General features: G+C 41.9%; 5 protein-coding genes and 2 long non-coding RNA genes across 16 annotated transcripts in view; 4 read left to right on the top strand and 3 right to left on the bottom strand.

The window, feature by feature from the left end:
• Positions 1–7598: 7598 nt before the first annotated feature.
• LOC149982623 (uncharacterized) lies at positions 7599–18286 on the top strand. Its single transcript, XM_090241562.1, has 3 exons — positions 7599–7729; positions 11422–11726; positions 17109–18286. Exons 1-3 carry the CDS (start codon positions 7707–7709, stop codon positions 17132–17134), a joined length of 354 nt encoding a protein of 117 aa, XP_090097688.1. The 5' UTR covers positions 7599–7706; the 3' UTR covers positions 17135–18286.
• Positions 18268–29198, top strand: c7h20orf96 (chromosome 7 C20orf96 homolog). Of its 2 annotated transcripts, none has more exons than XM_021610205.3 (10): positions 18268–18724; positions 19048–19228; positions 19403–19539; positions 19964–20122; positions 25592–25691; positions 26052–26209; positions 26303–26404; positions 26750–26836; positions 27044–27172; positions 28909–29198. In XM_021610205.3, exons 1-10 carry the CDS (start codon positions 18668–18670, stop codon positions 28948–28950), a joined length of 1152 nt encoding a protein of 383 aa, XP_021465880.1. In that variant the 5' UTR covers positions 18268–18667; the 3' UTR covers positions 28951–29198. The 2 variants fall into 2 exon arrangements, with proteins under 2 accessions (XP_021465880.1, XP_021465879.1); XM_021610204.3 differs by having other exon boundaries at positions 18293–18724; positions 27044–27162.
• Positions 25366–31758, bottom strand: LOC118965313 (uncharacterized). Its single transcript, XR_016497367.1, has 5 exons — positions 31581–31758; positions 26351–26458; positions 26044–26124; positions 25576–25670; positions 25366–25493 (listed from the first exon to the last, which is right to left on the bottom strand). It is a non-coding gene; the product is annotated as an uncharacterized LOC118965313 (long non-coding RNA).
• On the top strand, positions 31584–51387 carry LOC110528274 (GTP-binding protein REM 1). Of its 2 annotated transcripts, none has more exons than XM_021610206.3 (5): positions 31584–31779; positions 32586–32944; positions 47480–47562; positions 49071–49278; positions 50019–51387. In XM_021610206.3, the coding sequence occupies exons 2-5, from the start codon at positions 32611–32613 to the stop codon at positions 50294–50296; spliced, it is 903 nt and encodes a 300-aa protein (XP_021465881.1). In that variant the 5' UTR covers positions 31584–31779; positions 32586–32610; the 3' UTR covers positions 50297–51387. The 2 variants fall into 2 exon arrangements, with proteins under 2 accessions (XP_021465881.1, XP_021465882.1); XM_021610207.3 differs by lacking the exon at positions 31584–31779 and adding an exon at positions 31849–32453.
• A 15762-nt stretch (positions 51388–67149) lies between these two features.
• Positions 67150–93394, bottom strand: LOC110528276 (protein FAM219A). 3 transcript variants are annotated; one of them, XM_021610212.3, is made up of 6 exons: positions 93091–93394; positions 75873–75975; positions 73866–73956; positions 72912–72995; positions 71387–71441; positions 67150–70838 (listed from the first exon to the last, which is right to left on the bottom strand). In XM_021610212.3, the coding sequence occupies exons 1-6, from the start codon at positions 93148–93150 to the stop codon at positions 70680–70682; spliced, it is 552 nt and encodes a 183-aa protein (XP_021465887.3). In that variant the 5' UTR covers positions 93151–93394; the 3' UTR covers positions 67150–70679. The 3 variants fall into 3 exon arrangements, with proteins under 3 accessions (XP_021465887.3, XP_021465886.3, XP_090097697.1); XM_021610211.3 differs by having other exon boundaries at positions 71366–71441; XM_090241571.1 differs by lacking the exon at positions 93091–93394 and adding an exon at positions 88962–89100 and having other exon boundaries at positions 71366–71441.
• Positions 93387–105458, top strand: LOC110528275 (uncharacterized). 6 transcript variants are annotated; one of them, XM_036983860.2, is made up of 7 exons: positions 93387–93513; positions 94551–94598; positions 94727–94824; positions 95065–95145; positions 100814–100902; positions 100997–101076; positions 103334–105458. In XM_036983860.2, exons 3-7 carry the CDS (start codon positions 94729–94731, stop codon positions 103468–103470), a joined length of 483 nt encoding a protein of 160 aa, XP_036839755.2. In that variant the 5' UTR covers positions 93387–93513; positions 94551–94598; positions 94727–94728; the 3' UTR covers positions 103471–105458. The 6 variants fall into 6 exon arrangements, with proteins under 6 accessions (XP_036839755.2, XP_021465883.3, XP_021465884.3 ...); XM_021610208.3 differs by having other exon boundaries at positions 93392–93513; positions 94533–94598; XM_021610209.3 differs by lacking the exon at positions 95065–95145 and having other exon boundaries at positions 93395–93513; positions 94533–94598.
• A 33506-nt stretch (positions 105459–138964) lies between these two features.
• The window catches only part of LOC110528277 (uncharacterized), a 10577-nt gene continuing 5362 nt past the window's right edge, over positions 138965–144179 (bottom strand). Inside the window, exon 4 of the long non-coding RNA XR_016497369.1 lies at positions 138965–141352. This is a non-coding gene — a long non-coding RNA (uncharacterized LOC110528277). The remainder of the gene's footprint in view (positions 141353–144179) is intronic.

A 144179-nucleotide genomic window follows, 5' to 3' on the forward strand; every position in this document is an offset into this window, starting at 1 on the left:
AATAACATTTTATTTCCTCCATCTTTGAATGATGGGGCTTTTGGCATTTGGCACTCACTAGGCCTTTCCTCGCTAGCCCAATTATTCTTTGATGATACATTTGCCTCTTTTTCTCAGCTGCAGGAAAAGTTCAATCTCCCCCAATCCCACTTTTTCCGCTATCTCCAGACTAGAAACTTTGTCAGGGCTAACACACCTGGATTTCCCAATAGGCCTGCGAATACTGCTATAGAGAGCATCTTGGAGCTGAACGAGCTTCCTAGAGGCGCAATTTCAGATGTATATGCAATCATTCATGACCTACAGAACCCTTCTCTGGTGCCTTTAAAGACTCAATGGGAAAAGGATTTGGGGGAGGAACTTGGGGAAGACGCCTGGGAATCTGTGCTGCGCAGGGTACACTCGTCCTCTTTTAGCACTAGACACAGCCTCATTCAATTCAAGGTGGTTCACCGTATCCACTGGTCAGGGGCCAAACTTGGAAGAATATTCTCTGATTTTGATCCTACCTGTGTCAGATGTAAGGTGGAACCAGCCACACTGTTGCATATGTTTTGGGGCTGTCATAAACTGTCAGGTTTCTGGGAATTAATATTTAAATGTTTCTCTGATATATATGACACTGTTATAGATCCGTCTCCCCTTACAGCCCTTTTTGGAGTACTGCCCATGGGTACCCCCCTATCAAGAATCCAGTCGGAAACTCTTTTAGCTAGACGGCTAATACTACAGAACTGGAAGATGGCAGCTCCCCCATCTTATAAATATTGGGTGAGGGATGTGTTGTGCTCTCTGAAACTAGAAAAAAATAAATTCAATTCACGTGGGAACCCCAAACTGTTTGATGAGGCTTGGGCTCCATTCCGGTCTTACTTTAAACAGTCCATCCTCTGATGGCATTCCAATTAATACTAAAATAAGTCTGTGACTTAAGGGTCGGAGGAGCTTCTCTCTGTGTTTTTGCTGGGGGGGCATTAAGGTCCATGTGCTTATTGATTGTGGTCCGCAGATGCCTTGTTCATCTTGCCCGGGCAGAGACTGAAGTGTGAGCTTGTTTTTCCCAGTTATTTTTACATTTTGTTCACGCCTACATGAATAATCATTTTATTTTTTTTATTTTAAAGCATTGTAAACTTTTTTTTTGTCCAGTGGATGGTTGGTCTGTGGCCATGACTCTCTGTGAGTGGTTGCATTTCTCCACCCTTATCCCTTGAATGCTTACAGGAACAATGGTGAGGTGTTTGCTCTGTCCCTGTACTATAGATGGCCCTTTAACCTCTGTAGCCTTCTGCCTGGTGTGTTTAACTTGTCTAAAGTATGGTATCTTTAAAGCTATTTTTTTTATTTTGTATTTTTATTTGTATTTTTTTTTTCTAGTGGAGTATATTATTTATATTGCTTTGTCTTGTCTGTGTATGTTCAAAACTTAATAAACAGAGTTTAAAAAAATAATAATAATTAGGTTTTAGTCCAGAGAGTCCAGAAAAGTTATCTTGATCTTCAATAAGACATTGCAGGGATCTAGCTTGTGGACTTAACATAAAACCTGAGTCATCGGCATACATGGACAGCTTTGTTTTTAAGCCTTGGATTTCTATTCCTCTAATGTTATTGGATCTGATTTTAATAGCTAGCATTTCAACGGCCATAACAAATAGATATGGTGACAGCCGACACCCTGGTTTAACTCCTCTTGACAATTTAAAACTCTGAGAAGTAGCTTTTATTTACTATTTTACCGCTGAGGTTGCTATACATTACTTTTACCCATTTTATAAGAGAATCACCGAAATTGAAAAAAATCCAGGCATTTAAAAATAAAATCCAGTCTTACTTTATCAAATGCCTTTTCAAAATCCACTATAAATACCAAGCCTGGCTTTTTAGATATTCCATGATGTTATATTATCTCTAGTAGTTGTCGTATATTATATCCAATGTAAAAAACCTGTCTGATCAGGATGAACAGTATCTGGTAAAACCCTTTTAATTCTGAGTGCTATGCATTTCGCATTTTTTGTGCTATTTGGAAAGAATTCCTTACCGTAATCTTCCTTCAGTGGGAGAGGATGAGGCAGAAAAGAGAGCATCTGCTTTTTTTAAATATTTGTTTTATTTCACCTTTATTTAACCAGGTAGGCCAGTTGAGAACAAGTTCTCATTTACAACTGTGACCTGGCAAAGATAAAACAAAGAAGTGCAACAAAAACAACAACATAGAGTTACACATGGAATAAACAAACATACAGTCAATAACACAATAGAAACATTGATATACAGTGTGTTCAAATGTAGTAAGATTAGGGAGGTAAAGGCAATAAATGGGCCATAGTGGCAAAATAATTACAATTTAGCATTAACACTGGAGTGATACATGTGCAAATTATGATGTGCAAGTAGAGATATAGGGGTACAAAAAACAATATGGGGATGAGGTAGGTGGGTGGGCTATTTACAGATGGGCTGTGTACAGGTGCAGTGATCGGTAAGCTGCTCTGACAGCTGATAATTAAAGTTTGTGAGGGAGATATAAGTATCCAACTTCAGTGATTTTTGCAATTCGAGAGAACTGTAAGGAAAGGCAGCAAAGGAGGTGTTGGCTTTGGGGATGACCAGTGAAATACTGTATACCTATCGGAGAGCGTGCTACGGGTGGGTGTTGCTATGGTGACCAGTGAGCTGAGATAAGGCGGGGCTTTACCTAGCAAAGACTTATAGATGACCTGGAGCCAGTGGGTTTGGTGACGAATATGCTGAGAGGGCCAGCCAATGAGAGCATACAGGTCGCAGTGGTGGGTAGTATATGGGGCTTTGGTGACAAAACGGATGGCACTGTGATAGACTACATCCAATTTGCTGAGTAGAGTGTTGGAAGCTATTTTGTAAAAGACATCGCCGAAGTCAAGGATTGGTAGGATAGTCAGTTTTATGAGGGTATGCTCGGCAGCAGGCTTTGTTACGAAATAGGAAGCCGATTCTGGATTTAATTTTGGATTGGAGATGCTTAGTGTGAGTCTGGAAAGAGAGTTTATAGTCTAACCAGACACCTAGGTATTTGTAGTTGTCCACATATTCTAAGTCAGAACCGTCCAGAGTAGTGATGCTAGTCGGGCGGCGGGTGCAGGCAGTGATCAGTTGAAGAGCATGCATTTAGTTTTACTAGCATTTAAGAGCAGCTGGAAGCCACGGAAGGAGAGTTGTATGTCGTTGAAGCTCGTTTGGAGGTTTGTTTTACACAGTGTCCAAAGAAGGGCCAGATGTATACAGAATGGTGTCGTCTGTGTAGAGATGGATCAGAAAATCACCAGCAACAAGAGCGACATCATTGATATATACAGAAAAACGAGTCGGCCTGTGAATTGAACCCTATGGCACCCCCATAGAGACTGCCAGAGGTCCGGACAAAAGGCCCTCCGATTTGACACACCGAACTCTAGTTCAGGTCTAGTCCAAGTTGCTGTGGGGGGTGCAGAGCTCTTGGCCAGGATAGGGGTAGCCAGGTGTTAAGCATGGCCGGCAATAGAAAAATGCTTATTTCAATTCTCGATTATCGTAGATTTATCAGTGGTGACAGTGTTTCCTAGCCTCAGTGCAGCGGCCAGCTATTCTCCATGGACTTTACAGTGTCCCAAAACTGTTTGGAATTAGTACTACAGGATGCAAATGTCTGTTTGAGAAAGCTAGCCTTTGCTTTCCTAACTGACTGTGTATATTGGTTCCTGACTTCCCTGAAAAGTTACATATCGATGCTAATGCAATACGCCACAGGATGTTTTTGTGCTGGTCAAGGGCAGTCAGGTCTGGCAGAAAAGAACCAAAGGCTATATCTGTTCTTAGTTCTACATTTTTTGAACGGTACATGCTTATTTAGGATGGTGAGGGAAACACTTTTAAAGAACAACCAGGCATCCTCTACTGACGGAATGAGGTCAATATCCTTCCAGGATACCGAGGCCAGGTCGATTAGAAAGGCCTGCTCGATTAAGTTTTTTTTCGGGAGCGTTTGACAGTGATGAGTGGTGGTCGTTTGACCGCGGACCCATTACGGACACAGGCAATGAGGCAGTGATCGCTGAGATCCTGGTTGAAGAAGGCAGAGGTGTATTTAGAGGGCAACGAATTTAGGGTTGTACCTGGTAGGTTTCTTGATAATTAGTGTGAGATTGAAGGCATCTATCTTAGATTGTAGGATGGCCGGGGTGTTAAGCATATCTCAGTTTAGGTCACCTAACAGCAAATGCTCTGAAGATAGATGGGGGGCAATCAATTCACATATGCTGTCCAGGACACCACTGGTGGCTGAGGGGGGTCTACAACAAGCGGCAACAGTGAGAGACTTATTTCTGTAAAGGTGGATTTTTAAAAGTAGAAGCTCGAACTGTTTGGGCACAGACCTGGATAGTATGACAGAACTCTGCAGGCTATCTCTGCAGTAGATTGTAACTCCGCTATCTTGATGGAAAATGTTGTAGTTGGATAATTTTTGGTGGCCTTCCTAGGCCAGGATTCAGACATGGCTAACACATCAGGGTTGGCAGAGTGTGCTAAAGCAGTGAATAAAACAAACTTAGGGAGGAGGCTTCTGATGTTAACCTCTTGAAACTCTGGGGGCAGTATTTCATTTTTGGATGAAAAACGTTTAAAACGGGATATTTTGTCACGACAAGATGCTCGACTATGCATTTAATTGACAGCTTTGGATAGAAAACACTCTGACGTTTCCAAAACTGAGCCCTAGGACCATGCCTCAGGACTACCTGACATGATGACTCCTTGCTGTCCCCAGTCCACCTGGCCGTGCTGCTGCTCCAGTTTCAACTGTTCTGCCTTATTATTATTGGACCATGCTGGTCATTTATGAACATTTGAACATCTTGGCCATGTTCTGTTATAATCTCCACCCGGCACAGCCAGAAGAGGACTGGCCACCCCACATAGCCTGGTTCCTCTCTAGGTTTCTTCCTAGGTTTTGGCCTTTCTAGGGAGTTTTTCCTAGCCACCGTGCTTCTACACCTGCATTGCTTGCTGTTTGGGGTTTTAGGCTGGGTTTCTGTACAGCACTTTGAGATATCAGCTGATGTACGAAGGGCTATATAAATACATTTGATTTGATCTAAAAGGGCAAAATGGTTGGTAATTTTATGGATCTTGTGAGGTACTCAAATTCAATTGTTGCAGTCCCGTGCTTTGGATTTAGGGAGCAGTCCAGCATGGAGAGGAGTAATGGGCTTCACATGCTGACCTGCCTGATCCTCCTCATTGTGTCTGTCAGAACTCATCTGGACGCTGCCGGCCTGCCTGGCCAACCAGGCGTCAGCGTCAATTGGAGACCTCATGGTGCAGTAAAGTGGGTTCTCTGCTGATGGGCAAACGTCCGGCTCCAATATACACTGGGATCAAAAGTTTTTAATTTTCTCAAAGCTAGACTGTAGTGAACATTAAACGTGTGGTGGTGGAGTAGCTATTAATGGTTATGAAAATCTCTCAGTCGTAAGAACAATGATTTTAAGAAATCCAATCAGAATAATACCACCAAAATCAAGACCATTTTCAAGGAACCAAATGTCAAATATGGTGAAAATTGGCATAATGTCAATAATGTCAAGATTCATTCAGTCAATAAAAACTTGAGTGTATGTCAAACATAAACAATGACGACTAATGACCATAGACTATGGAATGACAATGCAATCATCTACGTACTGTATGTAGGTCATGTTTACATACAAACTCAGTTTTTGTCAAATTTCCAGATTCTCACAGGGTAGAGTGGTGCGCACAGAGACCCTATACAATTTAGATTTTTTCAAATGTAACCTTTATTTAAGTCAGTTAAGAACAAATTATTATTTACAATGACGGCCTACGAAAGGCATCTAGTGCAGCCCTCATCCTCCACATACTTGTTCTGCCAGTCATATTCGGTTAAAAGGTCTCCAAGCACTCTTTTCAGTTCGCTACAGCTAGCGACTGGAACAAGCTGCAACAAACACTCAAACTGGACAGTTTTATCTCAATCTCTTTATTCAGACTCAATCATGGACACTTTACTGACAGTTGTGGCTGCTTTGCGTGATGTATTGTTGTCTCTACCGTCTTTCCCTTTGTGCTATTGTCTCTGCCCAATAATGTTTGTAATGTTTGTACCCTGTTTTGTGCTGCAACCATGTTGTGCTGCTGCCATGTTGTTTTGCTACCATGCTATGAGTAAGTGAGTGAGACCTTTAAATAGATCAACATTCACAAGGCCGCAGGGCCAGACGGATTACCAGGACGTGTACTCCGAGCATGCGCTGACCAACTGGCAAGTGTCTTCATTGACATTTTAAATTCTCATCGATGGGGCTGCAGTGGAACAGGCTGATATCTTCAAGTTCCTTGGTGTCCACATCAGTTGTGAAGAGGGCACAACAAAACCTATTCCCCCCCAGGAGACTGAAAGGATTTGGCATCAGCTGTCAGAACAGCTTACCGATCACTGTACCTGTACACAGCCAATCTATAAATAGTACACCTAACTACCTCATCCCCATATTGCTATTTATCCTCTTGCTCTTTTGCACCCCTGTATCTCTACTTGCACATCATCATCTGCACATCTTTCACTCCATTGTCAATGCTAAATTGTAATTATTTCGCCTCTATGGCCTATTTATTGCCTTACCTCCCTACTCTTCTACATTTGCACACACTGTACATATATTTTTCTATTGTGTTATTGACTGTACAGTTTGTTTATGTGTAACTCTGTGTTGTTGTTTTTGTTGCACTGCTTTGCTTTATCTTGGTCAGGTTACAGTTGTAAATGAGAACCTGTTCTCAACTGGCCTACCTGGTTAAATAAATGTGAAATAAAAAAATATATAATAATTTCAACAAAATGGGAGAAAATCCTAAAATCCAGATGTGCAAAGCTAATACAGACATACCCAAGATGACTCAAAGCCGCCAAATGTGCTTCTATAAATTATTGACTCATTGGTGTGAATACTTATGTAAATGAGATATTTCTGTATTTCATTTTGAATCCATTTGCAAAAATGTCCACAAAGAAGTTTTCACTTTATCATTATGGGGTATTGTGTGTAGATGGGTGAGAACAAAATCTGTTTAGTCAATTTTGAATTCAGAGTGTAACACAAAATATGTAATAAGTCAAGGGGTATAAACACTTTCTGAAGGCACTGTATCATACAGTGAGCTATACAACAGCTTCTTAACGTGGGTCTTCTGTACGCAGTTTTATGATGGTGTCGTAACTAACCGTGTACTAGGCTAATTGCTACAGAGCCGGCTGGTAGACCTTCAAAAATAGAAAACCATCATTAACTCAGCATCACCATCATTAACTCAGCACCACCAATTTAACTCAGAATTACATTACATCGGGCTTGACCAAAAACTGAGCCAAAGGGATTATACAGGAGGCATAGCCAAACAAAGTAACTCAGTGTGGAGCTCCAATACAATTTGTCGCATGCACACAAACCCCTGATACACCTCTCTACTAGTCTTATTTATTAATGCTATTGGACGTGGAAGTGTTGTAACCAATCAAGGACCATGTGACTGTGACTTCATTCACACACCACTGTGTCCATAGGGTACTGTCTAGATCTACAATACTACTGCATCATAACAAATACAACCTCTGGCTTTATTTTTGCTATTTCAAGACCTACTGTATATCAACCACAACCTTCAAAATGCACAGAAAAGATCAGATCTGGTAAGTCATTGCATTTTCCTTTACTGGTTTTTGGGTGAGTTTTCCAGTGTGTATATTTTTTATAGGATTCAATCTGGACACCAGTGAAGTTCCAGCTGTTTGTGTGAAATCAAGTTGTCTTCATTACTTGAATGTTAGAATATTATCTGTCTTTAATGGATTTGTTTTGTTAATTTTCTTTACTTTTTTGTACAGAGTAATAATACTCATGTTGTTTCACGCTGCCTTTAGTCTTCTAGTTTTATGCATTCCGTGCTTTTGCCACATTTTATTGACAACTTTCACAGTTATAGACATACCGGTACTGAGGATGTAAAGAGAGACAGTCTTTTGTATAGATTTTGTTTCTTGTTCTGCTTAGGTTAGACAGATGAATACCTTTTTATGGAAATAATAAGTAGGATTGCATGATTCAAGATTCCTGTAAGGCAACCCTCATGGTCTGTCTGCCAGACCATGACAACAGGACATCTCACTTATACTGAAGGTGTATCTGAGTATATTCTGTCACGGTTTTCTTGGTGAGAGGGAGAGTCGGACCAAAATGCGGCGTGGTAAGTGTCCATGGTAAATCTTTAATAAAGAAAGTACTGACACTGCATACAAAACAATAAACAAATGACGACCGTGAAGCTACAAAATAGACCTGAGCTGACAAGCCACTAACATAGACAATCACCCACAAACAGTGCAACCCAGGCTACCTAAGTATGATTCTCAATCAGAGACAACTAATGACACCTGCCTCTGATTGAGAACCATACTAGGCCAAAACATAGAAATAGACAAACTAGACATGTAACATAGAATGCCCACCCAGCTCACACCCTGACCAACCAAAACATAGAAATATACAAAGTAAACTATGGTCAGGGTGTGACAGTACCCCCCCCCCCAAGGTGCGGACTCCGGCCGCAAAACCTGAACCTATAGGGGAGGGTCTGGGTGGGCATCTGTCCGCGGTGGCGGCTCTGGTGCTGGACGTGGCCCCCACTTCACCTTAGTCTTCCCCCACCTTATCCTCTTCCGTGGCCTCCTCACCATGGCAACTCTTCTCAATGGACAGAGGGGCGGCAGCTCGGGACAGAGGGGCGGAAGCTCTGGACAGAGGGGCGGAAGCTCCTGGCTGACTGGCAGATCTGGAAGAGTCTGGTTGACTGGCAGATCTGGAAGAGTCTGGTTGACTGGCAGATCTGGAAGAGTCTGGTTGACTGGCAGATCTGGAAGAGTCTGGTCGACGGGCAGATCTGGAAGCTCCATGCTGACTGGCTGCTCTGGCTGCTCCATGCTGACTGGCTGCTCCATGCTGACTGGCAGCTCTGGCTGCTCCATGCTGAGTGGCTGCCCAATGCTGACTGGCTGCTCTGGCTGCTCCATGCTGACTGGCTGCTCTGGCTGCTCCATGCTGACTGGCTGCTCCATGCTGACTGGCTGCTCTGGCTGCTCCATGCTGACTGGCGGCCCTGGCTGCTCCATGCTGACTGGCGGCCCTGGCTGCTCCATGCTGACTGGCGGCCCCATGCTGACTGGCAGCTCTGGCTGCTCCATGCTGACTGACTGCTCTGGCTGCTCCATGCTGACTGGCGGCCCTGGCTGCGCCATGCTGACTGGCGGCCCTGGCTGCGCCATGCTGACTGGCGGCCCTGGCTGCGCCATGCTGACTGGCGGCCCTGGCTGCGCCATGCTGACTGGCGGCCCTGGCTGCGCCATGCTGACTGGCGGCCCTGGCTGCGCCATGCTGACTGGCAGCTCTGGCGGCTCCATGCTAACTGGCAGCTCTGGCGGCTCCATGCTAACTGGCAGCTCTGGCGGCTCCTTGCAGACTGGCAGCTTTGGCGGCATCCTGCAGACTGGCAGCTCTGGCAGCTCTATGCAGACTGGCAGCTCTATGCAGACTGGCAGCTCCTTGCAGACTGGCAGCTCCTTGCAGACTGGCAGCTCCTTGCAGACTGGCAGTTCTGAACAGGCGGGAGACTCCGGCAGCACTGTAGAGGCGGAAAGCTCTGACAGCGCTAAACAGGCGGGAGACTCCGACAGCGCTGGAGAGGAGGAAGGCTCCGACAGCGCTGGACAGGCGAGGCGCACTGTAGGCCTGATGCGTGGTGCTGGCACTGGTGGTACTTGGCCGAGGACACGCACAGGAAGCCTGGTGCGGGGAGCTGCTACCGGAGGGCTGGGGTGTGGAGGTGGTACTGGAAAGACCGGACCGTGCAGGCGCACTGGAGCTCTTGAGCACCGAGCCTGCCCAACCTTACCTGGTTGAATGCTCACGGTCGCCCTGCCAGTGCGGCGAGGTGGAATAGCCCGCACTGGGCTATGCAGGCGAACCGGAGACACCGAGCGCAAGGCTGGTGCCATGTAAGCCGGCCCAAGGAGACGCACTGGGGACCAGATGCGTAGAGCCGGCTTCATGGCATTAGGCTCGACGCTCAATCTAGCCCGGCTATGCACCCGCACTGGAGACACCGTGCGCACCACTGCATAACACGGTGCCTGTCCGGTCTCTCTAGCCCCCCGGTAAGCACAGGGAGTTTGCGCAGGTCTCCTACCTGGCATAGCCATACTCCCTATTAGCCCCCCCCCCCCCCCCAATAAATTTTTGGGGCTGACTCTCAGGCTTCCATCCGCGTCGCCGTGCTGCCTCCTCATACCAGCGCCTCTGCTTTCGCCGACTCTAGTTCCTCTTTGGGGCGGCGATATTCTCCAGGCTGTGCCCAGGGTCCTTTACCGTCCAAATTGTCCTCCCAAGTCCATTTCTCCAAGTAATGCAGCCTCTCCCACTGCTGCTGCTGCTCCTTCCTCTGTTCCCTCTCCTGCTGCTGCTGCCTGTTGACACGCTGCTTGGTCCGTTTGTGGTGGGTGATTCTGTCACGGTTTTCTTGGTGAGAGGGAGAGTCGGACCAAAATGCGGCGTGGTAAGTGTCCATGGTAAATCTTTAATAAAGAAAATACTGACACTGCATACAAAACAATAAACAAATGACGACCGTGAAGCTACAAAATAGACCTGAGCTGACAAGCCACTAACATAGACAATCACCCACAAACAAACAGTGCAACCCAGGCTACCTAAGTATGATTCTCAATCAGAGACAACTAATGACACCTGCCTCTGATTGAGAACCATACTAGGCCGAAACATAGAAATAGACAAACTAGACATGTAACATAGAATGCCCACCCAGCTCACACCCTGACCAACCAAAACATAGAAATATACAAAGTAAACTATGGTCAGGGTGTGACATATACTATACCATGGTTGGGTTCAATTTGAAATTAAGTCCGTAAATTCAGGAAGTACTTTTAAATTCCAATTCAAAAACTGAAATTAAATTCTCAATAAATTTAAAAAGAGAAGCTATTTGTTTCAAAAGCTTTTCAATTTCAATTGACCCTAACCCTGTGCTATACACCCATAATGTATGTTAAGTAAAATCACATGTAGTCTAGGATGCAAACTATTCCAGTTCATGCACATTCACGATAGAAAATACAAGACCTGTCTTATAAAAATGTCAGATTCTGTGTGGGAACTAAATTGTCACTGAGGGGACCATGTTAATAATAATGATTATTATAATTTATGCCATTTAGCAGACCCTTTATCCAAGTATTGCCCATGACAGGATAGTTATTGTTCCCAGCTCCTGCTCTATACAGTCAGTGTTATCCTCTTCTTGTTCCTTTAGTCATGATGACTACCAGAAGACAGCCAGCTGGCTCCTGTCCCAGACGCAGCACAGGTCCAAAGTGGCCATCATCAGTGGCTCCTGTCCCAGACGCAGCACAGGCCCAAAGTGGCCATCATCAGTGGCTCCTGTCCCAGACGCAGCACAGGCCCAAAGTGGCCATCATCAGTGGCTCCTGTCCCAGACGCAGCACAGGCCCAAAGTGGCCATCATCAGTGGCTCCGGACTGGGCATGCTGGCTGATGCCCTCAAGTGCCAGGACTCCTGTCCTTACTCTGACATCCCTGGGTTCCCACAGAGCACAGGTGAGAGAAAAAAATGTAATATGAAAAAAGAAAGAAAGAAAGAAGGAAAGAGAGAGATATGGGAACTGGGAATGTTCACATGGACCAAGGGCAGAAGTTTGTGTAACATACACTGGTTGTTACAATAAGAAAGACAACAATGATCAACATAATATACCTAACACACCACAATGGCCATGATGACATTAACTTGGAATATTTGTTAGGAAAATAGAACAGTCAGCTTTTTGGGGAGCTAAAAGGAAAGACGTGTGTTTGCATGCAGGGCCGTTTCCACATGTATGAGGGACACTCACTCTGTAAGGTCAGTACCAGATCACAGCCATCAGTATCGAGAAACAATGAAAAAAGTGTTAACACACATTCCAATTGGCACAAATAGATGAAAAATAACAGCTGTTACTGTCCACTTAGGGAGCAAATATTACTACCAAGACACACACCATATAAGGAACTTTCTCATTCCTCATCAACCCTCACCCTTCCCCTGGTCATTTCTCAATCATGCACTAATCAAGCGTCGCCCCACCTCAGTGTGTGTATATATATGTATATATAGATAGGTGTGTCCAAGGGTCTGACTGGTATGTATATATATATATATATATACACACACACCTACTCGTCTTTATTTTTTTCTTTATTTTTTATTATTTTCTACATTGTAGAATAATAGTGAAGACTTCAAAACTTTGAAATAACATGTATAGAATCATGTAGTAACCAAAAAAGTGCTAAACAAATGAAAATGTATTTTATATTTGAGATTCTTCAAAGTAGCCATCCTTGCCTTGATGACAACTTTGCACACTCTTGGCATTCTCTCAACCAGCTTCATGACGTAAACACCTGCAATGCATTTCAATTAACAGGTGTGCCTTGTTAAAAGTAAATGTGCGTAATTTATTTTCTACTTAATGCATTTGAGCCAATCAGTTGTGTTGCGACAAGGTAGGGGTGCTATACAGAAGATAGCCCTATTTGGTAAAAGACCAAGTCCATATTGTGGCAAGAACAGCTCAAAAAAGCTAAGGGAAACCAGAGTCCATCATTACTTTAAGACATGAAGGTCAGACAATGCGGAACATTTCAAGATCTTTGAACGTATCTTCAAGTGCAGTTGCAAAAACCACCAAGTACTATGATGAAACTGGCTCTCATGAGGACCGCCACAGGAAAGGAAGACCCAGAGTTACCTCTGCTACAGAGGATAAGTACATTAGAGTAACCAGCCTCAGAAATTGCAGCCCAAATAAATGCTTCACAGAGTTCAAGTAACAGACACATCTCAACATCAGCTGTTCAGAGGAGACTGTGTGAATCAGGCCTTCGTGGTTGAATTACTGCAAAGAAACGACTACAAAAGGACACCAATAAGAAGATGAGACTTGCTTGGGCCAAGAAACACAAGCAATAGACATTAAAACGATGGAAATCTTTCCTTTAGTCTGATGAGTCCAAATGAGATGTTTGGTTCGAAGCGCCTTGTAAGATGCAGAGTAGGTGAACGGATGATCACCGCATGTGTGGTTCCCACCGTGAAGCATGGAGGAGGAGGTATGGTGTGGGGGTGCTTTGCTGGTGACACTGTCAGTGATTAATTTAGAATTCAAGGCACACTTAACCAGCATGGCTACCACAGCGATACTCTACCCCATTTGGTTTGCACTTAGTGGGACTATCATTTGTTTTTCAACAGGACAATGACCCAACTCACATACAGGCTGTGTAAGTGCTATTTGACTAAGAAGGAGAGTGATGGAGTGCTGCATCAGATGACCTGGCCTTCACAATCACCTGACCTCAACCAAATTGAGATGGTTTGGGCTGAGTCGGACCGCAGAGTGAATGAAAAGCAGCCAACAAGTGCTCAGCATATGTGGGAACTCTTTCAAGACTGTTGGAAAAGCATTCCAGGTGAAGCTAGTTGAGAGAATGCCAAGTGTGCAAATCTGTCATCAAGGCAAAGGGTGGCTACTTTGAAGAATCTCAAATATAAATGTAGCGGGTGTCGTCGTCGGATGAGGAGGAATCGGACCAAAGCGCAGCGTTGTGAGTGTTCATGACTTTTATTTAACTGAACACTGAAACAAAAAGAACAAAGTGCAAACTGAAACAGTCCTGTCAGGTGCAGAAAACACTAAACAAAAAACAACTACCCACAAAACATAGGTGGGAAAAAGCTACCTAAGTGTGGTTCCCAATCAGAGACAACGATAGTCAGCTGTCCCTGATTGAGAACCATACCCGGCCAAAACAAAGAAATACAAAACATAGGAAAAGGAACATAGAATGCCCACCCAAATCACACCCTGACCAAACCAAAATAGAGACAGAAAAAGCTCTCTAAGGTCAGGGCGTGACAATAAAATATGTTAGAATTAGTTTAACACTTTTTTGGTTTCTACAGGATTCCAAATGTGTTATTTAATAGTGTTGATGTGTTCACTATTATTATACAATGTAGAAAATAGTAAAAATAAAGAAAACCCTTGAATGAATAGGTGTGTTCAAACTTTTGACTGGTACTGAACAACAATATAAATGCAACATACAACAATTTCAAAGACTTGACTGAGTTACAGTTCATATAAGGAAATCAGTCAATTGAAATAAATTCATTAGGCCCTAATCTATGGATTTCACATGACTGGGAATACAATTCTGCATCTGTTGGTCACAAAAAAGTAGGGGCGTGGATCAGAAAACCAGTCAGTATCTGATGTGACCACCATTTGCCTGATGCAGCGTGACAAATCTCCTTCACATAGAGTTGATCAGGCTATTGATTGTGGCCCGTGGAATGTTGTGCCACTCCGCTTCAATGGGTGTGCGCAGTTGCTGGAAATTATTGGGAACTGGAACGCGCTGTCGTACATGTCCATCCAGAACATCCCAAACATGCTCAATGGGTGACATGTCTGGTGAGGATGCAGGCCATGGAAGAACTGGGACATTTTCAGCTTCCAATAATTGTGTACAGATCCTAGCGACATGGGGCTGTGCATTATCATGCTGAAACATTGTGATGGCGGTGGATGAATGGCACGACAATGGGCCTCAGGTTCTCGTTACGGCATCTCTGTGCATTCAAATTGCCATCGATAAAATGCAATTGTGTTCGTTGTCCGTAGCTCATGCCTGCCCATACCATAACCCTACCACCACCATGGGGCACTCTGTTCACAATGGTAACATCAGTAAACTGCTCACCAACACGACGCCATTGCAACCTGGATTCATCCATAAAGAGCACACTTCAGCCATCGAAGGTGAGCATTTGCCGACAGACGTCGGCAAATGCGTTCTAGATGGTAGCAGGCCGAACAGGCCGTGGCTCAGGTCCTTGATGATCTTCTTGGCCTTCCTGTGACACTGGGTACTGTAGATGTCCTGGAGGGCAGGCACTGTGCCCCCAGTGATGCGTTGGGCTGACCTCACCACCCTCTGGAGAGCCCTGCGGTTGCGGGCGGTGCAATTGCCGTCCTAGGCGGTGATACAACCCAACAGAATGCTGTCGATGGTGCATGAGGGTCTTAGGTGCCAAGCTAAATTTCTTCAGCCTCCTGAGGTTAAAGAGGCACTGTTGCGCCCTCTTCACCACGCTGTCTATGTGGAAGGACCATTTCAGGTCCTCAGTGATGTGCACGCAGAGGAACTTGAATTTTTTTCCCCTTTCCACTTCGATGTGGATGAGGGTATGCTCTCTCTGCTGTCTCCTGTAGTCCACAATCACCTCCTCATTCACAATCAAGAGAGAGGTTATTTTACTTGCACCATTCTGCCAGGGCTCTCACCTCAGCCCTGTAGGCTGTCTCGTCGTTGTTGGTAATCAGGCCTACCATTGGTTGTGTCGTCAGCAAACTTAATGATGGAGTTGGAGACGTGCGTGGCTATGCAGTCATGGATGAACAGAGAGTACAAGAGGGAGCTGAGCATGCACCCTGTGTGTCCACCGTGTTGAGGATCAGCGTGGTAGAGCAGTGGTTGTTGCCTACCTTCATCAACTTGGGGTTGGCCTGTCAGGAAGTCTAGGATCCAGTTGCACAGGGCGTGGATCAGATCTAGGGCCCTGAAGCTTGGAGGGAACTATGTGCGTTTGAGCCACATAGTTTTTGACTGGACTTTACATGCTTTTTCGATGCTAGCTACATGCTTTGTTATTGTAGACATCATGCATTTAGCTAGCTTGCTAATGTCGAGTAATAGTCGATCCGATGCCCCTGCCAATGTGAAAAATCATTGTAATGTAGCCTACAGCTGAATGAGCCAAAAACTTATGCAAGTGCAGTTTTGACCATACTATACAGGCTTGTTAACATGCTTGTTAGTATTTTATGGGTTTTCCATCTCAAATTGGTAGTTTTAGTCTATTCACTTCTTGATCAGAGTCTTGATCGAAAAGCTATGAGCAAAGTAGTCTCACGGAAGCTCTACCATTCCCGTAATGTTGTTTCAATATGGCTGTGACCACATCTCTCTCAACTTGTGTGAGGCGCTCGAAAAACGTATAATATTATGTTCTAAAGCATTTTCATAACATCACGTTCAACAAGGTAACCTAACATGGACATGTAAAACAATGTTGTTGGTTGATTTGAGTGTTTTAGTTCCACTTAATATTGCACCACTTTTCTTTTCTTGAGGAGGAATGTTAGTGGAGGCTTGACATAGTTCCTGATATGTATAGCTGGCCTTTAAATGGTATGATTCTAGAGCATTATTAGAGAAAAAACGAATACAGGGGGAAACACTCTCACTCACAATTTAGTATTATAATTTTAAGATTATAAGCATGACGTTTCATCCCACCAGGCCTTTATCAAGACCTTGAAAGGCAATGAGAAACAGTAGAACTTCACACTTTTCCACAACCACAGCTCTGCATTTGTTCATTAGATGAACAAACCTGCATGATGTTGACATGCTCTGCTACAAAGTGTTGACAAGCTCTGCTCTCATGCATGTCAACATAATGTATGACTACTGTAGAGCATTGCTAGGCTATTCATGTCTCTGTTCAGAGTGATGAGATTGTAGATAAGCGATTCCTCCTTTAGGATAGCTAACTGAGTCCATGGTTATGTCCCGAATTGCATCCTATTCCCTACATAGTGTACTACTTCTGACCAACGCCCATAGATTGGTGCACTATAACTAGTGCACAATTTGGGAATAGGGTACCATTTCCATTTGAGACGCACATGTGGTGGCAGAATTTGCGATGAGCTGTTGTAACATCTCAAGGGATATGTTCTGTGTTGTGTTGCAACTTGTTTTGGGTTACCCCTATAATTTTCTCTCTCTCCTTGTCTCTCTCTCTCCTTATCTCTCTCTCTCTCTTTCTCTCTCTCTCTCTTTCTCTCTCTTTCTCTCTCTCAGACTACCTTTCCTGTGCGGGTATTTAAGCTCTTGGGGGTGGAGACCATGATTGTGACCGATGCAGCAGGCTCACTGGCAGACAGCTACCAGGTTGGGGACATCATGACTGGCTGGGCTCAATCCCCTCAATGGACCCAATGATGACAAGTGAGTGAGATCTTCTAGTCTAGGTCAGTGGTTCCCACTTTATAATGGGTCCTACTAACTAATTACCACAAACAACCTTAAACCTTGTTAACTTCCAGATAGATTATAGGTTCTAGCATGTTCCCAGATCTGTTTTTATTCTCTTGCTAACAGTGCTAGATAGATTTGTCTATTTAAGTGGTTGGTGATTGTTGCCATGATAAGATAATAATTTTATAAGATGTCATATTTGTGCATTAGACTTTTATTACTTCATAAACGTGAAGGCCCCCACTTTAATACATTCTAGTATGTAGTAGTAGGTGTTTTTTGTATCTTCTCTCCTCTCCTCTTCTCCTCATAGGAATGAGCACAGCACCAGAGGTGGTGGTAGCCACACAATGTGGCATGAGGGTGTTTGACGACACTGAGTCAGTCAACCACGAAGCTGGCCATACATTTTAAGAGTAGGGGTGTTAACCCCGGTGTCCTGGCTAAATTCCCAATCTGGCCCTCAAACCATCACGGTCACCTAATAATCCCCAGTTTTACAATTGGCTCATTCATCCCCCTCCTCTCCCCTGTAACTATTCCCCAGGTCGTTGCTGCAAATGAGAACGTGTTCTCAGTCAATTTACCTGGTAAAATAAAGGATAAATAAAATATTCAGATAATTTTATAGATTAATATAATTGTGCACATTTATATTTAAGATATTGCTTAGTGGTGCTTTTAATTCATGTAAAATACAATCTGTATTTTAATTGTATTGTTACTCAACTTTTTTCGGATATTGAGTACGGATTGCACCGACATTCTGCGATGCTTTATCACATTAAAAAAACGATTATGGAAGAATTGTGTTATCTCATTCCAGATAAGTGCAAATCGCTGTCACACCAACTTGCTAAATTTGTATTTACTATTTTTGTTTCAAAATAAATGGTTGAACTAGAATGTAGACTAAATGCAAGCTACAAAGGAATACAGGCAAAATATTGCCTGCTACGTATTGTAACGACCCTGGGTTTATAAACCCGGAAATCGACCATGCTTTTGCAGCACAGTCGATAGCGCGCCGGACCTCAGGCTAGAAGGTCAAGGGTTCGAGACCTGCTCCCTGCTGTTTCATTACAGTCTGTTTATCTCTCGGATCCGCGCTCAGTGTAGCCTTTTTGGTTACCCAAATTCGAATCCAGAATGCTTCGTCCATGTTCCAGTAGGTGGCGGTCTTTTTCGTCGTCGATGTGGTTGCTATGACGAAGAGAAGCGTTACAGAACATTCCGGAGTAACTTTTATGTTATGCAGCTAGACTACAGATATATTTTCAAGGTTGCAAGTCGTATTTATATTTCAAAAGTTAGAATGACTTATTATGCTCCAAGTTCAGCTTTGGAATAAATGTATTACAACGTATTGATGTAAAAACATAATGAATGTACTGCCAAACCATCTTGTCAAGTCACTGAAGGAAGATTTCAAGAAATTGGTAAGTTCACATACATTATATATATATATATATATATATATATATATATATATATATATATATATATATATATATATATATATATACATACATACATACATATGTATGTATGTATGTATGTATATATATATATATATATATATATATATATATATATATATGTATATATATATATATATACACACATACATACATACATACATAGAAGATAGAGACAGAACCATATATAGACAGACAGAGAGGCAGACAGACAGACATAAGTCACACATACACACACACACACACACACACACACACAATACAAAGTAGTAATATCTGTTTAGGATTACAGCAAGTGGGAGAGATGCAACAGGAGCAAGACAGAGCCCCCTCCCTGGGTGATTCTGCCCCCACTGCACAACAAGACTACTGGCTCACCAAGCGAGCGTTCTCCAGCGACAGGGAGAGAGGAGAGTGGGACCTCCTCTGCCACCCATAACTTTTTTCCAACAACCGACAAGCCAGGTAAACTATGAACTCATCTTTGAATGTAAAATATGTTAAATTGAGGATATTAGGTTGACATGCTGGAATGAAAAGATTCACTGAATGAAAATCCAGCTTCATATGATGCAGAAGGCATAAATTGTCAATGGGAAATTAACTAAAATGGTTGACTTCATGTTTTGCCTTTGACAGGGAAGTCTCACCCCAACACTGGCCATGAAGAGTCCACTGCGTCATCTATGGGACGACTCTCTCGACGGAGGAGGAACGAAAGAGTGAAGCTGGACCCCATCACTTTGAAGAAACAAGAAAATATCAAAACACTGAACGTATTTATAAGACATTAAATAAGTGATCAGTAAAATCCTCAGCTATTGAATAGTAGACGTTCCTGTCATCATGTTGAGTCGATAGCCACAGTCAACCACTAGAGGGAGTAATACGCCATAAGAAATAATCCATGGCAGTAATAGATTTAGACCAGCTGTATCAAAATTATTACATGGACGGCATAGTTTCTGCTAGTTTTTATTATTTCCTTTTAATTTGTGTCCAATTAAGACAAACAGGTGAGGGGAGTTCCTAACTAATTAGTGACCTCAATTGATCAATCAAGTACAAGGGAGGTGTGATTTAGAGACACGTTATAAAGTGTGCACCAGACCACAAGATCTACACTTAAAACACAATACTGCATAAATAGGAAAGGTATTTAATTTGACATGTAAATAAACAAATAACAACCACTTTCAGTTGCTGATTATGTCGAGGAAGAAGGCCCTAGTGGAGCTGGAGAAGCACTGTGCATTGCTGCAGGAGAGCAACGTCCGTATGGCCGGGGAGATAGACAGCACAGACAGACAGTCAGTGTCCAGTGCCAGGGAATTCCTCATCCGGCATGACAAATTAGGGGTGAGTACATAGAATCTATGTCATTCTATTCCTCTATATCTGCTCTATTGACGACAGGACACACTTGTGTCCTAGTACTCACGCAAATAGATTGGGCAAGCATCTCACTGTCTATTCTACTGCACTCGTATGTAACTGTATTCTCTAGATATGATAGAACTACAGAAGTACCAAGTATACTGTAGATATGATAGAAGAACAGTTTTCGTCCTAGCACCACACAGCTGATTCAAATAACCAACTCATCATCAAGCTTTGATTATTTGAAACAGCTGTGTAGTACTAGGGCAAAAAACTAAATGTGCACACTTTGGGGGTTAGGTTAGTTAGGCTATAGATCACCATCAGCTGTAACAGTCAGTTAGACTATAGATCACCATCAGCTGTAACAGTCAGTTAGACTATAGATCACCATCAGCTGTAACAGTCAGTTAGACTATGGACCACCATCAGCTGTAACAGTCAGTTAGACTATAGATCACCATCAGCTGTAACAGTCAGTTAGACTATAGATCACCATCAGCTGTAACAGTCAGTTAGACTATGGACCACCATCAGCTGTAACAGTCAGTTAGACTATGGACCACCATCAGCTGTAACAGTCAGTTAGACTATAGATCACCATCAGCTGTAACAGTCAGTTAGACTATAGATCACCATCAGCTGTAACGGTCAGTTAGACTATAGATCACCATCAGCTGTAACAGTCAGTTAGACTATAGATCACCATCAGCTGTAACAGTCAGTTAGACTATAGATCACCATCAGCTGTAACAGTCAGTTAGACTATAGATCACCATCAGCTGTAACAGTCAGTTAGACTATGGACCACCATCAGCTGTAACAGTCAGTTAGACTATGGACCACCATCAGCTGTAACAGTCAGTTAGACTATAGATCACCATCAGCTGTAACAGTCAGTTAGACTATAGATCACCATCAGCTGTAACGGTCAGTTAGGCTATAGATCACCATCAGCTGTAACAGTCAGTTAGACTATAGATCACCATCAGCTGTAACGGTCCGTTAGACTATAGATCACCATCAGCTGTAACAGTCAGTTAGACTATAGATCACCATCAGCTGTAACAGTCAGTTAGACTATAGGTCACCATCAGCTGTAACAGTCAGTTAGACTATAGATCACCATCAGCTGTAACAGTCAGTTAGACTAAAGATCACCATCAGCTGTAACGGTCCGTTAGACTATAGATCACCATCAGCTGTAACAGTCAGTTAGACTAAAGATCACCATCAGCTGTAACAGTCAGTTAGACTATAGATCACCATCAGCTGTAACAGTCAGTTAGACTATAGATCACCATCAGCTGTAACGGTCCGTTAGACTATAGATCACCATCAGCTGTAACGGTCCGTTAGGCTATAGATCACCATCAGCTGTAACGGTCCGTTAGACTATATATCACCATCAGCTGTAACGGTCCGTTAGACTATAGATCACCATCAGCTGTAACGGTCCGTTAGACTATAGATCACCATCAGCTGTAACGGTCAGTTAGACTATAGATCACCATCAGCTGTAACGTTCAGTTAGACTATAGATCACCATCAGCTGTAACGGTCGGGTAGGCGATAACAGTGTAACAGTGTGAGCACCTTTCTTTATGTTATCTCAGAACCTGATATTCTCCTTGAGAAGTTAAGATGTACTAAGACTCTTGTAATGTAGTAAACCAATACCACCATTTGTACCATTACATACCATTATATACAGTGGGGAGAACAAGTATTTGATACACTGCCAATTTTACAACGCATGTAGAGGTCTGTAATTTTTATCATAGGTACACTTCAACTGTGAGAGACGGAATCTAAAACAAAAATCCAGAAAATCACATCAACTGTATTCTCTAGATATGATAGAACTACAGAAGTACCAAGTATACTGTAGATATGATAGAAGAACAGTTTTCGTCCTAGCACCACACAGCTGATTCAAATAACCAACTCATCATCAAGCTTTGATTATTTGAAACAGCTGTGTAGTACTAGGGCAAAAAACTAAATGTGCACACTTTGGGGGTTAGGTTAGTTAGGCTATAGATCACCATCAGCTGTAACAGTCAGTTAGACTATAGATCACCATCAGCTGTAACAGTCAGTTAGACTATAGATCACCATCAGCTGTAACGGTCAGTTAGACTATAGATCACCATCAGCTGTAACGGTCAGTTAGACTATAGATCACCATCAGCTGTAACAGTCAGTTAGACTATAGATCACCATCAGCTGTAACGGTTAGTTAGACTATAGATCACCATCAGCTGTAACAGTCAGTTAGACTATAGATCACCATCAGCTGTAACGGTTAGTTAGGCTATAGATCACCATCAGCTGTAACAGTCAGTTAGACTATAGATCACCATCAGCTGTAACGGTCAGTTAGACTATAGATCACCATCAGCTGTAACGGTCAGTTAGACTATAGATCACCATCAGCTGTAACAGTCAGTTAGACTATAGATCACCATCAGCTGTAACGGTCAGTTAGACTATAGATCACCATCAGCTGTAACGGTCAGTTAGACTATAGGTCACCATCAGCTGTAACGGTCAGTTAGACTATAGATCACCATCAGCTGTAACAGTCAGTTAGACTATAGATCACCATCAGCTGTAACAGTCAGTTAGACTATAGATCACCATCAGCTGTAACAGTCAGTTAGACTATGGACCACCATCAGCTGTAACAGTCAGTTAGACTATAGATCACCATCAGCTGTAACAGTCAGTTAGACTATAGATCACCATCAGCTGTAACAGTCAGTTAGGCTATAGATCACCATCAGCTGTAACAGTCAGTTAGACTATAGATCACCATCAGCTGTAACAGTCAGTTAGACTATAGATCACCATCAGCTGTAACAGTCAGTTAGACTATAGATCACCATCAGCTGTAACGGTTAGTTAGACTATAGATCACCATCAGCTGTAACAGTCAGTTAGACTATAGATCACCATCAGCTGTTAACGGTTAGTTAGACTATAGATCACCATCAGCTGTAACAGTCAGTTAGACTATAGATCACCATCAGCTGTAACAGTCAGTTAGACTATAGATCACCATCAGCTGTAACAGTCAGTTAGACTATAGATCACCATCAGCTGTAACAGTCAGTTAGACTATAGATCACCATCAGCTGTAACGGTCAGTTAGGCTATAGATCACCATCAGCTGTAACAGTTAGTTAGGCTATAGATCACCATCAGCTGTAACAGTCAGTTAGACTATAGATCACCATCAGCTGTAACAGTCAGTTAGACTATGGACCACCATCAGCTGTAACGGTCAGTTAGGCTATAGATCACCATCAGCTGTAACAGTCAGTTAGACTATAGATCACCATCAGCTGTAACGGTCAGTTAGACTATAGATCACCATCAGCTGTAACAGTCAGTTAGGCTATAGATCACCATCAGCTGTAACAGTCAGTTAGACTATAGATCACCATCAGCTGTAACGGTCAGTTAGGCTATAGATCACCATCAGCTGTAACAGTCAGTTAGGCTATAGATCACCATCAGCTGTAACAGTCAGTTAGACTATAGATCACCATCAGCTGTAACAGTCAGTTAGACTATAGATCACCATCAGCTGTAACAGTCAGTTAGACTATAGATCACCATCAGCTGTAACAGTCAGTTAGACTATGGACCACCATCAGCTGTAACAGTCAGTTAGACTATAGATCACCATCAGCTGTAACAGTCAGTTAGACTATGGACCACCATCAGCTGTAACAGTCAGTTAGACTATAGATCACCATCAGCTGTAACAGTCAGTTAGACTATGGATCACCATCAGCTGTAACAGTCAGTTAGACTATAGATCACCATCAGCTGTAACAGTCAGTTAGACTATGGATCACCATCAGCTGTAACAGTCAGTTAGACTATAGATCACCATCAGCTGTAACAGTCAGTTAGACTATAGATCACCATCAGCTGTAACGGTCAGTTAGACTATAGATCACCATCAGCTGTAACAGTCAGTTAGACTATAGATCACCATCAGCTGTAACAGTCAGTTAGACTATGGATCACCATCAGCTGTAACAGTCAGTTAGACTATAGATCACCATCAGCTGTAACAGTCAGTTAGACTATGGATCACCATCAGCTGTAACAGTCAGTTAGACTATGGATCACCATCAGCTGTAACAGTCAGTTAGACTATAGATCACCATCAGCTGTAACAGTCAGTTAGACTATGGATCACCATCAGCTGTAACAGTCAGTTAGACTATAGATCACCATCAGCTGTAACAGTCAGTTAGACTATAGATCACCATCAGCTGTAACGGTCAGTTAGACTATAGGTCACCATCAGCTGTAACAGTCAGTTAGACTATAGATCACCATCAGCTGTAACGGTCAGTTAGACTATAGATCACCATCAGCTGTAACGGTCCGTTAGACTATAGATCACCATCAGCTGTAATGGTCCGTTAGACTATAGATCACCATCAGCTGTAACGGTCCGTTAGACTATAGATCACCATCAGCTGTAACTGTCAGTTAGACTATAGATCACCATCAGCTGTAACGGTCAGTTAGACTATAGATCACCATCAGCTGTAACGGTCCGTTAGACTATAGATCACCATCAGCTGTAACGGTCCGTTAGACTATAGATCACCATCAGCTGTAACGGTCCGTTAGACTATAGATCACCATCAGCTGTAACAGTCAGTTAGACTATAGATCACCATCAGCTGTAACGGTCAGTTAGACTATAGATCACCATCAGCTGTAACGGTCGGGTAGGCGATAACAGTGTAACAGTGTGAGCACCTTTCTTTATGTTATCTCAGAACCTGATATTCTCCTTGAGAAGTTAAGATGTACTAAGACTCTTGTAATGTAGTAAACCAATACCACCATTTGTACCATTACATACCATTATATACAGTGGGGAGAACAAGTATTTGATACACTGCCAATTTTACAACGCATGTAGAGGTCTGTAATTTTTATCATAGGTACACTTCAACTGTGAGAGACGGAATCTAAAACAAAAATCCAGAAAATCACATTGTATGATTTTTAAGTAATTAATTTGCATTTTATTGCATGACATAAGTATTTGATATATCAGAAAAGCAGAACTTAATATTTGGTACAGAAACCTTTGTTTGCAATTACAGATATCATACGTTTCCTGTAGTTCTTGACCAGGTTTGCACACACTGCAGCAGGGATTTTGGCCCACTCCTCCATACATACCTTCTCCAGATCCTTCAGGTTTCGGGGCTGTCGCTGGGCAATACGGACTTTCAGCTCCCTCCAAAGATGTTCTATTGGGTTCAGGTCTGGAGACTGGCTAGGCCACTCCAGGACGTAGGAAAACCTGCAAAATCGGCAGTGTATCAAATACTTGTTCTCCCCACTGTAGAAGCATATTATTGGTACCCTGAATAAATAAAGTCTACCCTGTTTCTCTGTAAGAGTTCTATAGCTGCATTCAACAGCTGGAGCCACAGTCAGATGGAGCAGGCCAAGACAGAGGTACAGGAGGCTGAGACTGCTGCAAAGAACAAACTTTCGGGTAAGTGGTGATATTATAAATAATGTAAAATGCAGAGGCAACAAAGTTCAGTTTTTATTAATTGAGATGCCTTTGGCAGAGTGAGAATTATAAATCATAAGCAAATATAGTAGTACAGTAAGTCAAGTGTGCTTGTAAATTATGAATACTCTTTTGTTTTACAGTAAATGTGCCTGTGAATGTCGATATTAAATATTATTGTTGTGTGTGTGTGTGTGTGTGCATGTGTGACAGTGCAAGGAAAATCTGGTCGATTGGTGTTTGGGAACACAAAAGGGAAGACGTGTTTGCATGCAGGGCCGTTCCCTCATTTATGATTGAAGTGTCTGTGGGTAAGCCCTTGGTGTGTTACCTTGCCAGGTCTCCATGAGCAGCTGAGGGGGGTGAAGGCAGAGCTGGTGAACGCCCAGGCGGAGCTCCACACCCTGAAGACCTACAAGGATAAAGAGTACCCCGTCAAGGCCCTGCGCATTGCAGAGATAAAGAGAGAGATTGAGAAACTCAAAGAGACACAGCAGGTCAACAGGTCTCTCTCAATGGCAACTTCCTCCAATAAAACGCAATAGGCTGTAGTCTCATATGTTGTGTGCTGTTCATTCCTGTGGTTCCAGGATGAGAATGAGGACGTGAACTTGCTGTGCCAGACAGAGATAGTGTACCTGGAGAGACGATCCCAACACGAAGAGCAGGAAGTCCTCTCTGTCATAGCTAAGGTAGGATAGGATTTACTTCATTGTTCCTCAGGGAAAATTGGACACACAGCACTGCTGTATACAAAAATAAAAATAAACATCTATTATCACACACTCGACACAAACATAATACATAGGATACAAAGGTCTATAGTTCTTTGTGGATGAATGATTCTCACTTGCCGCTAAAATGTTTTATACAAACATTCAGTAAGTATCAGCACAGGTCTATTTCTGAAGCATATCTGGATTATAGGTGAAAATAACAGTGGAGGTTTTTTGTAATGAGCTAAAGTCAAACTTTATTGGAAGGGGTAGATGTTGACACCATTTCTCATGGCTTTACTCCTTTCTCTCTGTTTTCAGCAAAATGTTTCATATATTCCATGTGTCGTCAAACTGATGGCCGCACATAATCAGACGATAAAAAAAGAAATTGGAATCCACAAAAAGGTTTGGTTAATAATTACGAAAAGTTCTACCAATTTGATACTTCAACTAGTCATAATGGACTCAGACTCACTCTAACTCCATACAGGTCATCATGTGAAAATAACCCAATTTTTATTTTTACCATGGCATTATCGGAAAATGACTGTAATTGAAAAGGTATTTTCTTCCTCCTTTCTGTGTCACTCACTCATGCTTTCAACATTTCAGGAAATTGCGGAGCTGGAAGATAAGAACAGAGAGCTGATCAAGAGTGTCCAGGAACTGCAAATATCACGGACCAACATCAGGAAAGACATCTTTCAAGACGTTTTCCCCAAATCAGATAAGTATGTCAAGGTGATGGAAGGCACTTTACTGTACACTGCTGCTCTTAACAGGTTGTGTGATATCACCAATCCATGTCATGAGGGTGGGCACTTTAGACAATCTGGCTTTGGAAAAGGTTCTTGAGGGGGACTTTAAAACACCCATTAACCTTTCCTGAAGACACATTGTCTAAAGTGCATCTCTAAAACTAAAACAATTACTAATGATAACTTACTTGCCTTATTTTCTTTAAGAAACTATTACCAAAGAGTAGTACATTGAGAACTCTAGGTAAAGAATAGTACATTGACAACTCTAGGCAAAGAGTAGTACATTGACAACTCTAGGTAAAGAATAGTACATTGACAACTCTAGGCAAAGAGTAGTACATTGACAACTCTAGGTAAAGAATAGTACATTGACAACTCTAGGCAAAGAGTAGTACATTGACAACTCTAGGCAAAGAGTAGTACATTGACAACTCTAGGCAAAGAGTAGTACATTGACAACTCTAGGCAAAGAGTTTGACAATGTCATAATACCAACCATATACTGTCGATACCCACTGAACTGTTGGCTTGTTTATCTAGCTGACATCTTATCAGTGTCACAAAACCATCTAGACAGAACTAATAGACATGTGACAGAAATGTAACCTCTTCCTTGTTCCATCAAAATCGATGTCTCGGAAAGAGTAATGGGGTATCACCATCTAATATTACCCAGGGTTGAAAACAGACTTGTAGCGCCATCTTAAATTTAAATGAAGAAGCACAGCAGAGCGGAGTGAATCCCAGTCTGACATTAAAGGTTAATAAGGTGCTCAAATTTCCCCCCAGCCTGTTCCAAAGCAAGATGACACTCCACGCTGTAGACCATGAAAATCCCTCATACCTACAACTCATTAAATATTCAACCATAAAATGTTCCCCTCTGGGGAATACGTTCATTTCACGTGACATTTTATATAAGGGAGATTTAATGTTGAATTAGGGTATTGCCGAAATTACAATGTTTTTGGAAAACCTCCTGAATCTCACTTAGCAATGACAACTTTTTAGCACTGGCGTGTTTTAAGCCTAAGATAGGTTTACTATAAATATGACATTGAACTGTAAATGCAGATGTTCTAATTGGAAGTAGCTTTATTGCCTCCGTCTGATTTAAACTCATAATTTTCCAGGCTGGTAAATAGTGAGTCCACACAGATACAACTGATTTCTCTCACTCTAGTCACTTTAGAGGAGAAAGTACGTTTATTTAAACGTACCTGTTTTTTTCCCTTCTTCTGTGATATGATACAGTCTTCCAAAGGAGAAACGGCTGCCAGCTTGTTTATTCTGTATTTCAGAATTACTTTTGGCAATGGGAGATGTTACTTTCCAATCATTTGTTCTCATTCAGATACGTCATTTTTAGGATGGAAAATGTAGGTCTTAAACATCAGAATTAAAGTGGCCTACAGTACATCTGTCATAGGATGTCAATTGGGGAACACACTTGATGTGCATGTACTGTATCATTTTGTGTGTAATGTTTATTGTTTATTTGTTCATTAGGATTGTAGGTATCCATCAAGAATAGCGCATACTTAATCATCACGTCATTTCTGAAGGGTACTTTGTAATGGCACCAAAATACTTTCATCCTTATGGCATTAAGCCTTCACAAGCAATTAACATTTCCAAATGTATACTAAGTATGTACATAAGGAAAAGGTGTTCAGTGTGCATTAAGGTTCTAAATGTGTGTCGTGTTCATTCCAGATGCACCCCGGATATGGAGGTGACCTTAAACATCCCTCGTGAGGAGTGGCTCCCCATTTAGATGTGTGACAGACTAGGAGAGGCACGACTTGTGTGTCGCTCGGCTGCATTTAAACCTGCTGGGCTCTTCTTGGCACAACCCCAGAATTTCTGTTATACTGAGTCCCCATCTTCTCCTACTACAGTGCCCAATCTTCTTAAACCAAGTTCTGCATTGTAATACCAGTCAACTGGGGCCAATAAACATTGGTGAACATTTCTAATAAATACCTCCATGGTTCAATTTCAAATCCTTTGCATATTCTTTCTTCTCTTTTTTTGTGCAGTGGAATCATATGCAATTGTATCAAAACCTCTCCAATGAGCATATAATATGTTTATTGGTGTGATTTCATTCAGCTATAATTGCCAGTTGAATGTAATTTACTGCCCATTATCACATTCTTCAATGTGCCGGTCCACAGAAAATCCTGTTTAATATTTAGAATATGTTCTGTTGTTTGCTTTTTTTTCTCCACAGTAAGTGCCCCAGTGAGAGTAACCACTTCAAACCCTCCCATTCTTTACAAATCTCCTCAGACCCTGTAACTGTAGTTTTGGGAAGTCTCTGACTGTAATTTACTTAAGTGTGGGAAAGAAGCTGGCTTTCGGTGCAAGGCCTTCATCTGGCCATCTTACGGCCGACTGGTTTGATTACTTATTTTTTTCAGTTGGAAAACATTCAGCCAAGCCTCAGAAAATACAACTTCCTGGGAACGTTCTCTGGTCTGTGGCTAGGGGTGTGAACTCTGCCCACACAGTGTTAGGACAAAACTGATTTACAGATGTGTGTGTGTGTGTGTGTACTGCTTTACTCAAACAAACTATGCAGCATACAGCATACAGGTGCTTTTAGTGGAGACTGGGCTCACTTTGAAGATATTTCTGTACTTTATAAAGAGTTCAACACTGGGGCTTGATTTGACAAATCTAAACAGAATACTGTACTAATAGACATGGAAGTAAGGATAAAACACATCCTGTCCCCATATTTCGGTATTTAGGTGGGGACTCTAGATTTCTTTCACACTCATGTTATTTGATTTCTTTAGCCCGCTCTAGAGCTTAAGCTATTAACACGAAACCAACTTCCAAATGTCCATTCTGCCCAAACTCAGATTGCTTGAGAAAATATTATTGATAATATTTCTACTTTTTGAACTGTAACAATATTAAATGAGCTCCCAATGCATTTCAATGGCAAAAAAAAGGCCCATAGACTTGAATGGTAAACCTCCCCAAAATTCTAGACCTATATCCTCCTACACCGTTTAAGTTATCAACACCAAACCAAAGTTGATATGTTCAGACTGCCCCAACTTAGATTGTTTGTCAAAGGATATTTGATACTATGTATACTTTTGGAACTATAACCATTTTTTGTAATGTGCATAAATGAACATGGGTTTGAATGAGAACCATAGGAATACAGTGGTTGCTATCAAAATGGTCCTGCTCCTTGGTCAATTAAACTAGAATACCAACTATAAAACATTCAGGCAATCCAAACTTCAATTACTCTAAAACCTTTATGAACTATGTAAAAAAAAAAATGCATAACATTTTATGAAATAACTCACCAACAGTAATTCTTGGACCGTTCAAGCTAGAGACACCAAAACAACTTCTGGCTATCCTATCCTATCGATCGATTCTTCACAAGCTAGCAAGCCCACCACATTTTCTTCAGGAAATTTACTTTTATACTATTATTTGATTTCCTTAACCCACTCTAGCACTTAAAACGATTTAAGTTATTAACATGAAACCAACTACCAAATGTCCAGACTGCCCCAATTCGGTTTGCTTGATAAAATATTTTTGACAGCATTTATACTTTTGGAACTATATCAATATTTAAATGAGCTCCCAATGCATTTCAATGGCAAAAAAAAACCCATAGACTTCAATGGTAAAAAAAATAATAAAAAAATATTCAGGCTATCCTAACTTGATTTTTTGGTTTACTTTTATCAATTATAACTTTATACATTTGCATTAAATAACTCACCACCAGTAACGCTTGTACCGTTCAACCTAGAGACACCAAACCAACACTCACATATTCAGGCTATCCCAACTTCAAATTATTTAAAACATTTATCAACTATAACTATATTACTGTAGATTTGCATAAAATAACTCACCAATAGTAACTCTTGAACCATAGAGATCCCAAACCAACATTCTCATATTCAGGCTATCCTAACTTCAAAACTATAACTTCATACATATACATATATTATCATAATTTAACCTACCAACAGTAACTTTTGAATTGTATAAGCTAGAGACACTAAACCATATTTTACATGTTCAGGCTATCCTGTCCAATAAATCAATGCATTTTTACATCTACCTACTTTTCAACTATAACCAGTCACTACCATTACTACTGTAGTCACTACCACTATTATAACTTATTTCACAACAATAAATACTTTCAAACAAGCTAGCAAGCACACCATATTTTCTTCAGGAAATGTAATTTTCTAGATTTGTAAATAAAGCAGTGGTTGCCCTGTGTGGGCAATGTGCAAACATTAAAGGAACCTTTTAAGTATGTCTGCACTGTGGAGGTCAACATTGTGGTAAGAGAGAACACTAACAGTTTAGAACAGGAAGTGACTTACTTCACGTCATGTAGTCGGGGTGTGTTCTTCAATGAGATTAAAGTGAACTCGCACACGGGAAAAGTTGCAGCAGCAATGAGGAAATTAAATGAGGGTTGATTCGAAGCACGCGCATCATCAAAGGACCTGCTCCGCTGAAGAAACGCAGCGTGTTCAAGCGCGCATTGCCTACATGCGTTTAGCGGGATTTACTGCACGGGTGAGTATCTATCCATTGGTGGAAAAATAAATTAGCCTAATTAACATACGCCATATCCATGTAGCCAACAACTTGTTGGACAGGAAGTGCAATAGCTTTTCACGAAAACTTTGGTTCATGACAGCAAAAATATTATATTGAAATTATTAAACCGCCGGCCGTCCCTATTACATTATTTAGTTGTTGACTGACAAAGTTAGTGGTGCTTCGAGTTTTCCAAATATTTGAAGTAGGCTACGCTATGGCTACGTCTTAGTGTTATCACTGGAGGTGATCTGAAACATTGGCTCTGAATGCCTTTGAACGTGTGTGTGTGTGTGTTCGTGTGTGAGACGGAGAGGGAGACATAGAGAGGAAAGAGAGACAGAAAGATGTGAGTAGAAGAACAGAGAGAGCGACCCCTGATTCCACTCTTAAATTTTTAACAGGGTTGTGGAACTTTGCAGGCTGTTGCCATGACTCCAGTGTATACTGTTACAATGTCCCATCAGCTATTCTATACAAGTGTAACAAAACTGATTGAAACATTGGAAGCTTGTCTTGTTACAAGAACAGAATGACAGCTCGCACACGGCTCTCCGACGCGCGAAAACTTTACTAGGCTATGGTGTAGTCTGTGCTTTGCTCTGAAATGGAGAATACTGGACACAATTAGAAGATTCATGGCTACAGTTGTGAGTAAATGAAAGACAATGTTATGTTTCAGTGCTATTTTCACTCCAGTAGGCTATGTGCTATTTTTTGTTCTATAGTACATTATGACTTTATCACCTGATTATGCTGCATACTCTATTCTTCTTTTTAAGGAATGTTCTTTGCCTTCTCGCCAAGATGACACATACCCAGAGAGAGGGCAAAGAGACTTTGCGGAGAAGGGCAAGTACTCCTATCCCTGCCTCTCATCAGCCGGGGCCGAGAGACAGAGACCCGCCAGCCGACCTCCATCACCCTCCGCTCTGCCAGTCTGCCTCATACCATCCCGGAGACAAGTCTCTCCACTGCCGCGCCAATTGGTCTTCTGATGACTCAGACAATGACTCGGATGGCTCGGGAGCAGAATGTTTATACCGCGTTGTTTTGCTAGGAGACCACGGTGTTGGAAAGTCGAGTCTTGCCAATATCTTTGCTGGCATACAGGAGAAGGATGCTCACGACCATACAGGAGGTGGGTTTTTTTACTAAGCACAATTCCAATGATTATTACAAGGCTATTTATGGTGTGTATAGCCTACTATCACAACTATTGGATCGTTTTTTGTCAATCTCTTATCAGTAACCTAAAATAAATTCCTTTTCTCCTAATTAAAATCCACTAATGACTAATTGGTTATTAAATTAGTTAATTCATGAATGTATCTCTTTAACAATGACTTTCAGTAATTGTCTCTGACATTGCCTTATCCCTGATAACCTTGGCTAACCGGTCACAGCTACATTTATGGAACTCCTATAACTGGCACATGTAGAAGTGAGTGACCTCAAAGCGTTGATTGGCAGCTTGTATTGACCCATGCATTTGGGCATCCAGCTGTGATGTGGTTTGTGGAGGTTGTCCTTTTAAAATACCAATTTCTCTATAGTTCTCAATTTCATAACAAATGAATAATGAAACTTTTTGGTCATGCATGATAGGGTAGCCTAGACAGTGGCTTCATTCATTTGTGAGAGGTTCATGTTGTTGTGACCTGTGTGTGTCGAGTCATTGCTGATGGCCGTGGATGGGAGTGACTGGCTGAAGATGCATCCCAAATGGCATCCTATTTTCCTTTAATAGTGCACTACTTTTTTTTAACGTAGGGCTATGGTCAAAAGTAGTACACTATAAAGGGAATAGGGTTCCATTTGGGATGCAGCCTAGCTGAATGTTATGAGTGGCCCTGTTGTTGTGGAGAGACCCATCAGCTGTCAGAAGGGCTGTGTGTCAGGGAGACCCGCTGGGACAGGACATCGCCACCCAGGAAGGACCCTGTTCTATTTAGTCATTTCTCAAACGATGTATCCCAAATTGCATCTTATTCCCTACATAGTGCATAGTGTCCTACTTTTGACCAGATCCCTGGGCCCTGTTCAAAAGTAGTGAACTAAATAGGACAGGGTTCCCCAACTGCTAGCCCGTGGGTGATTTTATTTGCCCCCCCCCTGCAAGTTGTTCAACATAAAAGACTGTAAAAACACCTGCACATCAGCACCAAGTGATTTTCATTTTGGAAATCTGTTCCAAGTATTCCCACACATAGTAGAGAGATATGTGATCGTATACAAATGTAAGCAAGGCTTGAAATTATTATGTTTTGTTCAAATGTTATATCTGTTTGGGCTTCTTGAGGTCGATTTGCAGTTTACAAATTATTTGTAATTATGTTCCGGCCCCCTGACCATCCGCTCAATAAAAAAATCTACCTGTGGCTGAATCTAGTTGATGATCCCTGAAATAGGGAATAGCCTCAGTGGTTGTTTTCAATGAGCTACATTTTGAGGCTCTGATAAACTGGGAATGGAGTTCCCCCATCAAATGTGATATTACATGATTATTATAATGTGTGCAATTGGAATATGCACTGACTAGGCCCAGTGCATCTCTGTGGTTACTGATATGGTCACATTGTCTGCATTTACACAGGCAGCCAAATTAAAATATTTTTTCCCCTAATTGGTCTTTTGACCAATCACCTCAGATCTTTTCACATCAGATATTTTCAGAGTTGATCTGATTGGTCAAAAGACCAATTAGTGAAAAAAATATTTGAATTGGGCTGCCTGTGTAAACGCAGCCTAAGATATTGTGATGTAAAGTTTATTTTACTGGAAATAATTCCTGAGGTGATGTGAGGACATGTATTTCCATAACCTCATAATTTAGATAGATATAGCCTGTGTTTTTCCAAAAGATTAGAGGAAAACTTTTTCAAAATCTTTGTACTGTACATGTATTTTGCCAAATGCCAAAGCATGTGCAGACACAGCCAGACAGAAGATGGGAACTCCTACTGGAGAGAGGTATTGTAAGGAGATGGAATTCCTAAAGAGGCTATCCCAAACAGGACAGAGATGAATGATAAGACGCAGAGAGGGGTTGCCCCTGTATGTTCTAGTGAGCGAGAGAGGGGGTGGATGTGTGGGCTCAGCTCTCTTGTTTATCTTTGCTGGATGGTGAGGTTAGGTTCAGGTTCTGCTGACATGGCAGTTGTGTGTGTGTGTCCCAGCTCTTCAGAAAGATAAGGGCTCCCCTATGACACCTCCCCACCCCCACCCGCTCTGACATCTGTTTTCAGCCTGTCACTGACTGGTGGTGTTATTGTTATTTTTAGTGTCTTGTCACTTAGCTTGTCACACTGGCAGCAACTGAGCTGTTCTTCAAGTGGACTCCTTGGTTAGTTTAGAGCTGGTGTGATGAATGGCAAGTGTTTTATGAGGACAGAACAGGATTACGAGGAGATTACAACTCATGCCAATGTAGGCATATTACTAGACATATTACTTGATTGCTTGTTTACAGGTTTTGACCTATATTGTAACTTCAACTCAACGACCTCAACTTCTAAAAGGTTTGCCGGACCATTTGTCATTGTCTTGTGGCTTTTACAATAAGGTTAGAGCTGAACGTGGAAAATGTAACAAGCTCTTTCACTCTTGGCCAAAGTGTGTTTTAGTCTCCCTGTCATGACGGCAAGGAGGATCTCATCAGACTAAACAAGACATGGCTCAATGATTTTTTCCACATCGAAAATTCCATGTCATGACATGGTAGTGAAAGTGTAATAACTCCATGGTCATGAGATGGTAGTGGAAGTGTAATAACTCCATGTTCATAGTGGAAGTGTAATAACTCCATGGTCATGAGATGGTAGTGGAAGTGTAATAACACCATGGTCATGAGATGGTAGTGGAAGTGTAATAACTCCATGGTCATGAGATGGTAGTGGAAGTGTGATAACTCCATGGTCATAGTGGAAGTGTAATAACTCCATGGTCATGAGATGGTAGTGGAAGTGTAATAACACCATGGTCATGAGATGGTAGTGGAAGTGTAATAACTCCATGTTGTGACGGCCCTTAATTATTTTGAGCCGTCTCAGTGCTTCTCCTTCCAATAGGGTGCTTTCCATTTAATTCCCAATTAAATAGCCAGCATCAGCTGCGCAAAAGTGGGTTTTTGTGATGGAGACGTGACTGAGGATGTGTTCCCGAAGCTTCTCTATTCCGGTTGTTTTGTTGCTGTTAAACGTGTGTTTTGTAGCCTGAGAGAGTTTACCCAGGATCGGATCCACTCTTTGCGTCCGTGGACTACTCCTCTCTATTCTTCGTGGCCTTTCTCCGCTGGAGATCTGTTGGCGGATTGGATTGTCTGACTGACCGACTGACTACCACCTTTTTTGTATACGGTATTTCATTTGTTTTGATATGATGTATACGGTGATGATTTATATAGTTAGATGTAGTTGAGGAATTAGTAAGAGCAGATACGCTTTAAAGTTCTGTGGTAAAATTGTTATATTGATTGTATGATTTAATAATGGGTTTACGCTACACGGAATGAACGGACAAACATTGCGTGACAAAAGTCACTTGAGTTCACTGAACTCCTTTACCGGGCTGGACTCTTTTTAGGCCCGAGGTACAGGACATTTCTGGAGGAACCAGAACTCATTGTGTTATATTATTATGTGTGTGTAATCCATTGATGTTGCTAATACAACCCACGCAAAATAATAGTAGTTTTTGAAGTTCTTTTCAATGTTTTAAGGGTTTATGAAAAGTTGATTTCCCTTCTGACGTTTACATAAGTCCTTTGTAATGGTGTAGACTTGACGGACCAGATGGGACTCATTCCCTCCCAAACTAAAAGGAGAAACCAATGTTTTCTCTGGTAGGCACAACCTACCTGGCACCCCTATAAAAAACAACCTCAAGTCAAAACCGTTACATAAAAAATGGCACCCCAGATGGGACAGCTCAACATTGAGAACTAACCAAAGCAAATCTTTTGTGTGGAATTAAAACAATGGATTCACCCCAAGATAATGTGCTCATCCATGTCATACCTGTCAATGGGAATATACAGGGCCATTCTGACCATCAAGCTGACAATACAAATCATAATGTGAATGGAGATACTGGAGTTGATTTGGGCCAGAGCCCTGGGAATCTGAATGCTCGGTCTGAACCACAGGCCACAGGAGGTCTAACCAGTTACTCACTTATTGACATGGATCTGTGTGGAAGTACTGAGCTAGCCCTCCCTCTGACACCCAACCTTCTTCCATTGTCTGGTTTATCTCCAGAGGTGGGAGTCTTACAACTTCAAGGTGACATCCTTGATATTCGTCGGACTCAACAACATCTCCAAACTCTTATCCACGATAAATTCAAATGTCTGAGGGAAGAGCAACAACAGAGTGCCATGGAATTCAGAAACTCACTGAGCACTCTAACCCACACACTGACAGAGCTCAGTGAGAGTGGAAGACGGGAAATTACTGGTGCCATGGACAGGCAGTTTGACTACCAACGAAACCAACTCACTGCCACTCTCCAATGGCGCCTGCAACATCATCACACTGAGGTCCTCAAGGACGTTAATTCTGTTTTTTCTCCCATGGTTAACACTGTAGACCACTTGCAAACAGAGCTCTCTAATTGTGTTAAAATGTTGGATGACGTGTCTGTGGACATGGCCGCCATTAGGCACAACTCCTTACACAGAGTTTCTCTAGTGTCCACTTCTGTTCAGACCACTGAGGGCCAAGCTGGCACCTCTGAAGAGCCAAGACAAGGCCATGCTACAGCCACCCCTTGCAGGATGCAATCCACCATGCATCCTGGTGTTCATTTTCATTGTCCGATAACGCCCTTCCCCTCTACTTCCTCAATCCCTCCTAGCTCGTTTGTTCATGGTGAATTGAGTAGACGTCATGTGGGGGCGATGCCCATTAAATTGCAATTTCCCACCTTTGGGAAAAAAGATGACAGTCCGGATCCGCTAATGTACCTAGAAAGATGTCGTGACTTTCTTGCCCTCAATCCCCTGGCTGACGAAGAACTCCTTGCCACATTGAGGAATGTGTTGCATGGGACAGCTCGAGACTGGTGGGATGTGGCACGTCTCACCACTACCTCCTGGGCTGACTTTGAGGCCAAGTTTTCCTCTGCATTTCTGTCTGAGGACTACACAGATGAGCTGGCAGACAGAGTCAGGAATCGAGTGCAAAGAGAGAAAGAGAGTATCCGTGACTTTGCATACGGTTACCACTCCCTGTGCAGAAGGTGGAAACCTGGCATTGAGGAGGAAGAGGTCATTAAATTGATTTTGAAGAACATCAACCCACTACTAGCCAGTCAACTCCGAGAACGAGTCACCACTGTCGATGGACTGGTTCGCTTGGGACAGCAGTTTGAGAGGGACAGAGAATGCCAACAGCAATATGACCAAAGAAAGAAACAGACACCCAAACAGTTACCCAAGACAGACCATCAACAACAGCCAGAGTCTCAAGCCATGACCCCTCTCATGTTCTGTTGGAGATGTAGCCAAAAGGGACATTCTTCAGCTACATGTCCAAGACCGTATCAAGAAAACCCTTCCAGAAACCACAAATCACAACAGGCCAACACGCCTAACTCTCTTCGCAGGAATGACCATCCTTCTCTGGGTGCTTTAACCAGAGCTGAAATCCCAAGAGTCACTGCCTACGCCCCCCCATCGACATCCCCTTCCTTTCAGTTCATACCGCACCAACTGGTGTTACCCCTGTCCATAGGCCCATGGACAGGAAGAGCCATCCTGGACACCGGGTCATCCTACACACTGCTCAATGAGAAACTGTGGAAGGAGGTTAAAGGTCCACAATACAACTTGAAGCCGTGGACTGAAGGTCCACTCTATCTGGCTGATGGTGAGGCTAAACGACCACTTGGATGGAGTGAGTTCCGCCTGTGTAACCGCTCCTATATGATTCCTTCGGTTATCCTACAAACCAAGAACCTTGCTTTTCCTGTCGTGTTGGGAATTGATTTCATGTACTTCAGTGGTGTCCAGATTGATATCGCACACAATTGCTACTGGTTTCCATACAATCCGAGCAAGAAGCATTTCTTCCAATCAGAAGCTACGAAGTTACATGATTGGGGTTCAAATGTGGCAGTCTTCTCTGCCGTTGCTCCGTTACCACTAACCCTTGATAATCCTTCTGACGATCTCCTTTTACAGGCTGTAAGAAGAGCTCAGCTGGAACATCCAGAGGAGTTAAGGCTGTTGGAACAGCTGCAGAATAATGCTGATGTATGTACTTCAAGGCTAGGACGCACCGGGCTCCTGAAGCACAAAATATTCCTTACACAGGAAATGCCGATCAAGCAAAAGCCATATCGTTTGTCCCCAGCGAAGCTAATCATCCAAAAGGGACTCATTAATGATATGTTAACACAAGATATAATAGAACGTTCCTCCTCTCCTTGGGCTGCTCCTGTTGTCCTCATCCCAAAAAAGACTGGTGGTCTTAGATTTTGTGTGGACTATAGGAAGACCAACAATGTTTCCCAGACTGATGCCTATCCTCTTCCTACCATCCACGAGATCCTGGAGTCATTGTCTGGCGCTGTTGTGTTCACTACCCTTGACCTCAATAGTGGTTATTGGCAAGTTGAGATGGACCAGGAAAGCAAGGACAAGACTGCTTTTGTCTGTGCTGAGGGCTTGTTTTCCTTTAAGGTGATGCCTTTTGGATTAAAGAATGCACCTGCCACTTTCCAAAGACTGATGGAGATTGCGTTAGGTGAGCTCAAAGGGAAGATCTGTTTCGTCTACCTGGACGATATAATTATCTACTCCCAGAACAGAGAACAACACTTTCAAGATCTTCAAGCAGTGTTGGACAAGCTAAGAGAAGCTGGTCTGACCGTGAATATGAAGAAGAGCAACTTCTGCCAAACTTCCCTGAAGTTCCTTGGCCATATTGTGTCTTTCGACGGCATTCATGTGGATCCTGAAAAGACCAAGGCGGTACAAGATTTTCCTGTGCCAACCACACTCAAGGCCCTTCAACGGTTCCTTGGGATGGCTGGATGGTACCATCGGTTTGTGTCGAACTTCTCCCAGGTGGCAGAACCCCTCAACGCGTTGAAGCGAAAAGGAGTGAAATTCCTATGGACGGCAGAGTGCCAGACATCCTTTGAAACCCTGAAACGACACCTCGTCACACCTCCCATTTTAGGTCATCCCAACTTTGATTCCCCTTTTGTTGTTTACACTGATGCAAGTGATGTTGGACTTGGTGCTGTCCTAGTCCAACAGACTGGACTTGGCACTGAAGAAGTGCTAGCGTTCGCCAGTCGGACATTGAATGGAGCAGAACGGAACTACTCCACAACCGAGCAAGAGTGCCTTGCAGTTGTCTGGGCTTTGGAAAAGTGGAGGTACTACCTGGAGGGAAGACACTTCACTGTGGTCACTGACCATTCCTCCCTTGTGTGGGTGTTCAAGACCAACAAACCAAGCACCAGACTCATAAGATGGGCTCTACGGTTGCAAGAGTTCACCTTTGCAGTAGAATACAGGAAAGGAAAATACAACACTGTTCCAGATGCCTTATCCAGGGCTCCTGCTTGTGATAATGGTGGCCCTAATTTTACATGTGCTACTGTCCTGTCAAGCAGTCGAGACTCGCCCAAAACAGACTTTCCCATCTCTGATGAGACCATATGGAAAGCCCAACAGGATGATCCAGAAGTACAGGCTTTGTACCAGACTATCCTGGAAGATGGAGAAAAGATGGTCAATCCTACCACAAAGCTGACCATCATTGAAGACAAAGTCTACCGAGTTGTTCAACTACCTCACAGAACACTCTACCAAATGTACATACCTGAAACTCTACGCCTTCAACTGCTTCAACATTTCCATGAAGACCCCTTAGCTGGTCATTTGGGCAGGTTCAAAACCTACAAGCGGTTGCAAGCGTTACTGTACTGGCCACATCTGAGCATGGATGTGAAGTCACACATCCGAAACTGTCAGGTTTGTCAAATGTACAAACCAGAAGGTAGAAAGCCTGCTGGCAAGTTGCAGCAAACGGTGGTTACCCGACCTTGGGAAATGCTAGGAGTGGATTTGATGGGTCCATTTCCTAGAAGCTCCAATCAGAATGTGTACATGCTTGTGTTTGTTGATTATTATTCAAAGTGGGTGGAACTCTTTTCCCTGCGTCAGGCCACAGCAAGGACCGTCTCTAACATCCTTACGAAAGAGATCCTGACTCGCTGGGGAGTGCCTGATTACATCCTGTCTGATCGAGGTTCCCAATTTGTCTCTGATCTCTTTGAGGAGACCTGCCAAAGATGGAACCTGAGACAGAAGTTGACCACGGCCTATCACCCACAGACCAATCTCACTGAGAGAGTAAATCGAACCTTGAAGACAATGATTGCTTCCTATGTAGGGACCCAGCACAAACACTGGGACAAGCACCTTCACGAGTTTCGATTTGCCCTGAATTCTGCTGTGCAAGAGTCCACTGGAGTCACACCTGCAGAGCTGAACCTAAGTCGTCCCCTCCGAGGACCCTTGGATATGGTGCTACAGCCCCAGCAGATTACTCCAGACGCTGCTTGCTATGACCAGGTAGTCCATCTCCATGACTTGAGAGCTCTTGTCTCAAAGAACATGACCCAGGCTCGACTCAAGCAGAAGAGAAATTATGATAAGAACAGACGAGACATGCAGTTTCAGCTTCGTGATCGGGTGTGGCTTCGCTCTCATCCTTACTCGAAAGCTGAACAATTCTTCTCTGCCAAGCTCGCTCCTAAATGGCAAGGACCATATAGGATTGTGGAGCAGATGGGCCCTTTGAACTACCGAGTGGTGAAAGAGGACACAGGTGAAGATATGCGCGTTGTCCATGTCTCACGCCTTAAGGCCTGTTACCCCTCGGCTGAGGAATTGGAGGCGATTGAGCGCCGCAAGATCTTGGATATCTTTGAAGAGGAAAGTGAGGAGACTTTTCTCGGATTCCCAGACCCAGAAGTCTCACACCTTAAGGCCTGTGACCCCTCAGCTGAGGAGCGTGAGCTCCAAAAAGTCATGAAAATTTTTGTAGAGGAAAGTGATGAGGAGACTTTTCTCGGTTTCCCCGAACAAGATGTGCCTTCCAGGGCAATGGTCGGCTTTTTCCAGGGGAGGGGGTGTGTGACGGCCCTTAATTATTTTGAGCCGTCTCAGTGCTTCTCCTTCCAATAGGGTGCTTTCCATTTAATTCCCAATTAAATAGCCAGCATCAGCTGCGCAAAAGTGGGTTTTTGTGATGGAGACGTGACTGAGGATGTGTTCCCGAAGCTTCTCTATTCCGGTTGTTTTGTTGCTGTTAAACGTGTGTTTTGTAGCCTGAGAGAGTTTACCCAGGATCGGATCCACTCTTTGCGTCCGTGGACTACTCCTCTCTATTCTTCGTGGCCTTTCTCCGCTGGAGATCTGTTGGCGGATTGGATTGTCTGACTGACCGACTGACTACCACCTTTTTTGTATACGGTATTTCATTTGTTTTGATATGATGTATACGGTGATGATTTATATAGTTAGATGTAGTTGAGGAATTAGTAAGAGCAGATACGCTTTAAAGTTCTGTGGTAAAATTGTTATATTGATTGTATGATTTAATAATGGGTTTACGCTACACGGAATGAACGGACAAACATTGCGTGACAAAAGTCACTTGAGTTCACTGAACTCCTTTACCGGGCTGGACTCTTTTTAGGCCCGAGGTACAGGACATTTCTGGAGGAACCAGAACTCATTGTGTTATATTATTATGTGTGTGTAATCCATTGATGTTGCTAATACAACCCACGCAAAATAATAGTAGTTTTTGAAGTTCTTTTCAATGTTTTAAGGGTTTATGAAAAGTTGATTTCCCTTCTGACGTTTACATAAGTCCTTTGTAATGGTGTAGACTTGACGGACCAGATGGGACTCATTCCCTCCCAAACTAAAAGGAGAAACCAATGTTTTCTCTGGTAGGCACAACCTACCTGGCACCCCTATAAAAAACAACCTCAAGTCAAAACCGTTACAATGTTCATAGTGGAAGTGTAATAACTCCATGGTCATGAGATGGTAGTGGAAGTGTAATAACTCCATGGTCATAGTGGAAGTGTAATAACTCCATGGTCATGAGATGGTAGTGGAAGTGTAATAACTCCATGGTCATGAGATGGTAGTGGAAGTGTAATAACTCCATGGTCATGAGATGGTAGTGAAAGTGTAATAACTCCATGGCCATGAGATGGTAGTGGAAGTGTAATAACTCCATGGTCATAGTGGAAGTGTAATAACTCCATGGTCATAGTGGAAGTGTAATAACTCCATGGTCATGAGATGGTAGTGGAAGTGTAATAAATCCATGTTCATAGTAGAAGTGTAATCACTCCATGGTCATGAGATGGTAGTGGAAGTGTAATAAATCCATGTTCATAGTAGAAGTGTAATCACTCCATGGTCATGAGATGGTAGTGGAATGTGTAATAACTCCATTGTCTTGAGATGGTAGTGGAAGTGTAATAACTCCATGGTCATAGTGGAAGTGTAATAACTCCATGATCATGAGATGGTAGTGAAAGTGTAATAACTCCATGATCATGAGATGGTAGTGAAAGTGTAATAACTCCATGGTCATAGTGGAAGTGTAATAGCTCCATGATCATGAGATGGTAGTGAAAGTGTAATAACTCCATAGCACCTTTTATAGGTAGTAGGGATAAACACATCAGTAGAGTTCTTGGATGTCAAATATATTTGACAAACTTTGCAAAACACCTTCATATTTTAGTTACTAAAGACAGATAAGCTTAAAATGGCCTAAATTATTCATCATAAGAAAAAATCTGATTCAGCTCACTGATATATGTGTATGCTCCCATGTGGTTTATTGACAGCAGGTTTCAAGCCTTAGGTCTCCATCAGGTTTCCATTCATAAAGAACAAGCCCAGATTATTTATATATACAGTGCCTTGCGAAAGTATTCTGCCCCCTTGAACTTTGCGACCTTTTGCCACATTTCAGGCTTCAAACATAAAGATATAAAACTGTATTTTTTTGTGAAGAATCAACAACAAGTGGGACACAATCATGAAGTGGAACGACATTTATTGGATATTTCAAACTTTTTTAACAAATCCAAAACTGAAAATTGGGCGTGCAAAATTATTCAGCCCCCTTAAGTTAATACTTTGTAGCGCCACCTCTTACAGCTGGAAGTCGCTTGGGGTATGTCTCTATCAGTTTTGCACATCGAGAGACTGAAATTTTTTCCCATTCCTCCTTGCAAAACAGCTCGAGCTCAGTGAGGTTGGATGGAGAGCATTTGTGAACAGCAGTTTTCAGTTCTTTCCACAGATTCTCGATTGGATTCAGGTCTGGACTTTGACTTGGCCATTCTAACACCTGGATATGTTTATTTTTGAACCATTCCATTGTAGATTTTGCTTTATGTTTTGGATCATTGTCTTGTTGGAAGACAGATCTCCGTCCCAGTCTCAGGTCTTTTGCAGACTCCATCAGGTTTTCTTCCAGAATGGTCCTGTATTTGGCTCCATCCATCTTCCCATCAATTTTAACCATCTTCCCTGTCCCTGCTGAAGAAAAGCAGGCCCAAACCATGATGCTGCCACCACCATGTTTGACAGTGGGGATGGTGTGTTCCGCTGTGTTGCTTTTACGCCAAACATAACACTTTGCATTGTTGCCAAAAAGTTCAATTTTGGTTTCATCTGACCAGAGCACCTTCTTCCACATGTTTGGTGTGTCTCCCAGGTGGCTTGTGGCAAACTTTAAACAACACTTTTTATGGATATCTTTAAGAAATGGCTTTCTTCTTGCCACTCTTCCATAAAGGCCAGATTTGTGCAATATACGACTGATTGTTGTCCTATGGACAGAGTCTCCCACCTCAGCTGTAGATCTCTGCAGTTCATCCAGAGTGATCATGGGCCTCTTGGCTGCATCTCTGATCAGTCTTCTCCTTGTATGAGCTGAAAGTTTAGAGGGACGGCCAGGTCTTGGTAGATTTGCAGTGGTCTGATACTCCTTCCATTTCAATATTATCGCTTGCACAGTGCTCCTTGGGATGTTTAAAGCTTGGGAAATCTTTTTGTATCCAAATCCGGCTTTAAACTTCTTCACAACAGTATCTCGGACCTGCGTGGTGTGTTCCTTGTTCTTCATGATGCTCTCTGCGCTTTTAACGGACCTCTGAGACTATCACAGTGCAGGTGCATTTATACGGAGACTTGATTACACACAGATGGATTGTATTTATCATCATTAGTCATTTAGGTCAACATTGGATCATTCAGAGATCCTCACTGAACTTCTGGAGAGAGTTTGCTGCACTGAAAGTAAAGGGGCTGAATAATTTTGCACGCCCAATTTTCAGTTTTTGATTTGTTAAAAAGTTTGAAATATCCAATAAATGTCGTTCCACTTCATGATTGTGTCCCACTTGTTGTTGATTCTTCACAAAAAAATACAGTTTTATATCTTTATGTTTGAAGCCTGAAATGTGGCAAAAGGTTGCAAAGTTCAAGGGGGCCGAATACTTTCGCAAGGCACTGTATATATATAATCTGGGCTTGTTCTTTATGTGTGTGTGTGTGTGTGTGTCTCATATATAGAGAGATATTTCCAAATGACTGCAACCAATTGTAGACATATAGTAGTAGGAGGTGACATGTAAAGATCCGTTCTGTATTTACAACAAGATGTAGGGGTGGTTTCCCGGACACAGACTAAGCCTAGCCCTGGACTAAAAAGCATGTTCAACTGAGAATTTCCATTGAAAGTGATGTTTAGTCTAGTTAGTTTAGTTAGTTTTAGGCTTAATCGATGTCTGGGTAACCGTCCCTAAGAGTTGTATTTGAATGTTTAGCAAAAGTAGCAGGCCAACTAGGTTATTTGTACACTACAGTGGCAAGAAAAAGTATGTGAACCCTTTGGAATTATCTGGATTTCTGCATAAATTGGTTCTAAAATGAGATCTGATCTTCATGTGCGTCACAACGACAGACAAACACAGTCTGCTTAAAATAATAACACACAAATTATTGTATTTTTCTCATCTATATTGAATACATTATTGGAACATTCACAGTGTAAGTTGGGGGAAGTATGTGAACCCGTAGGCTAATGACTTCTCCAAAAGCTAATTGGAGTCAGGAGTCAGCTAACCGGGAGTACAATCATTGAGACGAGATTGGAGATGTTGGTTAGAGCTGTCCTGCCCTATAAAAAACACTCACAAAATGTTTGTTTGCTATTCAAAAGAGGCATTGCCTGATGTGAACCATGCCTCGAACAAAAGAGATCTCAGAAGACCCAAGATTAAGAGTTGTTGACTTGCAAAAAGCTGGAAAGGGTTACAAAAGTATGTCTAAAAGCCTTGATGTTCATCAGTCCACGGTAACACAAATTGTCTATAAATGGAGAAAGTTCACCACTGTTGCTACTCTGCCTAGGAGTGGTCGTCCTGCAAAGATGACTGCAAGATCATGGTGCAGAATGCTTAATAAGGTTAAGAAGAATCTTAGAGTGTCAGCTAAAGACTTAATTAAATCTCTGGAACATGCTAACATCTCTGTTTACGAGTCTACGATACGTAAAACACTAAACAAGAATGGTGTTCATGGGAGGACACCACGGAAGAAGCCATTGCTGTCCAAAAAAACATTGATGCACGTCTGAAGTTCGCAAAAGAGCATCTGGATGTTCCACAGAGTTACTGGCAAAATATTCTGTGGACAGATTAAAGTAAAGTTGAGTTTTTGGGAAGGAACACACAACACTGTGTGGAGAAAAAAAGGCCCAGCACACCAACATCAAAACCTCTATAATGGAGGGAGCATGATGGTTTGGAGCTGCTTTGCTACCTCAGGGCCTGGACAGCTTGCTATCATCGAAGGAAAAATGAATTCCCAAGTTTATCAAGACATTTTGCAGGAGAATGTAAGGCTATATGTCCGCCAGTTGAAGCTCAACAGAAGCTGGGTGATGCAACAGGACAACGACCCAAAACACAGAAGTAAATCAACAACAGAATGGCTTCAACAGAAGAAAATACGCCTTCTGGAATGGCCCAGTCAGTGTCCTGAACTCAACCCGATTTGAGATGCTGTGGCATGACCTCAAGAGAGCGGTTCACACCAGATATCCCAAGAATATTGGGATATCTGTGAACTGAAACAGTTTTGTAAAGAGGAATGGTCCAAAATTCCTCCTGGCCATTGTGCAGGTCTGGTCTGCAACTACAAAAAACGTTTGGTTGAGGTTATGGCTGCCAAAGTAGGGTCGACCAGTTATTAAAATCAAGGGTTCACATACTTTTCCCACCTTATACTGTGAATGTTTACACGGTGTGTTCAATAAAGACGTAAAAACATATAATTGTTTGTGTGTTAGTAGTTTAAGCAGACTGTGTTTGTCTATTGTTGTGACTTAGATGAAGATCAGATAAAATGTTATGACCAATTGATGCAGAAGTCTAGGTTATTCCAAAGGGTTCACATACTTTTTCTTGCCTATCCACCATCTGATGTAACTATTTCAACTCCTTTTTCTGTCTTCCTTTTAGAATGTTTTCCAACATTATTGAGGAACGTACAGTATGAAATAATAACATATTTTCTAATCTCTTTCCTGGCTATTGTTTGTTGGTTTAGAGGACACCTATGAGAAAACCATGACTGTGGATGGGGAGGAGACCATCCTCATCGTCATGGACACCTGGGAGAACGAGAAACAGGTACGACAATAACCATGAACCTGGTTTTGTTAATAAAAAATGGATTGCACAGTAGTGGCGAATATGATGTCTTCTTGCAACAAGACTATTTTCAAAGTAAAAAAGGTAGAAAAAATATACATTTTAACAAGAAAAACAGGAAAAAACTAGTTCTATAACTTCATCTATTTAGTTTGTTTACCTTCAAGATATATGGTGTATGGGGCCTCCCGAGTGGCCCATGGTCGAAGGCACTCCATCGCAGTGCTAGAGGCGTCACTACAGACCCAGGTTCGTTCCTTGGCTGTGTCATAACCGGCTGTGATCGGGAGTCCCATAGGGCAGCGCAAAATTGGCCCGGGCTAGGGGAGGGTTTGGCCCAGCGTCATCCGGGCTAGGGGAGGGTTTGGCCCAGCGTCGTCCGGGCTAGGGGAGGGTTTGGCCGAGGAGGCTTTACTTGGCTCATCACGCTCTAGCGACTCCTTGTGGCGGGCCGGGCGCCTGCAGGTTGACCTCGGTCGTCAGTTGAACAGTGTTTCCTCCGACACATTGGTGCAGTTGGCTTCTGGGTTAAGCGGGTGCGTGTTAAGAAGTGCGGTTTGGTGGGTTTCGGAGGACGCATGACTCGACCTTCGCCTCCCAAGCCCATTGGGCAGTTGCAACGATAAGACCAGATCGAAATTGGAGAGAAAACGGGGGTAAAATTTCCCAAAAAATAAAAAGATACATGGTGTACTTGATGGCACTCGAGAGAACACAAACACTGACGTAGAGAAAATAAAAAATCCTCTTGTGCCTGAAACAACCCACTGAACCATAAGCCTCCATTCTATTCTCTTCAAAACAACTATGATACCTAAAGGGCAACCTGTCATTGTGGAAAAATATATGTGCTCACTCTGTGTGCCTGTAGCAATACCCCATTGACTCACCCCCCAAAGTGGGGTGAATCCTGGTTGTGCTGGAGTCAGTGAGTAGTGCATGGCTCCAGTGGTATGGGGCAAGCGTCTGTATGGGACACTGATGGCTGTGGGGCCTAATTACTCCAGTATTGATTACAGCTGGGGAGTGAAGCATGCAGGCCAGGCTGCGTGTTGACTTGTCTGTACCTGGTAAGAGGAGATATAAGGACATAATGATGTCTATAAGGACAGTGGTTTGACTGTGTTTAAGGGCACCAAGTGTTTTTTAGAGGCAGAAAGTCAGATAAATGTACTGTATGTTTGACCAATGCCATCCCTGGAAACCAGAGTTTTGTATTCACAAATACATAGAAATCCGCTTGGGTCCATCTGTCACAATTTGCATTTACCCTTTTTCGAATAAGGAAGTTAAAACTTCATGTTGACCATCACTAATCTTTTAAATGGACAAGGTTATATTTGACATCAAGGTTGGCTTCAATGATAACATCAAAGAACACATGCTATATCAAAGTCCAGATCCTGGCGAGCCCCCAAATATGTCTATTGTTGGTGAATGTTGAACTTTATTTCTGTTGGATAACAGTTTTCATTTGTTTCTCTCAGGAGGAAGATCAGAAGTGGGTCCAGGACTACTGTATGCAGGTGGGCAACGCCTACGTCATAGTTTACTCCATCACGGATCGCACCAGCTTCGAGAGTGCCTCCGAGTTACGCATCCAGCTGCGGCGCATACGGCAGGCCGAGAACATTCCCATCATCCTCGTGGGCAACAAAAGTGACCTGGTCCGCTCCAGAGAAGTGGCTGTAGAAGGTAACGTTGATTCCAATGATAATGATGTTATCATTAAAGCATCTCTCCACATCTTCTTCTGAACAGTGATTTGATGACAGCCATTTAAGCAATATGAGCAGCGCTCTGCTTATAATAGAGAGTAAAATAGTTTGGCTTTACAACAGTTCGTGTTGCATTTTCTGTGGACTTCATAGTCAAAACTACAGAACATTGAAATCACATATCAAATGTTGCAGTCCACACGACAGACTGTGGAATGTTCATTTAACATTCCAAGAGTTGGATTTACAGCACACATCTCATATACTAACACTGTATTTAACAATGTCACTATAATTCTTGATGATTTGGTCAATGTTTTGCAGGTGAGAATAAGCTTGTTCTAATTCTGGAACAATGGATCAAATGGATTTATGTTAGAAGTTTCACCTGATCCAGGGATTTTTTTGTATATTTCTAAATATGTGGACATTGTGTATGATTGAATGTATGGCACAGAGTGCCCATGTCACTTGTTTTTCCCTCCAGCCACTTGCCTACCAATAGAGGACCAATGGAATGGAAACGAGTCCATTTTGTGTATATAATCCTCTGCAAAAAAAACGTGGTACATGTATTGGTTGCCTTGTGTGGCTTCTTTATTTATTTTAAATTGTCAGACCAAGTTGTCAGACCCAGACATTAATCTAATGTCGACCTCTCACACTTAAACACCTCTCGTTTGACCCTTTCTTCCTCTGTGCTCTGCTCTCTCCTAGAGGGTCGTGCGTGTGCTGTGGTGTTCGACTGCAAATTCATAGAGACATCTGCTTCGCTCCACCACAACGTTCACGAGCTCTTCGAGGGCATCGTCCGGCAGATTCGCCTGCGGCGAGACAGCAAGGAGACCAACGAGCGCCGGCGCTCCGTCTACAAGCGTAAGGAGAGCCTCACCAAGAAGGCCCGCCGCTTTCTAGACCGCCTGGTGGCCAAGAACAACAAGAAGATGGCGCTGAAGGTTCGCGCCAAGTCTTGCCACGACCTGGCCGTGCTGTAATGGCTGCTGTGTGGCATGCAACAAGTGGTTCACGCCGTCAGTGGTTGCAGACTCCAACGCTCCTCTTTGCCCTAACAATCCCCTTGTGGTAAAGGGGAAGAACATTGTTTGTTATTTTCTATTTATTTCACCCATTAGAAGCAATTGGGTTGCGGAAATGTGAGGCAATTGAGACTTTTTGTTGCTATATCCCAGATTTTCTGAGAATGAGTTTGCTAAACATACACCTTATCAACTGTTTGCCTTACATCTAATTAAATAGATTCCTAGACCAGTGTATCCAGACACAGATCTGACATTTAAACTCCTTTTTCTGTCTCTTTTTGAGAAGGTTTTCTAAGATTATTGAGGTATGAAATAATTATTTGAATGCACTGTATGATGTATTTTTGCCATGAGGAAAGCAATGTCCACAGAGGTACTTTACACAGATTTCACTGACTACTTGATTTCAAGGTTTTGCACTATGGGAGACAGTGATGTATTAGGAGGAATCAGTGGAGCTTCTTCTACAGCAATGATGTTTCTCTCTACCAAGAGAGCTCAAGTCTAGTTTGAGACTGTTCTGTCTGTGAGCCCATCAGTTCACAGCTAAATTACATGTGAATGGCGATGTTGTTTGGAAATCGACACCATCGTAAACTTTCCAAAGGTTTATCCCATCCTCATCTTCCTTTACAAGCACCTCCTACACTGGAAGGACCAGTAGGGTGTTACAGTGAAACTGTCATGGACGCTTTCTTGACCACTGTCAAGAAACACCTTTGTATGATGACATGGTCCTGAAGAGACCAAAGAAGTGTTGAGTTCTTCAATGTCATTGTTTGTGTCCACGTTGGGCGGAGAGAGGTATAATAATCACTTTTGTACAAAATTATGTTTTGAGTTTGTAAATACAGTATGTCAAGGATTTTTATGCGGAAATAAAGCAGTAGGAAATGTATTACCACTTTACCATTGTCTGCACTGGAACTTAAGATATGTTACATTTCTGTAAGCAACGCCTTCACAGTATTATTAAAGGATCAAAATGAGCTATTTTTAAAAGCTTTTATAAAATATTTGAAAGAAATGAAAGAGATCGTTGCTAACCTGTGTGCCTCGTTTCTGCTTTCTCCTCATATTAGCTGAAGCAAAACCAGACTGAGCGATGTGAGCATAGACTCTTCAAAGGCTTTAAAGTACATGAGTGATTCTGGTGTAGCTTTCCATAAACCTGCTAAAGGAAAGGGGCGACTAGAGAACATATTGTTACAATGGCTTCTTCCCAAATGGCACCCTATTCCCTATGAAGAGCACTACTTTTGTTGCTGTGTGTGTTCCATATAGAGTTGTATGTCTGCCTCGTAACGTTGACAAAGTACAGATAATAAGGAGCAGCATTTATTTATGACGATGCCCATGTCGTGGTTTAAACTCCTGGATGGGTAGAAACTCCTGTTAGCATCAAATTCATGTCCAGACACAGACATATTTGGAAAAATAAAGTTACAGAGGGTCAAAGATCATACCCCCAAGACATGCTAAACCTCTCACCATTACCAATAACACGGGAGGTTAGCATGTCTTGGGGGTATGATCTTTGACCCTCTGTAACTTTCTTGCTTCATTCACGATTCATTCAGGATTATCCGTCATCATGGTATCATCCACATGAAGGTAGAAGTGTTTAGAAACATATTCTATTATTATTTACAATTAAAGTGACTCCAAAATGACACAATACATAATTTACCTTTACTTTCTATTGGGAACAAAATAATCTGAAACACAACCAAAACTAAAAGTAAATGCATCCAACAAGTTTGTAGAGACACACGCTTGATGTAGTCATTGCATGCTAGGAATATGTGACCAAACACTAAACATTTTGACTACTTTATTTATAAGAATCTTTAGGGGTGTTCATAAGTTTGACCTCTACTTTTATGAAACAAAAATAAATACTTGTTAGTATAAAATAATATAATTTCACACTTTTTTGGAGCATACAATATAGCTCAGTATTTGAATTATTTATTTTATATAATTATTGCTTGTCTTTATGAAGGGTGTCAGTACTTTTGTGTCCCACTGTATACACTACATTACCAAAAGTATGTGGACACCTGCTCGTTAAACATCTGAATCCAAAATCGTGGGCATTAATATCAATGGCGGTTTTAGCATGTAAATCTTGGTGGGGCAAAAAAAATTAAAAATGTTTTGAAGCATGCCAGCAAAGCCACTACACAACACTAAACAATACATTAATTGCGCTATAGTGGTGGCAAACGGTGCCCACAAACTGTTAGGGCATACATAAACCTGTCCCAACAGCAGAGCTTTCTTTTCAGCACCATGGAGTGAATCCTTACCACCCCTACACCTGGCTGTCAGCGGAACCTTGTCTCGCTTGTCTCCTTGTTGTTCAGCACTTTTGAAGTGTACAGCGACAGAATTCAGAACATGTGCCATTCTTACAGTATTCTCCCTGTACACCAAGTCAGAACCGTAGGTTAAATGAAGGGGGCATATAAGCAGACAATGAAAGCTCTTCCAATATTTGATGATGACATTTCTGTAAAACAGGCTATAGGCTACATGTACACCACCAAGTCAGAACAGTAGACTAAGTTATGAGGGGGAAAGGGACAAAATTATTAGGGTGAGGCACATGGGCTACTAACAGCTTACTACACAACATAAACTTAGTATTACTTTCTTAGCTACAGTATACATATCTCCCTGGCATAATTTATGCAGCAGCTTACAAGATATTTTTGGACTCATCTTGTTGTGCTGTGCTCACTTGAACAGGAAGGTGGCACGGCGGTCCTTCTTGTGGCAAAATGTTGTCATCAAATTGTGTCATTAACGTCTGGCATTCTCTGTATTTATGGTGCTTTCACGACAACTGGGAACTCAGAAAAAAAACAATGTTGAATCATGACGTCAGTAATTTCTGCCAGTAGATTGTCATCATGATTAATGTTGATGACTGCTTGTCTAGATTGCTAGTATGATGCTGACATGATCAGTCCAATCAAAGCTACGGTAGCTATAACGTGATTTGATGTTATTTTATCTGTGGCCAATGACCTTGAGCCTTCTTGGATGGGCACTTCTAATGTAAATCTATGGCAGCACCCAAGGGGCTTGAATGTTCTATCTCTCCCTGTAGATTTTGCTGTGATGTAGAGTCCCCATAAGTGACAGAACACTGAGACAATCACGGCGCAACTAAAGAATACCAACCCCTATGACCCTATGTTTTTCGACTGGCTGCCCCACCACTACAGAAAGCACTGAGCTAGGCTGAAACACCTGCATTTTGGAGTTGCCTTACTCAATTAAGCAAAAAAGAGTTCGTATACGGCTTTATTTACGCAATTAATATATTTTTTTTTACATTGTTTGCAAACTGATATGTGGCACTTATTAATGCCAAAATAGCATGCAAAACAGGTATTTAATATATATATTTTTATATATACAGTTCCAGTCAAAGGTTTGGACAGAGATATAAGTCTCTTCATTCAAGGGTTTTTCTTTATTTTTACTATTTTTCTACATTGTAGAATAGTAGTGAAGACATAACAACTATGAAATAACACATATGGAATCATGTAGTAACCAAAAAACTGTTAAACAAATCAAAATATATTTTAGATTCTTCAAAGTAGCCACCTTTTGCCTTGATGACAGCTTTGCACACTCTTGGCATTCTCTCAGCCAGCTTCATGAGGATTGCTTTTCCAACAGTCTTGAAGGAGTTCCCACATATGCTGAGACACTTGTTGGCTGCTTTTCCTTCACTCTGCGTTCCTACTCATCCTAAACCATCTCAATTGATTGTGGAGGCCAGGTCATCTGATGCAGCACTCCATCACTCTACTTCTTGGTCAAATAGCCCTTACACATGTAACAGTATAGTTTCCGTCCCTCTCCTCGCCTCTACCTGGGCTCGAAACAGGGACCCTCTGCACACATAGACAACTGATACCCACGAAGCATCGTTACCCATCGCGCCACGGCCCTTGCAGGGCAAGGGGAACAACTACTTCAAGGTCTCAGAGCGAGTGATGTCAACGATTTAAATGCTATTAGCGCGCACCACCGCTAACTAGCCAGCCATTTCACATCAGTTACACACAGCCTGGAGGTGTGTTGGGCCATTGTCCTGTTAAAAAAACAAAAGATAGTCCCACCAAGCGCAAACCAGATGGGATGGCGTATCGCTGCAGAACCAAAAATCTCAAATTTGGACTCAACAGACCAAAGGAAAGATTTCCACCAGTCTAATGTCCATTGCTTGTGTTTCTTGACCCAATCAAGTCTCTTCTTCTTATTTGTGTCCTTTACTAGTGGTTTCTTGCAGCAATTTGACCATGAAGGCCTGATTCACACAGTCTCCTCTGAACAGCTGATGTTGAGATGTGTCTGTTATTTGAACTCTGTGAAGCATTTATTTGGGCTGCAATCTGATTTGGGCTGCAATCTGATTTGGGCTGCAATCTAATGAACTTATCTTCTGCAGCAGAGGTAACTCTTGGTCTTCCTTTCCTGTGGCAGTCCTCAAGAAAGCCAGTTTCATGATAATGCTTGATGGTTTTTGCGTCTGTACTGGAAGAAACTTTAAAAGTTCTTGAAATTTTCTGAATTGACTGACCTTCATGTCTTAAAGTAATGATGGACTGTCATTTCTCTTTGCTTATTTGAGCTGTTCTTGCCACAATATGGACTTGGTATTTTACCAAATAGGACTATCTTCTGTACACCACCCCTACCTCGTCTCAACACAACTGATTGGCTCAAACGCATTAAGAAGAAAATAAATTCCACAAATTAACTTCTTTACCTTTATTATTTAACTAGGCAAGTCAGTTAAGAACAAATTCTTATTTTCAATGACGGCCTAGGAACAGTGGGTTAACTGCCTGTGCAGGGGCAGAACGACAGATTTGTACCTTGTCAGCTCGGGGATATGAACTAAACACTAGGCTACCCTGCTGCCCCTGTTAATTGTTGTTCCACCTCCTACATATGCGATGACATCACCTGGTTTAAACATCTCTAGAGACTATATCTCTCTCTTCATTACTCAATGCCTAGGATTACCTCCAATGTACTCACATCCTACCTTGCCTTTGTCTGTACACTATGCCTTGAATCTATGCTATCATGCCCAGAAACCTGCTCCTTTTACTTTCTGTTCTGAACGTGCTAGACGGCCAGTTCGTATAGTCTTTAGCCGTACCCTTATCCTACTTCTCCTCTGTTCCTCTGGTGATGTGGAGGTTAATCCAGGTCCTGCAGTGCCTAGCTCCACTCCCACCCCACAGGTGCTCTCATTTGTTGACTTCTGTAAACGTAAAAGCCTTGGTTTCAGGCATGTTAACATTAGAAGCCTACTCGCTAAGTTTGTTTTACTCACTACTTTAGCACACTCTGCCAACCCAGATGTCTTAGCCGTGTCTGAATCCTGGCTTAGGAAAACCACCAAAAACCTTGAAATTTCCATTCCTAACTATAACGTTTTCCGCCAAGATAGAACTGCCAAAGGGGGCGGTGTTGCAATCTACTGCAGAGATAGCCTGCAGAGTTCTGTATTACTATCTAAGTCTGTATCCAAACAATTTGAGCTTCTACTTCTAAAAATTAACCTTTCCAGAAACAAGTCTCTCACTGTTGCCACTTGCTATAGACCACCCTCTGCCCCCAGCTGTGCCCTCAACACCATATGTGATTTGATTGCCCCCCATCTATCTTCTGAGCTCGTGCTACTAGGTGACCTAAACTGGGACATGCTTAACACCCTGGCCATCCTACAAACTAAGCTTGATGCCCTCAATCTCACACAAATTATCAATGACCAGGTTCAACCCCAAATCAGTAAACACGGGCACCCTCATAGATGTCATCGTAACTAACTTTTCAATCAAGATCTCAGCGATCACTGCCTCATTGCCTGCATCCGTAATGGGTCTGCAACCAAACGACCACCCCTCATCACTGTCAAACGCTCCCTAAAACATTTCTGTGAGCAGGCCTTTCTAATCGACCTGGCCGGGGTATCCTGGAAAGACATTGACCTCATCACGTCAGTAGATTATGTCTGGCTATTCTTTAAAAGTGCCTTCCTCACCATCTTAAATAAGCATGCCCCTCTCCAAAAATGTAGAACTAGGAATAGATATAGTCCTTGGTTCACTCCAGACCTGTCTGCCCTTGACCAGCACAAAAACATCCTGTGGCATTCTGCATTAGCATCGAATAGCCCCTGTGATATGCAACTCTTCAGGGAAGTTAGGAACAAATATACACAGGCAGTTAGAAAAGCTAAGGCAAGCTTTTTCAAACAGAAATTTGAATCCTGTAGTACTAACTCAAAAAAGTTCTGGAACACTGTAAAGTCCATGGAGAATAAGAGCACCTCATCCCAGCTGCCCACTGCTGGAAACACTGTCACCACCGATAAATCCACTATAATTGAGAATTTCAATAAGCATTTTTCTACGGCTGGCCATGCTTTCCACTTGGCTACCCCTACCCCGGTCAACTGCCCGGCACCCTCCACAGCAACCCGCCAAAGCCCCCACCATTTCTCCTTTACCCAAATCCAGATAGCTGATGTTCTGAAAGAGCTGCAAAATCTGGACCCCTACAAATCAGCCGGGCTAGAAAATCTGGACCCTCTCTTTCTAAACATATCTGCCGAAATTGTTGCAACCCCTATTACTAGCCTGTTCAACCTCTTTCGTATAGTCTGAGATTCCAAAAGATTGGAAAGCTGCCGCGGTCATCCCCCTCTTCAAAGGGGGTGACACTCTAGACCCAAACTGCTACAGACCTATATCTATCCTACCCTGTCTTTCTAAGGTCTTCGAAAGCCAAGTTAACAAACAGATTACTGACCATTTCGAATGCCACCATACCTTCTCCGCTATGCAATCTGGTTTCAGAGCTGGTCATGGGTGCACCTCAGCCACACTCAAGGTTCTAAACGACATCATAACCGCCACCGATAAGAGACATTACTGTGCAGCTGTATTCATCGACCTGGCCAAGGCTTTCGACTGTGTCAATCACAACATTCTTATTGGCAGACTCGACAGCCTTGGTTCCTCAAATGATTGCCTCGCCTGGTTTACCAACTACTTCTCTGATAGAGTTCATTGTGTCAAATCGGAGGGACTGTTGTCCGCTCCTCTGACAGTCTCTATGGGTGTGCCACAGGGTTCAATTCTCGGGCCGACTCTCTTTTCTGTATACATCAATGATGTTGCTCTTGCTGCTGGTGATTCTCTGATCCACCTCTACGCAGACGACACCATTCTGTATTCTTCTGGCCCCTCCTTGGATACTGTGTTAACTATCCTCCAGATGAGCTTCAATGCCATACAACTCTCCTTCCGTGGCCTCCAACTGCTCTTAAACGCAAATAAAACAAAATGCATGCTATTCAATCGATCACTGCCCGCACCTGCCCGCCCGTCCAGCATCACTACTCTGGACTGCTCTGACTTAGAATACGTGGACAACTACAAATACCTAGGTGTCTGGTTAGACTGTAAACTCTCCTTACAGACTCACATTAAGCATCTCCAATTCAAAATTAAATCTAGAATCAGCTTCCTATATCGCAACAAAGCATCCTTTACTCATGCTGCCAAACATACCCTCGTAAAACTGACCATCCTACCGATCCTCGACTTCGGTGATGTCATCTATAAAATAGCCTCCAACACTCTACTCAACAAACTGGATGCAGTCTATCACAGTGCCATCCGTTTTGTCACCAAAGCCCCATACACTACCCACCATTGCGACCTGTACGCTCTCGTTTGTTGGCCCTCGCTTCATACTCGTCGCCAAATCCACTGGCTACAGGTTATCTACAAGTCTCTGCTAGGTAAAGCCCCGCCTTATCTCAGCTCACTGGTCACCATAGCAGCACCCACTCGTAGCACGTGCTCCAGCAGATATATCTCACTTGTCACCCCCAAAGCCAATTCCTCCTTTGGTCGTCTTTCCTTACAGTTCTCTGCTGCCCATGACTGGAACGAATTGCAAAAATCTCTGAAGCTGGAGACTCACATCTCCCTCACTAGCTTTAAGCACCAGCTGTCAGAGCAGCTTACAGATCACTGCACCTGTACATAGCCCATCTGTAAACAGCCCATCTACCTACCTCATCCCCATACTGGTATTTATTTATTTTGCTCCTTTGCACCCCAGTATCTCTACCTGCACATTCATCTTCTGCCCATCTACCATTCCAGTGTTTAATTGCTATATTGTAATTACTTCGCCACCATGGCCTATTTATTTCCTTAACTTACCTCATTTGCACTCACTGTATATAGACTTTTTGTTTTCTTTTGTTCTACTGTATTACTGACTGTATGTTTTGTTAATTCCATGTGTAACTCTGTGTTGTTGTATGTGTCGAATTGCTACGCTTTATCTTGGCCAAGTCGCAGTTACAAATGAGAACTTGTTCTCAACTAGCCTACCTGGTTAAATAAAGGTGAAATAACTAAATAAATAAAAATGGAAGTGCATTCCAGCTGACTACCTCATGAAGCTGGTTGAGATAATGCCAAGAGTGTGCAACACTATCATCAAAGCAAAGGATGGTCATTTTGAAGAATCTCAAATATAAAATATATTGATTTGTTTAACACTATTTTGGTTACTATATGATTCCATATGTGTTATTTCATAGTTTTGATGTCTTCACTATTATTCTACAATGTAGAAAATTGTTTTTTTTTTAATCTGAAAAACCCTTGAATGAGTAAGTATGTCCAAACATTTGACTGGTACTGTACAGAATTGTTCTACCCCACCTGCCCTGAACAAAGGGTTGCCACTGATTAATGGTCCCCTCTTTGCTCCTATAACAGCCTCCACTCTTCTGGGAAGGCTTTCCACTAGCTGTTGGAACTGTGTTGTGGCGACTTGCTTCCATTCCACCACAAGACCATTAGTGAGGTCGGGCACTGATGTTAGGATTGTAGGCCTGGCTCGCAGTCGGCGTTACAATTCATCCCAAAAGTGTTCGATGGGGTTGAGGTCAGGGCTCTGTGCAGGGCATTGTCATAATGAAACAGAAAAGGGCCTTCCCCAAATTGTTGCCACAAAGTTGCAAGCACAGAATCGTCTATAATGCCATTGTATGCTGTAGCGTTAAGATTTTCCCCTTAGTTCCTCACTGGAACTAAGGGGCCTAACCCGAACAAATAAAAACAGCTCCAGACAATTATTCCCCCTCCACCAAACTTTACAGTTGGCATTATGCATTTTGGCAGGTAGCGTTCTCATGGCATCTGCTAAACCCAGATTCGTCCATCGGATTGCCAGATGGTGAAGCGTGACTCATCACTCCAGAGAACGTGTTCTCCACTGCTCCAGAGTCTAATGGCAGCGAGCTTTACACCACTCCAGGAACAACATGCTAAAAGAGGGTTCTGATTCTAGTTATAGCAATGGCCTCATGTTATGGCAGCATTGATTGATTGGATCAACATATAAACTGATTTCTAGAAGGTTTGTTGAGATTAATTGCCATCTATATTGGGTGGCTCACAATACCTATAGATGTAAAGTAAAATCAGCATTACTGTATAGTTAAAAATGAAGCGATATGGTGACCACCCACTTTAGCAGCACTGAAAGAAACATTTTGAAAGTGCAAATTGTAGATGTCAAATCCCCCAAAAGCATTGCTACATGTTATTTCATCACTCAAATGCAAATGGTTATAGGCCTACATGTCTTTAAATAGTCTGTGTGTGCATGCATGTCTGTGTGAGTGTGCCCACGTTATTGGAGACTGGGTCGCATGTGTTGAAACACACAGTGTGTGTGGCGCTCCATGAGCAGCAGGCCAGGCAGGGGGTCAGGGCTGCATCAGGGACTGCCCTGACAGGGTTGGGTCAGCTCTTTCCACTCTCCCCTCCTGTCACAGAACAGCACAGCCAGAGAGGGAGAAGGAGGAGGGGATGATGCAATGTGCTTATTGGCTTTGAGCTCAGTGCATTGATTTGGCCTGGGTAATGGAAGGAATGCATTGCTCTACTGTGCACAACCCCTGAGGAACACACACACATGCACAAGCATACACACACAGAATCATGTAATTTCATTCATTTAGGTGGAGTTATTAAGCCAAGATGCTTAAATTGAATGAAACATTGGTGTCATTACACATTACTCATCATCTATGACTGATGTAATGGTTGTGGACAACTCACACTGTAATTAACAAAACAATGACATGTTTTTACTGTACTGTCTGTACTGTACTGTTCTGCAATCATCATGTAGAGTTTATTAGATCCAACCTCTTAATATAATTTTTAATGGATGAGTGACAGTGAGAAAGGTCAGTCATCTAATAATCAACAATAATCAGAGTTTGGGCGGCTCAGTCAGAGTCAGTCGACTAACATGCTGCATGAGGAGCACAGACAACAAAACAACAGAAAGCAGAGGGCAGAATGGAAAAAGTGAACAAGAGGGAGAGGAGAGGGGAGGTCCCGGGGGATACAGGAAGATGAACACTCTTGCGCCAGTCGCGAGGCTGCTTCATGTAACGTGTCAAGAATCTGCCGTCCTCCAGATGTGTCATATGTATACTGTCCAAATCCCCCAGAGAGATTTACATTTGCCCGGCCCTGCTTTCTGTTGAACAGCTAGCAGAGAGGAAGAGTGGGAATGGTAGAGGGAAGAGGGAGTGTGGGAGAAAGAGAGAGCAAGAGGGAGAAAGAGACAGGGGAGAGAGAAGAGAAGGGAGCAAGAAAGACAGCAAGAGTGTGAGAGAGCAGGACAGAGAGGAGAAGGAGGGAGTTAATTACGGAAAGTTGGCAGCCAGCAGAGGAGTGAGCAACCAGCTGTGGCAGGATACAACGGAAAGAATGAGATTAAACCCAGAAAAATGCAGGGTAATAACAGTTTTTTTTTTTCAAGACAAAAAATATGAGTAATGATCATGCTCCTCATCCTCTGAAAATGTAACTTCCTCCCCTATCATTTTGGCAAGATTGTCCAGAAGAGCAGACTGGTTGTAACATGGATAAGGAGCAGACTGGTTGTAACATGGATAAAGAGCAGACTGGTTGTAACATGGATACGTCTTATCCGGTGTCCTGTGTGAATAAGTATGCTCTCTCTACCCTGCTGGTCATCTATGAACATTTAAACATCTTGGCCATTTTCTGTTATAATCTCCACCCGGCACAGCCAGAAGAGGACTCATAGCCTGGCCACCCCTCATAGCCTGGTTCCTCTCTAGGTTTCTTCCTAGGGTTCCGGCTTTTCTAGGGAGTTTTTCCTAGCCACCATGCTTCTACACTTGCATTGCTTGCTGTTTGGAGTTTTAGGCTGGGTTTCTGTACAGCACTTTGTGACATCTGCTGATGTGAGAAGGGCTTTATAATTACATTTGATTGATACAGAGGAGACTGTTGTAACATGGATAAAGAGCATACTGGTTGTAACATGGATAAAGAGCATACTGGTTGTAACATGGATACAGAGTATACTAGTTGTAACATGGATAAAGAGCATACTGGTTGTAACATGGATAAAGAGCATACTGGTTGTAACATGGATACAGAGTATACTAGTTGTAACATGGATACAGAGTATACTAGTTGTAACATGGATACAGAGTATACTAGTTGTAACATGGATACAGAGTATACTAGTTGTAACATGGATACAGAATATACTAGTTGTAACATGGATACAGAGCAGACTGGTTGTAGCATGGATACAGAGTATACTAGTTGTAACATGGATACAGAGTATACTAGTTGTAACATGGATACACCGCAGACTGGTTGTAACATGGATACAGAGAAGGCTGGTTGTAACAGGGATACAGAGCAGACTGGTTGTAACATGGATACAGAGCATACTGGTTGTAACATGGATACAGAGAAGACTGGTTGTAGCAGGGATACAGAGAATACTAAATCCACATATTTAGTCATTTATCAGTGACATTGATAATCTATGGAAGGAGTTTTACAGCCAAATATTTGTTATATTTCCTCTCTCTCTGTCTCTCTCCCACACTTCCTGTGTGGACTGGCACCATGGATATCACGATAATTCACAATCATTGAACCACAAATCCCCAAAACATGGATATCCTGCCAACATAAAGCCATATAAAACATTTCTTGTCACTTAAAGAAAAGCTAAGAACGTCAACCTCTTGTTGTTCCCTGTCTGAAACTCAAATAATGTATTTTGTGGAATATTACTCTGAAACTACACTGTGTGATAGCAATATTGCCTGCCCTTGACATAACCTCAATGGAATTAAATAAGGAATATGTGCAGTTTCAATAGTGAAAAAATATAACTATGTTAGAAGAGAGAACATGCACCTCGGTTTGAATGGTCTTCTACGTGTCAATCAATACAAATTCCATGACTTCTCATATTGTACTCCAAAACTTGTTTCCCCCTAGATGACTAGTGCTCATTTCTTGGTCTCGTGCACAAGCCATTGTCATGTGAGGTTCAGACTTAACCAATGCAAAATACAGCCTTTTCCACTTATCATCCCAAACATCACTTACATTTTTTTTTAATGAAAATCATGTACTGGTATTTGGAAACTGTCTGCTAGTTTATTTACTTAACATTAGGTTGGTAACTGATCTGAGCTTAAGAAACCAGGTATATAAATATATATTGCTGACTTCAGATATGCACCGCTACATGGATTTTCCAAGAGAAGGCCTAGGTTGAAAGGGTAAGGGGACAAGGTAGTGTAAAAATAACTGATTTATATTTAGTCTTTGGATCCCTCTGGTGGATGTACTAAATACCAGCATACAGTCTACTACTGTTCTTACAAGTCAGTGGTTCGTTTGTATACTGTTTACAGCATCACCTGATGCCGACTTCGGTTGCACGTCATAGCAGTGATTTATGAAGTTTCTTCTCCTACTACTTCAGTTTTCCAGTCTCATCCACTAGATGTTTTTGTTGTAGAGCCTCAAACGCCGACATGCAAAATCTCTTCGTGTGAAAGGTTGAAAAATAAAGTAGATGTAATTGCTAATTAAATAAGAGGGTTGTTTATTGGAAACGATTTTATCTCGTCATAAACACAACTTCCATGAGTCCTTAAATGATAGAACAAATAGGTTACTGAAGCCAAAGACAATTAAAAAATATGTATATATATATATGTAAAATAATAATTGACAAAAATGAATTGCCCAAAATCCTCAGCGTGATTAAAATGTACTGATTTGTCAGAATTCTTAAAACCTCAGGTTGCCAAACTAAAATCTGATTTTGGTGCAGAATGTCCAGAACTGCACAGAACAAAACTATAAATGCAACATGCAACAATTTCAAAGATTTTACTGAGCTACAGTTCATATTAGGAAATCAGTACTGGTACTGGACCTGTATGTTGACATTTAACAGCTCCCACTGTCTAGACTAGTCTGCACATGAAGACTAGTGGGTTCCAGACACTTAAACACATTATGCCCATTTTATAAATCCTACAGAATCCGTCCAACCCCCGTTAATTCCCAGCAAATAGCCTAATTAATGTTAGCTAATCAACATGGATATACAGTACATTCGGAAAGTATTCAGACCCCTTAACTTTAAGTTGCGTTACAACCTTTTACGCTACATATATTTCCCCCCCTCATCTACACACAATACAAATCAAATTGTATTGGTCACAAACACATGGTTAGCAGATGTTATTGCGAGTGTAGCAGCAAAATACTAGTGCTTCTAGTTCTGACAGTGCAGTGATATCTAACGAGTAATCTAACAATTCCACAACAACTACCTAATACACACACATCTAAGGGATGGAATAAAGAATATATACATATAAATATATGGATGAACGATGACCGAGCGGCATAGGCAAGATGCAATAGATGGTATAAAATGCAGTAAATACACATATGAGAACAGTAATGCAAGATATGTAAACATTATTCAAGTGTTATTATTAAAGTGACTAGTGAGCCATTTATTAAGGTGGCCAATGATTTCAAGTCTGTATGTAGTCAGCAGCCTCTCTCTGTTAGTGATGGCTGTTGGCCTTGAGAAAGAAACTGTTTTTCAGTCTCTCGGTCCCAGCTTTGATGCACCTGTACTGACCTCACCTTCTGGATGGTAGCGGGGTGAACAAGCAGTGGCTCGGGTGGTTGTTGTCCTAGATGATCTTTTTGGCCTTCCTGTGACATCGGGTGCTGTTGATGGAATATGTAATAGGGGGAGGGTTATTACTCCACCCAAAAATACAGCATGTCATGAAAAAGCCCCAAAAAACAGGTATATAAAATATACAGGGATGTAACCCAAACAACAGAGCGAGGTTTTAACCTCTAATAATTATGCGGGACGAAACCTGTAATAACACTACACGGGAAGAGACCCGAAACAAGAAGTGCACAATACACATAGCACGAAAGCCGAAAACAACAAAGCACAGGACTCGATAGTCTAGGTCTCGATAGTTCTGGTCTTGACACCGTATCTGAAAGACGATCAGGTGAACCAGCAACTCATTGTTATGGTCCATATTATCCTCTTGGTACACAGGAAGTTATACTTCCCACTGCCAGTCATGGAGAAAAGAAGATGGTATCTAGAACTAAAAGAAAACAAGTGTCACTTCATATACCCAAACAAAACCTGACTAGCGTTTTTGATTATATAAGGTTCTAAGGCCTATTTCTCAAATGTGATGATTTGAAACGTAATACAAATGTAATATATGATATGTGATTAACACTTTTCGTATGATCTATAAATAGTGATAATATATAATAGAAATAATAATAATATATGCCATTTAGCAGATACTTTTGTCCAAATCAACTTAAAGTTATGCGTGCATGCATTTTACATATGTGTGGTCCGGTGAATTGAACCCACTATCCTGGCATTGCAAGCATCATGTTCTACAAACTGAGCTACAATTACTCATTAATGATCTGTAAAAAAGACACTGTGTGTGTGTGTGTGTAACTCAGGGAGGCTGGCTGTGGGGGTTGTTGTAAAGTTTCTGGAAGAGACCGATCAGCTCAAGCAGGATGGTCACTCCACTACCGTTGGAGTCTGCTCCATGACAGCCACTGTTTCACACACACGCGCACACACACACACACACACACAATGTGAATAAATGTCTATTTCACTAGTGCATACACAGTGTGATGTTGACTTACTGGAGTAAGGCCGTATGAGTCATAGTGGGACGAGATTACTATGGTGGGCACATCCTCTCCAGCACCAGGAAGTACACCCTGAAGGCACAGTGACCAATCACAATCTGTACACAAGTCTGACATGGCTATGTTGGGACTAGTAGGCCTAATACAGTATTTCACATTCAATTATCCTTTTGAAACCAAATTGCATGATTCATGCATGCATAATATGCCATAACAATTAGCTGATGTCCTTGGTCATAGACAGGGTTGGAGAGACATACTCACCTCCAGAGTGATGATTGTGTTGTCAGTGATCGGCTTGATGGGCTTGGTGTTGCTCACTAGAATCTGAAATAGGGTGCCTGTGACCATACATCATACACTGTCGAGACAGAATGAGAAATTCAATAAAAGAGAGAGGGAGAGAGAAAAATCCAAGCTGTGATGTATGAAAGATGCTGAACCAATTAAATGTATGACTATTCAAATCTTATTTTACATTGCGCTATATGCACTCCTCCTCCTCCTCCCTCTTCTCTCCTTCCTCACAGTTTCTACCCCTTTCTTTCCTCGCCCCCCTCTCCAAACCTACTCTCCAGACCCTCCTCCTTTCACCTCGGACCAGTATTGAGGAGGTGAGGGTAGCTACGGCGTGCTTGACCTCTTCGGACATATAGAGGAGCTCTGTATAGAAGTAAAGGGTTAACGTTATATTGGCGTAATGTGCCACACATCCAGAACATGTCAGGTGCCGGGTAGAGAAACAGACAATGGCATAAACCCGCAGATTGTCGTATACTCCCAAGTGATGGATATTAAAACAGAACGGACCCCAAACCCTGAAATAAAGTCTAACCTACCTGTATGATATCCTGGGGGATGGAGGACATGTTTTTTGGGGAGCAGGAGGAGTACAGCGGCAGCACTCTGCCTCAGCACCCCCAGCTTTTGCGTCATGGTGAAGTCCGGCAGCTTCATGACGACACAGCGTCCTGCTAACACCGGTTCGTCTGCTGAGCGGGCACCGCTACTGTGGCACCGCAACAACCTCCACAGCCCAACACGGAGGTCACAGGTCAAAACACAGGCCTAAACTTAACTGCGGACCTGCACTAGAATTGTTTGAAATAGTAAAATAACGGGTGTAAACTTTATACTGGTGCAGATACTAAATAACTCTGGCCATGTGACCCTACCATGTGTTTCCTGCTGTACATTGTACTGCTGCATCCTATAGGTGGTGAACTCATAGGATACAGCAGGCAACGTGTAGGCATGCAGTAACTGAACACAGCAGGAGTAGTGCAGCCGCTCAGGACAACATTCTCATTAAAATGGCTCCACGCCCTGATGATATCCAAGTACTGTCCTGTCACAGGAGCCGCTGTCCATCATCTGTCTCTGGGGATAAAGTCAGGCTAATCACCCCCTCTTCCCTCCCCACACCCTTCTGACCTGGCTCATAGTCACTGTCACACCTCCTTTCGCTGGTGAATGTAATTACTGTACACGCCCTTGGTCATTGCTTACAATTTGCTCTCAACATTTTTATTTTTTTTTCAGAAACTCTCACCATCTGAAACTTTACATCTGTTTTTTCAAAGATGGAATTATTTTTGGACAGAGCAAAAGAAAACATGCATTACAGAGTTGCTGACATTGTTCTTATTTTATTTAGTTTTGTTTTTTTCCAGCCAGCACCTGACCATTGGATGTGCATATTTTTCCTGGAACTTGCATCACATCTTTTAATTCAGACCTCTGATATTTATTAGTAGACATGATACACTACACAGAACGATAACATTGTTACATACTGAAATTGTTTGCATCTTCTTTACAATCATAATAAGCGTCTGAATAAAAATAGACTATGGACAACCTTTTACATCCATAAAACGGCACTAAGCTCAAAATATTGTGAATACTGTAATATCCCGGTGCAGTTTCACAGATGTAAAAGTGTTGCCCTCTGTGTCCATGTTAAAATGCATATCCATTTTTTCAAATAAATTAAAACATAACACTGGCAATAAATATCTTCCACTAAAATGCATTACTTAAGGCATACTCTACTTTAGTTAACTCAGGGGTGAGATGAAGTATGAACCCAGTTCAATGACAGGGGAAACTAACGCTTAGGTCTCAGCCAAAGCAGGTATACATTCCTATTGCATTTGCCATCGGGATGATGTCGACTAAGCGTTTTTCCATTTCGTGCCTACTGAACACAGTGTTCCCTGTTTTGTACCATCACAAACAGCAGGTATTTTCATTGTTTTGGATTGACCTGTTTGCACTTGAATTGTCCATCATTTGAGTGGATTCACACTGGAGTCAACCCTTCCTCATATCATTCATCGCACTACAGTGGAATGCATTGGATAACCAAGCGCCCAAAGCAGTATAATAAAGAACATCCTTACATTTCCCATCCCTTTCTTTACATACAGTATGCTATACACAGTCTTGCATTGTTAGACATTCCCTTTCAACAAGTTGCAATTCTTAATGTGAAACATTTTACAGTGCACGCTGTGTTTGTGTACCGTGTGTACAGTGCATGTGTGGTTGCACAGACTCCTATGAATGGCTCGTGACTGTGTCGGTGGCAGTGAGAGAAGCACAAGGTGGCACTACAGCCTACTTCTGGAAGCACTATAGCCTAGAGAACATGGGCTGCTGTGGGTAAAGGTGGACATGTTGCCAAACCACTATCATTAGTACATGTTTGCTGGTATCATCCCTGCTCCAGAAGTCCGAAGGCAGTACACATTCTCCATTTCAACTGGTATATTGATATAATAATTTATTACCATCTCTTGTTAACTTTCATGGGCATAATGGCCATAATGGATGGCTTCATTAAGAATGATTTATTTTACACCATCATACCAGGAAAGGAATGTGCCTTTGGCACAGTTAAACTACAGTACCCACACCCACTGGGTGTCAGGACTAGTAAATGGTATTACAGTATGACAGGTACAGTACTCGTTAGCACATGATTGTGTTAGCACATTAATCCTATTAAGCACATTGGAAAATGAGCTTTTCTTACCTATGTGTAATAATAATAATCAATTTTCATTCAACTGTTCAAAGCAATTTACACATATAAAAAAAGGAAAATATCCCAAGATCATAAGTACAATAGTAGACAAGTGAAGACAGCATAAACTGAAATTAACAATGAGTACAAGTATAAGCAGGAAGACCTAATACACAATGATTTTTGAGGGGTAACTGAAACCTTTTAAGATTTAACGAAATATCCACTATATAAGATACAATCACTTTCATGTGGACATTAGTAGAATGACACTAAATACACACTGGCTTCACTAGCGTGGTCCCAGATAAGTTTGTGCCGTCTTGCCAACTCCTACGGTCATTGTCATGCCAAACAATGTGCAAGACAGCACAAACAAACAAAGCTGTTTTCGAGTCATATACCAAAGTCGTAGATAAGAATAGTTATTCTGATGTCTCTGTATGTGACACACCTCACCTTCATGTAAAACAGAGATTTTGATGGGGATTTTTTTATTATGTTAATTATATTTCCGCAGGGGTGCGGACATCAACTCTAGGGGATTAAACACGTATCACAACAACAGGGAAAGAATGAAAGAGGATAGAAGTAAGACGACTGCAAATCCCCTCAAATCAAAACTCGCTTTGCATTTCAACTAATGAGGTCCTTAGAATTGGAAACCTAAAATATATACATGGTCAAAAGTATATAGACACCCACTCGAACATCTCATCCCAAAATAATGGCCATTAATATGGAGTTGGTCCCCCCTTTGCTGCTATAACAGCCTCCACTCTCCTGGGAAGGCTTTCCACTAGATGTTGGAACATTGCTGCAGGGACTTGCTTCCATTCAGCCACAAGAGCATTAGTGAGGTCGGGCACTGATGTAGGGCGATTAGGCCTGGCTTGCAGTCGGAGTTCCAATTCCTCCCAAAGGTGTTCGATGGGGTTGAGGTCAGGGCTCTGTGCAGGCAAGTCAATTTCTTCCACACCAATCTCGATAAACCATTTCTGTAAGGACCTTGCTTTGTGCACTGAGCCCTGGAAAGGGCCTTCCCCAAACTGTTACCACAAAGTTGGAAGCACAGAATCGTCTAGAATGTCATTGTATGTTGTAGTGTTAAGATTTTCCTTCACTGGAACTAAGGGGCCTAGCACAAACCATGGAAAAACAGCCACAGACCATTATTCCTCTCCCAACAAACTTTACAGTTGGCACTATGCATTCGGGCAGGTAGCTTTCTCCTGGCATCCGCCACACCTAGATTTGTCCGTCGGACTGCCAGATGGTAAAGCGTGATTCATCGCTCCAGAGAACGCATTTCCACTGCTCCAGAGTCCAATGGCGGCGAGCTTAACACCACTCCAGCCGACACTTGGCATTGCGCATGGTGATTTTAGGCATGTATGAGGCCATGGAAACCTATTTCATGAAGCTCCCGACAAACAGTTATTGTGCTGATGTTGCTTCTAGAGGCAGTTTGGAACACGGTAGTGTGTGTTGCAACCAAGGTCAGATGATTTTTATGAGCTACGTGCTTCAGCACTTGGCGGTCCCGTTCTGTGAGCTGGTGGCCTACCTTGCCAGACATTTGTGATTCCATGATGTTTATGTATGTAGCTGTATTTCCTTAAATCTTTTAAATGTTGTAATGCTGAAGTTGTTTAATTTTGGACATGATACACACTCAGACAACTATTCATTCTGTTCAATCAAATGTTTGTTATTTTCCCATGCTCACAGTGCATTGGCTGTTAATCCCTCCATACATACCGTAACAGAAACAAAGACTTTCAGGAGGACATGCAAAGGCAAAGATCTATTCCACAACAGGCAATCTTGAAAACACTGCATTCTTGAGTCCTTCTTTTGTCCTTGTGTTTATTCCAAGAATACTACTCAGACAAAAAAACCTAGTACCTCACTGGAACATAACAAACAAATGTACGCACATGTCCTACCATAGGAGTACATATTTTGTGCATTTTCACCCTTTTCATATCCACACTAATTCCAATAGACCTATTCTTCTGTTTTTTTCTCCCCCTCCGATCATTGCATTCTTTCTCCCTGTCGCCGCCCCAGTGGTGAGTTGAGCTCACTGCAGAGGGCGGAGTCATGGCGTATATTGCGGGAGGGGCTATTGGATCTGGCAGGCTGAGGAGGTGGTGGCTTGGCAGCATATGCAGGTGGGGTTGACTGATTTGGGCGGGATCAGATCCAGATCTTCATCGTCAGGGATTTCATCGAGCCGGTAACCGTCCTTCAGAAGCTGGATGTTGAGATCCTGGTTGATCTGCTACAGGGGACAGAGGAAAAAAACATAATAATTTCACAATCATAGTAATAAGAACCACACATCTCGTTATTGAGTTGAAATCTTACTTGTTTTAGGTACAACATACAGAACTATAAAATTGCTATGGGTCGTGCTAGTGCTAGTCGTTGTATAGTCAGTCGTACACCTAACACCAAGTAATGGTGTCTAATGATTAAACTGTAGTGAGACAATAAGGAGAAAATGACAACTAAAACACATCTATAGACAGACACATATAGACGAATATATGAATAGAAATGAATGGTGATGAAGCCTTATTGATGTCAGCAAGTGCTGATTGTAATGTATGGATAAATCATGACTGATAGAAACTTCTTAGTTATAAATTGACTAAAGTGAATGGTGGTCAGAGATGAGATTCAGGTTACAGGATAAAGGCCATGGGAATTAACATAAGCAGGACCGTGTCATGACAGGTTATGTAGTGCCTATGACAGCTTATAGCAGGGTTGAGGTGAAATTAACTGTATGTAGTGCATAGATACCTGGTCCCTCAGACATCTCACCTCGGCGGAGGAGTATCCAGACGAAGAGTATCTGGACATGTCAAAGTCATCATCACTGAAACAAGAAAAGATGAATAATAAGGTTCCTGGACCTCCCTAACACCAGGGGGCAACAGAAACAAGATTGATAGCGACAGTAAAAGAAGTCAAACATCCGTAAATAGTACAATATTGTACTATGGTGCTTAATTTCTAGACAAAAAGAGAGGAACTCTCAACTCATTTTGGGATACTTTTATTTATTTATTCTTTATTTAACTAGGCAAGTCAGTTAAGAACAAATTATTATTTACAATGACGGATACTTTCGAAATTGTTGAGTGTTCAGTGTTTCAGGGTATACTCTCCCAGAAAGATTTATGAAAATCAAAATGCAATGCTATGTTATTTTATATCTCCAGGCATCTCCCTAGTAGATAATAAGGTACCACAAAGACTGACATTTCAGAAGGATTCATTTATTCATTCATTCATTTAGACTCCAGTAATGAGTCAGGATCCGCATTCTTAATGACGCTGAACTCTATCAGACACGCCCAAACTCAAGACAACAACCTCAACACAAACACGTACTGTATGCACTTTCATGTATTAATGCATGTGTTTACGTGTTTCTTAGTGTGTGTTCGAGTAAGGGCACATAACATAATACAAAAGCGTGTGTGAGAGAGGAGACCGAGAACAACAATGAGAGTGAAATTGAGTGCCAGTGTGTGTAAGAGAGACAAAGAGAGAACAACAGAAAGAGAATAACTGAGGGAGTGAGTGTGCATGCATAGCTGGAATAAGGGAGACAAACAAGTGTCTCTCTCTCTCTCTCTCTCTGTGTGTTTGTGTGTGTGTGAGGGAGTGAGAGAGAGAACATGACATTATCATTTGGATGGGTAACAGAAAGCTGGGATCAGTAAAGGAGATCCCATCGGCTGAGAACATGATGGAAAACAACAACAACACAGGGTGGGGGACCCATGGGTGCGTCCCAAATGGCACCCTATTCCCTTTATAGTGCACTACTTTTGACACGGGCCCTAATCAAAAGTAATGCACTATTAAAGGAATAGGGTGCCATTTGGGACACAAACCTTCTGTCTCTACACTGTGCAGGGAGCACTGGGAGCACAGTAGGAGGGAGGACCCTGAGCCTCTTTTCCCGGTGGTACAAATCACAAGCCCTCTAATCCGGCACACTGGGAGAAGATGTTCCCTCATTTGGGAATGCCTCTGCCTGCTAAGAGAGAGACTCGGAGCAGAGCTGTAACTGCAAACTTTTCTCGAGTCGTGTCACTCTTTTTTCTGGCAGGGGCTAATCTTTCAGGCTGTATGGAATTCAGGAAAGTAGTTCCCCATGCATTGTGACAGCGCTTTAAAAGGCTGAAGGCTCACAGTGGATCTCTGGAACAGGGCTGTTGGACACCAGTTTTAGAGAAAGTAGCCCAAGACATTAGCAAGATGTGAGATTTGTTTCAATAAGGATTCTTTTTCTCGCCTTGTTTAAATCCCAGAGTAACATTACATTCACTGTTACCTGTCTGTGTCCAGCGTTACCAGGGGCTTCTCATCCGGGCTGGTCTGGTCTAAAGAGGAGTAGCCTTTGTTTGGCACCACCAAACTAAAGAAGATGAGAGAAGAAAGTCTTGGAGATTAGAAGCATAAAACATAGGAGGTGTGTGAAGAGGAGGTGAGAGCCACCAACCCTGTAATCAAATTTAGCAGAAGATAAATGGGGGTACTCCTCAAAGTCAAATCTTAGCTAAATTCCAGTTACTGTGGCGCCAAAATGATGATATTCTGGTTTCCTCTTCCGATCTCTTGAATACAATAGACACGTGGCTAAATCTGGGACAAAACTGTGAAATCATAAATACCATGAACCAGCCTCAACATCAGCAGCAGCAACTGTCCTAGTCAGCCACAGCAAGGCTTAGCACTCTCCTAGCCTGGTTAGTGCGCTTTGGGGTAATCTCTGGCCTCCAGGCTAATGTGGCTGCTGCCTATAAACTGGGGCTCTGGGTTTAGAGGGAGCTGCTCTACCATATCTGATAATCCACCCAGGGACTAGGATTACAGACAAAGGGAATGGGCCCCTGTTAGTGGGTTTGACTGAACCAGGCCCAAGGTTTTTCAACTAAAGTGAGTCTGAGTTTAGCATTCACAATCCACAAGGATACCATTTCTAAAATCCCTGTTTGAAATATTAATGGTTTATGTTTTAAATGTTAAGTGTCATCAGATACACTGGTTGGCTGTCCCCTTGCAGGGTTGGTGTAGAAATTCTTTGAATGGCTGTTCTTTCTCTGCGTAAGAGTTTACAGACAAACCTTTCTCTAACTTGTTATAGAATTTCAAATTGAAGGGACTGTACAAAATGTTACAAAAGAAGTCAACCAAGCACCAAGCTGCCGTGAAATGACGTGGGGACAAATAATAAGAAGAGCATGTTAAAAACATAGGAAACCAATAGTGTGATCTTTATTGTTACCGTGTTCTGGCCATGACGTTGTTCTTCTTTGGTTGGTGGTTGACGGGGCTATTCTTTACTGAGCCCTTCCTGGCCAGCTCTCTCTGTTTCTCTGCCAATCACAGGAGATTCCATCATATACATGAATAAAACTGTCCCCCCATTGTCATCCGGGGAGTCCTTCCTGCTCAACACACAGTACTCAACTCCCGAGCCTCCAGTTTCAGTGCAGACCGAATCGTTTTGCTATCTGACGTAAAACGATGACTGTAAACCCCATCCCCCTTCTTCGATCTGTATCAGATGAAATACTACTACCATTTTCCACAATGTATTCAATTTATTTGCTTGTTCATCTGCTTCTATTCATGTAGTGCAGGGATGGGCAACTTTGATGGGGGTGGGGGCCACAAAAAATCTGAACTCATCATGAGGGGCCGTAGTTGCTCACAGGTCTGCAATTCATGCAATTCTATTCATTTTCCCACAGGGAGAGCAACATTAACTGTTTTACAGCTAATTTCCTGCAATTATACACATTTTGAGACTGGCTAACAAAATCAATGGGAGCCCCTCGGCTGGTAATTCGGCTATGATTACTAAATTTAGACAGCTGTCTGCTAGACTAACTTACCAAACTAAAATTGTTAAGCTGACATGGGATAATTGAGTGGCTGTCAGTGACTGACATAACATGAGAAAAACTGCTGACGCACAACCAAATTCTAACTTGCAACAGTTAGTCATCGACTGAGTAAAACAATTAAATAAGTTGCCCATTCCTTCTTTAGTTGGTCTATAATTTATTTGTTAACATTCAGGTCTATCACTACCTTCCACCTGAAAATGACTCAAATCAATATAAGTAGGCAACTGCACTGCAACACTGGTTGTGCTGACACAGAACACTGTGGTCATTGATACCTCATATAAGCCTAGCCCTACTGGAGGGGCATGTCAGTAGTTATTGTAAACTTTGGGCTTGACTTCTATATGACTTCCACACTGTGGCATGTGTGATTGGAATTCCCCTGCAGTGCAGTAAAGAATAACCAAGCTGTCAAGAGATGATTGTGATGCAAAGCCCAATTACCATAAACCTGACACTTTATTTACTTAATCTCTGAAGCACAGTGCTGCTGACCAACTGAGTGCAGGAGAGACAGAGGGAGGGAGATATGGTTATGGGATTGGAAGTTGTCACCTCATTGCTCTTTCAAAGTTGTTGCCCCAGAATACAGTGAGTAAATTCAGCCTGCCACTGCTAGACTGTCAATCAAAGAGGATCTTTATGTGGCTCCAGCAGAATCTGGGTATTGGCTTTGGCCAATAAACCCCAAACAACCATAGCAATGCTCAGGAAGATTAATACACTGAAACGTTATTCATGGAGGAAACAGCCCAGATATTCATATTCAACTATGGCATTATCAGTCAGTAACTCAGAACCTATTTCGACAGCTCTATGCCGAAACATTCCACACAACGTGGTAAAGGAATAATGTTCCAGAGATACAGTTCATGGCAAAGAAGAATTGCATCACTTCAGTGCATCTGGCAGAACCTGCCTTTCTACATGGTTCATGCATGAAGTGCTGCATGTAGCCTAATAGGAAGAAAAGCAATATCAAAACTGTGAAGGTTCAATCCCACTTTTGTATACACCCATCAGAAATATTTATTGTGCTCACTCACAGAACACAGCGTTGTTGCAAAATAATAGATGAACTACTGACTGAGAGAATTACTTAATTAACTAATTAAAAGGGATACTGTGAGATTCTGGCAATGAAGACGTTTTTCAATTTATGAATTCACTCAAATGCTACAGCTGGTAGCTTGTTAAACTGTATATTGACTGACAGACTGAATGATTTAAAAATGGATAGACAGAGATGGTCTTAGTGAAGGTCACCATGTGTTAGTAAACACAGGCACAGTGATTCTGTGATGCTGTACATATGTAGGGAACGAGGAGTGGAGAGGTGTGTGTCTGTGTGTGTCTGGTGGAGATGCTATAAGGCTCACCTATTTTCACTTGCAGTGGGGGGGGCTTGTAGTTCATGGCCACCGTCTCACCTTCTCTAGTGTCAGAGTCAGCCTCAGAGGTGTCAGATGCTGCTGGGTCCTGCTGCAGAACAAAAACAGATGATACTTTTCCCATGTTTGATAAGGACATTTTCTATTAGATGTGTTCACATTTCAAGATTTGCTGTGGTTGTTTTACATTTGACCCCTACGGCACAAATCAGCTTCCATAAACAACAGCCCCATTTGCAATTCCAAAACAGGCAAACCATTGCAGCATAACAACAGGTGGAAATAGGGGGGGGGGGGGTTATATTTTACTGTTTAGGTTAGGCTCTGCTCACGTGAGGTGAAAGCCGGTGACAGAGGCTACTGTTCAGTGTGTGTACGTGTATATGTGCCTGTCTGTGACTCTGCTAGGTCAGTTGCCACTGCCAGAGCACTCTACTGGCGAGGCTGAGCTGGGAGTAGGCCAGTGTGGCTTTCTGTGAGTGACGGCACCCTGGGGTCTGTGACAGAACAGAGGGTATTCCTTTTGGAGCTCCAGTGGTAAGAGAGAGGGAATAGCGTCCCAAATGGCACCCTATTCTCTAAAAAAGTTAATTACATTTGAGTAGTGCACGATAAAGGGAATAGGTTGCCACTTGGGACACAGGCAAGAACTGCTGGGTGGTTGAGGGTCTGGTTGGCTGACTGGTCGGCCTACTCCACTGACAGAGCCCTGCATTATGTTCACCAAAAGCCTAGCCCTGTTACAGCCAGCTAAAGTAGGCCGGAGTGGAGAACCCACATGGGCGAGGCCTGCAAGGCAGCCTGAAAAAAACGCTGCATCCTCTCCAGGGAACTAACTGGCTGACGTGTTGAAACAACAGACCACTAACAACCGGCACAGCAGGCAGGGCCTGAAACAACTCCCTCCCTTGCAGTTTTCCCATTCTGCTGCCTTCAGTTTAACAAGCACAGTTTATTACATTTAAACAGGTACTGTGTAGAGTCTACACTGTAGACAGACATGTCATTAAGCAATAGCCTCCATTTTGGGATTTTATTAGGATCCCCATTAGCTGTTGCAAAAGCAGAAGCTACTCTTCCTTGGGTCCACACAAAATATGAAACATAACATACAGTGCATTCGGAAAGTTTTCAGACCCCAAATTTTGTTACTTTACAGCCTTATTCTAAAATTGATTAAATTGTTTTTTTCTCCTCATCAATCTACACACAATAGCCCCTAATGACAAAGCAAAAATAGGTTTTTCTTTTTCTGTACAAATGCATATTAAAATATAAACTGAAATATCATATTTATGTAAAATGAATAAACAAGAACAGCTCAAGGACAGAACTACATCAAACAATGTTTTAAAGGCACACGAGGCCTACACATACACACAAACTATCTAGGTCAAATAGGGGAGAGGCGTTGTTTATTTTATTTTACCTTTATTTAAAAAGGCAAGTCAGTTAAGAACAAATTCTTATTTTCAATGACGGCCTAGGAACAGTGGGTTAACTGCCTGTTCAGGGGCAGAACGACAGATTTGTACCTTGTCAGCTTGGGGACTTGAACTTGCAACCTTCCGGTTGCTAGTCCACCGCTATAACCACTACTACCCTGCCGCCCCAGTTGTGCAGTGGTGTTGTTTTATCTGTTTTTTTAAAGCCAGGTTTGCTGTTCAATGCAATAATTTTTCCATGCAATATTGGCTCTGTATAATACTGTACTTAAAAAAAAAAGGGATTTGGGGACTGTGAAAAGACCCCTGGTGGCATGTCTGGTGGGGTAAGTGTGTGTGTAATCAATTTGAGATTTTCAACACATGGATGTTTCTTATAAAAAGAAGCAGTCTCTCCTCAACTCTTAGCAAAGAGAGACTGGCATGCGTAGCATTTATATCAGCCCTCTGGTTACAATGAAGAGCAAGACGTGCCGCTCTGTTCTGGGCCAGCTGCAGCTTAACTAGGCTTTTCCTTGCCGCACTCAACCACACAACTGGACAGTAATCAAAATAGGACTAAACTAGAGCCTGCAGGACTTGCTTTTTGGAGAGTTGTGTCAAAAAAGCAGAGCATCTCTTTATTACAGAAGACCTCTCCACATCTTTACAACCATTGAATCTATATGTTTTGACATGACAGTTTACAATGTAAGGTAACAGCAAGTAATTTAATCTCATCAATTTGTTCAACAGCCACAACATTCATTACCAGATTCAGCTGAGGTCTAGAACTTAGGGAATGATTTGTACCAAATACAATGCTCTTAGTTTTAGAGATCTTCAGGCCCTGTTTATTATTGGCCACCCACTTCAGAACAGACTGCAACTTTCTGTTAAGGGTTACAGTGATTTCATTAGCTGTGGTTGCTGATGGGTGTGTGTGACCGACCGGCTCAAATCGGTCTTAAAAGTAGCAAAATGTAAAATTGTGTTTATTTTATACATTGGATAAAAATAGAGACTCAGAGATACAAAATGGTATATCAAACACTACAGTTGAGGAACAATGGGAAAGTAATTTTGCTTTGAAAGTTGATAAACTTTTGAGAAAATGGCCTTTGAATGTTTTGGTATTACTACTGGAGAGCCCTTCTTTGTCTACACCCATTTAGCATTGTTCACACCCTCTTAAGCTTTAGCCAAACCCATCTCTTTAAGGGTTGATCAGAGTGTTCTGCAATAACAACAGCAGTCAAGCACACCTTTAAAGACGTTTATTATACACAGATTCAAAATAGCTATAGAAAACAAATATGTGTTTTGTGGTTGTGACTCTTGACCATTTATTTTGGGACTGTTCTTAAGTCAGAAGAATTTGGAGTGAGTTAGAAGATTTTATTTGAAAAGGAACTACTATTAAAGTTCATTTGAAAGACTGTGATATTATGTTTTATTTTGATAACAATTATATGGACCCTGAATGAACTTTTATTGTTAATTTGTTTATTTTTAATGGCAGATTCTTTATCCATAAAATGAAGTGGGCAGAGAACAAACCCATCTTCACACTGTTTAAAAGATAGAATTGAAATATTATTTTGAAATGATCAGTAAGTGTAAAAACAAAAAAGCAAAATGTACCATAACATTTTTTATGTAATGTCCCAGCTAACAATGACCTGCTGGTCTGCCAGATTTTTTTGGGTGGCACACCGTTAGCAGCTCGCAGCGGTCGGGCCTCCGGCAGCAGCATCGGCAAGCCGATAGTCGGCAATGGCTCATCTGTCCACTACTGTTCTTGAGCGGCAAGCCACTATGCTAGGTGGAGGTCTGACCTTTAGTGGAAGAACTTCGGCATGTCAATATGCGGACCGAGGTGTGTGATCTGCTGTAACACACGGCTACTATTGCTGAAAACAATATATATATATATATATATATATATATATATATATATATATATATATATATATACAGTTGAAGTCAGAAGTATACATACACCTTCGCCAAATACATTCAAATTCAGTTGATCACAATTCCTGACATTTAATCCTAGTAAAAATTCCCTGTCTTAGGTCAGTTACGAATGTGAAATGTCAATAATAGTAGAGAATTATTTATTTCAGCTTTTATTTCTTTCATCACATTCCCAGTGGGTCAGAAGTTAACATACACTCAATTAGTATTTGGTAGCATTGGCTATAAAATTTTTAACTTGGGTCAAAACTTCCACAAGCTCCCACAATAAGTTGGGTGTATTTTGGCCAATTCCTTCTGACAGAGCTGGTGTAACTGAGTCAGGTTTGTAGGCCTCGCTTTTTAAGTTCTGCCCACAAATGTTCTATGGGATTGAGGTCAGGGCTTTGTGACGGCCACTCCTAATCCATGACTTTGTTGTCCTTAAGCCATTTTGCCACAACTTTGGAAGTATGCTTGGGGTCATTGTCCCTTTGGAATACCCATTTGCGACCAAGCTTTAACTGAGTTGTTGCTTCAATATATCCACATAATTTTTCTACCTCGTGATGCCATCTATTTTGTGAAGTGCACCATGTCCCTCCTGCAGCAAAGCACCCCCACAACATGACGCTGCCACCTCCGTGCTTCACGGTTGGGATGGTGTTCTTTGGCTTGCAAGACTCCTCATTTTTCCTCCAAACATAACGACGGTCATTATGGCCAAACAGTTGTATTTTTGTTTCATCAGACCAGAGGACATTTCTCCAAAAAGTACGATCTTTGTCCCTATGTACAGTACACTTTATACTATACTATGCCACTTTGTTTACATACTCATCTCATTTGTACATACTGTACCCGATACCATCTACTGTATCTTGCCTATGCTGCTCTGTACCATCACTCATTCATATATCCTTATGTACATATTCTTTATCCCCTTACACTGTGTACAAGACAGTAGTTTTGGAATTGTTAGTTAGATTACTTGTTATTACTGCATTTTCGGAACTAGAAGCACAAGCATTTCGCTACACTCGCATTAACATCTGCTAACCATGTGTGTATGTGACAAATAAAATTTGATTTGATTTGATTTGAAAAACGTAGTCTGGCTTTTTCATGGCGGTTTTAGAGCAGTGGCTTCTTCCTTTCAGGTTATGTCGATATAGGGCTCGTTTTACTGTGGATATAGATACTTTTGTACCTGTTTACTTCAGCATCTTCACAAGGTCCATTGCTGTTGTTCTGGGATTGATTTGCGCTTTTCGCACCAAAGTACATTCATCTCTAGGAGACAGAATGCGTCTCCTTCCTGAGCTGTAATGGCAGCTGGGTGGTCCCATGGTGTTTATACTTGTGTACTATTGTTAGTAGAGATGAACGTGGTAACTTCAGGCATTTGGAAATTGCTCCCAAGAATGAACAAGACTTGTGGCTGGTTATTGGCTGATTTCTTTTGATTTTCCCATGATGTCAAGCAAAGAGGCACTGAGTTTGAAGGTAGGCCTTGAAATACAACCACAGGTAAACCTCCAATTTACTCAAATTTGGTCAATTAGCCTATCAGAAGCTTCTAAAGCCATGACGTAATATTCTGGAATTTTCCAAGCTGTTTAAAGGCGCAGTCAATTAAACTTCTGACCCACTGGAATTGTGATACAGATAAGTGAAATAATCTGTCTGTAAACAATTGTTGGAAAAATTACTTGTGTCATGCACAAAGTAGATGTCTTAACCGGCTTGCCAAAACTATAGTTTGTTAACTTCTTACGGCTGGGGGGGCAGTATTGAGTAGCTTGGATGAATAAGGTGCCCAAAGTAAACAGCCTGCTCCTCAGTCTCAGTTGATAATATATGCATATTATTAGTAGTATTGGATAGAAAACACTCTGAAGTTTCTAAAACTGTTTGTATGATGTCTGTGAGTATAACAGAACTCATATGGCAGGCAAAAACCTGAGGAGAAATCAAAACAGGAAGTGAGAAATCTGAGGTTGGTATGTACTCAAAACAGTTCCCATTGAAATCCCCTTTGAGATATGAATGGAGATTCACTTCCTAGGGCTTCCGTCAACCGTCTATAGACATTTGAATGAGGCTTCTACTGTGTTGTGGGACTGAATGACAGCAGAATGAATCAGGTGTCTGGCAGTCAGACATTTTCTGGTCATTCGCATTTCACATGATAGCGACCTGCGTTCCATGGCTCCTGAAGACCCAAAAGGAATACTCCGTTTGCAACTTTATTTAAGATTAATGATAAAAAACATCCTAATGATTGATTCTGCACTTAGTTTGAAATGTTTCTTCGACCTGTAATATACATTTTTGAAGTTTTTGTCCGACTTAACGCTGACGAAAACGAGCGTTAGGATATGTATACCAAACCCGCTAACAAAAGTACCTAATTTGACATAAATAACGGACATTATCGAACAAATCAAGCATTTATTGTGGAACTGGGATTCCTTGGAGTGCATGCTGACGAAGATCAAAGGTAAGGGAAAATTTAGCATGTAATTTATGGTTTATGTTGACTACAACATGGCGGCTATTTGGACTTGATTGTTCTGAGCGCCGTCTCAGATTATTGCATGGTTTGCTTTTTCCTATAATTCCATATGTATAACTTGTATTATCATCTACATTTTTGATGAGTATTTCTGTTGAATCGATGTGGCTATGCAAAATCACTGGATGTTTTTGGAACTAGTAAATGTAACGCGCCAATGTAAACTCTGATTTTTTTATATAAATGTGAACTTTATCAAACAAAACATAAATGTATTATGTAACATGAAGTCCTATGAGTGTCATCTGATGAAGATCATCAAAAGTTAGTGATTCATTTTCTCTCCATTTGTGCTTTTTGTTACTCCTCTCTTTGGCTGGGAAAATGGCTGTGTTTTTCTGTGGCTTGGTGGTGACCTAACATAATCGTTTGTGGTGCTTTCGCTGTAAATCCTATATGAAATTGGAGACTGTGGTGGGATTAACAACAAGACTACCTTTAAAGATACATGTATGTTTGAGGAATTTTAATTATGAGATTTCTGTTGTTTTGAATTAGGTGCCCTGCACTTTCACTGGCTGTTGTCATATCATCCCGTTAACGGGATTGCAGCCCAAAGTTAACAAGAAATTTGCGGAGTGGTTGAAAAACTAGCTTTAATGACTTAAGTGTATGTAAACTTCCGACTTCAACTGTGTGTATATATTTATTTTAATATAAACCACAGTCTCAACGTCAACAGTGAACAGGTTAGAGATGATGCTGGCCTTCTAGGTAAAGTTGCAAAGAAAAAAACATCTTATACTGGCGAATAAAAATAAAAGATTAAGATGGGCAAAAGAACACAGGCACTGGACAGAGGACCTCTGCCTAAAAGGCCTGCATCCCGGAGTCGCCTCTTCACTGTTGACGTTGAGACTGGTGTTTTGCGGGTACTAATTAATGAAGCTGCCAATTGAGTACTTGTGAGGGGTCTGTTTCTCAAACTAGACACTGTAATGTACTTGTCCTCTTGCTCAGTTGTGCATTCTCGTTAGAGCCAGTTTACGCTGTTCTGTGAAGGGAGTAGTATACAGCGTTGTACGAGATCTTCCGATTCTTGGCAATTTCTCGCATGGAATATCCTTTATTTCTCAGAACAAGAATAGACTGATGAGTTTCAGAAGAAAGTTATTTGTTTCTGGCCATTTTGAGCCTGCAATCGAACCCACAAATGCTGATGCTCCAGATACTCAACTAGTCTAAAGAAGGACAGTTTTATTGCTTCTTCAAATCAACACAACAGTTTTCAGCTGCGCTAACATAATTGCAAAAGGGTTTTCTAAAGATACACTTGGATTAGCTAGCACAATGTGCCATTGGAACACAGGAGTGATGGTTGCTGATAATGGGCCTCTGTACATCTATGTAGATATTCCATAAAAATCGTCCAGTTTCCAGCTACAATAGTCATTTACAACATTAACAATGTCTACACTGTATTTCTGATCAATTTCATGTTATTTTAATGGACAAAAAAATTGCTTTTCTTTCAAAAACAAGGCAATTTCTAAGTGACCTCAAACTTTTGAACGATAGTGTAGATGTTACAGACCTATAAACAGTGCAGGCTCTAGACTTAAGAGGCCCCTAGGCAATATTTCTGTAAAGTCTTCCTTAGTTTTCAATTTCCATTAAGAAATGTTACAATGTTCTAAACAAGTTTAAAAATAAGATAGATTTCTCTCAATCGTTGGTGGAATAACTTGATCAGAGGTGATGAGTCAGAACATTTTACAATCTGAAGATTCATGCAAACCAGGAAATGCATTTAAACGGAATATGGACACAAACCACCCTACGTGTCTATGGGGATATCATTGTGTGTGTGTTGCTTAAGGTATTGAAGATGGACAGGACGGTTTCATGTCTAATGTTGTGGGGCGCATGTGCTAGTGGAGCTTGAGGGTGAGTGATGTCGCCAACATCTTTCAGGAACCAGACAGCAGAGAAAAGTTCTGTTGAAGAAATGCCACAATTTAAGATGCATAGACTTTCAAAACAATTGTTTAACGTATGAATTTCCCCCACTTTCCCCCATCATGATATTCTAAGAAATGTAAAGATGACAGGTGATGGTATACACAATATGTAGTGTTGATTTGACACTACATACCAATTCAGTTTATGATTTGGACAACAAAGCAACAGCTATCAATGACAAATCCCCCCCAAAATCCTGAGCTGTCCTCACTGCAAGAAAACTCTCTCTAAAATAATTTATCCTAGTTGTCATACCTGAGCCTTGAGCCTGAGGAACAAGGTCAAGAATCCACAAATTCAAGCTAACATTAACACTACACCCGATCAAAACACCCCATTAAATGATCCAAAAGGTTGTACCAATCATGCCATTCATATGGGGATATGTGGTACCACACAGCAGGTAAGGGGCACCTTTTAATGGTGATTCGCAAACCACACGGAAGGTAAAGGACGCCTTTTAATGGTGATTCATAACCTTTTGAGAATTAGGGTGCAGGTCCGCAATGGAAGACCAATCTCCGAAATATGTATCGGAACTACTATAAGGCTTTACATGAATTTCACATGAAGTTGTACGATGTTTACACTTCTATATTCATGGGAATCAAGCAGTAAATGTACTCATACCAACTGTTTACCACACCATAATTCTCAAAAGGTTATGAATCACCATTAAAAGGCACCCTTTACCTGCTGTGTGATACCACATACAGTGCCTTGCGAAAGTATTCGGCCCCCTTGAACTTTGCGACCTTTTGCCACATTTCAGGCTTCAAACATAAAGATATAAAACTGTATTTTTTTGTGAAGAATCAACAACAAGTGGGACACAATCATGAAGTGGAACGACATTTATTGGATATTTCAAACTTTTTTAACAAATCAAAAACTGAAAAATTGGGCGTGCAAAATTATTCAGCCCCTTTACTTTCAGTGCAGCAAACTCTCTCCAGAAGTTCAGTGAGGATCTCTGAATGATCCAATGTTGACCTAAATGACTAATGATGATAAATACAATCCACCTGTGTGTAATCAAGTCTCTGTATAAATGCACCTGCACTGTGATAGTCTCAGAGGTCCGTTAAAAGCGCAGAGAGCATCATGAAGAACAAGGAACACACCAGGCAGGTCCGAGATACTGTTGTGAAGAAGTTTAAAGCCGGATTTGGATACAAAAAGATTTCCCAGGCTTTAAACATCCCAAGGAGCACTGTGCAAGCGATAATATTGAAATGGAAGGAGTATCAGACCACTGCAAATCTACCAAGACCTGGCCATCCCTCTAAACTTTCAGCTCATACAAGGAGTAGACTGATCAGAGATGCAGCCAAGAGGCCCATGATCACTCTGGATGAACTGCAGAGATCTACAGCTGAGGTGGGAGACTCTGTCCATAGGACAACAATCAGTCGTATATTGCACAAATCTGGTCTTTATGGAAGAGTGGCAAGAAGAAAGCCATTTCTTAAAGATATCCATAAAAAGTGTTGTTTAAAGTTTGCCACAAGCCACCTGGGAGACACACCAAACATGTGGAAGAAGGTGCTCTGGTCAGATGAAACCAAAATTGAACTTTTTGGCAACAATGCAAAACATTATGTTTGGCGTAAAAGCAACACAGCTGAACACACCATCCCCACTGTCAAACATGGTGGTGGCAGCATCATGGTTTGGGCCTGCTTTTCTTCAGCAGGGACAGGGAAGATGGTTAAAATTGATGGGAAGATGGATGGAGCCAAATACAGGACCATTCTGGAAGAAAACCTGATGGAGTCTGCAAAAGACCTGAGACTGGGACGGAGATTTGTCTTCCAACAAGACAATGATCCAAAACATAAAGCAAAATCTACAATGGAATGGTTAAAAAATAAACATATCCAGGTGTTAGAATGGCCAAGTCAAAGTCCAGACCTGAATCCAATCGAGAATCTGTGGAAAGAACTGAAAACTGCTGTTCACAAATGCTCTCCATCCAACCTCACTGAGCTCGAGCTGTTTTGCAAGGAGGAATGGGAAAAAATGTCAGTCTCTCGATGTGCAAAACTGATAGAGACATACCCCAAGTGACTTACAGCTGTAATCGCAGCAAAAGGTGGCGCTACAAAGTATTAACTTAAGGGGGCTGAATAATTTTGCACGCCCAATTTTTCAGTTTTTGATTTGTTAAAAAAGTTTGAAATATCCAGTAAATGTCGTTCCACTTCATGATTGTGTCCCACTTGTTGTTGATTCTTCACAAAAAAATACAGTTTTATATCTTTATGTTTGAAGCCTGAAATGTGGCAAAAGGTCGCAAAGTTCAAGGGGGCCGAATACTTTTGCAAGGCACTGTATAAACGTTGTCCTGTGGAATCCTCTGGAGAGAACAGCTCATCATCTGGATCACCTTGCTCGCACATAGGTCTCTATTAAAACCCAGTCAGTGTCTCTGAGGTCCCAGTAGAAAGCCAAGGTGAATTGATGTCACCTAAAAATGTATGTAAGTTATATGCGAAATTAAAGTACGTTTAAGTTATGGTTATTGTTTGATATGTTATATCATGACAAACAGTATGGCTAAGGTTAATGTTAACAAGGACCCTAGGAACTATCATATGTCAATAAGTCAATAATGCCTTCAGGGTTAATGTTAAGGACTTCAAGTTAGTTGACGGACGCTAACGTTAGCTAAGTTAGCAGACAACTTTAGGTTTGGCCAACTAACGTTACATGAACAATAAAAGTGCCCGACAGTTGTCCGGTAACACAAACAATAAAAGGGAGCCAGAAAGTTAACATTTAGCTGGTTACTGTTGGTAAATTGACAAAGTTTAAAAATAGTAAAGCAATTTGCTTAGTTAGCTAGCTCAAATCAAATTTTATTTGTGACGTGTCGAATACAACAAGTGTAGACATAACCGTGAAATGCTTACTTACAAGCCCTTAACCAACTATGCAGTTCAAGAAGAGATAAGAAAATATTTACCAAATAAAGTAATGTAAATTTTTTTTTTTTAAAGTAACACAATAACATAACAAAAAGGGGCTATATACAGGGAGTACCGGTACTGAGTCAGTGTGCGGGGGTATAGGTTAGAGGTAATTTGTACATGGAGGGGGTGGGTGTGTCAATGTAATAGTCCGATGGCCATTTGATTAATTGTTCAGCAGTCTAATGGCTTGGGGGAAGAAAGTGTAAGGAACCTTTTGGTCCTAGCCTTGGCGCTCCGGTACCACTAGCCGTGAGGTAGCAGGAAAACAGTCTATGACTTGGGTGACCTGATATCTTGACAATTCTATGGGCTTTCCTCTGACACCGCCTATTATATAGGTCCTGGATGGCAGGAAGCTTGGCCCCAGTGATGTACTGGGCCATACGCACTACCCTCTGTAGCGCCTTACGGTCAGATGCAGAGCAGTTACCATACCAGGCGGTGATGCAACCGGTCAGGATGCTCTCGACAGTCTCCTGAGGGGGAAAAGGTTTTGTCGTGCCCTTTTCACGACTGTCTTGGTATGTTTGGGCCATGATAGATCGTTGGTGATGTGGACACCAAACTCTCGACCCACTCCTCTACAGCCCTGTTGATGTTAATGGGGGCCTGTTCGACCTGCCTTTTCCTGTAGTCTACGATCAGCTCCTTTGTCTTGCTCATATTAAGGGAGACATTGTCCTGGCACCACGCTGCCAGGTCTCTGACCTCCTCCCTATAGGCAGTCTCATCGTTGCTGGTGATCAGGCCTACCACTGTTGTGTCGTCAGCAAACTTTATGATGGTGTTAATGATGGTAATGATGGAGTGGTGTTTGGCCACGCAGTCGTGGGTGAAGAGGGAATACAGGAGGGGACTAAGTACACACCCCTGAGGGGACCCAGTGTTGAGGATCAGAGTGGCAGATGTGTTGTTGCCAGGATATCCTGGCGGGAAGGTGTCACGTGGTTATGGCCATATAATTGCGTCCTGCTCCTATTGTCGCATGTTAGAGGGTGTGTTATTTTATATCTATATTGCATCTATACCTTTGAAGTTGTCATGAGGCTTGATGTGACCTGGTTGAACTGGGGGGAATGTGTTTGAACATTTCAAAGAGGATGGACCCACACCCCACCTATTTTATTGCCCTTAGGGTTGTTGTCTATGAAACAGGAATGTCCGGGGGGAGGTGGGATTGTGTTGGCTGCAGACGCATTATAAATAAGACCCAGAACAACACATGCGGCCCCAGAACACTAAACAAGATTTTAAAAATAAAACCCAGAACATTAAACAGAAAATTATGTCTCCTAGGCCAATTCTCGGGGTGCTATGCATCTCTTGTCACGAACCCTATGATAAAAGCATCGAGGACATTTTATATGAGGCCCCTGAATGTTTTAAGATACGAGTGATGGACATATGGCTTACATATTCCAACCTGAGGATTCAACTGTGAAGATTTTCACAGACAGTGTTCCCAAACCCCTTTATCATGCAAAACCCAGGAGTTTTTTTCCTGTGCTGCGTATGAGAGAATGGCTTAAGATAAGGCTAGCGCTCTGTCAAATTGAACAGGCCCTGAGTGGTACAACCCTGACAGGCTATGCATTGGAAGAGCTTGTATGCGGGCGCAGTGATTTGAAAGCCATAAGGATCTCTTCAACGACTCCAAAGTGACGATTTTAGCATGTGAACAATTTGATAGTACAAAAGCGACAAAGTCTGTCAGTTCATATCTATTTTCCAAAGCCTGAAAGGATGTAAACTTTTTTATGCTCGTGTTTAGCTTTAAATGGATTGATTACCCTATATTCATAACCCTGATGAATAAGCTGGACAGTCTTTTCCGAAATTGTGAACAATTACGTCGCTGGCCGCTTCTATCCTTAACCTCTCTAAGGTACGTGGGATGCTAGCGTCCCATCGGCCAACATCCAGTGAGATTGCAGAGCGCCAAATTCAATTACAGGAATGCTCATTATAAAAAATTCAGAAAACAAAACATATTTTACTTAGGTTTAAAGATGAACTTCTTGTTAAACCAACCACAGTGTCATAAAATATATACAAATCATACCTAGCCCAGAACATACCTAGCCCAGAACATAGCCCAGTTGACAAATTATTACAAACAGTAACCAGCCAAGCAGAAGCTTTACAAAACTCAGAAATAGAGATAAAATGAATCCCTTACCTTTGATGATCTTCATATGGTGGCAATCCGAAGACATTAATTTACTCAATAAATGTTCCTTTTGTTCGATGAAGTCTCTTTATATCCAAAAACCTCCGTTTTGTTAGCGCGTTTTCTTCAGTAATCCACAGGCTCAAACGCAGTCAAAACAATCAGACAAAAAATCAAAATTGTATCCGTAAAGTTCATAGAAACATGTCAAACGATGTTTATATTCAATCCTCAGGTTGTTTTTTAGCCTAAATTATCTATAATATTTCAACCGGACAATAACATCGTCAATATAAAAGGTTAACAAGAAATGTGCATGAAAAAGCTCTGCGACATGGTAGGTTCCACTCGTTCAGACTGGTCTTACTCCCTCATTTATAAGACATCTATTTATAAGACATCTAGACATCTGACATCTAGTGGAAGGCATAGGAACTGTAAAAGGAGTCCTAAGTCAATGGATACTGTAATGGCATTGAATAGAAAACTACAAAACCCAAAAAAAACTACTTCCTGAATGGATTTTTCTCAGGTTTTTGCCTACTAAATCAGTTCTGTTATACTCACAGACACTATTGTAACAGTTTTGGAAACTTTAGAGTGTTTTCTATCCAAATCTACCAGTTATATGCATATCATATCTTCTGGCCCGAGTAGCCCGAATGTTCCTTTTGTTCGACAAAGTATCTCTTTATATCCGAAAACCTCAGTTTTGTTTGCACGTTTTCTTCAGTAATCCACAGGCTCAAATGCAGTCACAACAGGGAGACGAAAAATCCAAATTGTATCCGTAAAGTTCATATAAACATGTCAACGATGTTTATATTCAATCCTCAGGTTATTTTTAGCCTAAATAATCGATAATATTTAAACAGGACAATAACGTTGTCAATATAAAAGGTAAACAAGAAAGGCACTCTCTCGGTCGCACGCATGAAAAGCTCTGTGACACGGCAGGGTCCACTCATTCAGACTGCTCTTACTCCCTCATTTTTCAGAATACAAGCCTGAAACAATTTCTTAAGACTGTTGACATCTAGTGAAAGGCATAGGAACTGCAATTTGAGATCTAAGTCAATGGATACTGTAATGGCATTGAATAGAAAACTACAAAAAAAGAAAAATCCTACTCCCTGAATGGATTTTTCTCAGGTTTTCCCCTGCCAGATCAGTTCTGTTATACTCACATACATTAATTTAACCGTTCTGGAACCTTTAGAGTGTTTTCTATCTAAATCCACCAATTATATGCATATCCTAGCTTCTGGGCCCGAGAAGAAGGCAGTTTAATTTGGGCACGCTTGTTTGAGTACAACGGTTGTTTCTTCCATGGTTGTAAATCTTGCTTTGTGCCCCAGGACGTGTGTCCTAACCCAAAAGAGTTTCAAGACAAATTGGAATCTTTACAGGCTACTTACGGGTTAAAAGTGAATGTGATGTGGGCGCATGAATGGATCGCACTCAAAAAGTCTGATCCTCATGTTCGAGCCTTCCTTTCCAGCTTTGACACACCAGAACCCTTGGAACCACGACAGGCCTTGTATGGAGTACGTACCAATGCTTTGACATTGAGGTATGTAGCGCAACCCGACGAGACAATAGGATATGTAGATTTTACATCCCTTTATCCTCATGTAATGAGTTCCTCATGCTATCCTATGGGGCATCCTGAAATTATTCACCGCGACTGACTAACCCCAAATCTATTTTGGTCTGATCAAAGCAACTGTCTACCCTCCTAGGGGTTTGTTAATACCAGTGTTGCCTTACAAGGGACCTCAAGGAAAACTTTTCTTTCCCCTTTGTCGCACCTGCAGTGAAAACAACAACCAGGAAAACTCTTGTGATCACTCAGATCAAGAAAGAGCCTTGACAGTTGAACTCTCTAAGGTTCTAGAGATGGGGTATAGTGTGGCCAAAATCTTTGAAGTGTGGAACTTTTCCAGGAAATCAGACACACTTTTTAAAGAATACATCAAGACCTTCTTGAGATGCAAGCAAATGGCTTCATGCTATCCTGCATCGGTCACAGATCAAGAGAGCAAAGACAAGTACATTCAAGACTATCACGACAGAGAAGGCATACTTCTTGACCATGACTGAATAGAGGTCAACAAAACCAAAAGAAATGTGTCGAAATTGTACTTAAAATCTCTTTGAGGGAAGCTTTCACAGAGATGCAATATGCTAACAACGTCAATCATTAAAGACCCCGAAGAATTGTTGGAATTTGTTTTTTCAGACCAATAAGAAATTTCACATTTTTCATTCTTGAGTCAAGACATTGCCCTGGTGCAATGGAGATGTAACAAGAAGCATCTGGGACTGAGTAGTAGGCAGTTCACTCTGGGCACGCTATTCATCCAAAAGTGAAAATGCTGCCCCCTATCCCAAAGAAGAAAACACACAGAAATACGAGCCTTAGTTCATTAATATGGTCAAATCCAGAAACTATCATTTCGAAAACAAAACATTTATTTTTTCAGTGAAATACAGAACCGTTACGTATTTTATCTAATGGGTGGCAAAATATAGTCTAAATATTGCTGTTACATTGCACAACCTTCAATGTTATGTCATAATTATGTACAATTCTGGCAAATTAATTACGTTTTTTGTTAGTAAGAAATGGTCTTAACACAGTTCACAATGAGCCAGGCGACCCAAACTGCTGCACATACCCTAACTCTGCTTGCACTGAACGCAAGAAAAGTGACACAATTTCCCTAGTTAAAAAAAATTCATGTTAACAGGCAATATTAAGTAAATATGCAGGTTTAAAAATACATACTTGTGTATTGATGTTAAGAAAAGCAAAGATGTTTATGGTTAGGTACACATTGGTGCAACGAAAGTGCTTTTTTCACGAATGCGCTTTTTAAATCATCACCCATTTGGCAAAGTAGGCTGTGATTCAATGATAAATTAACAGGCACCGCATAGATTATATGCAACGCAGGACAAGCTAGATAAACTAGTAATATCATCAACCATGTGTAGTTAACTAGTGATTATGTTAAGATTGATTGTTTTTTATAAGATTAGTTTAATGCTAGCTAGCAACTTACCTTGGCTCCTTGCTGCACTCACGTAACAGGTAGTCAGCCTGCCACACAGTCTCCTCGTGGAGTGCAATGTAATCGGCAGTCTATATAAGGTCCCACAGTTGACAGTGCATGTCAGAGCAAAAACCAAGCCATGAGGTTTAAGGAATTGTCTGTAGAGCTCTGAGACAGGATTGTGTGAGGCACACACCTGGGGAAGGGTACCAAAACATTTCCGCAGCATTGAAGGTCCCCAAGAACACATTGGCCTCCATCATTCTTAAATGGAAGAAGTTTGGAACCACCAAGACCTCTAACTCAATGACATATATACTTTTTTACATTGTTTGTAAACTGATTTGTGACACGTATTAATGCCAAAATAACATGTAAAACAGGCAACAACAAAAAACGTGGGGCTCTGCCCCTCCTGTCCTGAATGATGGGTCGCCACTGGTGTGCATTAAGGTGTCTAATAGAATAAACGGCAAAAACAAATGTAGACTTATGTATGCATTACTAAGCTTCCAGAATATTTTTTGCGAAGATGGAGGCGCGGTGGCTTCAAAACATCGCTGTCATCTAGTGTATATATAAATCATTGGCTGGGACTATGCATCAGCCGGAGACAACAGCTATTCACCCCACCAGCAGCAACCGTTAACATATCGAAGCAAGCTCTTCCCCATCCCCAAATCACAAGAAATAACACGTCACCAGTTTAGTTAAAGACTAATCGATGTCAACGATGGCCAGACGAAGTCCATTCAATCAAATGTTATCGGTCAGAAGCAATGCAAACGAAGACTCCATAAATTCATTGATTGACATTGTCAAATAGAATGGGATCATTGATTGACATTGCCATATAGAATGGGTTCATTGATTTACATTGTCATATAGAACGGGTTCATTGATTGACATTGTCATATAGAATGGGACCCCCAGCAAGCAGCCAGCGACTGGTGATCTGTATGACAAGGATGTTCGACAAACCAACCCGTACACGCATTTACATTGTCGTTCTAGGCTTAATTGCAACATAATTTGAACACTAAAATGTAACAATAAACGCTACAACACATTACACTTACCAAGGGCTGTGTCTCTGTTACTGGGGGTACTTGGAACCTATCCATTTCTTCCTCCATCATTTTGACGAATCGTTCGTTACACCGCCAAACCGATGTAAGATCTAAACATTTGTAAGCATAAAAATAATCAAATAAGGCCTTAGTTTGTCGCAAGAATTATCTGTTAGTTTGCATGATTCTAGTTGGTTTTTGCCTATAACCACACAGTAAGGCATCAGTGGTTAAGGCATGGTCCGAGGTGACTCAACCAAAACAGACAGAGATACGTCGATACCATCTTCCGGGTCTGGAAAATATTTACATTATTCATGACACCACCATCCAATGATGGACGAGCGATGGCAAGATGGGCTAATGCATGAAATAATCTATCTGAATCAATCTGAATTAATCTAAGAAATCACAAGAACGTCGACAATATAGGTAGATATTATTTGATATATACATCCAATTATATGACATATAGTCTAGGCACACTATTTTACCTTTATTTAACTAAGCAAGTCAGTTAAGAACAAATTCTAATTTTCAATGACAGCCTAAGAACAGTGTTCAGGGATAGAACTACATATTTTTACCTTGTCAGATCGGGAATTCGATCTTGCAACCTTTAGGTTACTAGTTCAACGCACTAACCACTAGGCTTCTTGCCACCCCACTATACAGTACAATTGCCTGGCATATTTGTATGGATCATTCAATTAATTTTACTCTGGATGTATGCAAAATGTTAGAAAATTGGTACTCGGGCTAGGGAATTGCACTAGCAGCTTGAAAACTTTTAATTTCTCCCCCATTTTAAAAAGTTGTATAGCGTTATCAATACAGTAATACGATATTTCTTATCAATAGTTTATCTATTTGACACAATGCCTGTACCTTACAAGACTGTGAAATCCAAGCAGGCAACGTTTTCTAAAGTTAACGTTATTAGCTAGCTAGCTAACTTAGCTAATGTGGTGTCGCCATGCTGCATGCACGATTGCAACATTGTAGTAACATTGCTAATAATAAGCAGAGTGACTGTTTTTCTTACTAATATATTAATGACATCTCAATAGTCTACACTCTTAGAATTTTTTTTCTCCAAAAGGGTTCTTTGGCTGTCCCCATGGAGAACCCATTTTGGTTCCAGGTAGAAACCACCTTGGAAAGGGATCTACCTGGAACCAAAAGGGTTCTACCCTTTTAGGTTCTATATAGCACCTTTTTATCTAAGAGTGTACAGTGGCTTCCTCTTTGTGTCCCCTGTCCTGGAACTGAACAGGTGAGAGGCAAATGCCTGGTTGCTGTCATCTATAGTTTAATTTTCAGATCATTGCAGATGAAGGAGAGAAGACAAGCAGACAAAGCGACTGACTGATTGACTGTAGACTATTGAGATGCATTCCTAGTGGTGCATGAAACAAATTTATGTGAAATATGTCTGTTTTGTATCGGAGTCAAATGCTCTATCCCAGCCGAAGGCACCTGTGGCAAAGGCTGCCAATGCTGTCAGCAAGAAAAAGGTATGTCCATTTAGCATTAGGCAAGCCAGATTTAGCTTGTCAAAAACCTATGTGCTAATGTTGCTATTATTCTATGGCTATACCAACCTAATAAGGTAAATGTGGCGGTTACTGTTTGTGTTGGCCAGTGATGAGGAAGATGGAACAGAGATGGATAAAGGAGGAGATGAATGGATGCAAGGAAAGACTGATCAAGCCCCCTGACCAACTGAATCTCACTGAAGCGGTGAGTATAGCTGGGATGCGTCACAAATGGTATATAGTGCTCTACTTGTGACGAGAGCCCTGGTAAAAAAAAGTATTGCACTATGTAGGGAATAGGGTGCCATTTAGGATCTGGTGTCAGGAGCCTTGATGTGGCACCTAACAAAAGGCCATTGAATCAAAAGGGATGAACAGTGTAGTTGGGATTAATTCATTTACAAGTTTTATGCAAATGCTCAGAAGCTGTTTGTCACTTAACCAGGAGTTGAAAGAGGAATTCATCATGATCCTGACTGAAAACAACCCACAGGATCCTCAGAATATTGTCTGTTACAGCTTCAAGGTAAAGTATTGCAGTAACCTCCAGTCTAATCCATGATTAAGTGAACAACTTCTTTCTTCTTGGGTCCATCATATAATGGATATTAATGCAAACAAACAAGATTTTCAAGTGACTTTGCATGGTGGAAATATATGAGCATTGTCCAATACAAATGCATGTGTATCATTGTCTTCTCTCAGGAGTGTTCTTGCAAAACATTTTGGGGGATTTTAGTCTCCATTTACCTTTGTTTTATCTGGCTGTGAACACATTGGACAATAGTGCAATATTGCATACAGAGTTTTTAAGGAGACATACAAACACGTCTGCTGAAACGTTTGAGGCCTACTTGGATATACCTGGGCACCCTACTCTGCACTGGGGAATTTTCTGAGCAGACCTACAGCACCTACTGCTGCTTTCATCCTTCCACTTGACATTGTGCCTTCCACTTGACATTGTGCCCTGGATGTTTTTGGACTACTGACAAACTTGAACTCCACTTGTTTTTACTATTTATGACTCTCCCGTGTCCCAGTGTAGCGCTTGCCACCCTCCCGGCTTTCCACCGACCTGTAATGGAAACTACGTACATCCCCTCTAAGATGCTTCTCTCTTGGCTATCATACTGGTAACACAGCCTCCATTGCGTTGCTGATGGGCCACAGCATTCAATCGCATTGAGTAAGTCGCCGCTCTCACCTTGTTGTTATGCTGGAGAGTTTTGTGTCAATCTAACTGACTATCACACTGTGTGGATTGATTTACTTTGTGCTTATTCCTCGACAACCTATTTTATTTGTGTGGATTTTAACAGAATTGGCATCTACCACTTTCCGCCATACGGGGAAACATACTTTTTCCAGATTGGCAGCAACCAACTTCAGAGACTACGGTGAACGTTTCATCCCATGTAGGAGCTGCACCTACTTTTCACAGTTATGGGATAATATTGTCCGGCCAAATTTCCAATGTGGAAACTGTCAGCTTATTGAAGAATATATGCCTGAGCTGGACATCCACAGTATACAAATAGAGACATTGCAGCGTATCCTGGATAGGTCCCACTCTGAAATGGCTTTGGGGGATCCCATCCTGCTGACCAACAGTTTCACCTACCTGCATCCAGAGATTACTGCTCCTTCATCCTCTACCCTGTCTCCAGCACAGGGGGTTTGTACCACAAATACTACAGCTGGCTCTGGTCCATCGGGCGAAAGAACGGCCAGACCTCCCCGGCTGTTTCACCAGCTGTCGTCATCGGCAGCTCTATGGTGAGAAACATCTTGGTTCCCAGTGCAAAAACCCTGTGCTACCCAGGAGCACGAGTACATTACAAGGCTGCTTCCGACCATTCTACGACAGATACCAGGAGCTGACACTGTCGTAGTCCATGTGGTGTCAAACGACATCAGGAGGGCTAGCTCTGAACTTCTGAAAATGGATTTTAAAGAATTGATTCTAGCATTGAAAGATTCCAAAAAGGGGCCAATAATTTCAGGTCCGGTACCATCGCTGGGCCCCGGATGTGAAAGATTCAGCAGACTACTGGCATTACACATCTAGCTAAAATATTAGTTTAGCTCTGTTGGAATCACTTTTATAGATAACTTTGACACCTTCTGGAAACAGAAGACACTCTACAGGAATGACGGAGTCCATCCAAATCATCTTGGCTCCTGGACTCTGGCTGCATTGAGACAATGACTTAAAATGACCCAAGACTAGCTCAGTTAATCCCTACCATGATTGAGAACCATCCCAGGCCAAACACATAAATACTACATAGAAAAAAGAACATAGACTACCCACCCCAACTCACGCCCTGACCAAACTAACACGAAGACATAATAAAGGAACTAAGGTCAGAAAGTGACAATAACTTTCTTGTAACAGATGACATTTATATTCTATTTATGAAACCTACCTAGATAATACCTTTGATGATACAGTGGTAGCAATATATGGCTATAAAATCTCCCGAAAATACAGAAATGCCAACAGGGGCGGTGTTGCGGTCTATATTCAGAACCACTTTCCTGTAAAGCTGTTGAAGTAATATGGCTACCGGTTCATCTGCCTCACTTAAAGTCCATTCTTGTGGGAAGCTGCTATAGACCACCAAGTGCTAACAGTCAGTATCTGGACAATATGTGTGAAATGCTTGTTAATGTATGTGAAATCCACAGAGAAGTTTATTTTCTGGGTGATTTAAATATTGATGGAACAGTAGTCACTTGCAGTTTACCTACTGCTTTACTCATTTTAAATGTAAACTCAGAAAAAAAGAAACGGCCCTTTTTCAGGACCCTGTCCTTCAAAGATAATTCGTAAAATCCAAATAAGTTCACAGATCTTCATTGTAAAGTGTTTAACCATTGTTAATGAACGTGCACCTGTGGAACGGTCATTAAGACACTAAAAGCTTACAGTTGGTAGGCAATTAAGGTCACAGTTATGAAAACTTAGGACACTAAAGAGGCCTTTCTACTGACTCTGAAAAACACCAAAAGAAAGATGCCCAGAGTCCCTGGTCATCTTCGTGAACGTGCCTTAGGCATGCTGCAAGGAGGCATGAGGACTGCGGATGTGGCCAGGGCAATAAATTGCTATGTCTGTACTGTGAGACGCCTAAGACAGCGCTATAGGGAGACAGGATGGACAGCTGATTGTCCTCACAGTGGCAGACCACGTGTAACAACGCCTGCACAGGATCGGTACATCCGAACATCACACCTGCGGGACAGGTACAGGATGGCAACAACAAATGCCCGAGTTACACTAGGAAAGCACAATCCCTCCATCAGTGCTCAGACTGTCCGCAATAGGCTGAGAGAGGCTGGACTGAGGGCGTGTAGGTCTGTTGTAAGGCAGGTCCTCACCAGACATCACAGGCAACAACACCACCTATGGGCACAAACTCACCGTCGCTGGACCAGACAGAACTGGCAAAAAGTGCTCTTCACTGACGAGTCGCGGTTTTGTCTCACCAGGGGTGATGGTCTGATTCGGTTTGTCGTCGAAGGAATGGGCATTACACCGAGGCCTGTACTCTGGAGCAGGATCGATTTGGAGGTGGAGGGTCTGTCATGGTCCGGGGCGGTGTGTCACAGCATCATCGGACTGAGCTTGTTGTCACTGCAGGCAATCTCAACGCTGTGCGTTACAGGGAAGACATCCTCCTCCCTCATGTGGTACCCTTCCTGCAGGCTCATCCTGACATGACCCTCCAGCATGACAATCCCACCAGCCATACCACTCATTCTGTGTGTGATTTCCTGCAAGACAGGAATGTCAGTATTCTGCCATGGCCAGCAAAGAGCCCAGATCTCAATCCCATTGAGCACGTCTGGGACCTGTTGGAGGGTGAGGGCTAAGGCCATTCCCCCCAGAAATGTCTGGGAACTCGCAGGTGCCTTGGTGGCAAGAACTGGCAAATCTGGTGCAGTCCATGAGGAGGAGATGCACTGCAGTACTAAATGCAGCTGGTGGCCACACCAGATACTGACTGATACTTTTGATTATGACACCCCCCCCCCCTCTTTGTTCAGGGACACATTTTTCCCTTTCTGTTAGTCACATGTCTGTAGAACTTGTTCAGTTTATGTCTCAGTTGTTGAATCTTATGTTCATACAAATATTTAAACATGTTAAGTTTGCTGAAAATAAACGCAGTTGACAGTGGAAGGACGTTTCTTTTTTTGCAGAGTTTATATACTGTATTCTATTCTACTGTATTTTAGTCAATGCCACTCTGACATTGCTCATCCTAATATTTCTATATTTCTTAATGCCATTATTTTACTTTTAGATTTGTGTGTATTATTGTGAATTGTTTGATACTACTGCACTGTTGTAGCTAGGAACACAAGTATTTTGCAACACCTGCAATAGCATCTGCTAAATACAGTTGGGCAAAAAAGTATTTAGTCAGCCACCAATTGTGCAAGCTCTCCCACTTAAAAAGATAAGAGAGGCCTGTAATTTTCATCATAGGTACACTTCAACTATGACAGACAAAATGAGAAAAAAAAGTCCAGAAAATCACATTGTAGGATTTCTTATGAATTTATTTGCAAATTATGGTGGAAAATAAGTATTTGGTCAACAAGCAAGATTTCTGGCTCTCACAGACCTGTAACTTCTTCTTTAAGAGGCTCCACTGTCCTCCACTCGTTACCTGTATTAATGGCACCTGTTTGAACTTGTTATCAGTATAAAAGACACCTGTCCACAACCTCAAACAGTCACACTCCAAACTCCACTATGGCCAAGACCAAAGAGCTGTCAAAGGACACCAGAAACAAAATTGTAGACCTGCACCAGGCTGGGAAGACTGAATCTGCAATAGGTAAGCAGCTTGGTTTGAAGAAATCAACTGTGGGAACAATTGTTAGGAAATGGAAGACATACAAGACCACTGATAATCTCCCTCGATCTGGGGCTCCACGCAAGATCTCACCCCGTGGGGTCAAAATGATCACAAGAACGGCGAGCAAAAATCCCAGAACCCCAGGGAGGACCTAGTGAATGGACCTACAGAGAGCTGGGACCAAAGTAACGAAGCCTACCATCAGTAACACACTACGCCGCCAGGGACTCAAATCCTGCAGTGCCAGACGTGTCCCCCTGCTTAAACCAGTACATGTCCAGGCCCGTCTGAAGTTTGCTAGAGAGCATTTGGGTGATCCAGAAGAAGATTGGGAGAATGTCATATGGTTAGATGAAATATAACTTTTTGGTAAAAACTCAACTCGTCGTGTTTGGAGGACAAAGAATGCTGAGTTGCAGCCAAAGAACACCATACCTACTGTGAAGCATGGGGGTGGAAACATCATGTTTTGGGGCTGTTTTTCTGCAAAGGTACCAGGACGACTGATCCGTGTAAAGGAAAGAATGAATGGGGCCATGTATCGTGAGATTTTGAGTGAAAACCTCCTTCCATCAGCAAGGGCATTGAAGATGAAACGTGGCTGTGTCTTTCAGCATGACAATGATCACAAACACACCGCCCGGGCAACGAAGGAGTGGCTTCGTAAGAAGCATTTCAAGGTCCTGGAGTGGCCTAGCCAGTCTCCAGATCTCAACCCCATAGAAAATCTTTGGAGGGAGTTGAAAGTCCGTGTTGCCCAGCAACAGCCCCAAAACATCACTGCTCTAGAGGAGATCTGCATGGAGGAATGGGCCAAAATACCAGCAACAGTGTGTGAAAACCTTGTGAAGACTTACAGAAAACATTTGCCAACAAAGGTTACATAACAAAGTATTGAGATAAACTTTTGTTATTGACCAAATACTTATTTTCCACCATATTTTGCAAATAAATTCCTTAAAAATCCTACAATGTGATTTTCTGGATGTTCTTTCCTCATTTTGTCTGTCGTAGTTGAAGTGTACCTATGATGAAAATTACAGGCCTCTCTCATCTTTTTAAGTGGGAGAACTTGCACAATTGGTGGCTTCATACATAGACACACTGGCTTTACTCAAAGCCAGTAGCATGTCTTTAGTAAAGATTGAAAAAACGAAGGGGCATAGACAGATGCCCTGTGGAATTCCTGATTCTTTCTGGATTTTGTTGGCATCAACTCTGTGACATCAACTCTATGGTGAATACAGTGTGTGTGTGGTATTTTTGTGTATCATTTCATTCTCACAGTAGTTTTGATGTGGGTTTGTATGGTTGTAGGATGAGCTGGTCTTTACAGACTTCATCAAGCTGTCATTTGGAGAGAGCCGTGTCAGAAAGACCAGAGGGCGTGCAACTTCCTATCAGGGGTAAAATCTGTCATCAACTGACGCATCACTTCACACTGTTTGTTATAAGCATCAAGCACGATTTAAGTATTTGACGATGTTTGTTGTCCCGCAGCTTGTGGAATATCGTTCGACTTCCACAAACAAATAGACTACCTCTTCCTGTTTGGCACGAAGGAGGGCAAGATTCACAAGGTGAGATACAACTGATTTTATAATGAATCAATTGAAGTTAAGTAATCTTGGAGTCATTTTGTATAATTCATACAACAGTTGTTGTTTGGTTTTGGTTTGAACCGCAGTTGTGTATGTCATTTCATAATGTAGGTGACAAAACATTTTAATACAAAAAAAAGCTAGGTGTGTCAATCTAGGCCTGTCAGTCTAAGCTTTGTACTGTGTCCACTGTGCCACCAGGATGAGCGAGCATAACATGTTTTTTTCTGCATACAAAGCTGTTCAGTCTATCCAAACAGACCCCATTTCAAAGAAAAAGCACTCATTATGGTCCGGTGTTTCCATTTAGTGGGTGCGGCCAAAACACCTGAACACACTTAACAAGATAGAGGATAGAAAGTTTTGTTGATGCTGAGAACAGAATGTCTGTTTTTAAATAACATTCTTAGAACGTTCTCTGAGCGTTACTAAAGATTTCTTGTGGTGTTTATGGATAATGTAACTTTCCTTTTCATTGGCTAAACCAACTAAGCTCGTAATTTAACAACTTTATTTATATTTACAGATGGCATAAAAGTTTGTTGAGGCACATGAAAGTTCACATGCTTGAAATGGTATTTCTGCCAAAAAACGCATTTTGATAAAAAACATATTTTTTACGTTCAATCGGCTCTCCTCTGAAGTCATGACTTGCGACATACGCCAAGTTTCCTGAATCGGGTCACATATATATTTTCTAAGATTAGCTAGCTCCTTGAATTGTTTTGATTCATGCAAACTCGCACACATATACTCACTCCCACCCGCACACACACACACACAGTTACAGTATGCGTGTGATGTCACCTCTTGTTGGGAAACAGTTAGCCCTGGGACAAGTGTAATATCTGTTGTGACTTATTCACTATATATCCCCTTATAGCACTTTGATTTATACCTTTAATTGAAATGCAAATGATGCAGCTTGCAATATAGTAGAGAGAGCACATTTGGTTCACAGCCATATTGTCTATCTGCAGTGGTTTATGTGTGAATGTGAGAACTGACTCCTCTTGCTCTCTCGCTCTTATTTATTATTTATTATATATATACATTTGTGTGTTCGATATATATACACTACCATTCAAAAGTTTGTCACTTAGAAATGTCCTTATTTTTTAAAGAAAATAAAAAAAAATGTCTATTAAAATAACATCAAATTGATCCGAAATACAGTGAAGAGGCCCATTATCAGCAACCGTAACTCCTGTGTTCCAATGGCACGTTGTGTTAGCTATTCCAAGTTGATCATTTTAAAAGGCTTATTGATCATTAGAAAACCCTTTTGCAATTATGTTAGCACAGCTGAAAACTGTTGTTCTGATTAAAGAAGCAATAAAATTGGCCTTCTTTAGAATAGTTGAGTATCTGGTTGATCAGCATTTGTGTGTTCGATTACAGACTCAAAATAACTTTCTTCTGAAACTCATCAGTCTATTCTTGTTCTGAGAAATGAAGGCTTTTCCATGCGAGAAATTGTCAAGAAACTGAAGATCTTGTACAATGCTGTGTACTACTCCCTTCACAGAACAGCGCAAACTGGTTGTAACCAGAATTGAAAGAGGAGTGGGAGGCCCCAGTGCACAACTGAGCAAGAGGACAAATACATTAGTGTCTAGTTTGAGAAACAGATGCCTCACAAGTCCTCAGCTGGCATCTTCATTAAATAGTACCCGCAAAACACCAATCTCAACGTCAACAGTGAAGAGGCGACTCCGGGATGCTGGCCTACTAGGCAGAGTTGCAAAGAAAAAGCCTCATCTCAGACTGGCCAATAAAAAGAAAAGATTAAGATGGGCAAAAGAACACAGACACTGGACAGAGGAAGATTGGAAACAAGTGTTATGGACAGACAAATCTAAGTTTGAGGTGTTCGGATCACAAAGAAGAACATTCGTTAGACGCAGAAAAAATAAAAAGATGCTGGAGGAGTGCTTGACGCCATCTGTCAAGCATGGTGGAGGCAATGTGATGGTCTGGGGGTGCTTTGGTGTGGTAAAGGGGGACATTTCTACAGGGTAAAAGGGATATTGAAGAAGGAAGGCTATCACTCCATTTTGCAACGCCATTCCATACCCTGTGGACGGCGCCTAATTGGAGACAATTTATAAATTACAATTATTTTGTCTAATGTCTTATTTGTTTTATTGACCCCAGTAAGACAGACTAGCTGTCACCATTGGCGTCGGCTAATGGGGATCCTAATAAATCTACAATATTGCTGTGTCTTTTCCAGTGCTCCACGGCTCCCCTTCAGCCAGTTCCTGGAAATCTATAATGCTCACAACATGGCGGTGGATGCAGTTAAGGGGAACCACTTCCACCCCAAGGTCTTCATCTCCTGCAGCTCTGACCTGGTCCCAGATCATGTGAAGATGACCATAGGATTTGGCAAGACAACACAAACAGATCTGTGATCCTTCTGTTCTAAGATGACAGCCCAACATTGTCCATATGAACCCTAGGTCTTGCTTCATCTTTCACCCAACTATTACTTTACAAACTGTGAAAACTATTCCAAGATGTCCAACCATATTCATCACTTTCCTCACCCCCTTTCAATATAATTTGCCTGTCAGATAATTTGACAAACCCAAATAGATAGTTATATCAGTTATAATTAAATACTTTGCTGACTAAAGTCAGGTATCTCCAGTCGACTTTCCATGAAAACTTTGCTTGGCTCTCTTTCATCAAGCCAATGTTTATGGCTATACACAGAACTACCAGCAGATGGCTTGAACACATCAAAAACACAGACGTGTTCAGTGCTTTTCAACTGGTTCTCAACTGACTTCAGTCTTGTCAAGACTGTGTTCATTGTGTTGATTGTTACCACTGAGATATTGACTATGCCTGCTTTGGTCTTTTGTGTTGGGGCAGACTGTTGGTCTACTTGTAAGTTTCACTCCACAATCATTAGTTTAGCACCTACCCCCAATCTGCCATAAAACCTGGTAATAATATCACATCTTCAAACAGGTTGAAAGGGCTTTGAAAACAACAGAAACTTCCGAAAAACATGAATACTGTATATTCTACATTGTTTAGGGGGCATGGTAAAGGAGACAGTTATTCACTTCAACCAGCTCTCTACTTTTTAACAGTAGTCCGCCTGCACACTTAAATGGTGATTTGAATAGGGTCATGTGGATTGATTAGGTTGGCACTACTTTCTCCTTTTGATACAAGTCCTTGTAACTCCATCTATCCGAATGAGCTGTGAGTGATGAGTGATAAGTCACAGATATGATCTAGCCTGAGTCACAAAATGTCAGAAGTAGGTTACGTAATCAGGGCTTCAGCCTGGTGGCCTGTGAGAATCTACTGATATCAGTCAGCTGCCCCCACACCCCCTTTATCCACATTATACTGAAGATTTTTTTTTTTTTAAAGATTTTACTGAGTTACAATTCATAGAAGGAAATCAGTCAATTGAAATAAATAAATTAGGCCCTAATCTATGGATTTTACATGACTGGGCAGGGGTGCAGCCATGGGTGGGTCTGAGAGGCCCACCCACTGGGAGTCTGCAGTTGTGAGGCCGGTTGAACTTACTGCCAAATTCTGGAGGCGTCTTATGGTAGAGAAATTAACATTAATTTCTCTGGTAACAGGTCTGTTGGACATTCCTGCAGTAAGCATGCCAATTGCACGCTCCCTCAAAACTTGACACATCTGTGGCATTGTGTTGTGTGACAAAACTGCACATTTTAGAGTGGCCTTTTATTGTCCCCAGCACAAGATGCACCTGTGTAATGATCATACTGTTTAATCAGTTTCTTGATAATCCATCCACCCGACAGGTGTGGCATATCTTGGAGAAATGCTCAAATTTGTGCACAATTTGAGAGAAATAAGCTTTTGTGCGTATAGGGATCTTAGAGGCAAGCCAGCAATGGGATGCAGGGTGGTATGCTGCTGGCTCACAAAACAATCTCACCATTGGGAGCATTAACAGTCACTGTGCAGGTCTCCTTCCGTTTTATATTCCATCCTTTCTTTGTCGGCACTTTGGGATACGGCTGTTCACGAATTCTCTAACTTATCTTCCTGGATCCCATTCCCTGCTCTGCCTCATCTCTCTAAGACCTTTAAGACCTTGCAGGAAGAAATTGCATGCATTACAATACAGTGAGAAGAGAGGACCTTTTTGGTGGGATAAGAGAGGGTGTAGGTTACATTTACTCATCGGCTCGAGTCTCAACCTAATGAAGGCTCTAGCATGACATGGTGGTATTCATTTTGATTTTCAAGGCTTTTCTCTTTCTCAAATGAGTAACGTCTGTATTTGTTCTTTTTGCTATTTACTTTTTACTTGTACCTGCAGTCCATCTCGAATAAACTTTCTCTCCCACTTATGATGAACAAGTACTGTGACTGGTCTTACAAGAGTTTAGAGAAGGTGTGTAATGATCTCACTAGGCACACAATGTTTGAATCAACGTTGTTTTGAAATTACGTGGAACCAACATGGAATAGACATTGAATTTACATCTGTTCCCAGTGGGATGTCTTGTTTTTCTACTATCTTTAAGGTAAATATTGTAATCTTGGTTTTATAGTGTTAGTGTTTGTATCCATTACCGAGTCCTTTTACTTCAGTGACCCTGTCTCTGTAAGACCCCAAAGTTTACTTTTGACCTGAATGCGGCCGTGGGAGATGGTCTCTTTGCTCCTCCACTATCTTCACTGCAGTTACCACTGGTGGCAAGGTAAGTCACCAAATTTAGGCAGAGAGATCAAAGCATGTCCTCTTTCTGTCTGTCTTAATTTATTCAGAAAATGTCAAAAACATTTACTTTCATATGGCTAAGAGGTGACAGCAAATTTATATGTGACGAAGCGCTATGAAACATCTGCTTCCTCACTTTGTCTGCACACAGACCGGGAAAACACTGGTGCTGTCTGATATGGCTGAACACTGGGTCTTCTACTCCAGTCCTCCAGGACCGGGTATGACATGGTTCCTTGAAAATGACAGGATGCAATAGCCTACATATTTGCAGTAGAAAGATCTGGACTAATTCTCAACACATGTATTTAGAAAATACAAATTCAATATTATCTAATTGAGATGACCAATTCCTTGCATGAGTGATAGCAAGCCACGAGGTCAGCCACTTCCCTCTTTTAGAATGTCACCGCTGGCTGTGTGGGCTGCTTGCTTTGTCACTGCTGCTAATGACCAAAATTATCACTACACTGACATGGTGTTTGCTGTTCTTGTTTTTTGCATAAACTACCTACAATAGTGCAGCTGCCCTACTGGGCTGACCAGGCTCTGGTGACTAAGCGCAAGGGGTGTGTGTGAGTGTATGTGTAATTGGCCTAATAATCTGCAGCGATACTAAATGCCAGGATCCTAGGGTATCGACTGAAAAGGCAAGCTCTTCCTGTCAGGGTCGCTTGAATAATAAGGCACGCACACGTACACACTCAGAGTTGTGTAGACTCAAACTCTGACTGGAACTCACACCAGATGGTCCGAGTTGCATTCCCACTGATAATCTTTCTCTCTCTCTCTTGCCTTGCTGAATTGGTTTGTCACTGAGGTTACCAGCTGGAGTAGGTAAAGGTTGAACAACATGATCAACTTGATTTATTAAGAGAATATCTCATATTTTTCTATAAACAACTGTATGAACTGTCAGCTACAACACTCATTCCAAACAGCAGCAGTGTTGGCTTTGATTTCCATCATCCCACTTTGTATGGCTTTTGAAATTTGACCAATGTATTCCCCTTGCATTTGTATAAGATGACATTTCCCTGACTATTTGTACCAATCCTTTGCTTTTTATCAGGTCCACATTTGACCTTAGTGTCAACAAATATGAGGCCATCTGTCAGCAGCCGGTGGTGGCAGAGAAGAAGGCCAAGCTGACTCATGTTGAGTTTAACCCTTTCTCTACCCATCATCGTGGGAGACAACAGAGAGCCACTAGCCTCAAGCTCTCAGCTCTCCTGCTCAAGAAACACAAAGTAAGAGCCTTTGGAGCCCAGCAGCACTGGAGCTGTGATGGCAACTCTTAGCACTACTCCTAACAGTTACTTAAGAAAAAAACACACTGCACCTAATTAGCCTCACACTTAGCCTACTCCTAACAGCTACTCTAAGCCCCACAAACACTGTTAATATTTAAGCACTCAAGAAAAACGTTTAGCAAGCACTTACTTTACCCAGGAGACTCCTGTGTATTGAATCAACAACAAGCCATGGCACCCTGTTCCCTATATAGTGCACCACTTTTGACCAAAAATAGTGCATTAAATATGTTTTGTGTGCTAAAGTGTGTGCTCAAGTGTTAACAGTGTTTGTGGGGCTAAGAATAGCTGTTAGGAGTAGGCTAAGTGTGAGGCTAATTCGGTCCAGTGCCTTCAGGAGGAGTATTCAGTCCCTTTGACTTTTTACACATTTAGTTACATTACAGCCTTAACCTAAAAAAAATGTAGATCCTCAGCAATCTATACACAATACCCCCTAATGACAAAGCAAAAAACATTTTTTTTATTTACATGTATTTTATTTACATGTATTTTTTATTTACATATATTTGTATTTACCTTATTTACATGTATTCAGCCCCTTTGCTATGATACTCGAAATTGAGCTCACGTGCATCCTTTTTCCACTGATCATCCTTGAGATATTTCTACAACTTGATTGAAGTCGACCTGTGGTAAATTCAATTGATTGGACATGATTTAGAAAGGCACACACCTGTCTTTATAAAGTCCCATAGTTGACAGTGCATATCAGAGCAAAAACTAAGCCATGAGGTGAAAGGAATTGTCTGTAGAGCTCAGAGACAGGATTGTGTCAAGGCACAGATCTGGGGTATTGAACGTCCCCAAGAACACAGTGGCCTCCATCATTCTTAAATGGAAGATGTTTGGAACCACCAAGACTCTTCCAAGAACTGGCTGCCCAGCCAAACTGAGTAATCGTGGGAGAAGGGCCTTGGTCAGGGAGGTGACCAAGAACCTGATGGTCACTCTGACAGAGTTCCTTTGTGGAGATGGGAGAACCTTGCAGAAGGACAACCATCTCTGCAGAACTCCACCACTCAGGCCTTTATGTTAGAGTGGCCAGCGGATGCCACTCCTCAGTAAAAGGCAAATGACAGCCCACTTGGAGTTTGCCTAAAGGCTTACAAGATTCTCTGGTCTGATGGAACCAAGAATGAATTCTTTAGCTTGAATGCCAAGTGAATGCCAACTTGGCACCATCCCTACGGTGAAGCATGGTGGTGGAAGCATCCGGCTGTGGGATGTTTTTCAGCGGAAGGGAGACGAGTCAGGATCGAGGCAAAGATAAATGGAGCAAAGTACAGAGAGATCCTTGATGAAAACCTGCTCCGGAGCGCTCAGGACCTCAGACTGGGGCGAAGGTTCACCTTCCACAGGACAACGACCATGTGCACACAGCCAAGACAATGCAGGAGTAGTTTCGGGAATGTCCTTCAGTGGCCCAGCAAGAGCCTGGACTTGAACCCGATCGAACATCTCTGGAGATACCTGAAAATAGCTGTGCAGCAACGCTCCCCATCCAACCTGACAGAGCTTGAGAGAATCTGCAGAGAAGAATGGGAGAAACTCCCCAAATACAGGTGTGCCAAGCTTGTAGCATCGTACCCAAGAAGACTCTATCATTTCTGATGTTCATCCAGTTCGATTTACCATATATTTTTAACTGTGTTGTTTCACAAAAGTTCTGAACCTATATACATTTTACGGACACAGTATATTTTACATTAGTTATCTTGTTACTTGTACCAGCCTTCAGCTCCATTTTTCAGCTGTGATGTTTCACAAAAGTTCTGAACAAGTTCTGAAAAGTTCTCATAGTTTCTACAGATTGTAAATTGAAGATAAACATTTTTACTAAAAGTATTATTATATTATTGATCGATTGACTATGACTTTTCAAATCTCCCAGTAGTGCTATCTGCGGAGTTAGCTCCAGGTAATGTTTCTATTCTTCAGCCATTCCTCGACCTGTAACCAAAGAAAAAATAAATACATATGGACAGTACCAAAATAAACAATCTAATGACTCTCTCTTCGCAGCAAAATCTGCAGAGCTGGGAAGGTTATATCCCCCATACATATAACTAGAGGTTGACCGATTATGATTTTTCAAAGCCGATACCGATTATTGGATGACCAAAAAAGCCGATACTGATTAATCGGGCTATTTTTTTTATTGATTTATTTGTAATAATGATAATTACAACAACACTGAATGAACACTTATTTTAACTTAATATAATACATCAATAAATCAAAGTGTTGGAGAAGAAAGTAAAAGTGCAAAATGTGCTATGTAAGAAAGCTAACGTTTCAGTTCCTTGCTCAGAACATGAGAACATATGAAAGCTGGTGGTTCCTTTTAACATGAGTCTTCAATATTCTCAGGTAAGAAGTAGTTATTATAGGAATTATAGGACAATTTCCCTCTATACCATTTGTATTTCATTAACCTTTGACTATTAGATGTTCTTATAGGCACTTTAGTATTGCCAGTGTAACAATATAGCTTCCCTCCCTCTCCTCGCTCCTCCCTGGGCTCGAACCAGCAACACAACGACAACAGCCACCATCGAAGCTTCTTTACCCATGCAGAGGAAGGGGAACAACTACTAGAAGGCTCAGAGCGAGTGACGTTTGAAACGCTATTAGCGCGCGCTAACTAGGTAGCCATTTCACTTCGGTTACACAAGCCTCATCTCGGGAGTTGATAGGCTTGAAGTCATAAACAGCAATGCTTGATGCACAACAAAGAGCTGCTGGCAAAACGCACCAAAGTGCTGTTTGAATGAATGTTTACGCGCCTGCTTCTGCCTACCATCGCTCAGTCAGATACTTAGATACTTGTATGCTTGTATGCTCAGATTATATGCAACGCAGGACACGCTAGATAATATCTAGTAATATCATCAACCATGTGTAGTTAACTAGTGATTATGATTGATTGTTTTTTATAAGATAAGTTTAATGCTAGCTAGCAACTTACCTTGGCTTACTGCATTCGCGTAACCGTCTCCTTGTGGAATGCAGAGAGAGGCAGGTCGTTATTGCGTTGGACTAGTTAACTGTAAGGTTGCAAGATTGGCCGTCATTGAAAATAAGAATGTGTTCTTAACTGACTTGCCTAGTTAAATAAAAAATATGTGTTTTGAATCCGACATCGTTTTGCATATCAGTTCATATACCATGTGCCATGGAATCAGTACATAGAAAATCTCTTCCCAACTATTTTGCAATCTATATGGCACAGCTGTCAATTTTTTTTGTCCTTAATGAAACTGGTATACTTTTTTATTTATCACAATTTACCTTAATCAATGTTGGTCTTTAATGCAGGGCCAACAGACAAGTTCCTTACTTTTTCCCCCTTCCACTTGCCTCTTCCATTTTTGCTGTAATGCTGCAGTTAGTTAGTTGTAATTTTGGGTAGAGTAGACATTTCCATATATTTTTGTTAGCTGCATCTGTACTATTTATGATATCATGTATAAAGATGACACCTTTTTAGAATTTTTAGAATTTGTATTAATTAGTATATTTGAGTTTAACCAAAATATTTGTTGTACTATTTGTTATGTTTTATCTGGTGGATTAAACGGAAATTACAACCAACTTTCTATGGCTTGTTTTAAAAATAGCAATATTTTGGAGATTATTTAATTTTCAAATAAACAAAAGAGAGAGGTTGTAATCTCAATAAAGGGAAAAAAGGCCATTCTTGAACATTGGGTGAGACATTCTTACTAATTTGTTAGAGAACCAGTTCGGATTTAAGTATAACTTTTTTATGACTGACACCTTTAGTGAGAGTCTAATACTTTAATGTTTAATAATTTCTGCCCCCCAAATTCATGTCCATTATATAAATAGGCCCTTGTAATTTTGTCTTGCCATTCCAAATAAAATTGAATATTTTTTGCTCATATAATTTAAAAAACAGGTCACTAGGTGTAAGCAAGACCACAAGCAAATAGGTAAACTGGGATATGACTAAAGAGTTAATCAGGGTGATTTTTCTACAAATAGACAGGTATTTTCCTTTCCATGGTAGCAAGATCGTATCTATTTTTGCTAACTTTTTATTAAAATTGATTGGAGTGAGAATTTCTTTCTTTCGGGATATGTATACTGAGTATGACCACATCACCGTCAGACCGTTTTATTCATAAACTACACGGTAATGTGTAAGTTGTATCTTTTAGTGATCCAATACGTAAATCACTTATCATAATTTGTTTGTAATCCAGAGAGGTTAGAAAAGGCTGTGGAGGGATCCAAATTGTGGATTTTAAAGAGAACATGAATCCTCATTGCTCATCCATATATTTATATATTCTTAATTCCATTCCTTAGATTTGTGTGTATTGTGAATATGTTTGTATACTGTATGTTTGCCTTTACCTCCCTTATCTCACCTCATTTGCTCACATCGTATATAGACTTTTTTTCCTACTGTATTATTGACTGTATGTTTGTTTTACTCCATGTGTAACTCTGTGTTGTTGTATGTGTCGAACTGCTTTGCTTTATCTTGGCCATGTCGCAATTGTAAATGAGAACTTGTTCTCAACTTGCCTACCTGGTTAAATAAATAAATAAAATAAAAATGTGTTATATTACTGCACTGTCGGAGCTAGAAACACAAGCATTTCGCTACACCCGCAATAACATGTGACCAGTAAAATTTGATTTGATTTGTGTCAGCGTACAATGACACACCCTGGATTTCTAACCCCTTGATATTATTGTTGGATCTTTTTTTTAACAGCTGACATTTCAATGGCAAAAATAAATAGATATGCCGATAGTGGACAACCTTGCTTTTCTCCTCTTGACAGTTTTAAACTTTCAGAGAAGTAGCCATTATTTAGTATTTTACATCTAGGGTTACAATTCATAACTTTAACCCATTTTATAAGAGATTCTCCAAAATTGAAACATTCCAGGCATTTATATATAAACTTCAGTCGTACTTTGTCTTTTCAAAGTCAGCTATCAATACCAGGCCTGGTTTCCCAGGTTTTTCATAGTGTTTTGTTGTTTCCAGTACTTGTCTTATATTATCTCCAATGTATCTGTCACGCCTGCTCCCGCTCTCCCTCTCTGGCACTCGAGGGTGCCAGGCTGCCCTTCATTATGCACACCTGTCACCATCATTAAGCACATTAGCACTTACTGGACTCACCTGGACTCCTTCACTTTGTTGATTGCCTTTGCTATTTCTGTCTGCTCCCCCGTTTGTTCCATGTGTCAGCTTTGATGTCGTTATGTGTTCATGTCCAGACGCTAACCTGCCATGTTCCATGTCCGTTGCTCATTAAATGTTCACTCCCTGTACCTACTTCTCATCTACCAGCGTCGATCCTGACAGTATCATCGATGTAAAAAACCTGTCTGATTAGTATGAATAATATCCGACAATACCTTTTTAATTCTATGCGCTAAGCATTTTGCTAGAATTTTTGCATCACAACACTGAAGTGTAAGAGGCCTCCAATTTTTTTAAATGGACTGGATCTTTATATTTACCACTTGGATCCTGTTTCAGCAATAATGAAATCAGACCTTCTTGTTGAGTGTCTGATAATCTACCATTTTATATAGGAGTGGTTAAAACATGCTAATAACGGTCGTCTGAGTATATCAAAAAGGGGTTGGTATACCTCCACTGGTATGCCATCCAGCCCTGGAGATTTCCCAGCCTTAAAGGCTTTAATTGCGTCAAGAAGTTCCTCCTCTGTAATTTGGCCTTCACGTTAGTCTTTCTGTACAGCTGTTAATTTTACATTATTAATAGAAAACAAATCCATACAATTAGATTCGGTTAGTGGAAATGGAGGAGACTGAAACGAAAACAAATGCTTAAAGTACTTTACCTCTTTCAACCATTGTTTGGTGAATCATGGGTGACTCCATCATTTGTAAGTTTCAGTAAATTATTTTTGGTAGCATGTTGAAGATTAAGAGGGCACCCTGCTGGCCACTTTTGATGTGTAGAGCTTGTACACTAACATCCCACACACTGGAGGCTTGCAGGCGCTGCAACACTTCCTTCAGCAGAGAATTATGTTCTCGATGTTCATAAACCAATTCAATTAAACTACTCAGTCTGCTAATCAGGATTTGTAAGATACTGATTGAAATGAAACAGACGGAGGCCCAGGTAAAATAGTCAATAAGGTTTATTCACGAGAGCGCTGGTCTGTTGTACAAAACCATTCATTTTATACTGGCTTCTTACGCACATACTTCCACACAAACAGTATTCATCATACGCACATTCACACACAAACATTAGGTATCCTACGCACACTGTCCTGCTACCCAGCCAACAAAGATTAGGGGACGTGAGAATCACTCCCCGTCCTCACTCAAGATAGGGAGACCCTGGGAAGTACTCTGTGGCCCCCAGCCAAGGTCAGCACTGAATCTTGCTCAGACAGTCTGTTTTTAAGATACTATAATACAGATATATTGTTATACTCTAATTCTGACTAAAACCTACACTCACAGATATATAATTCTACTGACTAAAACCACACACATCATTAGAATAATTTCATGATTCTAATCCATTTCATACAAACGTATGGTTTCAGGATGGAATATTCTAGTCATTCATTTCAACATATAAATCCCATTGACAGGACTCTACCCTTGCTCCATCCAATGATTGCTGAACCAGATTGATGATGTCTTTGTGCTCTGGGAAGGAAGTCAGCAGGAACTAAATTAATTCCAAACTCTACTAAACGAGAGCTCTGAATACCTCAAATTCACCATGCAGACTGATGAGAGAAAAATAAACTACCTGGACTTATGGATCATCAAAGAGAATGACGCACTACACACACACTTATACACAAAGCCCACAGACCACAATACCTTGCTATGTGCGGATACTGTAGTATGCATCCCCTTCCCCTCAAGAATGGTCTACCATATAGCCAGTTATGCAGGGTTAAACAAATCTGTGGTCACCAGACAGACTTTGACAGCAATGCTAAATAAATGACAGATCAATTCAAAATGAGAGGCTACAAGGACAAAACTCTTGATGAAAATATCTCAAAAACCAAGAAAAATTACTAAACTCAACCAAAGAAGAAAAACAACATTTTTTGCACCAAGTACACCAAGTGTTAGGAGAAAATGAAAGCGATCCTGAAAAAGCACCGGCATATTCTGCAATCAGAACAAAAAAATGCACTCCTCTTCAAGGAACCCCCACTGATGGTCTACAGTGCCTTGCAAAAGTATTCATCCCCCTTTTCATATTTTGTTGCATTACAACCTGTAATTTTATATGGATTTTTATTTGGATTTCATGTCATGGACATACTGAAAATAGTCCAAATTGATGAAGTGAAATGAAAATAATTACTTGTTTAAAAAAATTTAAAACGGAAAAGTGGTGCGTGCATATGTTCACCACCTTTGCTATGAAGCCCCTAAATAAGATTACCTTCAGAAGTTACATAATTAGTTAGATTGCACACAGGTGGACTTTATTTAAGTGTCACATGATCTGTCACATGATCTCAGAATATATACACCTGTTCTGAAAGGCCCAGAGTCTGCAACAGTAATAGTAATAGAGTCTTGTATTGCTTATAGGGTTGATAAATAATTCTTTATATTTTCAAAGAAGTATGGATCATCATTATTTGGACCGTATAGGTTTATGAGCCGTATCTAATTAAGGTCCAATAACATATTTAAAATCATCCATCTACCTTGAGGATCTGTGTAGATGGATGTGTTTTTATCTGTACCATGTTGATTGAGTACTTTTGTGTTCCAGTTCCTTATATTTGAAGATGTATTATTTAGCTAATTATCCTTTCTTCTAATGCTGTCTTATCCATTTATATAATACTATAAATGGAAAGTCTAATACAAATTATTTTCCTGCATTCCCTATCTAGAATGGTATAGTGTAGTCGTAGTTTATTTCTTTAACAATTGTTGTGTTTTATTGCTTTTCTATATATATTTTTTATTACAACCCTGCCATGGCCAGTAATGGGTGTGCATAAAAAATTGGAATAAAGTGCTATTTCGAATGCACATTGTTTTTGGTCTGAAGATTTCTTGACCCATTTTCAGAAAAGACAAGCTAGCTTACAGTGCTACTGATGATTAGGTAAGCAGTGATCTAATGACGAGTAGTAGTTCAACTATTTGTTGATTTGAACAAATTAAGATTCTTGGGGACATGACCTCACTGTGCCGGCCATCGATTGGGGACTAAATTGTTCATTGCCAGCCGCGGAGGAGCTTGTTGAAAGTATCAATCAATTGTACATTTATGTGAGCAGGCCCATGTCACATGCATTTCTCATAAAGGAAAAGCAACTTTATAATTGTTGGTGTGTCTAACATAAAACACCAATCATTGAAGGCCTTTGTGCCTTTTTTATTTTAACCTATAAGTAGTTTGAGCAAAAATGTATAGAGGGAGGATTTATCATGATATAATTTTGTTTTTAGCAGGTTTCCGTTTGATGGTAGAACGTTTGGCCTGTAAAGTGGTCCTGTTCATTTTCATACTCCCGTATTTGTTCTTTGACAGTTGACTCCCAGCGGCTGAGTTAGGCCATGTATTTTCCAGTCACTTATCATGTCATGTCATGCTGACGCACAGCCTTTCTCCAAGGACCACGCTTTTGGCATCTCGGTGCTTCAATAAGACAGCAAAATGACTGATAAAGCCAATACTTCAAAAAATAAGCAGACTATACTAAATGACACATCACATTTCAGGGTGTGCCTGCTTATCGTGACAAATGGTCAAAGATAATTATCTTCTTTCGGTAGCTTTCGATGACTTCACTTTGCTAGCGTCATCGATGTACTACTTGTAAGATGGCGGCGCTGGGTAGGGCTCACGATAGTGCAACAATTTCCTCCAACCGCCAAACACTTTTGGACATTAGATTGGAAGCTACAAACATATCTTTCAGCCTCCCAGATCTGGAATAAATTAGCTCCTTTCTCCCCACACAGTCAATTTACCTGTTGTTGCTGGATCATCCGACCGAGAAGACAGAAGGCAATGCCAGTGAATAAGATTATGAAAAGGCTCCTCTTCCTAGTATTCTGTTGGCTAATGTCTAATCACTGGACAATAAAATAGGCAAATTCAGAGCATGGCTTGAATCACAGCAGGACATCAGGGAATGCTGTGTTTTTGTCTTCACAGAAACATGGCTGACGGACAATACACTGACAACCAGATGTGTTCTTCGTTTTCTATATGGATCGAACAGCGGCTTCTGGTAAGATTAGGTGGAGAGGTGTATGCTTTCTCTTGAACAATTTCTAGTGCCCCAAAGTTTAAATCATCTCGAGTTCCTGTTCACTCAATCTGGAGTTTCTGATACTAAACACCACAGCGGCACTCAGCAAACTGTACAATACCATTAGCCAGCAAGAATCCTTGCACCCAGAAGCAGTCTTTATTATCGCAGGAAATTTCAACCAGGCAAACCAAAAATAAGTCCTCCCTAAGTATCATCAGCATGTCTCCTGCCCCACGGGAGGAAACAATGTGCTGGACCATGAGTACACAAACATCCCCGACTTGTAACAAACCACACCTCGCCCCCACTTCGGCCAATTAGATCAAGTCTCTCTTTTCCTACTTCCGGCTTACAAACAGCTACTCAAGAAAATAGTGAGGCGTTGGACTGAGGAGGCAGGACTGCTTTGATGATACGATTTGGAATTTGTTCAATGACTCATCCACCCAGGACTCATCCATTAACTTTGAGGAACACACATCATCAGTCACAGGTTTCATCAGGAAATGTGTTGATGATGTTGTACCCACAATAACAATCTGGACATACCCCAACCAAAAACCATGGATTAATGGAGAGATTTGTGCAATGCTGAAGTCCATACTGCAGCATGCAACTCTGGTGACAGCAGGAACGAGCTCCAAAAATCCATTAGGGATGCAAAAATACAAAATAGACTAGAATCATACTAGAATCACAGTTTGACCACCAGGACATGTGACACTTGTGGCAGGGATCAAAGGCTATTATGGACTACAAAGGCAAATCCGGCTGTGATGTCCTACGAGGCCTCTCTCCCAGACAAGCTTAATGCATTTTAAGCTCTCTTCAATGCTACCAACACAGAGCCATCCTGAAAGGCTCTCGTTGCCATAGACAACCAGGTGCTTTTGTTGTCTGAGGCTCTCAAGGGAGAGAAACAAGGCCTCTGGCCCAGACGGCATCCACGTCCTCATCCCCGGCCGCGTCCTGTTCTCCGTCATCTTCAACCTGTCATTGTCCCAGGCTGTAATCTCCACATGCTTCAAGATGGCCACTATTATTCCGGTGCCCAAGAAAACCAAGTTAACATGTCTAAATGACTATCAACTCTTTGTACTCACCCCTGTCATCATGAAGGGCTTTGAGATGCTGGTCATGGCCCACATCAAGGCCAGCATGCCAGACACACTGGACCCACTCCAATTCGCTTACTGCTCCAACAGATTCACTCAAGATACCATCTCCATCACAATCCACACAACTCTAGAGGAACACGTATGTGAGAATGCTGTTAATTGACTAATTGTTCAGCATTCAAAACCATTGCTCCCTCAAAGCTCATCACCAAGCTCAATGCCCTGGGTCTGGACATCACCCTCTGCAACTGGATCCTGGACTTCCTGAGAGGCAGACCACAGGCTGAGGGTTAGCAAAAACACCTCCACAATGACTCTCAACACGGGGGCCCCTCAGGGATGTGTAATCAGCCCACTGCTGTACTCCCTGTTCACCCACAACTGCGTGGCGAAGCACGACACCCACTCCATCATCAAGTTTGCTGATGACATCACGGTTGTAGGCCTGATAACCAACAACGATGAGACAGCCTACAGGGAGGAGTTCAGAGACCTGGCACTGTGTGGTGCCAGGACAACAACCTCTCACTCAATGTCAGCAAAATGAAGGAGGTGATTATTAACTTCAGGTAGGAGAACATGCCCCGATCCACATTGACGGGATCGCAGTGGAGAAAGTCAAGAGCTTCAAGTTCCTCGGCGTCCACATCACCGAGAACTTGATATGGACCCGTAACACCACCACTTTGGTCAATATTGAGCAATAGCGCCATCGGCGGCTGAAGAAATTTGGCATGTCCCCCCGAACCCTAATCAACTTTTACCGCTGCACAATTGAGAGCATTTGAAGCTGCACAAAGAACGATAAGTCGTGGCTTATAGCCGACAGCTATATCATCTATAACTTTGCTAGTGTAGCATGTAGGCTAACGTAACATTAAATCAAAGAGCCTCCACACAGTCAGTCAGTGCGGGAACGTGATCATTGCACCAAAGATTGAGCTACACCTGGCTAGGCAGTTGGTAGCCTAAATCCTGCCTGATGTTACTGCTCTGCCTAAAACCATTGACATACGTTAGCCTACTGTAACCACACACAGAGAATGTGTGTGTGTGTGTGTGTGTGTGTGTGTGTGTGTGTGTGTGTGTGTGTGTGTGTGTGTGTGTGTGTGTGTGTGTGTGTGTGTGTGTGTGTGTGTGTGTGTGTGTGTGTGTGTGTAAGATTGGGCAATTGTGTACAAGCCTACATCGCCCGATTGCGCCCCATAGCGATCCTCGATAGTCGATCACTATTGGGGGGGTGTCTTTCTCATGGCTACCCATGTATTTCCATGGAAATATAATGTTTCTTTGGAAAGTAATAAATATATAGATATTTTTAAAAGCATTCATTATTTGAGTTAGTGTAATACACCATTACTCTTTTCTAAATATTAAATGGTATTACATTTGGTGAAGAGCACATTATGACTTGTTTAGGACTAAAAACTCAAAGTTTAGGACTTGAGACTTGACTTGATACTTGTCGGTCTTGACTTGAGACTTGAATGCTAAGACTTGATACTTACTTGTGACTTGTAAAACAACGACTTGGTCCCACCTCTGTTTTTTACCCTTAAGCCATGAGACTGCTGAACACCTGAACTGGGACCTATCACCTGCACACCAACAATCTCCTTGTACTGACTTGCGCACCTTAGCACACATACACTATATATACAAAAGTACAGTACCAGTCAAAAGTTCGGACACACCTACTCATTCAAGGGTTTTTCTTTATTTGTACTATATTCTACATTGTAGAATAATAGTGAAGACATCACAACTATGAAATAACACATATGGAATCATGTAGTAAGCAAAACAGTCATCAAAGCAAAGGGTGGCTATTTGAAGAATCTCAAATATAAAATATATGTTTTATTTGTTTAACACTGTTTTGATTACGACATGATTCCATATGAGTTATTTCATAGTTTTGATGTCTCCACTATTATTCTACAATGTAGAAAATAGTATAAATAAAGAAAAACCCTGAGTATCCATCCACAAAGATGAATAAAGATGAATATGTGGGGTGTTTGCCTGGCTTCGTTCTACATGACTCTCTAAAATAAATCCACAAGGCAACATAAGAGTTAGGCTATTACGGTAGTTTACATTATACCTTAAAACATGCCATTGTGTGCCTCTGCCCTGTTTGGTTTTGTGCAAAACCAGTTCTGTATTTTATAGTCATCTTACCTGGACTTATTGGTTTCTGAGTTGCTTGACTCGTTCATTGTTCCTCTCAAAGGGGACAGTGTACAACTGCTTCATCCTAACTTGATGTTGTTTCAGGACTCTAGAAATATTTGATATGCTTACATTGTCTGCCAACACTCGTCCCGAATCTCTGTGAGTTTCATGCCATTGTTTCTGATGACCATATAAACGATTGCAGTTTCCTGCACAGCAGTGAAAGTCCTACCTCTCCCGCCTGTAGGAGGTCCTAAGCAGAAATACAAAAACAATTACAATTACACACAAGTAGGTTCGGAGGCATTGCTCAATTTACTTCTCTAATGTGCAGTTCAGTCAGATGCCCTTGCATAATGCACATCTTACCTGTTGTTTTGCCGGAAATTGAGCGTTGCAGATTTGGCTGCACTCTCGGACCAGGCTCTCTCATTGATAGATCATGATTTATTACATGATCAATTATAGTAGCCCTAATCTCATCTGAGACTGCAGCTCTTGATCTTTCTCTGTCTTCTTCCACCACGCATACATACTCCTCTCCCTCTCCCTCTCCCAGCCACTCTTCTTCCTCTGTCAGCCACTTCTCTATCTCTGTCTGGGTCCATGTTTACATTACAGTACAGCATTATTCCTAAGATGTCCCCTTTTGTATAGATGGTAATGAAATTGAAAGGCAAGGAAATTGAAAGGTGTTCATCTACAATGGGAATCAGCTGTGGATGGTCTAATTGTTTTGATAGTATTTCATTTTTTAGATGTGGAATATATTTCAACACGGTATTACTGTAGAAATGTAGCAAATTTTTGTCTTGTTCAATTTTGTGTTTATTTTAGGTTTTGAACTTAAGTTTAACAGTTTTGAAAAGAGTATGTAAACATGTGCCAATTGGCCTGTAGGTACATAGAGTTTTGGTGGTGGTTGTGTCTGAGTGAGAAAAGAGTTCATGAAAATTGAAAGATGAAAGATGTAGTCACTGAATGCATTTTGTGCCAAAGCAATGAAAAATGATCCACAGTTTAGCCCACATAGACTGCTGTTATGCTCACTGTGTGAAGAGTTTTGAAAAAGTGACCTAAGTATTGAGAAATGGGTCCTAGGGATTGTAAAAAACTGTAAATCAAGTAAGTTGAGGGCTTACTTGGTTTAGAGTGCTGGCAACACTAGCTGCAGTAACCAATGGGGAGGGGCGTCACAGTCGGACATTCAGAGAGGGGGCATATTATTGTGGCCCTGGTGGCACAAAATCATCAAAGGTCTGACTGCACAGAGATGCTTGGGAATATGGTCACAACGGGGGACCATGTGTCTGTGTTTCAGGGGTTGTGTGTGTGTGTGTGTGTGTGTGTGTGTGTGTGTGTGTGTGTGTCCCACAGCTGTTGAGCATCTGAGTCTATGGTTGTTTGTGGGGGAAAGGGATTGTGTGTGTGTGTTTCCCACAACTGTTGAGCATCTGAGTCTATGGTTGTTTGTGGGGGAAAGGGGTTGTGTGTGTGTGTGTGTGTCCCACAACTGTTGAGCATCTGAGTCTATGGTTGTTTGTGGGGGAAAGGGGTTTTGTGTGTGTGTGTGTGTGTGTGTGTGTGTGTGTGTGTGTGTGTGTGTGTCCCACAACTGTTGCGAGGGAGTAGAAGATGTTAGGCATCAATAATTGTTTGCTAAAATAAAAATCTATTTTTGTAATTGCAATACTGGTACGAGATAACAATCCTTTGCATAAACTGCCTACATTACTACAAATATAAATGTCTAATTTTTGAAATTAAGATAAACGGGATTTTTTATATATATATATATTTTTTAATACAGTAGCTATATATAATACAAAGCGAAGTGCTTTGGTGGTCGATCTGCTTCTGTTCTGTGGGTGGCACTGTGTGCTCTTTTCAAAAGATGGGTACCGGTCTCTCCGGGACCATGGGATCCGGGGGGTCGGGGGTTGTCTACCAGTCATTGGGATGACAACCCAACTCAGGATGAAAAGAGGTTTTAGCGGGTGGAATAGTGGGAACCAATTGGAGGTTTACTTATTAGCAATGCAAATATCATGGAAGAGTTACAGTATATCGACACTCAATCATCATGTTACTTTTTAATGGTACATTTACCAACATATATTATTATAAATAGAATTGAAACTTGTGTCTCATTATGGTAATTGGTGATATACAGTGCCTTGCGAAAGTTTTCGGCCCCCTTGAACTTTGCGACCTTTTGCCACATTTCAGGCTTCAAACATAAAGATATAAAACTGTATTTTTTTGTGAAGAATCAACAACAAGTGGGACACAATCATGAAGTGGAACGACATTTATTGGATATTTCAAACTTTTTGAACAAATCAAAAACTGAAAAATTGGGCGTGCAAAATTATTCAGCCCCTTTACTTTCAGTGCAGCAAACTCTCTCCAGAAGTTCAGTGAGGATCTCTGAATGATCCAATGTTGACCTAAATGACTAATGATGATAAATACAATCCACCTGTGTGTAATCAAGTCTCCGTATAAATGCACCTGCACTGTGATAGTCTCAGAGGTCCGTTAAAAGCGCAGAGAGCATCATGAAGAACAAGGAACACACCAGGCAGGTCCGAGATACTGTTGTGAGGAAGTTTAAAGCCGGATTTGGATACAAAAAGATTTCCTAAGCTTTAAACATCCCAAGGAGCACTGTGCAAGCGATAATATTGAAATGGAAGGAGTATCAGACCACTGCAAATCTACCAAGACCTGGCCGTCCCTCTAAACTTTCAGCTCATACAAGGACAAGACTGATCAGAGATGCAGCCAAGAGGCCCATGATCACTCTGGATGAACTGCAGAGATCTACAGCTGAGGTGGGAGACTCTGTCCATAGGACAACAATCTGTCGTATATTGCACAAATCTGGCCTTTATGAAAGAGTGGCAAGAAGAAAGCCATTTCTTAAAGATATCCATAAAAAGTGTCGTTTAAAGTTTGCCACAAGCCACCTGGGAGACACACCAAACATGTGGAAGCAGGTACTCTGGTCAGATGAAACCAAAATTGAACTTCTTGGCAACAATGCAAAACGTTATGTTTGGTGTAAAAGCAACACAGCGGAACACACCATCCCCACTGTCAAACATGGTGGTGGCAGCATCATGGTTTGGGCCTGCTTTTCTTCAGCAGGGACAGGGAAGATGGTTAAAATTGATGGGAAGATGGATGGAGCCAAATACAGGACCATTCTGGAAGAAAACCTGATGGAGTCTGCAAAAGACCTGAGACTGGGACGGAGATTTGTCTTCCAACAAGACAATGATCCAAAACATAAAGCAAAATTTACAATGGAATGGTTCAAAAATAAACATATCCAGGTGTTAGAATGGCCAAGTCAAAGTCCAGACCTGAATCCAATCGAGAATCTGTGGAAAGAACTGAAAACTGCTGTTCACAAATGCTCTCCATCCAAGCTCACTGAGCTCGAGCTGTTTTGCAAGGAGGAATGGGAAAAAATGTCAGTCTCTCGATGTGCAAAACTGATAGAGACATACCCCAAGCGACTTACAGCTGTAATCGCAGCAAAAGGTGAGAGGTATTAAGGTATTAACTTAAGGGGGCTGAATAATTTTGCACGCCCAATTTTTCAGTTTTGGATTTGTTAAAAAAGTTTGAAATATCCAATAAATGTCGTTCCACTTCATGATTGTGTCCCACTTGTTGTTGATTCTTCACAAAAAAATACAGTTTTATATCTTTATGTTTGAAGCCAGAAATGTGGCAAAAAGTCGCAAAGTTCAAGGGGGCCGAATACTTTCGCAAGGCACTGTAAGTATAGCCAGTTATAATTGTAATGGCTTAGCATATAATAAGAAAAGATGGTCAGTATTTACCTGTTTAAAAGAGAAGTAATATAATAAATATTTTTTACAGGAAACTAATTCAACAATTATAGATGAAGTTTTGTGGAAAAAGGACTGGGGGGGAGAAATATATTTATCCAATGGGCAAAGAAATTCAAAAGGGGTGATGATATTAATTAACAGTAATTTTGATCCAAATGTGCAAATTGTCCAAAAAGATCCTCAAGGTAGATGGATGATTTTAAATATGTTATTGGACCATAAATAGATACAGTCCAAATAATGATGATCCATGCTTCTTTGAAAATAAATGAAAAAATAAAATAATAAAGTAAATAGAAAATAAATTCTTATATATATATCAATCCTACAAGCAACACAAGACTACTATTATGGTGCGGCAGGGGCGGCAGGGTAGCCTAGTGGTTAGAGCATTGGACTAGTAACCGAAAGGTTGCAAGTTCGAATCCCCGAGCTGACATGGTACAAATCTGTCGTTCTGCCCCTGAACAGGCAGTTAACCCACTGTTCCTAGGCCGTCATTGAAAATAAGAATTTGTTCTTAACTGACTTGCCTAAAGGTTAAAAATAAATAAATAAAAAAAAAATGGTGGGAGATTATAATACGGTTTTAAATATCTCAATGTACGTCAAGAAAAAACACTACGAACTATCACCCTCAGGCACTTAAGGAAATCATGAATGTCATGGATATATTAGAATTAGTGGATATATGGAAGCTTAACCGTTGTATCGTCTTAAGGGCCTGAAATGACCACTATGTTTAACAGCAGAGAAAACCGCCTAAATTATATTTTTTCAACGTGAAATTGTATGACTTTTCCTAGAGTGACCCCAACATTAGAAAAAGTGAAACATCGCCTCTGTTCATATTTCCATGAAAGCTGTACACCACCAGAGTACAAAGATTGTTTTAGGGTCCTTTTTGACCCGGCAGTTATAAAATCATTTATACACCACATGAACCACAAAGTAACACACACACACACACACACAATGAGAATTTGAGATTATGTGTGCTACTGATTGAACTCAGACAAAACTAAAACGTTCTTGTGCATGTGCAGCATCTCCCCTCCACGACCCCACACAACTCAAGTTCACAGACAAAATAAGAAGAATTTCAGACAAAATAAAAAACTATTTCAGACAAAACAAACATTTATTGAAAGCATTGTTTACTAATGCGGAATGCAGTCAGAAGCTATAAAGGTGCTGCAGATGACAGTCCCCCCAGTTCTCTCTTTGCTGAAGCCATGAGTGCACGTTTCAGTGTCCCAAACCGGTCATAGATCTGATTTTTTTTAGATGTCCAGTAGGAACAAGAGAACAATGATTTAGAAGAGGAGGAGGGTGGCCTGTGACGCACAATCCAGCTATGCTTGGAAGATGCAAGTCTACACAGGGAAGCCGACCAGTGGAGGCCCGGAGAAGAACCAGGGGATGCGGGTTGTGCTTGATGTGACAGAAGGACTGAGGGGGCACAATGTCATGTGTGACAATTTCTTCACCTCTTATGAACTCAGCCTGCAGCTCCTGAAGAGGAAGATCACCATGGTTGGCACAGTTAGAAATAACAAGCCTGAGCTCCCCCTGCACTCCTCGCAACAAGGGGGAGAGAGGCCTTCTCATCAAAGTTTGCCTTCACCACCACTCTAGTTTCTTACCTCCCAAAGAGGAACAAGAATGTGGTCCTGCTGAGCACACTGCACAAAACGTCTGAGATCAGTGATCATGAGGACTGGAAGCCAGCCGTCATCCTGGACTACAACCACAACAAAGGAGGAATGGACAACCTGGACAAGGTGATTGGAACTTACAGCTGCAGGAGGATGACTGCCCGCTGGCCCCTGGTTATCTTCCATAACATCATTGATGTGTCCTCATACAATGCCTTCGTGATATGGAACAAGATCAACCCTACCTGGATGCCTGATAAGCGGAACAAGAGGAGTGAGTTCCTGGAGCAGCTGGGAAAGACACTTGTAACCCCACACATTCAAAGAAGGGAGCACCTCTCCCACACAGCAGCCTCTGCAGCGCTTGTGAAAGCTGTTCAGGGGGCTGAATGTTGTCCTGATCCACCTGAGGCTGCAGCTGGGGCAGGCAAGAGGAGGAGATGCCAATTCTGCCCCCCAAAGACTGTAAAACAAATACTATGTGCTGCCCATGTGAGAAATACATCTGCAAAGTCCATTCACACACTCTTGCATACTGTCCTACATGTGCTAATTAGAGTTGATTGATGTATGTTCTTCACGTTTCTGTTTTGTATCTATTATCTTATTATGTTCTTATTTATTGTTGTTGTTTATATACTTTGTGGGTGGGGGCAATGGTTTAAAAAAATGGGAGAAGACTAGTATTTTGTAGTTGAATTCCTCATTGTACGGTATATAAGAATATATCACTATGTTGACAAAAAAGTTCAAGACTGTTTCCCTTCAATAAAATGCATTTAAAATTACTTTCTGCTTATCACTGCTACTTTCTTAGGCTATACAAGTGCTATCCCTTGCTAAAAAATGTATGTTTACACATACGCAGTACCTTTAGCAATAATAATAATAATAATAAACCTCTACTTTAGAAAAGAAAACAATTATGACAGGGGTGTTGTAATAAAAACGAGTGGTGTCCACTGATTAAATGCAGTCTTTCTGCAATGTGAAGAGGGAAAACCCAAATATTCACAAAGTTTATGATGAATGACATGTTGTTTCTTTGTGCAAAATAGATTTGGGGGTTAAAATTCAATTAAGCTGCTTTACTTTATTTTAGGGGTTTAGTGAAGGCAGGTCATTTTTACACTTAGGACAAGGGGGGTATACAGAATGTTAAGACTATACAAAGGTTGAGATATACATGGCGGAGGCTTAATCAAGCTAGTCGTCTTGATTACTTTCTTATGTAATGTCTCTGGCACCAAAAGTTTAAAAAGTGTTTATAGGGGACAGAATGCTGTTGGACGTAATTGGCATATATATTACTCTTACAGAATTTCCACGTGGGAGAGGATATTGGAAATGCAATCAAAGCCTACTGGATGATAAATTGTTTTTAACTAGGACAAAATAATTTATAACAGACTTTTTCTGACATAACACAGGTACAGCAGATCCCCTTATTGTATGGGACACTTTTAAATGTGCCATTAGAGGCCATGCAATTCAGTACTCATCTATAAAACAAAAGCAATTTAGGTGAAAAGAGTCCATAATAACAAAGGAAATGGAAGGACTAACAGTACAGTTATATAGCACTAGAAACTGTACCATAGAGGCTCAGAATAAGTTGGAGGAAAAACAAAAAGAAATGGAGGAACTTATTCAAGAAAGATCCAGTGTAATAAATTATAAAAATTAAACGAACTGGATGGAATATGGGGAAAAATTCACCAAATTATATTTCAATCTTCAACATACTGAAAGTTTGTTGAAGACAAGCTTACTGAAACTTGTTACAAATGATGGAGTCACTCATGATTCACCGAACAATATTTTGAAAGAGGAAGTTACGTACTTTAAGCATATGTTTTTGTTTCAGTCTCCTGTATAACATTCTATTGGTTGCAAGAATTTTGTATAATAATTTACCTATATATTTTTTTGTTTCAAATCCGGCGTTGTTTTGCATATCAATTCATAAACCATGTGCCATGGAATCGGTAAATCGAAAATCTCTTCCCAACTATTTTGCCATTTATATGGCACAGCTGTCAATTTTTGGCTCCTTAAATGAAACTGGTATATATTTTTATATGTCACAATTTTCTTTAACCAATTTTGGTCTTTAATGCAGGGCTGACAGATAAGTTCCTTAATTTTCCCCCCTTCCACATGCCTCTTCCATTATTGTGGTAATGCTGCAATTAGTTAGTTGAAATTTTGGGTAGAGCAGACATTTCCATATGTCAGTGTTAGCTGCATCTGTGACATAACGCCACCAGTCCTATTTATGATATAATTTACAAAGATTGTATTTTTTCCTTTTTTTTTCTCTAAAAAGAAAGTTTTTCTATCAATTAGTACATTTGAATCTAACCACAATATTTGTTGTATTATTTGTTCTGTCTTTTCAGGTGGATTCAGGTGGATTGAAAATGCAACCAACTTTCTATGGCTTGTTTAAAAACAAATGATATTTTGGAGATTATTTCATTTTCAAATAACCGAAAGTGAGCAGTTGTAATCTGAATAAAGGGAAAAAGGCCATTCCAGAACATGGGTTGAGACATTCTTACTAATTTACTAGAGAACCATTTCGGATTTAAGTATAACTTTTGTATGACTGATGCCTTTAGTGAGAGGTCTAATGCTTTAATATTTAATCATTTCTGCCCTCAGAATTCATATTCATTATATAAATAGGCCCTTTTAATTTTGTCTGGCCTGCCATTCCAAATAAAACAGAATATTTTTTGCTCATATCATTTTAAAAGCAGCTCGCTAGGTGTAGGCAAACCCATAAGCAAATAGGTCAACTGTGATGTGACTAAAGAGTTAATCAGGGTGATTTTTCCACAAATAGACAGGTATTTTCCTTTCAATGGTAGCAAGATCTTATCTATTTTTTCTAACTTTCTATAAAAATGTATTGGAGTGAGAAATGTATTGGAGTGAGTATGTCCACATCTCCGTCAGACCATTTAATTGGTAAACTACACGGTAATGTAAAATTTGCATTTTTTTTGTGATCCAATACGTAACTTATCATAATTTGGTTTTAATCCAGAGAGGATAGCAAAAGTATCTAGATCCTCTATGAGGCCGTGGAGAGATTCTAATTGTGGATTTAAAATAAAATATGAATCATCAGCGTACAATGACACCTTTGTTTTTAAGCCATGGATTTATAATCCTTTAATATTATTGTTTGATCTAATCTTTGCAGCTAACATTTCGATGGCCATAATAAATAGATATGCTGATAGTGGACAACCTTGTTTAACTCCTCTAGAGAGTTTAAAACTTTCTGAGATGTAGCCATTATTTACTATTTTACATCTAGGGTTACTATACATAACCTTAACCTATTTTATAAGAGATTCCCCAAAATTGAAAGATTCTAGGCATTTACATATAAACTCCAGTCGTACTTTATCAAAAGCCTTTTCAAAATCAGCTATGAAAACCAGGCCTGGTGTCCCCGATATTTCATAGTATTCTATTGTTTCCCATACTTGTCTTATATTATCTCCAATGTATCGTCCATGTAAAAAACCTGTCTGATTAGGATGAATAATGTCTGATAATACTTTTTTAATTCTATGCACCAAACATTTTGCTAGGATTTTTGCATCACAACACTGAAGTGTAAGAGGTTTGTCTCCATGTTTTAAAATGGACTGGATCTTTATATATACCACTTGGGTCCTATTTCAGTAATATTGATATCAGACCTTGTTGCATGCATGATCATCTATAATTTATATAGGAGTGGTTAAAACATGCTAATACTGGTCCTCTGAGTATATCAAAATAAGTTTTGTATGCCTCCACTGGTATGCCATTCAGCCCTGGAGTTGTCCCAGCCTTAAAGGCTTTAATTGCATCAAGAAGTTCCTCCTCTGTAATTTGGCCTTCACATGAGTCTTTCTGTACAGATATTAATTGTACATTATTAATAGGGAAAAAATACATACAATTAGTTCCAGTTAGTGGAGATGGAGGAGACTGAAACAAAAACATATTCTTAAAGTACTTTACTTCCTATATATTTTTTAAATATATTACACTGGATCTTTCTTGAATAAGTTCCTCCATTTCTTTTTGTTTCTCCTCTAACTTGTTCTGTGCATCCATAGTACAGTTTTTATTGCTATCTAACTGTGCTGTTAGTACTTCAATTTCCTTTGTTAATATGGACTCTTTTGATCTAAATTGCCTTTGTTTTATAGATGAATACTGAATTGCATGGCCTCTAAGGGCACATTTAAAAGTGTCCCATACAATAAGGGGATCTGCTGTACCTATGTCATATCTGAAAAAGTCAGTTATAAATTATTTTGTCCTAGTTCTAAACAATGTATCATCTAGTAGGCTTTGATTAAATATCCAATATCCTCGCCCACATAGAAATTCTGTAAGAGTAATATATATGTTAATTATGTGATGATCCGACTGCATTCTGTCCTCTACCAACACTTTTTAAACTTTTGGTGCCAGAGAGAATGGTATAAGAAAGTAGTCAAGACGACTAGCTTGATTTAGCCTCTGCCATGTATATCTCCCTAGGTCAGGGTATCTAAGTCTCCATATATCCACTAATTCCAATATATCCATGACATGCATGATTTCCTTAAGTGTCTGTGGGTGATAGTTTGTAGTGTGATTTCCTTTCCGGTCTATAGAGGTATTTAAGACTGTATTAAAATCTCCCACCATAATAATATAGTCTATTGCTTGTAGAGTTGATAAATTCTTATATATATTTTCAAAGAAGCATGGATCATCATTATGTGGTCCGTAAAGGTTAATGAGCCATATCTGTTTATGGTCCAATAACATATTTAAAATCATCCATCTACCTTGATGATCTGTTTGGACAATTAATACATTTGGATCAAAATGACTGTTAATTAAAACCATCACCTCTTTTGAATTTCTTTGCCCATGGGAGAATTATATTTAGACCCCCCCCACCCCAGTCCACAAAACTTCATCTAAAATTGTTGAATGAGTTTCCTGTAAAAAAAAATGTGTCCCATACAATAAGGGGATCTGCTATTCTTTCTCTTTTATCCAGGTAAATACTGATCGTCTTTTCTTATTATCTGCTTAGCCATTACAGTTGTAACTGGCTATACTTATTTCACCACTTACCATAATGAGTCACAACTTTCAATTATATTTATTAAAATAAATGTTTGTAAACGTACCATTAAAAAGTAACATGATGATTGAGTGTCTATATAGGTGTACCATGATATTTGCATTGCTACTAAGTAAAGCTCAATTGGTCCCCACTATTCCACCCGCTAAAAGCCCTCCTCACCCCGAGTTGGGTTGTCATCCCAATGCCCGGCAGACCACCCCCGACCCCCCCGTATCCCATAGCCCTGAAAAGACTGGGATCCATCCTTCGAAAAGAGCACACTGCCATTTACAGATCAGAAGCAGATCAACCGCCAAATGCAGTTCCATCACCCTCACCTCGATTTGTATTATATATAGCAATCAAAATACACTGTTCAAAAAAATTAAGGGAACACTAAAATAACACATCCTAGATCTGAATGAATGAAATATTCTTATTAAAGACTTTTTTCTTTACATAGTTGAATGTGCTGACACAAAATCACACAAAAAATATCAATGGATATCAAATGTATCAATCCATGGAGGTCTGGATTTGGAGTCACACTCAAAATTAAAGTGGAAAACCACCCTACAGGCTGATACAACTTTGATGTAATGTCCTTAAAACAAGTCAAAATGAGGCCCAGTAGTGTGTGTGGCCTCCACGTGCCTGTATGACCTCCCTACAACGCCTGGGCATGCTCCCGATGAGGTGGCGGGTGGTCTCCTGAGGGATCTCCTGCCAGACCTGGACTAAAGCATCCAGCGAAACATGATGTCCCAGATGTGCTCAATTGGATTCAGGTCTGGGGAATGGGCGGGCCAGTCCATAGCATCAATGCCTTCCTCTTGCAGGAACTGCTGACACACTCCAGCCACATGAGGTCTAGCATTGTCTTGCATTAGGAGGAACCCAGGGCCAACCGCACCAGCATATGGTCTCACAAGGGGTTTGAGGATCTCATCTCGGTACCTAATGGCAGTCAGGCTACCTCTGGCAGGCACATGGAGGGCTGTGCGGCCCCCCAAAGAAATGCCACCCCACACCATGACTGACCCACCGCCAAACCGGTCATGCTGGAGGATGTTGCAGGCAGCAGAACATTCTCCACGGCGTCTCCAGACTGTCACGTCTGTCACATGTGCTCAGTGTGAACCTGCTTTCATCTGTGAAGAGCACAGGACGCCAGTGGCGAATTTGCCAATCTTGGTGTTCTCTGGCAAATGCCAAACGTCTTGCACGGTGTTGGGCTGTTTCTGATCGTTTGAGCAGACACATGCACATTTGTGGTCTGCTGGAGGTCATTTTGAAGGGCTCTGGCAGTGCTCCTCATTGCACAAAGGCGGAGGTAGCGGTCCTGCTGCTGGGTTGTTGCCCTCCTACGGCCTCCTCCACGTCTCCTGATGTACTGGCCTGTCTACTGGTAACGCCTCCATGCTCTGGACACTACACTGACAGACACAGCAAACCTTCTTGCCACAGCTCGCATTGATGTGTCATCCTGGATGAGCTGCACTACCTGAGCCACTTGTGTGGGTTGTAGACTATGTATCATGCTACCACTAGAGTGAAAGCACCACCAGCATTCAAAAGTGACCAAAACATCAGCCAGGAAGCATAGGAACTGAGAAGTGGTCTGTAGTCACCACTTGCAGAACCACTCCTTTATTGGGCGTGTCTTGCTAATTGCCTATAATTTCCACCTGCTGTCTATTCCATTTGCACAACTGCATGTGAAATGTATTGTCAATCAGTGTTGCTTCCTAAGTGGACAGTTTGATTTCACAGAAGTGTGATTGACTTGGAGTTACATTGTGTTGTTTAAGTGTTCCCTTTATTTTTTTGAGCAGTGTATATACTGTATATATTAAAAAAATCCTATTTCTTTATTTCCATAATTAGCTATTAATATTTGTAGTAATGTAGGCAATTTATGCAAAGGATTTTACCTATCACCAGTCTTGTCATTACCAAAATTACATTATTGCAAGCAATTACTATTTTAGCAAACAATTATTGTGAATCATCCTATATTGTCCCTAACATATTTTACTCCTTCGCAACTGTCACGACTTCTGCCGAAGTCGTTGCCTCTCTGTGTTCGGGCGGTGCTCGGCGTTCGACGTCACCGGTCTTCTAGCCATCATTGATCCATTTTTCATTTTCCATTGGTTTTGTCTTGTCTTCCCACACACCTGTTTTCAATCCCATTCATTAACTGTTGTGTATTTAACCCTCTGTTTCCCCTCATGTCTTTGTCAGAGATTGTTTTATTGTCAGTGTTGTTTATTTGTTGTATTGGTGCGCGACGGGTCCTCGTACCCATGTTTTTCATGTCTATACTATTTAGTGTTATATGGAGCATGTTCTGTGGACAGTTATTAAAAGACTCCATTTACACTCTATTTCAACTCTCCTGCGCCTGACTTCCTTGCCACCTATACACACGGCGCTGACAGAATCTCTGACCCTAAAAATATGAAGTCAGCAGGAGAGGACACTACGCCCATGGAGGTGGAGGAATGTGTTCGGAAACAAGCGGAGGCGATTGACTGTTTGAGCACTGTAATGGATCGCATTGTCCAGAATATGGATCGCTGGGAGAGACAGGGAGTTTCTCCAGCGCCACCACCACCACAACCGGAATCTCCCTTGAACTCTTTTTCCCCTCCGGAACCGAAGATCCATTTATTCTACCCACGGGATACAACGGAGATACTGCCGGCTGCCAGGGTTTCTTCCTTAAGCTGAACTTGTATCTGGCCACGGTCTCCCCAGTACCATCTGACCGTGAGAAGAGTTACGCCCTCGTCTCATGCCTCAACGGGAAAGCCCTGGAATGGGCCAGCGCTGTGTGTAGAAAGGAGGATGCGGCGTTGGACCATTTTGAGGAGTTCACCCGCCAATTCCGGATAGTATTCCACCATCCACCCGAAGGCAAAGCAGCGGGTGAGCTCCTCTATCATCTGAGGCAGGAGACGAGGAGTGCACAGGAGTTTGCTTTGGAGTTTAGGACCTTGGCTGCCGGGGCTGGATGGAGCGACAGGGCCCTGATCGACCATTACCATTGTAGTCTACGGGAGCTGGCCTGTAGAGACACCACCCTCACCTTCGACCAGCTGGTGGACATGTCCATCAGGCTGGACAACATGCTGGCTACTCGTGGACGTCTAGATCGGGGTCTGGTTGTTCCATCCTCCCGCACCCTCTCTCCCGAACCTATGGAATTGGGAGGGATGGTGAGCAGGGAGACCGGAGGGGGTTCCCGCTGGAGCACCATTCATGGTAGCAGAGGACACACTGCTGGTCGGTGCCGGGTTGGTTCCTCTGGGAATAGAGAAGGCAGGCAGGGCATTCTGGCATCACTCCAGGTGAGTAGGCACCATTTTCATCCGGAGCCCTCTGTTGCACTAATGTTTGTCTCGGTCTCTTTTCCTGATTTTTCCCTGCATTCCCAGTATAAGGCGCTAGTAGATTCAGGTGCGGCTGGGAATTTCATTAATAAAAGTGTAGCTCATAGTTTAGGGATCCCTATTGTTTCTGTGGATATGCCTTTCCCTATTCATGCCTTAGATAGTCGACCATTCGGGTCAGGGTTTATCAGGGAGGTAACCGCACCTTTGTGTATGATAACGCAGGAGGGTCACAAGGAGAAGATTAGTATTTTCCTTATTGATTCTCCTGCGTATTCTGTGGTGCTAGGCCTACCCTGGTTAGCTTGTCATAACCCCACAGTTTCTTGGCCACAGAGGGCTCTCACGGGGTGGTCGCGAGAGTGCTCAGGTAGGTGTTTAGAGGTTTCCGTTGGTGCTACTACGGTGGAAAGTTCAGACCAGGTCTCCACCGTGCGCATTCCCCCCGAATATGCCGATTTGGCTCTCGCCTTCTGTAAAAAGGCGACTCAATTACCACCCCATCGACGGGGGGGATTGTGCGATAGATCTCCTGGTAGACGCTGCATATCCCAAGAGTCACGTGTATCCCCTGTCGCAAGCGGAGACGGAGGCTATGGAGACATCTGTCTCTGAATCCCTGCATCAGGGGTTCATTCAGCCATCCATTTCACCCGTCTCTTCGAGTTTATTTTTTGTGAAAAAAAGGATGGCGGTTTACGCCCGTGCATTGATTATCGAGGTCTGAATAAAATCACAGTGAAATATAGTTACCCGCTACCTCTGATCAATACGGTTATTGAGTTAATGCACGGGGCACGCTTTTTCACAAAATTGGATCTCAGGAGTGCGTACAATCTGGTGCGTATTCGAAAGGGTGATGAGTGGAAGACGGCATTTAGCACCACCTCAGGTCATTATGAGTACCTTGTTATGCCATATGGGTTGATGAATGCTCCATCAGTTTTCCAATCATTTGTAGATGAGATCTTCAGGGACCTGCACGGGCAGGGTGTAGTGGTGTATATCGATGATATTCTGATATACTCCGCTACACGCGCCGAGCATGGGTGCTTGGTCGCCTGTTGGAGCATGATCTATATGTCAAGGCTGAGAAATGCTTGTTCTTCCAACAATCCATCTCCTTCCTAGGGCATCGGATTTCAACTTCAGGAGTGGAGATGGAGAGCGACCACATTACAGCCGTGCGTAATTGGCCGACTCCAACCACGGTAAAGGAGGTGCAGCGTTTTTTAGGGTTTGCCAATTACTACCGGAGGTTTATCAGGGGTTTTGGTCAGGTGGCTGCTCCCATTACCTCACTGCTAAAGGGGGGCCCGGTGCGCTTGCAGTGGTCGGCTGAGGCGAACAGGGCTTTTGGGCACCTGAAGACTCTGTTTACCTCGGTGCCTGTGTTGGCTCATCCGGATCCCTCTTTGCCATTCATAGTGGAGGTGGACGCATCCGAAGCTGGGATAGGAACAGTGCTCTCTCAGCGTTCGGGTACGCCACTGAAGCTTCGCCCCTGTGCTTTCTTTTCGAAGAAGCTCAGCCCGGCGGAGCGAAACTATGATGTGGGGAACCGAGAGCTGTTAGCTGTCGTAGAAGCCTTGAAGGTGTGGAGGCATTGGCTTGAGGGGGCTAAACACCCTTTTCTCATCTGGACTGACCACCTCAATCTGGAGTACATCCGGCAGGCGAAGAGACTGAATCCTCGCCAGGCAAGGTGGGCCATGTTTTTCACTCGTTTTGTGTTTACTCTTTCCTACAGACCAGGCTCCCAGAACGTTAAGGCAGACGCATTGTCTCGGCTGTATGACACAGAGGAGCGATCCATGGATCCCACTCCCATACTCCCAGCTTCGTGTCTGGTGGCGCCTGTAGTGTGGGAGCTGGACGCGGACATTGAGCGGGCGTCACGTGCAGAGCCCTCTCCCCCTGAGTGTCCAGCTGGTCGTCTGTACGTTCCGTCTGATGTCCACGACCGATTGATCTATTGGGCTCACATGTCACCCTCTGGTCATCCTGGGATAGGTCGGACGATGCGCTGTCTTGATGGGAGGTACTGGTGGCCCACTTTAGCTAAGGACGTGAGGATTTATGTTTCCTCCTGCTCGGTGTGCGCCCAGTGCAAGGCTCCTAGACACCTGCCCAGAGGTAAGCTACAACCTCTACCCGTTCCTCAACGGCCGTGGTCGCACCTGTCGGTGGATTTTTTTGACTGATCTTCCACCTTCACAGGGTTACACCACGATCCTGGTCGTTGTGGATCGGTTTTCGAAGTCCTGTCGTCTCCTCCCTTTGCCCGGTCTCCCTACAGCCTTACAAACTGCAGAGGCCCTATTTACACACGTTTTCCGGCACTGTGGGGTGCCTGAGGATATAGTGTCTGATCGGGGTCCCCAGTTCACATCAAGGGTCTGGAGGGTCTGGAGAGTAATGGGCAGGTGGAGAGAGTTAACCAGGATGTGGGTAGGTTTCTGCGGTCTTATTGCCAGGATCGGCCGGGGGAGTGGGCGAAGTTCGTGCCCTGGGCAGAGATGGCTCAGAACTCGCTACGTCACTCCTCCACTAACCTTACCCCTTTTCAATGTGTATTAGGGTATCAGCCGGTTCTGGCTCCTTGGCATCAGAGCCAGACACGCTGAGGAAACCTGGGAGGCAGCCCACGTCCACCTTCAGCTCGCCATAAGGCGCCAGAAAATTGGCACAGACCTTCCGCCTCCTCTAGACATCGAGGGGGTCCCGGCGTACTCTGTTCGATCCATTTTGGATTCGAGACGTCGGGCGACAGGCCTTCAGTACCTCGTGGACTGGGAGGGTTACGGGCCGGAGGAGAGCTGCTGGGTTCCGGTGGAGGACTTGTTAGATCCTTCCATGTTATCAGAATTCCACCGTCTCCATCCGGATCGCCCTGCACCTCGCCCTCCGGGTCGTCCCCGAGGCCGGTGTCAACGCGCTGCTGGAGCCGCGCGCCAGGGGGGGTACTGTCACGACTTCTGCCGAAGTCGTTGCCTCTCCTTGTTCGGTCTTCTAGCCATCATTGATCCATTTTTCATTTTCCATTGGTTTTGTCTTCCCACACACCTGTTTTCAATCCCATTCATTAACTGTTGTGTATTTAACCCTCTGTTTCCCCTCATGTCTTTGTCAGAGATTGTTTCATTGTCAGTGTTTATTTGTTGTATTGGTGCGCGACGGGTCCTCGTACCCATGTTTTTTCATGTCTATACTATTTAGTGTTATGGCGCATGTTCTGTGGACAGTTATTAAAAGACTCCATTTACACTCTATTTCGACTCTCCTGCGCCTGACTTCCTTGCCACCTATACACACTGCGCTGACAGCAACAGTTGTGGGATACGCACATACACCCACACACTCATACACACTCAACCCTTTCCCCCCACACAACCATAGGCTCACATTCTCAACAGTTGCACCATCCCAGAGCCCAACTCAAAAAAGGTCTTGATTTACGAATGCATATACAGTTGCAGCTGTATGAGAAGGACTGCAAGACTGTGCAGAAATGGAGAGTTTATTAACCATTGTCACGTCCTAGATTATGTAGGTCAAATAAAGGTAGCCCCTTGCCCCTCTGATTCAGAGGGGCTGGGTTAAATGCAGAAGACACATTTCAATTGAAGGCATTCAGTTGTACAACCCCTTCCAGTGAGGGGTGGAGCAGGAACAGCAATGGGCTGGATGGGGAAAGATTGATGGATTTCATCTCACTACCTCAATACCTCTGCCAATGCAGCTCTCTCTCCAAATTCTAGGGCATTGTTTCCCAATTTCGGTCCTTGAGTACCCCCAACAATACACATTTTTGTTGTAGCACAAGTCAAGCACACCTGATTCAACTAATCATCAAGCCCTCAATGAGTTGAATCAGGGGAGTTTGTCCAAGGCTTCAACAAAAATGTTTGCTGTTGGGGGCACTGAAGGACTGGAAATGGGAAACACTAGGGAATCTCTCTCTCTCTCCCGTACCTATCAGATATGAAACGCCTAAGACAGAGAGTGAGGGCATATTTCAACAGAAATGGAAGTATTCGAATGCAGAAGATTTCAATGGATTTTATTTCCTATCCTAGCGCTCATGAGCCAAAAGGGGTTCCCAAAAGTTGTGTAGTATATCATAATTGGCAGTGCATGACTGCAGGCACAACCCATTAAAGTACCACACAATTGTGATTTTATTTGGCATCACCTGGCCCTCCTTGCACTTTTACGTTGCAACCTCTGGAAACAGCTCTATAACACTCTATGCATGACATGTACCCTTCCTTAGTCATTACTAGATAACAAGGTTGGGCAAGAACAGTTGAAAGGAACCAGCGCTCTCAAGCAAATAATCCAAAGGAAGCTAATTCAGCTGAAGTCCCACCCCGGGATACTAAATGTTCCGTCAGCCAGGTTCGTAACCATAGCGATGATCTGAGATAAGGAGATACCCGGGCGCTCAATATCCTCCCTGGGAGAAATGATGAACCTCCATTATAGCCGGGGAGAAATGCCAGGTGGCAATAACACATCCATATTGGCAGTGGCACTCTGCAAGTCTACCTTTTTCTAATTTGTTAATCTTCGGAAAGAAGGGCTTTTAATGGTCTTTTTAAATCATGTATTTATTTGCAATCCCTTCCTTCCCAGCTCATGTGTTTTCACAGTGTATGTTTTTCTTCATAAAGGTCAAGTTGTTTCCCCTCCAGTATTTGACATGGGTGTGCTGCTGTCTCTCTCACCAGGAGAAGAAGAGTCAGGAGCTGCCCAAGGGACCTAAGGTGGGGATCGCTAATATGGAGAAGCTGATGAGCTTACTGCGGGAGCCAGAGACCAGTAACGCTTAGAGACTATGACCACACCATGCAGGACTGCAGTCTCACACTGTTTTTACTACTTCACTCCAGCTATAAACCCACCACCACTCATGCCTTATTACAACTGTCTTCTAAAGCTACATACTATAAAGCTACTGTTCCCAAGTTTAAGTACCGGTACTGTACAGTCTATTGAATCTATGTGCTATCAACTATCTAGCCTACTGTCTTTCTCACACTTGCACTGTGCACTATACTAAACATATAAACTGTAAAATAGTCAGTATGCAACCAGCAAAGTCTCCTTTACCTAATGCAGCAGATCCACAGCTTTTATGTGAAATTATTTTTAGGAAGAAATTGTTGTTCAGTTTGTTTGGAAATATTTATTAAAGTATTCATCATTCCATGTTCTCTCTGTTGTGAAGAGAAAGAGATGCTATTGTCCTCACCAGAACAAGTCACATAATATCCATTGTCTGCTCTTAGGGCTCAGCAATAAACAAAACAAACATTTATTACAGTTATGATGCTTTGGTTGAACACTTAGCAACCATTGAATATTGAATTAAACTTTTGAAATGGCCATTATTTGCACACACCTACGGGAAGAACTTGAATGTGAGCCACTCCACTCATTATTTTGCCTATGTTTTCTAAAGTTGCCCATCACTCTCTCTTAACGATCTTGCCCTTCACTGAAGTGGCCGCCACTATACTGACTGACTATGGCTCAAATCAAATCAAAAGCAAGCACCCACAACTCTGCTACTTCAACCAGTAGCCTGGACCTCAAGCTCTTTGATGTCAGTGCATGTGTACAGGGCCCTCGCCCCCTTACTGTGATTCATTTACTTCACATTATTCAAGTTCACTTTCGGGGATTTTCTGATAGTGTCTTTTCATATCCATCACAATATGTATAATGCCTTGGCTAGGCTGGGAATTGTGGGAGTGCTCTCCCACTAAAATGTGTGGGCTGTCTTTGACAATGTGCCAAAGCAGGCTAGTACTGAGGACCATATTTAAGAGGACAAAGCGAGCGAAGCCTCTCAGCTCCATACATAACACTCACTATGCTTCAAATACAGGCCACTGCCGTGGTTACTGCCAATACACACAGGCTTGCTTTTCTTCCCGAGAAAATGTGTCTGATATGAGAAGCTAAATTTAGAAGCCTCAGAGAACGGATCAGTCCAGTCCTCAGACACTCAACGTTCTAGCCTCTCTGACTCCATGAATTAACCAAACCTATTGGTAGACCATGTGTCTTTCACCTCATGGGGTTGTTTGTGTGTGTGTGTGCAACACATTCATGCCTGCATTCCTTCATGTATATCCGTTCCAACAGGGACCAGGAAGGTCATAGGACACAATATAAAAGTAGAGTTTATAACGGCAACTTGTCCCATAATAAACTGTTACAGGTTGTTCCATTCATTCAGCTGCTGGTTGTCAGAGGAACAGTGATACTTTGATCCTTGCTTTGAGGGGTCCTTGTCTTCAAAGAGGGATCCTTGTCTTCTGGCTCTTCCTACTAGCCTTGCAAGGCAGTATAAAAAGTAGGGCCGGAATGATATCGGTATCGCAATATTTTTGTAATGGCAAAAATGAAAACACGAAGCAGACCAAACTCTGTGGTCCTTTAAAAACCTGCTATACGTAAAATAGTGTGTGCTATAGCTTGGATAATAAATATGACTCTGGATGACAACATAATGATGTTTGTTTCCAATATTAGGGCGGTTTTCCAACAGAAGTGACATCCGCTTTGTGCTTTGTTTCCTTGCCACAATACTAACTAGTATCGCGATACTGGTATCGTCCCAGCCCTAATAAACACACCTGGGATCGGTCTACTCCTCTACTATACAGTACCTCCCTGAGACCTATGTATACACTGTGGTGCTCACTCTCTCTCTCTGGCTACCAGTCATGAAGTCAGCAAGTACTTGTGTTCGCTGCTCTGTTGCGTCTGCCCAGTAGGAACCGCCAGCACAGGTACCCTCTCCTGGCTGGAGGGCACCTTACAGGCCTTGTAGAGAATGAGGAAGAGGACGAGGAGGAGGATGGCCACCAAGGCATTGCAGGTGATGGCCACCACAGCTGCAGTCGACAGTCCCAGGCTCTCCTCAGACTCCATGACACAAACCAAACAGAACCCGAGTCACGCAACACTAGAGTGGCTCTCTGTTTGACTGTTTATAGTGATCAGACTTGCTCCATAGTCCACCTGTGCAATGTGAAATAGTCTCAGAATAAAAGAGTATATGGTGTGAATGTATTCTGATATCTATGGGTGGGTAAACTGGCACCAACTAGGATGATTTAAAATGTGAGGGCTCAGAGCTCTCGATGTTGTGATACTTATGCTGGACAGATGTCATCCATGCATTATGGTACTATCAGTCCCAGGTAGGAGGAGTATGTGCTTTCATTTTGGGGGGAAATTAAAATTCAACCCTCAATTTACTTAAACAAAAGTAAAATGTGTTCCAGTGATACAGCACTGTATTGGAGAGATTGACTGTGCTATAGTTTTCAAATCTCTCGCTCTCTTTCTATTTTCTCTGGAGTGAGTCTTCAACACTGTCCCTGCTTTGTCTCAGGGCCAATCAGGGCCCGGCGATCGTGACCCCAAGGGTCAAAAAGATGCCGCTGACTCTCCATGATGATGGTCCACAGTGATGGTAGCGCAGGCTAGACGTGATCTGGACTGGTCTCTGCCAGTTTGCTTCAGCGGTTACCCCACCCCTGCAATGGAAAACAAATGAGAAAGGTTAGAAGGGGAGGGAGGAATTTCACAAAGGTTCATCTAAACAAATTGTCTGGAGAAGGGGGTTAGAAGCCAACACAAGCCAATGTTGAATTTCAGAATTGAAGGTTAGGTTAAGGGGTAGGGTTGGCACAGCATGTCAGAAGAGTTACTCTTTCAGAACTCTTGATGCACAAAATGCTTTACCCTGCCGTCATGTACATAATATCTACCTCAAATACCTCTGCACATTCATCTGGTACTGGTACTCCCTGTATATAGCTCCATTCTTTTCTATTTTATTTTATTCCCCTGTTACTATATTAGTTGTATTTTTAAACTCTGCATTGTTGGGAAGGGCTCGTAAGCAAGCATTTCACAGTGAAGTCTACACCAGTTGTATTCGGAGCATATGACATATGTGTGTGTGTGTGTTTGTTTGTTTGTCAGTAACAGAGGAGAGCAGCTGCAGTAATCACATTGGGGGGGGGGGGGGGGGGGGGGGGGGGGTCATTCCGGTTGGTAGAGGGTTCATTTTGGCTTATAGGCTGTGGATGTGGTTATGGATATAGATGTATCTAGAATTCTCTCTCAACTCTCCCACTCTCTCTGCCCAATCACCACACCACTGCAGAGAGTGATGAAGAAGGCGAGACAGAACTTTAGGCCTCTCCAAATCCTCTTCCAACGGGAGAGAAGGCCAGGGAGGGGCAATCAATGCCAGAAGATGTCAGAAGTGATATGAACCGTGGAGAGGAGAACAGAGTGTTCATAATTACACAGAGGTCTATGGAAGGGGGAGGTGGGGGTCTACATGGCACAATGAGCTGTATTTTTACAAAGGCTCCTGTCACACCACACAATGACTTTCAGCTTGGCTCTTGGCATGGAGGATGGCCAAATAGCATATTATTTTGGGGTTCACCGCTAAGGGGAAGGGAAAAAGACAGTCTGTTGCATGCACACATGCACAAACACGTGCATGCACACACACACACATAAACCTGGCCTATAAAGGATGAGATTCTAGTGATTCATATGACAGATGAGGGCAACATAATTTCCTGGGAGATAAATATACACATAAATAGACACCTCAGAAAACCTGGGCAGGCAGCCTTGAGATCAGAGTCAGCTGTGTTTGTCAGCCTGAACGTGGGAAGCACGTGCACAGCAGATAGGCACATCGTCTGCCAGCGCATGGGCAGGAAGGAAAGACTCCTTTCCAAAGAAGTGGTACACAAGAGCTGGTGATACCAAGAGCTGGTGAGTAAGAGCAAGCATCTCCCAGCAGAGAGAGGGCAGAACCGTGTTCTTCAATCCTGGTGCTGGAGACTCAAAGGACGTGCAAGCTTTTGTTCCAGCCAAGTATTAACACACCTGACTTTAATAATCAAGGGCTTGATGATTAGTCGATTAGATGAGTGTGTTGTTTTAATCATGGGCTGGAATAAATTCCTGCACATAGTGTGGGTTCCCAGGACTAGGAATATGTTACGTTTTTGGTTCTTCTAGTAGAGGGCAATGCATTACTTATTACAATTAAAAAATATATATTTTACCCATTTTTCTCCCCAATTTCGTGATATCCAATTGCGATCCAATCTCATCGTTACAACTCCCCAACAGGCTCGGGAGAGGCGAAGGTCGAGTCATGCATCCTCTGAAACATGACCCGCCAAACCGAGCTTCTTAACACCTGCTCGCTTAACCCAGAAGCACCAATGTGTCTGAGGAAACACTGTTCAACTGACGAAAAAGTCAGCCTGCAAGCACCTGGCCCGCCACAAGGAGTCGCTAGAGTACAATGAGCCAAGTAAAGCCCCCCCGGCCAAGCCCTCCCCTAACCCGGATGACACTGGGTCAATTGTGCGCCACCCTATGGGATTCCCAGTCACGGCCGGTTGTGACAGAGCCTGGGATCGAACCCCAGGCTGTGGAGACGACGCAACACTGCAGCACCACTCGGGAGGCCCAATTATTACTTATTTAATACTTATGCATTATTTTTTTTAGAACATTTGTGAATGATGTATTACCACTTAAATTGTGTAAGAGTAACACTAATGTTAACAGAGGGGACACAAGGCAGCTGTTCTATTTGTTATGAAACCCTCGTACTAAGCTTGACTTCCATTTTGTTATTGCTAAAAGTTGAGCTTCAAAAGGACAAATAACAAATGTCTTGTAGATCCCGGGGGTAGTATGGAGAACACATTGCCTCAGAACTGTGGATTGTAGGTCAGAGAGAGGAAACATAGCTGGGTTTGGAAGTATACAGTGCATTAGGAAAGTATTCAGACCATTTTACTTTTTCCACATTTTGTTACGTTACAGCCTTTTTCTAAAATGGATGAAATAAATACAAATCCTCATCAATCTACACACACTACTTTATAATGACAAAGCGAAAACAGGTATAGACATTTTTGAAAATGTATTAAAAATAAAAAACAAAAATACCTTATTTAACTAAGTATTCAGACCCTTTGCTATGAGACTCAAAATTGAACTCAGGTGCATCCTGTTTCCATTGATCATCCTTGAGATTTCTACAACTTGACTGGAGTCCACCTGTGGTAAACTCAATTAATTGGACATGATTTGGAAAGGCACACACCTGTCTGTATAAGGTCCCACAGTTGAAAGTGCATGTCAGAGAAAAAACCATGAGCCATGAGGTCGAAGGAATTGTCCGTAGAGTTCAGAGACAGGATTGTGTCAAGACACAGATCTGGGGAAGTGTGCCAAAACATTTCTGCAGCATTGAAGGTCCCCATAAACACAGTGGCCTCCATCATTCTTAAATGGAAGAAGTTTGGAACC

The sequence above is a fragment of the Oncorhynchus mykiss genome, chromosome 7 (assembly GCF_057628025.1).
Source record: "Oncorhynchus mykiss isolate SJ-2025 chromosome 7, ASM5762802v1, whole genome shotgun sequence".
Lineage (NCBI taxonomy): Eukaryota > Metazoa > Chordata > Actinopteri > Salmoniformes > Salmonidae > Oncorhynchus > Oncorhynchus mykiss.

What these genes read in the sequence shown, in the direction of transcription:
- LOC110528274 (XM_021610206.3), top strand. Translation starts at nt 32,611, where the DNA reads ATGACACATACCCAGAGAGAGGGCAAAGAGACTTTGCGGAGAAGGGCA. An exon ending in TGCTCACGACCATACAGGAG is followed by an intron (nt 32,945 to 47,479) that starts GTGGGTTTTTTT and finishes TTGTTGGTTTAG; the next exon opens with AGGACACCTATGAGAAAACC. An exon ending in CCTGGGAGAACGAGAAACAG is followed by an intron (nt 47,563 to 49,070) that starts GTACGACAATAA and finishes TGTTTCTCTCAG; the next exon opens with GAGGAAGATCAGAAGTGGGT.
- LOC149982623 (XM_090241562.1), top strand. Translation starts at nt 7,707, where the DNA reads ATGCACAGAAAAGATCAGATCTG. An exon ending in CACAGAAAAGATCAGATCTG is followed by an intron (nt 7,730 to 11,421) that starts GTAAGTCATTGC and finishes TTGTTCCTTTAG; the next exon opens with TCATGATGACTACCAGAAGA. An exon ending in TGGGTTCCCACAGAGCACAG is followed by an intron (nt 11,727 to 17,108) that starts GTGAGAGAAAAA and finishes TCTCTCTCTCAG; the next exon opens with ACTACCTTTCCTGTGCGGGT.
- LOC110528276 (XM_021610211.3), bottom strand. Translation starts at nt 93,150, where the DNA reads ATGATGGAGGAAGAAATGGATAGGTTCCAAGTACCCCCAGTAACAGAG. An exon ending in TAACAGAGACACAGCCCTTG is followed by an intron (nt 75,976 to 93,090) that starts GTAAGTGTAATG and finishes TTTGTTCTGCAG; the next exon opens with CAGGACCCAGCAGCATCTGA. An exon ending in AACGTCATGGCCAGAACACG is followed by an intron (nt 72,996 to 73,865) that starts GTAACAATAAAG and finishes CATCTTCTTTAG; the next exon opens with TTTGGTGGTGCCAAACAAAG.
- c7h20orf96 (XM_021610204.3), top strand. Translation starts at nt 18,668, where the DNA reads ATGAATGTACTGCCAAACCATCTTGTCAAGTCACTGAAGGAAGATTTC. An exon ending in TCCGGCATGACAAATTAGGG is followed by an intron (nt 20,123 to 25,591) that starts GTGAGTACATAG and finishes TTTCTCTGTAAG; the next exon opens with AGTTCTATAGCTGCATTCAA. An exon ending in TCCTCTCTGTCATAGCTAAG is followed by an intron (nt 26,405 to 26,749) that starts GTAGGATAGGAT and finishes CTCTGTTTTCAG; the next exon opens with CAAAATGTTTCATATATTCC.
- LOC110528275 (XM_036983860.2), top strand. Translation starts at nt 94,729, where the DNA reads ATGAGGAAGATGGAACAGAGATGGATAAAGGAGGAGATGAATGGATGC. An exon ending in TTGTCTGTTACAGCTTCAAG is followed by an intron (nt 95,146 to 100,813) that starts GTAAAGTATTGC and finishes GTATGGTTGTAG; the next exon opens with GATGAGCTGGTCTTTACAGA. An exon ending in CGTGCAACTTCCTATCAGGG is followed by an intron (nt 100,903 to 100,996) that starts GTAAAATCTGTC and finishes GTTGTCCCGCAG; the next exon opens with CTTGTGGAATATCGTTCGAC.